This window comes from Microcebus murinus, chromosome 1 (assembly GCF_040939455.1).
Source record: "Microcebus murinus isolate Inina chromosome 1, M.murinus_Inina_mat1.0, whole genome shotgun sequence".
NCBI classification, from domain to species: domain Eukaryota; kingdom Metazoa; phylum Chordata; class Mammalia; order Primates; family Cheirogaleidae; genus Microcebus; species Microcebus murinus.
In genome coordinates this window covers 56,307,865-56,452,043 of record NC_134104.1, presented here as the reverse complement: position 1 = coordinate 56,452,043, position 144,179 = coordinate 56,307,865, and the positions used below count along the sequence as shown (strand labels likewise).

Sequence of the window (144,179 nt, the reverse complement as noted above, 5' to 3'; positions counted from 1 at the left end):
TTCCTGTTTGAGTCTCAGGGAGAAAACATGGTAAAATAATAGAACAAACCCAGGAAAAAAGCAACAACATAAGTAAAAAGTAAACCGATAGCAAAAAATTTCAACCAACTCCATTTTTTTTCAGTTCAGTTATTCAATATACTTTTCCCACTTTATTCAATCATGCACGTTTGGGGGCGATTTTAGAATACCTCCTATATTATCCTCTCCTTCTTTTATTTTGCTTTAACTTCTGGTGGTGTTGGAACATGAAATTAACAGAATAAAAACAAAAAACAGGAAGTCTGAGAGTAAAGTTGCCAAATATAACTAATGAAGCCTCAAATGAGAAGTCATAGTGTTCAGGGTTCAGGACAGACTGGAAAGAGAGGTTCAGGGGAGGAAAAGGAAGAAGAAAACCCACGCTGAGTATACTTTGAAAGATAAGTCTCTTTCAATTCTGTGAATGAGCAGCCATCAGAAAACTTGATGCCTGGCTATAACCTGTTACGGTTAGGAAACAAACATGTACTCAGAACACTGTTTATGTCATTAATAGTCTCTTTTTGGATAAGGGAGATAATAATACCTCAAAGAGTATTGTGATAGTTAGATAATTAATACATATAAAGCATTTAGAACAGTGCTTGGCACATAGTAAGTACTACAGAAGATGGACTTTTATGATTCATATATAATAAACACACACAAAAGGTTAAGAAAGCAAACAGAAACCCAGTCACTCTTAACATTTGGTTGGTATATTATTTTTAAGTAACCACATATTTTCTCTTTCCAAAATAAATGATATCTAGGATGGGAATGAGACAGGTTAAATGAATGTTAGTCTGGGTTTAATAACGAATCTATGTTTTTGTTCAAATGAAGAAATAAACCTTAATAATTACATCAAAATGACCTTTGATTGCCTGATATTAAGATGTTCAAAACGGCAAATGTTCAGTCTATTTAAAATTACTGCCTTTTTTTTCTGATTGAAGGATGGCTTAAGGGGATAAACCAATCTCATTAGAAATAAGAGGGACTTGACCCATTAGACGAACCCTCTTCCAACCATAAGTCAACGTTCCAAACCTGCCTGAAGAGCAAATTGACCAGTTCCTTGAATTTCCCTGGAAATGTGGCTCCCAGTCCCTGCGCCACACCAAGGCTTCCTTCTTGGTCTGGTGGGGGATGCCCTTGCCATGGACTGACCCCTGCCAGTCTAACCACACAATGGCAGATGCAGGGAGAGAGAAGGCGTCCCTCCTGCTGCTCCTCCAAGGCTGTGCATTCGGTGGAGGAAAAGAAGAGCTGGCTGGAGAGGAACATCCCAGCAACTGCCTTATTTGCTTCCATGAAACTGCAAAGTAGACACAAACAATATCTCAGCTGCCTGAATAATGGCTCTTCTCACTCCTTCCAGCTTTCAGCATCCATGAGTCCAACAGATTGTGTTTCTGAGGACAGCCCTGTGGACTTCAGTTCCTCATGGTTACCTTGGAACGAGGGGGAGCCTTCACATCACATTTCAATCCCCACTCTTCTTTTAAAAGGACACATTTTGGGTCTCCAAAATTATTTTTCTCAAAGTCCAGGAAGTTTGTTTATCTGATTTCCTAGACATATTTCCCATGGATTCAGAGGCAAATCTTTCATAAAACAATGCTGGATAACACAGCAGCAACTTGGAGAGCAAAGAATCCTAAAGAGTCCATACCACTGCATGGGAGAAATTCATCTCTGCAAAAGGTGATGAAAGATTTGAGTTGAAGAGCAATTTTAGGGAAAAGTAGGCTTCTAAGAAAAATGAGCAAAAAATGTATCCTTAATATTAAAAAGCCAAAATTAATTTGGAAAGTTTTTGTGGGCATGAGAAGTTGAATATTTATGCAAATATTATTTTTGAAATGAAGAATAAATGTAGAAAGGCAGGGCCAATGATGAAAGAAATGAAAATCAGGGCCCTAAGTTTATAGGTACCTTTTAAACAAGTCTGATTTTGAAAAACAAGTTGGAATTCTTAAAAATTATTGCAAAATTTACAACTTCATGTGATAAGCATAGCAGAGGTAACTTGTGTTTATTCTGAGTATCTTTACTATTTAAAGACTACATTCTCTATAGGTATGAATTTTTAAAATGTAAAAATTCTTTGGAAGATAATTGACTATGAGTGTGTGGTGAGTCATTCTTCAAGGTGTGATAACAGCATATCTTTTTCCAATTTTGTTTTTTCACATAAACAGTTTTAGTGTGTAAATATCATCATTAATAGAAGGAAAAACACGTCCCCTTTTATAAAAAAAACATGAGATTGCTCAATACATAAAATCCGCTATAACATTAAAATTGGATTTCAACTCTGAGGATGAAGTTGTAAGAAGTTGGCCACTTTGATTCTGAAGGGGGCTTTTGTAGTAGTTTTCTGAACCCCTGGAATAAAGAAGGTTGATTTGCGATGGAATCTCCAGAGCCTGCAGTCATATATTACAATATGTTGTAAATCCAGAGGGTACAATATAGATTTCACAGGGGGCCCTGGGGTTAATTGAAATTCCATCTGTTTCTTCTGTGTGGCAGACATAGTATCCTGGGATATTAGCTCAGGATAAGATATAAGATTTATAATTTTTTCCTTTCAGGCTAGAGTAGTAGTTTGCCTAAATCTGCTCCTCCCTACTTCTACCTCCTACCTTCAATTAAAGAAAAAGAAAGTTTAAAAGACAGCCTTTATTTTCTCCACAGCTGCCCCCAGGCAGCCCCCCCCTTCCTTCCAGTGCATGCCGGGTAATGCTGTGTATTCTTAGACTCCCAATGGCTCCCATTACTGTCAATTAGTTACGGAATGCTACAGGGATTCATGCCTGACAGCTCGGGCAAAGGCAGGAGAAATGGGCTCAGTAGGGAGCGAGGGGCCTGATTCTTTTTTGTCCACAAGAAATACCTTTCTCAGCAAGGCTTTTAATGGCCTTCCCTTCTTTCTTTCCCTCTGCCCAGCCGCCCCCCACGATCCCAACCCACACTATATATGCACACACTCATATATTCATACACTGACGTGTTTGTGTGAATAACACACAGGACTGTGAGAACTCCCTGAGCAGGGAGCTCTGAAATGTCCTTATAACCTCTGAACATAACAGAGCTTTAAAATTCCAACTCTATCTTTGCTAGAATCTGATTCCTAACTCCCTCTCTTCAGGAGGTTTCTTGTTACTAAGTGCCTCCTTTGCCTCTGGCTTATTGGTATATTTTCCTTCTGCTGCTCTCCTCCCTCCAAAGAAGAAACACCCTCCCTTTGATCACAGACCCTGGGTGGGGAGCTCACTGCACTGGTGCTGGCCAGGGCCTTGGGCAGTGAATTGTGGTTGGCCATCCCCTACCATTCCCATGTCTTTCTGACGTCTTTCTCTGCCTCCTGCTTTTTCTCTTCTCTACTTTCCAACATTCCCCCCTTCCTCCCCCTATTCATGCCTAGATCATTCTATTTACTCCAGAGACTTGAGGCCAAGGGTTTTGTTTTATTCATCTTTTTTCTATCTCTCTCCCCTTCCTTATCCACCCCAAATATTTATCATAACAGGACCTGCCTCTTGACCTTCACACTTGCTGTCCCTGTTGCCTGGAGCACTTGTCCTAGATATTTGAATAGCTGCCTCCTTGTCATCATCTATACCTGAGCTCAAGGGCCCCAAGAGTTCTTCCCTCACTTCTCAAGTGAAAGGGGTCACAACTCATACCCAGTTGTTCTTTCCTGATAATCTATTTTATTCTCTTTAGAGCCCAACTCATTATCAGAAATAGAATTATTTATCTCTATGTCTACATGCTTTTTGACTATTTCTCCCATTAGAATGAGTCTTGATTTGAGTCTTGAAGACTTTGTTTTGTTCACCGAAGTATCTGTACTCCATAGAATAGCACCTGGCATGAGAAGGAGCTCAATAATATTTGTTGAAAATAAATAAAAATATTAATGCCATTGGTTGTTCTCAGGGTTACAAGGAACCTAGTATCACACCAAAATGGTTTGCCTGTTTCTGGTCTGCTGTCTTTGCTCTTTTATATGATTGCTAGGCTTTTCTTACAATCCCAAACAAAGATATAGTTAGAAAAAGCCTGATAGGAAAATAACAGATTCTAATAGAAAATAAAAACTGCAATGCTTAAAGTAATTATAATTCTCCAGTTTAGGTTTGAGAAAGATGACAGAGTAAAGACAATAGAAAATGACATAGTAGGAAAAAAAAACAACCAAAATACCATCTGGGGCAATTCATGCCTGTGTTATACATAGTTACAGTTTCTTCCTTCCCTGGAGCCTGGCCTAGTGCAGGATGTGGAAAGGAGTCACCCCAGGACAGTAGCAGAGGGACACTCCCAACCTGTCTCATCCAGGTACTTGTAGGTAGGCAAGGGAGAGGTCTAGGAAGAGGGCAACGTTCTGAAAACACTGAGGGCTAGAGGGTGGAATATGAATCTTGGAGGAATATCCTGCGCACAAAGGTAAATCTGCAGGCATATATTTCAGGGCCCTTGCTGTCTGGGGCATTATTGGGAGAACACTGCCTGCAAACTGCAGCTACTTCATATTGTCAATCCACAGCAGCCACCAGCTTTAAGATTCCTACAGAATCATCAGGCTTCATATTAATGCCATCTGGGATGAATTTCCAATGCTGCCTTGTTACCAAATCTGCCTTACTTCAGTGCTTTTCAAACTTTAATGAGCATGTGAATTACCTGGCAAAATTGTTAAAATGCTGACTCTGAGGAGGGTCCTGATGCTGCATTTCTAACAAGCTCCCAGGTGATGCTGTTGTTGCTGATCTACCTGCACAGAGTAGCAAGACATCACTTCACTATCTTGGCCAGAAATGCACAGAACTTTGTAAAGATGGATTGACTCTAACCTGAATTAAAGAAGCACAAATTCCATTAATAAATATTTTGGTTCCACATATAAGGAAAAAAGATGTATTTATATCTATCTTGAATCTTTCCTTTTTGGCAAATGAGTGTAGGAGGTGCTTGAAATATAAATTAATTCATGACCTAGATACACTAAAGCTGTTAATCTAGTGTAAATTTCTATTTTTTCCCATTCCACGTACTTCTTAAATCAGATCTTATCATAAAGTTCCTCTCTTTCTTTCTTTCTTCCTTTCTTTTTCTTTCCTCTTCCTCCTCCTTCTTCTTCCTCCTTCTCTTCCTCCCCCTCTCCCTCCCCTTCCCCTTCCCCTTCCCCTTCCCCTTCCCCTTCCCCTTCTCCTTCTCCTTCTCCTTCTCCTTCTCCTTCTCCTTCTCCTTCTCCTTCTCCTTCTCCTTCTCCTTCTCCTTCTCCTTCTCCTTCTCCTTCTCCTTCTTCTTCTGGAGTCACTTCAGCATGAAGAAAGAAACTAGCCATTGTGCGATATATGAGGTTTGGAAGAGAATACAACTTCTTGTCTACCTTGCTTTCCCTTTTCTGATTTGCCAAAGAAAAGGCAAAATGTAATGAGGTGAGGTACACACAATTTCATAGAGCTACGGTTTGAATGTTTATTCTTTCCAAAACTCAGGTTAAAATTAAATTGCCATTGTAACAATATTAAGAGGCGGGATCTTTAAGAGGTGATTAGGCCACAAGAGCTCTGCCCTCATGGGTGGGATTAATGCTGTTATAAGGGGTTAGTTGGTCCTCTTCTCTTTTTGCCTTCTACCATGTGATATCTTCTGCTATGTTATGATGCAACAGGAAGGCCTTCTCAAAATGCCCACACCTTGATATTTCCCACCCTGCAGAACTGTGAGCCAAATAAATATATGTTCAGTACAAATTACCCATTCCGTGGTATTCTGTTACAGCAGCACAAATGGACTAAAACATATAGGTTGCCAATAAACAAGATTTTGTTTGGAAAAAAGAACAACAAAATATCCATACCTGCATGTAGTTAATCCTGCCCAAGGTGTTTACTCTCAGAAACACATGGGCTTGGGAAGCAATTTACAGAGGCAACTTGTATTTATAAATTTATAGAAACTCAGAAGAGAAGAGAGAACATATACTAAGTCTGAGCTAGATGCCAGTGGTGGTCCAGATCCGAAAGGAGCAAACATCTAGTTAGAAAGATAACAGAAGAAAAATTAAGCAATAATTTAACAAACAAAATGTAATTTACATAATTTCATAAACTCCAGGGAGTTTTTGGGAAGACAAGATTAACTTAGATTGAGATGGTGAAGGAGTTTTTCTGAAAGGTAGGGTTTGAGCTGGATTTGAAGGAAGGTTAGCCCAAAAGATAAGGGAATATGAGGGGAAAATGTACCAGGTGGGTAGAAGGACGAGAACATAAAGTGTTTGGGAACTTAAGGCAAATAAATAGAGGAAGAAACGGTGGGAACAACAAAGTTTGGATTAGATTAAGGAAGGTCTTGAATATTCGGCTAAGAAGTTTGAAGTTGATTCTGTAAATAATGGAGAACTACTGGATGTTTTGAGTCGGAGAGTACATTTTAACAAAAGTATTTTAACAGATTAATTTAAATAGTCCATGTGTGGGAGATAAAGGCCAGAATTAGGGTAGTGGCAGTGGGAAATGAATAGATGGGATAGAGAGCAGCTATAAAGGAATCAGATTTTCTTGACTGGAGGAATGTTGTAATTAATGGTTGGGTAGAGACCTTGAGCGTTGAAGCTAGTGGAAGAAAATGAGAAGTTTTTTGGAGCAAATAAATTCAATTTGAGATATATGAAGTTTTAAAGAATAGTAGGTCAGACAAGCAGAAAAATCCTATAGATAACTGGAAGCTTACAGGTGGTCATACCTGAAGCTATGGGAGGAGTGAAAGTTGTCTGTAAGGATGCATATCCAGAGACTGAATTTTGGGAAGTCCTGGAGGGAGAAATAGTAGCACCAGAAGAAACAGAGGCACACAGAGTATTAAAGAGCTAAAGCAAGAGGGGTGACAGGACCAGGCAATGGCGCACAGTAGCAAAGGCTGCAGAGAAATCACTGCCTCTCAAAGGATATGGGAGCCTTTTCCAGTGTGGACAACACAAAGTAGAGGGTGGAAACCAGATGACAAATGTTTAAGGAGCAAGCAAGTCATAACAAAGTTAGAACTTATGGATTTCTCTTTAGGAAAGAGATAAAATAGGATGAAAACTGGAGGTAAAGCGGAAGCATGGAAACTGTTCAGACCAACCATAGTGTTAGGAAATTGGCAAAAGGTGAATAAAAAGCATGGCTAAACAGCAGTTGAGATGAGCATGAATTTGTCAAGCCAGCACAAACACAGACCCAAAGACAGCAGACAGTGGGCATGACTAAGGGGTGTGGAACCAACACAACAGAGTGGGGAAAACAAAGTGGGCATGTTGATGAAGGCAGAGCTGAAGTGGCTGTTTAGTGAGTCCACATGAGGTTAACACGTGTCAACTAGAGAATCCAGACACTAACAAACAGAGGATGATTAAGAATGGTGACCAAGAACAGCTGAGAGACTATTTCCAACCCTGAGCATTCCAATTTAAAAGGCGCTTACTGTTAATCAACCAAAGGATGATAACTTACAGAGCATCCTGTCAGCACTGGGTGTGAGCAAGTCACAATAAAGAAGTACAAAGCAGGGTTCCTGCCCTTTGGGGAGCGTTAGTGTAGTCAAGGAGGGGAGATAAGCCCATCTGAACCATGTGAGAGCACCTACTTCATGCATTAGAAATACCACTTTAACACTGGCAAGAGCTAGTTGGAGCAAAGCTGGTTAAGAGCTGCCAGGGTGACAGAACAGGAGTTGTCCCTTCTCCTGCCTTCTTTATATCCTCCCCAATCCTCACAGCCAAACCACTCAGCTGCATCTTCAAGAGACTGGAAATGGAGCCAAGGAAACACTAACTGTGATTTCTTTGTTATATGAGGGAGACCTGAAATTTACACCCATCTCCCTGCTCAGAAAAATATGAAAGCAATACTCATCTTCCTTCTGTGCCTGGTGTGGGGTGCTTCGCTCAGCACAGCAGACTGCATGAGGAGAAAGCGACAAGATTTGTGAGAGGTGAAAAGAAGTTTGGAGTCCTTGATGCAGTGGCAATAAGCCATGAGCCACCCCATAGCTCATTGATATTGGGTACATAACCAACCCTCAGGAGCCTTCCTATGGCTATGGGGCAGTCTGCTTCTAGATTCCCCCTCACTCCTATCCCCATTCCTGGGGGCTCCCCCAGGTCAGCACATGCTGTTCAGATCATTCAGGCTGGGGAGGAATTCTGGCTCTTCCCCTTACCAGGTGTGTGACCTTGAGCAAGTTGCTTGAGATAACTGAGTCTCATTTCCCCCTACAGTGCAGTAATAATCCTTGCAGGAAAAGTGCCTGGCACTAAGCCACTGCTTGGTGTTATTATCATTTTCAGTTACTCTTACCTTCCCCTTATCTTTACTTCTTGGTAATGAAAATGATTATTTCTTCTTTTCCTTTTTTTCCATCCAGTCACAATGTTTGGTAGCACAGATAAATTTGGCTCAAGTAATCAACCATTTATTTGCTCAGCATAGCACAAGTGACTGTTTATTTGATTAATTTCCCTCTGATCCAACTAAAGGAAAACACTTTCCTTAGTCTTGAGACTTTCAAATGGAGGTGTACATCAAGATCAATCTCTCTTCTCTCTCTCTCTCTCTCTCTCTCTCTCTCTCTCTCTCTCTCTCTCTCTCTCTCTCACTCACACACACACACACACACACACACACACACACACACACACACTCTGAGCCTCATTCACAGCTACTGAATCAGAATCTTGGGGTGGTGAGGCCTGGAATCTGTCTTTAAAAGCTTCCAACCCTGGTTAAGAATGCTGCACCTATTCAAACTACAGGCACCCTATGAGAATACATAACAATATTGTTTGAAAAACAGACTAATTATTTTCTATCAAGCTGAGTAAGTTCAGAGCCTCTGGCTGCTTCAATCACAGACTTAGGAGCAAATTGAAAAGGATTTGTCCAATTGTGGACTTACCATTTCAGAGAAGTCCACCACCCCCCAAAATTTTTGTTTGTACTTTTTAATACACTTAAACAGTCTGAAGTTCAAACTCGGGCTTATTCTAATCTTTTATTTTTGCTTTTTATTGAGGGGGGAGGGAGGGTTGCAAATCGCCATCACTCCATCATGGGTCTCCGCTTTACCTGTCATCATATGACTCATGTCTTCCTAAAAAGAGTCAAGAATCTCCTCCCCCTTCTACCTCCCTGAGTTTCCGAGGCATCCGCGAAGGAGGGAGGAGGGGTGCACACCGGAGGAGAAGGGATGAGGGCCGCGTGTGCGGACGGGGGAGAGAGGCAGAGGGTGGTGGCTGGTGGCGGGAGCGAATGTCCCACGAGTACCGGGCTGGCGTGCCGGCGGAAAATCCAGCAAACGTGCGCCGAGGAAGTAACTTCTCAGACGTTTCGTACGTCTGGCTCTCTGTCCCGCACTTGTAGGGTGTATGTGTGTGTGTGTCGGGGGTGGGGTGGCTGTATACTTAGAGTTGAAAATAAAAAAGCTCCCTCTATTGACTGCTGAAAGGCTGAGATAAAGAGAACCACATGGGACTCATTGTGAGCAAGGAGAGCGCAGGAGCCCGCCCCGCTTTCCCATTGTCCCGCTATTCTCCTCCGCGCCCTGCCCCTCCCACCTCAAATGTCCCCAGCCCCCACCCACAACCCAAAGACCCTCTTTTCAAGCTCTCGCTACCGAGGCCCCCTCAACGGAGCTCAAGACCTCCATTCAGAGTCACTGGTTTGGCTAAAATCCCTTATTCACCCCCACCCACCCCCCGTCCCCATCAGCTGAGCCTCGGTTCAGACCTCACAAAACCAAACCAAACCGGCCGGTATAATTGATGGTGACTGCGGAGGACGTCCCCCGCCCCCCGGGGCTCCTGTCCCCCCCCCCCCCCCACCACCGGGACGGCGCGGTTGGCCGGCGCGCGCCCTTATGACTGCGCCCCTGTCACATTTGTCCCCTTTCATGGCCGAGCTGCACTGGTGTCGGAGGCAACCCACGCATCTTTGGACGTCTTGGCCTTCCTGTCTGCTGGGGGCCGATGACGGTGGTGGCAGCAGCAGTGGTGGCTCCTGCATCCCAGATGGAGCCCCCAGCGCAGGAACGAGGGGGAAGAAGAGAACAAAACCCCGAACAAGAGGACTAGAGAGGAAAGAGAACAACATTGTAACTTGTTTGTGACCCAATGGGAAGGCGGCAAGGGGAGGAGGGTGCTAATGAGTTTGATGACAGTTGTGTTTAAGAGAATTTTATTTCCCAGTGAGGGTGCAAGGAGAGTAGCTTTGTTATGACACCTTGGCTAAACTTCATTTTCAAATGTTCGCAAAATCTTAGGAAAATGAGAGAGGGGGAGAGTGAGAAAGAGTAAACCCAGAGAGATTCAGAGAGAAATAGCAACAAAGAGAGAAAAGGGGGGAAAAAACCCACCTTACTTTTTGGTGTTCTTAACGAAACAAATAATTGAAACGAGCCAATAGATTTGGCAAAGGTCTCTTGTGCCTTTTTTAAATATAAAGCTTAAGAAATGTCACCAGAAACCCCAGACTTTAATGATTAGTAAATTTCTCAGCTCCTTTCATATTCATTTCCATTAAGAATCTTGTGGTCATGGGATAGAAGTAGCGTCTAAAAGTGTCGGTCCAACTAATGACTGCAGAGAGTGCTGAAATATCAATGGAGATGAACTTAAAGAAAACACAGGTAATTAATTTTTCCTTTACCTCCCAGAGAGTGACATTTTTATCACAATTGTACAGATGAGGAAAGGAAGTTGAACAGCACTGTGATTTGCACAAGGCCAAGGTAGAGCAAAGGATCAAGAACATCTGCCGGCTGGGCCCAGAGCCAGCCCCTAGAGAAACCACAGCCTTCATCTTTCACTATTATATTTCTAGGAAAGAATGTATTTACACTGATGAGAAAATCTGAAAGATAAAATTCCAACATACTCCTTTAGGAGACAAGCGTGTGTCCCGAGAACATTAAGGGGAGAGATTAGTCTGTAGGATTAGTCATCTCCTTACTTGGTTTTCTTCCCTTATAAGACAAAAAGAGGAATCTCGTTAAAAGGCTATGTAGAGGGAGACGATCCAAGTCTTCTCTGATCATGTTCTTTGACTTTTCTAAATAATATGTTGTATTCATAAAAACCTTGTCCTTCCAAATTGCTCAAAGCATGTACAAACATTAATTAAGCTACAGGAGGGCAGTAGGTGGCATTTATTATTATCCTCATCTTTCAGATGGAGAAGCAGGTTTAGAGAAATTAAATCTGCAAGGTTACTCAGCACGATAGAATCCATTATTCCTAAGCTGAAATCCACCAGTCTTTCAATGTCATCCAACATGTCCTTCAAAAAATTTCCAACAACTTGTTTATACCCTTATGCCCAACCTTTCCCCTTGTCTCCTTCTTGTGCACACTTAAAAAGGTATATATTAAACCTTTTATAATTTGTTCTGCAATATGAAATCTAAGATTCCCACAGGTTTTACTTTGGAATAAGCCCTCTGACCTTTACTTCCTTCTCCCATCATACAATTTCTATTCATACTAGGCCTGATTCATTTATATTCAGGGGCAGAAGCAAGATTCTTGCCCCAATTTCCGTTTCTTAGGATTACAGGTAACCCAACTGGTATTAGCAAAAAAAAAAAAAAATATATATATATATATATATATATGTGTGTGTGTGTGTGTGTGTATAGTCCCATGGTATTTGTATAGCACTTTATAATTTATAAAAAGGGTTCACATAGCCTTTCAGTTGAACTTCACTACAGATCTAAGAGGTAAACACAAGGAAACCAAGTCAGGCTTAAAGAGGTTATATGGGGTTGGGGAAGGGAGACCCATGTCTTCTAGGCCTTAAGTACAGAATGTGTTGTGCTAGTGCTGGAGAGAATTGCTAGAGATTGAATTTTCTCTGTTTATGCCATTGAAGTTAATACTGGCAATATGGTGCCTGAAAATAATCTGCCTCAAAGAAAATCTGTTGGTTTGACAGAGTAGAATATTTCTCAAGCCTTGCTAAGAAATCTAGAATCACTACTCAAAATACAGAAAGATTGCAGTAAATAAATGTAAGGTGAACCGTAATGTAATTTTGATGCAGGGACCTGAGATTTGGGTGACATTGAAATGCTCTGCTACTATGTGGGCACAAATTATTTAGGTAAGCTATACATGTTTTGAAACCAGAAGTATCACCCATATTAAGAAAAGCATGTGTATTCTGTACATATTAGGTGAAGTGTTCTGACATATTAATTAGGCCTAGGTGGTTAATAGTGCTGTTCAAATCATCTATACCTTTTATTAATTTTTTTGTCTAGTTCTAGCAAATGCTGAGAAAAAGTGTTAAAATCTCCAACTGTGACCATGCACTTACCTATCTCTCCCTTTAATTCTTTCCATTTTTGCTTTGTGCGCTTTGAAACTCTGTTCTTAGATGCATACTCACTTATTATTTATATCTTGATTATGATAAATTGACTCTTTTATTGTTATGAAATGTTCCACTTTATCTCTGGAAATACTCTTTGTCTCGAAGTACACTTTATCTGATATTAATATAGCCTGTCTTGAGTATATTTTATTTGATATTAATATAGCCAGTCTGCCTCTCTTATGCTTACTACTTGCATGGTTTATCATTTTTACCAACTTACTTTTAACCTTTGTCATTTACTGTGAATCAGTACATCTAAATTCCTGTTTATATAACAGCTTTTTGTGAGCTTTTATTAGTTTGAGTAAGATTCTAAGAGTATGGCCATCTCTGGATGAATCAATAAGAGGAAATCTCTGAGCCTAAAAAGTCAAAATCAGGTGAAGATGGCTCAGATGACAAAAGTGGCTGGCTCTTTTGGCCCATGTTAAAACCTCATCATCTGACTCTCCATTTTTCTCCTCTCTTCTTTAGACTTTCTGCAAGTCTTCTCGCACTTCCAGTTGTCATCTTTTTCTCTTCTCCAGAAACTAAACACTGGTTCATGATCTTATTACCTTTGTCCATGATCATTAAGGTTTTCTTCACTCGGACATCCCTGCCTCTCACATTTCCAACCAAAAGGCCCAAGCAGAAAATCTCACTGGGTTTTTTTTTTCTTTTCCTGGGACTTTCTCCTCAATGCTCCTTTTGTTTCCTTTTTAACCCCTGGTTTGGTAACCTTTCTGGTATGCCTCTTAAAATGGCTCAGATTTTTCATATTCCTTTCTTCTCCTTTAAATCCCTCCATAAAACTTACTTCTTTCTCTCCGTCTCCCAGTTTTTTCCTCCTTTCCAGCACATCAGCTCAACTAGATGTCTCACTGTTTATTCAGTACTTTGTTTATGTCTAAATCAGACAGTCAACGCCTTGAGCCTGGGGTTTCGTTTCCAGAGTTCCATGCTTTGCAAAATGCCATCTGCACTTACCACACTTCATAAATAATAAATAATCCGACCAGGGAATCAGTAAACTGATGCCAGATCACTGATTAGCATGAGTACCCAACACTTCGAAAGAGTTGCTGCTGCTGCTGCTGCTGACACAAAACCTTTTTCTCCAAGAAAAACAGAGCAATGAAAAAGAACCTTGGAAAAGATACTTGGTCACGATTCAATTTGGATAAGGTAGAGGACAAACTGACTGTAGAGAGGAAGGCTCCCAGGACTCCTTTCCATCCTCTGTCTCTTAAAAGAGCTTCCCCGAAGACTGGGAACTGTCTCTAGATCTTATTGTTTCTCTGTACTCAGCCCCTGACACAGAGCCTGACAGGAAGTAGGCGTATCATGGATGTATTTCTTAAATTGTTCCTCTGAACACAAAGGATTAGGGGAACATTTAGCTCATCCCAGCACCTAGCTTTGGAACTATTCTTTGAGATATAGCCTCATTCTTAACTAATTTGTAGACATATCAAATTGCCACAGTGTCTGGCTTAGTATATCAAACCACATTTGATATTCATAATTTGATGTTCAAAACAGTGAATTATGTAGGCTTTGGTTAAGAAGACAGATGGATATATATATTGCATATGCATTTTAATTATATATCAGAATTTTCATTTGCTATTAATATAGCAAGTGAAAAAATATGAAATATATATGAGAATGAAAAAATATATATAACTTTGAAAAGCTCAAATGAAAGCGTTTGATCATGAAAGAGATATGTCCTCAGCTACATAGACTACTCACTTTATAGAAGTCTTTTATTGAGAGTCCCAGTGAATGGGCCTGAAACACCACATTACTGTCATTATATATCCTAGCTGTGTACCTAGGCATATATACCTTTCTGGCTTGTTCTAGAAACACATAGACTATATCTCTTTGTATGAGGTATGGAGTTGGGGTTCTCCAGCTACTAAGACATAGTGTTCAAGTGCTCAGGGCACTGATCTCAACAGTCACATCCAACAAGGTTGAGAATGAATATTCATCCATTCATTCAGCACGTATTTCCTGAGCTCTTTCTATGAACCAGCTCCCTCATCAGTAAGATGTTGGTGCCAGCCCTTTAAGAAGAGGGCCCTCACATCCTGCATAACTTGGAAGATTCTTATGAGGTAGGTTTACTTTGAGATGGGGGGTAAATTTGTGGATAATAAAAACAGGACACTGATAGTCTAGTATCTATGTCTGTATCTTCTCCATTCCAAATGTAGAAGACTCTCCTCTCGTCCAGGACAACCACTAGCTGGATTTACAGACAAAAACCTTGAGGGCAGAAACAGGGTAGAAGAAGGAAGACTGATACAGTAGGGAGACATGGGAGAGAGGAGGCAGAGACAAAGTGGGATACACACATGGGGCAGGGTCAGTCTAGTAGGAATCTTGTTGATGCCAGGTCCATGCCATGGGTCCAGTTTCACTGAGGATTTCACTGCTCACCTTCTTGGCCTGGGTAGAGTCTTGCTGCAGCAGGCAATGATTAAATAGACAGGTAAGATTTAGATGGAAAAACAATGGTCAATTAGGGCAGTTTCAAGCCCCTGGAGAGCTGGGTTGTAAGCCTCCTGTTAGAAGGAATGGCTAGGAAGATGTTTTACAGTACAGTCAACCCTCTATGTCCATGGGTCCTGCATCCATGGATTCAACCAACCATGAGTTAAAAATATTTTTAAAAATAAAACATTATAAAAGGTAACAATACAACAATAAAAATACAAATAAAAAATATAGAATAACAACAATGTACATAGCATTTACATTGTATTAAGTATTATAAATAATCTAGAGATGATTTAAAGTATATGAAAGGATATGCATAGGATATATGAAAATATTATACCATTTTATATAGGAGATGTGAACATCTGTAGATTTTGGCATCTGTAGGGCTCCAGGAACCAATCCCCTGGAGATACCTAGGGACGACTGTATACATTTTAGGCTGCCTAAAGAGGACTTTCTCAAGAGGACTCAGCTATCTCATCACTTAGGATCTGTGAACTGGCTCAAGTCTAGGAACTGGTTGAGGGGCCAAAAGCCTCTATTTTAGTGATTCAAGTCAGACTTCTGTTGAGCAAATCTAGAGCTTTTCTGCTTTTACAAATCAAGTAAAACGTTAGTGGGCTGTCCATCTCTTCAGTGCCAGGGACACCAAGATTCATTACTCAACACCAGTGACTCTGAGGTTCAAACCATTTTGTTTATTGGTTTGGCTATGTTGCCTGTTACAGTCACCACAACCACCTTGATTTTGGTGATTAAACCTTCTGCCTGGTTGGTCCTTGCCACCCCTGGATCCAATCATTACCATTGAATTCAAGGGGACCAGTTAGATAGCAACACAGAAAAAATCAGTGAATCTGGAACTTCTGTCATGAAACTATTTCTCACAGACGTGGTAAAAGGAGTGTCCTCTGGACTCTCTTGGGGGACACAGACCAAGACCCATCATACTTCATTCTATAGCAGAAGTGCTTTGTATCTACTTTCCATTTCACATCACAGAATATTAAAAAGATATATGTACCTTCAAGCATTGAAATTTAATGCAATTAATATTTTTACTGCTTCATCAAGGCTATTCTTAAGTGAAACTTGCAATTTTTAGGATTATTATTGAAATAGTTTCCACCTGATGGACCCTGTGAAAGGGTGTTGGGACCCTAGGGCTCAGTGGACTACACTTTGAGAACTGCTGCTCTATGGTATATCAAGGAAGTGCTGGCATTTTATTTAAAGTAGGCCCCCTTTGCATCCAGGTTTCAATGAACCAGTCACTGTTAGAACCATTCCCAGCCACTCTCAGAGGCTTGAGCTGGTACTCTTACTCCAGAATCGCTGGCTAGTGCCCTCACGCCAAGGCATTAGGCCATGTCCAATATTATATTTCTTCCGTCCTGACTCATTGCCCTTCAGGACATATTTCCATACCTTCCTCCAGGTTTCTGTCAATAAAAATGGGCAAAACTATGCAACTCTTACTGCACATATTGCACCTTTTTATGGGTCTTCAACCCTCTGGGCCTGCTGGGACTTGAATCTGATCGTAGGTCTAGAAAAGAAGCAAAGAGAATGTGTAAGTGTAGGTCTTGAAAAAGATCTACGAGTTGCCCTGAGAAGCAGCTACCTCAGAGCTGGCCATTATAGACTCTTCAGGTGAAAGGAGACCCATCTCCCCAGAGAGCAGAGGAATGGATTCCCCTTCAGCAGCATTCAAGTGTTGAAGGTCCTCAACTTTGTTAGGATCTGTCCATAGGTCCCCACTAAAATGTGAGCTGTAAATTTAAAGACCTGGACTCACCATTTTCTTTCTCTCAAGTTCTCCAGCCTACTAAGAAGCAATCAACTAACTCCATTTTATGGAGACAGCTTCTGTGTCAAGAGGAAGCCTTGGCTCCTCCTGGAAATTGATTACATGGGTTTGTAGAAAGTAAACGATAACATAAGTAAGTTTTGCCTCATCATTCCATGGGCTACCAGTATCCCCTTTATCACCAGAAATGGGGTAATTAATGCCTTTAAATCTAATAAGATCAGAGTAACAATTCCAGAAACCCAAAAGTAATTCAGAGAACCCATCCTTAAGGCTCTGCTTCCTTGAAACCACTTATAATACCAATTTCTGTATTAGTTAGGGTGTGGTCAGAGAAGCAAAGTGATGAATGGTACAGAGTTAAGGATTTTTAATAGGAATTAGACCTTGAATAGTCATGGAAGCTGATTAGGCAGTCTATTTAAGGCTATTTCTTCCATGTATGATGTTGGGCCCAAAGTCACCAGGGCCAATAGTCAGGAAAAAAGGATAGACATAAGCTGGGTGAGAGCAAACATTTATTACTTGCTCACTATTAATGTTCTTCTGGACCCGACAGTGATGTTCTTTGTCCGTCTGGTCACCACTGGCCTTGCTGGGGCTCATGGCTAAAGTCAGCGGCTGGCATAATGCTTACTTAGGCTCCACTGGGGACAGTAACCATCCTGGCACTCTTGCCTTAACCGTGGACCCCTCTGGAATTAAGCTAAGACCTTATCATATATTTGGCCTTGATCCAGGTGGTCCCCTCTGCTGAGTGTCACCTAAGCCTGGCAGGCATTTTTTGGCAAGTCTCCAGATAGATTTGCAGCTAAATTTGAGTTCTATATGCCATGGGCAACTGAAAGTGGCTTAGGAAAGCTAAATTAATGTACCTTTCTATGCTTAACTACACTGTACCACTAGGTTTGCATTAAAGTAACACACCCCATGTTGATGTAAGAGCAGCCTAGAAGGGTGTATCCTTCCAGAGCCTCAAATGAGAAACCAGAATAGAGATTCCTGTCCTCAGAATTCATCTGTGTGGTTTGGGTACTTCTAAAGCACTCCTGTCATTTTAGCTCATGGTCTGTGTATGTATGTGCATGATAGCGAGAGTGAGAGGCAGACAGACAGGGGGATGGGAGAATGAGTGCTCTGGAGACAGTATAGTAATACACTGGTCACTTGCATCTGTGAGTAAAAAAAAAAGGCCCTGGTTGTAGCATTTACTGATTTCTGCGGTGTAAATATTTCCACCATAGCTTATTTAAAGCCACTAATGATTAAAAACTTGCTCAGAAAATTTCTGAATATTTTAAAAGAAACCTTGCTAACCAGTATAAGCTGACTCCAGCATTCCACTGCCTGGATCCTTTCTTTATCTACTTTTGTTTTCCCCTCATTTATTCATTTGTCTGTTCTCATAACTCCTTACCCAGAAAGAGTGGACTTCCTTTTCTAGCCAATATACCACATCCTTCTATTACGGAGCGGGAAGCCTCTTGGCTTGGGGGACCATATAATTTATCATCCAACTCAAGACTTGCTTAAGAGTGGAAGGGAATGCTCTCAATTAGTCATCAGGACAGCAGGAGTAAACCAGGACTGGAAAACTGGAATGCATGCTTTTCCTACTCAGGATCTGGTCTTCACAGTCAGAAATTGTATCTTCTTTAAAATAGCAAAAATGCTCTATGATCTGAGTTCTCCATGCTTACTTCCCAAAGAAATTTAAGAAATCTTCCTCATCCAAAGCCTGGTTTTCTCAGCCTGTTTTCTTGTTAAATTGGCCTCCAATGTGGAGGGCTACAAGGAAACATCCACCTGTTTAATATGCTCACACCTTTCTCTGTCAATGATTAGAAATTTCCTTACAGGGCATTGAAAGGCAAATTATGCTCTGGGAAACAGACTGGGAAACAAATTCAGGTCTGCTATCAAAAAGTATGTGTTCTTGAGCAAGTTTCTTAATTTCTTGGAGTCTTAATTTCCTAGTCAGTGATTAGAGAGACAGGGGAACCTGAATTTTAATGGTGTTACAAACTCTTCCCGGGTCACCCAGGACTATCCTGCTTTTAAAACTAAAATTCTACATCCTAGGAACCCTCTGAGTCTTGGGCAAACTGGAACGATTGGTCACCCTCCAACCCAGCAGAGCTGTCAGGAAGCTCACATACCATGTACTAGTCCACTGCATCTAGATGGAGCCGCTGCCCTCAGGGTAGGGTCAGTGAGTGGTCTGAGCTTAACTTTGTCGTGTTTTCAGTGTTGCTTTGCTCTGGGTCTCTACAGTTCTACTTTATTCCCAACTATGTCACCATTTTCTTGGTGGACATACTTAGGGATGATGAACTAGTCATTTAAGTCTTCTCGGTAATACAATTAATTATTAGGCACAAAGTAAGTATTTTGAAAAAATTTTTTAATTTCAATAGATTTAGGGAGTACAAGTGTTTTTTTGTTCCATGGATGAATTGTATAATGCTGAAGTCAGAGCTTTTAGTGTACTCACCACCAGAATAGTGTACATTGTACCTGATAGGTAGATTTTTATCCTTCCCCCCTTTTTAGTTTGCAATGTCCATTATACCAATTTATGACCATATGTATATATCCCTTCTTTAGTTCCCACTTATAAATGAAAATGTGTGGTATTTATTTTTCCATTCTTGAGATACTTTACTTAGGATACTGGTCTCCAGTTCCATCCAAGTTGCTGCAAATGACATTATTTCATTCCTTTTTATGGCTGAGTAGTAATTCATGGTATATGTATACACCACGTTTTCTTTATCATAAGTTCATGAGCATGTGTGCTGCTTCCATGCCTTTGCAATTGTGAATTATGCTGCGATAAACATTCGGGTGCAGGTGTCTTTTGTATAAAATCATTTCTTTTCCTTTGGGTAGATACGCAGTAGTGAGTGGGGTTGCCGGATTGAATGGTGGTCCATTTACTTTTAGTTCTGTGAGTAATCTCCATGCTGTTTTCTATAGAGGTTGATACCTTACCCCTGTCAGAATGGCCATTATTAAAAAGCCAAAAAACAATATATGTTGGCACAGATGCAGTGAAAATGGAACGTTTATACACTGTTAGTGGGAATGTAAACTGGTATTAACCTCTATGGAAAACAGAATTTTGAAAATTGATCTGAGATCATTCTTTTCCCCCAAGGTGAGTCCCCCAAATGACTCTTTAAAGGAAACCTCTGTATTCCTAAAGTCCATGTTGCCAAAGGTGAACTTGATTCTCCTCTGTTGCTGCTGTTGGAATGATCACTGCAATCAGAGAGGCAGAGAAGAGCCAAGTTATACATTCCATCCAGCTCTCTGGGGACCAGCATGGAGCTGTTCTCTCACAAACGCTTTATTTAGTCTGCCTTAAAAAGAACCGCTCCTCTGAAACTATATTGTGAGTTTAATGCTGATAACAGGGGGTGGAGTGCAAGTGCAGAACTAACTCGTCTATCCCTTGAGGAGGTGCAGCTGGTACAGCCACAGCACAAGTTTCTCTTCCCAATTTGAGAGGTGCAGCCCTGACAGGTAGGTAGGAAGTAGCTCCAGAGGGGCCAGGGTAGGCTCAGGGGCTCATTCCAACTCGAACATCTCTGCCTCAGTGGCCCCATTATGCCAGGCAAAGAATTGACTTACACAGAGGCCAGGCTTGGGATGAGATCAACATTTTTCCATCTGGAAGGAATTGGAATCACCAGCTTATATTTGGTAGTCCCCTTGGGAATAAAGGTTATGATTTAAGAAATTATGACTTGGAATTCAAATTAGTATAAATGACACTGCTTTGTAATTATGTTGGATAATACACACACAGCGTCTTCATTATAAGCTCTTCACAACACATTCCTTTTCTAAGTGGGCAGGCCCTTTGTAGTTAGAATTAGAGAATACGATTCTTTTTGAAACAATACATATTTAATGTGCTGGCTGGGAGGGGGGATTTATCAGTTTCAATTCTTTCTTTAATTCTTCTTGTAAATCATAATGGGGGTAAGAGTAGCAAGAGCCAGGATTAGGAACCAACACAGTACCTTGAACCCCACAGGGAAAACAGGTGAGGCCAGGTTTCTGGCCCTGGCTGTGCCACTTAACTAGCTATAGAACTTTAGTGTCATTTTACCTCTTTGCCTCTATTCCACAACTATAAGTAAGGGACTTGGGTGGCGCAATGTTCAAGGCCCTTCCACCTCTAAGAGCCAATGAATTCTATGCTTCAGCATCATTTCTACTTTCCCCTTCTATCCTGTCTGTGCTCCTCTCTGCCTCACCTTAAAAACTGAATAGGCTGACAGGATGGTAGCCTGGGGATGAGGTGGGGTTGGTGATTAACGTGGGGGGGGGACACAGGTGTTTCTTTCCTCCCCTTTCCTCAAGTCCTGCTTTCAACAGAGGCATCCCCATGACACCACGTGGCTTTGCCCTCTCCTGGGGACTGGCTTAAAAACAGTGACTTTGTCCTTCCTTGTGTCATTCCTCATGGTCCTTCTTCCTCTAAGTCTATCATCTCCAGTTTTGTGGGAGTGTCTTTGTGTGCTTATGGCAGTGGCGTGCTGGTAAGCTGGCTCTCTGAAAACAAAGTCCCGATGGGTAGCATTTGTGCATTTTCATGGTTTAAATAGGCCTTTTGTGGCCAATTTCAAGCTAACAATGGTTTAATAACCTGCTTAAGAATTTCCTGAATATTTAGCAATATGTTCTGATGAGCCAGTCTGAGCCAATTCCAGCACAGGACAGGCACAGATTGTAAGAACCAGACCTTTTCCTTCTTTTGTCAGTCCATGGTGTCAACACAATGCAGTGCACACAGTAGGAATACAGGTGAAGCCCTTGATTGACTGAGCTTTTTCATGCCTTGATTAGTATAACCTCCCTGACCTTCATAATCTTTATTATGGAAAGTAATTGTAATAATTTTCCTTTTTTTTTTCTGCATAGAGTCTTGTTCTGTCACCTGGGCTAGAGTACTATAGCGTCATCACAGCTCACAAGAACCTTAGACTCCTGAGCTCAAGTGATCCACCTGCCTCAGCCTCCCAAGTCACTGGGACTACAGGTGTATGCCACTACGCCCAGATAATTTTTCTATTTTTAGTAGAGATAGGGTCTTTCTCTTCCTCAGGCTGGTCTCGAACTCCTGACCTCAAGCGATCCTCTCGCCTCAGCCTCCCAGAGTGCTAAGATTACAGGCATGAGCCACCCCGCCCAGCCAAGTAATTGTAATAATTTTCCAGCCTGGTCTTGGTCCCAAGACCTAATTTGTTCTATTTATTGTGATATTATTTTCAGGTTACAAATTAGTCTGGTTTGTTTTCATTTCTGTTCCTTTTTTCTCCTGATACTTTGATTTTTAATGCACAGACACACACCCATGAAAACAAAGTAACCTCTATGCTTCCCTGTTCTAACTTAGAAAAGACAAGGTGCTCTCAGAGATAAATTTCAAGCAGTGCAAACTCCACCTCGCACTGGAGTTTTTTTGTGGTGTCAGCCTGTGATTTACTCAAGGACTCCTTCTCGAAAGTCCATACATGGTGATCTCTAGGAACTGACAATCAGGTCGGGGGAAGATTTTAGAGACCAACCTGCTGTTAGTAGCAAATCAGAGATTTACTATATGTCTTGTGGACCTTTTCAAAGCTTTCTTAAATTAAACAGCCTCCATCTGTTGGGCTCTTTCTCCTTTTAGTTCTCCTGTTTAACTTTTGCCCTGACTGTGTTGTGTAAGTTTGCTTTGCAGGCCTGTGCCAGTTGTGGCTCTGGGACAGAGTGTTCCCTTTCCAGGCAGAGATGTTTCATCTGGAGCCAGCCTTGACTTTTCTCTCTGCTATAATGTAAGCATGAAAATATGAAAATGAACAGCACTATTTGTTTTTATGGCTTTCTCCAGCAACATAGGGAGCCAGGAAAGGCAATAACAATTCGATCATTTACCCTCCTTTCCTATTAACTTGATTTTAATTTCTCTTCCAGAATAAATACTTCACAAATTTCTTCATTAGCGTGGAGCTGGAGGAAATGCAATAACTTTGGCTCAGGTGGGTTAATGCGGCTCCGCTTTGGCAGTTCTGGCTCGTGGAGTGTAGTGTTGGGTTTATGATTCCTACCAGGCCATATGGCAAAGACTAAACAAAGAAGGCAATGAGGTTGCTGAGTGGGGGTCTGAGGTTGGGACAGCCAAAAGCAGACACCACAGGTCAGGGCTGAGGCACTCACAGAGATTAGCTTAAGACAAAACTGAGAATCCACCAGTGATACTCATTCCCAGGAGCTTATTCCATTCTCCAAAGCGGAAAAATAGAAATAGATACGGAGTGAAGTCTTCAAAAAATAAAGCAGTCCTTTCTTCATAGACTTCAGGAGTCCAAAGAGATTGACTGCAAGTTAGATTGGGGAGCAGTGATTCCTATGCATATTCCAAAGGGGGCACGTGAGATCATTCTGAGTGGGCACAGTTGGGGCCAGTTTGAAGCAAAATTATGTATTAATAATTTATCTTGGCTTCCTCTACTTCTGCTCTTCTACCATCTGTTATAGACTGAATGTCTGTGTTCTTCCTTACATTTCATGTTAAAATGCTAACCCCCAGTGTGATGGCATTAGGAAGTGGGGCCTTTAGGAGGTAACTAGGTCATGAGAATAGAGCCCTTATAAGTAAGCTTAGTGCCCTGATAAGAAGAAACCTGAGAGCTTGCTCCTTCTCTCTGCTCTTCATTATGTGAGGATGCAACACAGAAGATGCCCAACTGTAAACCAGGAAGTAGGCCCTCACTGGACACCAGACCTCCTGGCACCTTGATCTTGGACTTCTGAGCCTGCAGAACTGTGAGAAACAAATGTGTGTTGCTTGAAGTCACCCAGTCAATGGTAATTTGTTATAGCAGCCTGAACTAAGACACCATCTCACCTTGTTTCTGAAGTCTTAATGACTCCCCATGCTTTTCAGGGGCCTACCAACTCTACCTTTAGTTGTGAGACATGGAATCCTTGCTGAAGAAGGGATTCTTGCAGGTGAATGTCATTGTCATAAGATGTATTTGATAATGTGGGACTCAGGTTAGACGTAAATATTGTCTTCCCATTGCTCCTCTAGTCTAGTGATGTTCAAACCTGCCTGCATACTTAGAATTACTTGGGAAGCCCTTAAAAAACACTAATCTCTTCCCTTTCCTTCTCAGCTTAATCCAAAGAATCCCGACAGTGAGGAAGGGGATGCTGTGATGATGACATGGTGGGAGGGAGCCTGACATGGAGGAAGAAAGGGGGTAAAATGCAAAGGTGGCAGCTGGGAGACTGGGGATTGGTCACACTCAGCAAGTGAGTTAGTCCATTGAGGAAACAGGTAAGTATATTGAGGATGGTACGATCCACGTTTCTCATCATCTGAGACAAGTTACAAACATGGAAATAGGAAAAACTGGAATGATCCAGAGGTGTTGGATTGAAATTGAAAGTACTGGTATGAATGCATGAAATTTTAAGTACTTATACATAGATGCAAAAATAATTATAGATACACAGAGCATATACACACACCAAGTCTACTCCCCAGATTTTGGCTTTTAAATATTTCCTCCACTGAAAGGAGCCAGGCTCCTTGGAAGAGCAGCTGATGGTAGGTCTCGGGCAAGGAAAGGACAAGATGAGCTGAAATTACCCTGTGATGGAAAATACAGAAGTGCTCAGAGAATGACAAGGGCATGTCAAAAGGAGAGAAGATCAGCCTGAAGGAGCTCCCAATGGCCAAATCTAGGACAACCAAAGAATCAAAATAAATAATGAAAATACGGGATTGAAATTCAATGAATAAAATAAGAATCCATGGGTCCACACTGCTATAAATAAATGAATGTATAAATAAACAAATGAGGGAGGAGAAAAGTTCTTTCTTACAATAGAATACCACCTGTTAAATGATGGCAACAGACAATCTCCATTTGGAAGTTACTGTAGTTGTGAATGATAAAGGCAGGAGTCATTAAGGGATACTAAGCTACTGGGTGGAGGTTTGATGAGGAATAGTATATTGGTGTAATACTGGACCACCTCTCCACAAAATACTAATCAAATACAAAGGAAAAATTGTGACTTCACAGCGGAGAACTTGGCAGACACAAATCTAGCTGGGTGATCAAGGTCAACATGACCAACAGTGGGGCATATTGATAGAGTATAGCTCCCAGATGTGACTCTCTGAGAAGAGCATAGCATCGTTTCTTCAGTTTTTCTGCCAAAAAGGCAAGGCTTGAGTCTGAGCAAACATCCGACTTATCCAAGTTGAGGGTCATCCTTGTGAATGAAAGGTCTGCACTCTTTGAGATTGTCAAGGACACAAAGCAAGAGCCAGAGAAAGAAGGAGGAACTGTTCCACTGTTCCGGACTGAAGAACAATCAGCCAGTGGATGATTGCAGAGAGGAACAAGGAAAAAGAGATGGTGTTGGGATGGTTGGAAAAACTTGAATGGGGTGAGTGGATTGGAAGACAGTGTTGTGGTGATGTTGCTTTTCAGATTGGGAAGGTGGTATATGGCACCACAGAAGAGCATTTCTGTTGGGGGAAAACATATACTGGAATCTTTAGTAGTGATACGTCATGATGCCAGGAAAAAGACTAGATATATAAATTTGATTCATTTCTTTCTTGCTTTGTCTATATAAATACACACACAGATAAGAACAAATAAAAAGTGCATATATCTACTTCTTTATAAATATACTTTATAAGTATACATATATACATACGTGTGTACATATACACCCATCTCTTTCTCCTTAAAAGGTTAATAATTGACAATTGGGAATCTGGATAAAGGGAATGCTTTCCTTATAATTTTTCTGTTGGTTTAAAATGATTTCAAAAACTAAAATTAGAACAATTTCTGAGTCCAGAACAACTGAAATGAAAGTTTGGTCTGGGTATCTGTATTTCTAAAAGCTTCAAGGTGGTTCAAAGGTATGGCCAGGGTTGAGAGCCACAGCTCCAAACCATCTGTGTACTTCTCAACCAGAACCCTAACTGCCGACTGAGGGCCAAGCACAAGGGAGGAAGATTTCTGAGACATGATCAGTGCCTTCAAGGCCCAGACCTGGAGCAGAGCCCACAGGTCTTGCAGACCTCGGACTGTTCTGATCATGGCAATTCCTCTGGAGTGGGAGGTGAGATTAAGGCAGATAGAAGCTTGGGGCACTGATGGCCTCAACTGGTTTGCCTGTGTTCTCCTAATAGCAAACATGTATGGCATTGGGCTCACCTGGAGTAGAATCAGGGGTGGAGTGGGCAGAGATCCTGGGCACTCCACTGTATTCCTCACTAGGATGCCAACTAGTGGTCAGTAACTGAATCGGATGAATCAGGTAGGGTTCTATTGCTCCAAGCAGTGGAAGCCAACCCTGGCTAACTTAAATAATGAAGGAATGTATTGGCACCAGGTACTAGGGAGCTCATAGAAAGGACTAATAGCTGCAGAAATCAGCTCCGAGGCAGGGCAGGGAAGCTCAGGACATCCAGGCAGCAAAAGCTGCCCTGTCTGGTGGTCACTGGAAGAATGAACACACTCCACTAATTTTGCCTTTGCATCCTTGCTTTGGTCTATTTAAGACCAAAAGATCTGAGAAAGGGGTATAATTGGCTGCACTTAAATCATAGGCCCACCTCTTGGCTTCTGGACTTAGCATCTTGATTTACAGTTCCATGAAGACTACAGAATAGGGAAAGAGAGTATCCATTCCTGAAGGAAAAGGAAGGGAGGTGAAGGCTGGGCACCCCCTGCCCCATCCTCTGATAGATTTACTAGAATTAGCTTAAATCCACAGAGCCATAGGGGAATAGTCCAAGAAATGAAATGGTAACTTCTAATATTTTCCCCACCTTTGCTTGTCGTCATTGGTTTCAAACACACGCAAGACATCATGGACCCATTCCACCTCCTTGGAGCCCCTGAAATACCCCTCTTTGGTTATAATGTTAGAATGAGAAATCTATAACCCTAGAGTTTTCATTCATTTATTCTGATCCCTTAAGGATCCTTCAAAGTCACAAGTAGCTTTCATTCACACAGCATGTATTAATATTTACTGAGTACCTGCTATGTGCTATGTCCTGTTCAGCTACTTGAACATATCAGTGAATAAAAGAGGTAAAATTCCTTGCCTTTGTGGTTCTCCTACGTTAGCTGGTAACTACATGTGTCTGTCCCAGCTTGCTAAAATGGAAACAGTTCATACTGTTCCTACATGCAAAACCTTCCCACAAACCTAGAGAAGCTCTTTTAAACCATAACCGAACAAAAAAGGAAAAAAATATTTAAAATTTTACAAAAAAAAAGAAAGAATAAAAGAATTCTTCAGATGCATGCTGAAAAAATATAAGCAAACAAAAAATGAAAAAAAAATATTTAAAATTTTACAAAAAGAAAGAAAGAAAGAAAGAAAGAAAGAAAAAAGAAAGAAAGAAAGAGAGAGAGAGAGAGAGAGAGAAAGAAAGAAAGAAAAAGAAAGAAAGAAAGAAAGAAAGAAAGAAAGAAAGAAAGAAAGAAAGAAAGAAAGAAAGAAAGAAAGAAAGAAAGAACCATAGCCAAATTTCCTTGGTAATCTGAATGTGCCATACCCCTCTCCTTTGGGCTGTGGTGAACACATGTGGTTTCAAAACAATCAAACACGTCCCGGCCTGGCTCTCCACCGAGCACAGCCACCTACTCAGGTGTGTCTGAGGCTGGAAATCTCTGTTTTCTGGGATGGAAATCAGAGCAGTACGTCCTCATTATTGTAACTTCCAAACATGTGGGTGTGGAAGAGTGAGCACAAACTCTTACAAATGCTTGGTTACCTGTCTTAACAACCTGAGAGTGGCTCTAAGAGGCCCTCCTGAAGGTGTTTAATGTGGGATTAATTTAGTAGATGTGGGTTATCTATGCCTTGCGCCCAATGCTCCCTCCATCTCGGTCAGCTGTGCCTGGCTTTGGCCTTGAGGCTGACCTTGTCCTGGCTGACCTGGCAATGACCACCCCCGACCCCGGCTGAGCTGGCCTCCCCCAGCATAAGACATGCGAGTTGGGGAGGTTTGGGCAGGAGAGAGAGGTGTTTGGTGAGACACTCAGCTAAAGGGCTCTTTTACCACAGAGTAGACATTGTGGTTTTGCCGGAATCACATTCAGGTTTATGTGCATTTGGTTTTATGAAAAATTCAGGGCCATTTGCCCAGGAGTGAAATGAGTTGACCCAGCAGAGCCACAAACAATATTTTGGCTAGAGATAAGTTCTTGCAGCGATGGGAAAAAACTCCCTTCTCTAACCGTAAAGGCTCTGGAGAGGGCAGGGTGGGAAGGGAGGGGGCACCCTGGGGCCCTGGGCTCTATTACTGCTCTGACAGTAATGAGCTATCCGACCAAAGGTGGCCACTTCCCCTCTCTGTGCCTCAGTTTCCGCATCTCCAAGATGGGTGGGGGTGGAACGGATGACCTCTCAAAGCCTTTCCAGCTCCGATGTTCCTTGATTCCATGCAGGGCAGTCTGCAGACTTTGTGGGGCACAGTGCACAATGGAAATACGGGACCCTTGTTAAAAAATTATTAGAAATTTCCAGACAGCAATGGCAGAACACGAAACCAAGCAGCAGGCCCTTTTAAACGTGGGGCCCTGTACACCTTCATCAAGGCCCATAGCGATGGCCTCGATTCAGTGCATCCCTGTTACTGCTCCTTGCGAGTGTGCTTGGGGCAGCATCTGCACGGCAGAGTGGAAGGCTGCGGGCTGTGCAGTTGGAAATACTTGTCCCCGTGTACCAGTGTGTAATCTTGGGTTACTCATTTATTTGCTTCTTGCCTCAGTTTCCCCATGTGTAAAACAGGTATAACCACACCCACCTGGCAGGGAGGTTGTGAGAAATAAAGATACAGACACAGAACACATAGTAGGGGGTCAGTAAACAGCATCACCATCGTTGCAAGGTAGCGCATATTCACATGAAACTGAATTCCATCTGCAACCGGATTTCATGGAGACATGGCTTTTTAAGACAAGGTTATGCTAGAGAGATAGCCAGATTCAAAACAGACTTTTCTTTTTTCCAAAAAAAGTCACAAGGGGCTTTTTACAGTAACTCCATCTGTGGCTCTCTGCTGTCTGGACCACACACCCTACGATTTACGAAGTCATTCCATTCCCAACTGAAAATCATCTCTTGGGCCTGGTACTTCTTCCCCATCCTCCCACTCTTTTCTCCTGCTATTCATGACTGCTGAGGGGTTCTGAGAAGACCGTTTGGCATTTCACATTCATTTCATGGCCAGTGTTCTCATTTACTTTTCTCTCACATGTACTCACATGTGCAGTTTTTCTTTGATCTTGTGTGGCCACAGTAGAGGACCAGCCTCTCCTTGGGACTCTCTCTGCTCTAGCTAATGACACTATAAGCAGAAGTCAGCTTCCTACAGTGGGAGAGATATTATTATTTATTCATATGTTCATTCCTTCACTCACTCATTACTGTTTAAGCACTTAATATGTGCTATGGTATTGCCAGAATTCATTCAATCGGAGATGAATTATGACCTTTGAGAAGCTCAAGAACTAGTGGGAGAGATAAATGAGTGAACAGAAAATGTCAAATATAACAAGGTAAATATTTTTATAAAGATTGTGGAGATGGAGGAGAGAGAATGATTCCCACAAGTTCAGCTTTCACTTGGGCGAGTCAGAGAAGGGAATATTTGAGCTGGGTGTTAAAGGGTGTGTAGGAGTTTTCCAGAAAAAGGTATGTCCATCTGAAAGGAATCCTGGGACTGCTCTGCTGCTTTGCTATCTTTTAAATCTTCTCTTGTCAATTCCCTGAAACATTGATCTCAGGATGATTTGCATGGAATTCTAGCTTCACAAACCCTGTATGCCTTGGCATGCAATCTATCCTCTTGCTCAAGCAGAGTGAGATTGTCTAGAGCTGAGGTCTCTTCACTCTCCTCTTTACCTCAGTTAAGTGATTCTTCACTCCTAACCCTTTCTTTCCTTCTCATTCAGAGGAAGAAGGCTTTACTCCTTCCAAAGGCAGCCCTTCCTCAGGAAGCCCAATCCTATTCCAGTCTCAGCAAGACTTCACTTATTAAGTTTTCTCTCTCTTAGCTTCAAAATCTTCTACTTTCCAGTTTCTTTCTCTTCATCAACAAACAATTCCAGTCTGCCCAACCTCAAAACAAACAAAACCTTTTAATGCCCTGCTATCCCCTCCAGCTATTGTGTTACCAGATCTTGCCTTCCTTTTACTAACACACTTGTTGAGGTCTCTTCCCTCTCTCTCTGTGGTTGCATTCTCACCACTCCTTCCCTCCTCACCTTCAAACACTTTGGCTTCCAGCCCCTCCTCCTCACTGAGCCTCATCTCCCAAAAGTCAGCAGACCTGCAGATCAACCAACCAGCTGGCCCATCTCCAGTCCTCCTTCTCACCAACGTCTGCGTCACTTAAATCCTCAAAATGTTTATATTCCTGAAATGTTGCTCCCTTCTGGCTCCCACAGCCTGTGCTCCCAGCTCCCCCTTCCTCCCGCCTGCTCCCTCTCAGCCGCTCTTTTCTCTCATCACTGACCCACCCCTCAGTCATCCCGTTTTGTCCCTTGGCCTCAGCTATGTGACTGACCCCCAAACCCTGTCTCCAGGTCGCCCAGCTTCTCTGAGCCTTACTCTCACCTTTCCAGTGGTTTCTCTGACATTTTTATTGAGGTAGCTCACTGGCATCTCAAATGTCAAACTTATTTTCTTCTCCCCCAAGCTTTTATGTTTTGGTGAGTGATATTGTCATCATCTCAGCACCCAGACTCGGGATCTAAATGATATTATTTATTCATTAAATAAAACATTTTAGGAATATTAATATTCATCCTCCCTCTCCCTTGCTGCATTTCATGTTAAGTATCAAATCCTGTATTGTGTCACTCTGAAACAGTTCCTGTCATCTTTGTTGTTATAAAGCAGTGGTTTCGCCTCACCCCTGGACAACTGTGGGTGCTGATGGTGCATCTTCATTCTTTTCCTACTCAGATGAATTCATCTTCCTAAAGCTTCACTCTGATTGTGTCAAAACCCCTTTCTTTTCTGTATTTACCCACCTTTGTCTCTGGATATTCACTGAGTGTTTTGAACACAATCTCTGATTTTTCTATTCAATCCAACAAATTCTTACTCAGTACCTAGTATGTGCAAGTCACACTATGAGGAGCTCCAGAAGTAAAAAGAGAAGATGGTCTTTGCCTTCAAGGAATAGAATCCAACATTAAGAGAAGACTGCTGGAGACAGGACTGAGAATATGGAGAGTTGGAAAAGGAGAGATAAAAGCCAGGATGCTTTCAGAAGGACGAGATCACAGCACGTGTGTAGTGTATGTGTAGTGTGTGTTCTCTCTGTGTGTGTGTGTGTGTGTGTGTGTGTATGTAGGTTGTGAAAGGTAGAGGTGGTGTTAGAGGAGGATTTTGTATAGGGAGAAATATGAGTAGAACTTTCCAGGTGAAGAAAACAATTTCTACAATGGTGTAGAGATGGAAAAATACCCTGTATGTTTGAAAAAATATTGAATAATCCAGATTTGCCAGAGCATAGAGGTCTAGTAATATCTAGTCTAACAATCTATGTGATGAGTACTAAAATTCATGTATTCCTTTAGGAAATATAATAAATGATAGAGCTTAGGACTTTGGCTTATGTGCCAATAAAAACATTTACTTGAGAGCTGTATATATTTGTCAGTTCTTGCTCTTTCACACACACACACACACACACACACGTGCATGCAGAAGACTGTGCTAGGTAGTGTAATTACAAAGATCTTGCTCTTGAGAAACAGCCTCTTGGGAGAAAGAGGGAAGGGTGAATAAATAATTGCAATTTCATCTGGTCAACATTATTAAACTAAGTAAAGCTCTGTGCAGTGTCTATGGCAGTCAGAGGAGGGAAAAGAAATTAAGTTGGCGTGGATTATAAGGAAACCTATATAGACTAGCATTTGATTTAGGCCTTAAAGTGTAAGTACAACTTTGTCAGTGAAAAGGGGAAAAGAAGGGTGTTTCAGGTGAAGGGAACAGGAAGGTGTGTGTGTTTGGGTGGGGGACGGGGTGGTTAGGGGTTGGGGAAACGTGTTCATAGAAGGAGAAGTTGTCGCATGGGCCAGAGCAGTGGATCCCAATAGGGATGATTTCGCTCCCTGTGGTTCTTGATGGGGGCGATTTTGTCTTCCAGTGGACATTTGACAATGTCATTTTTTTATTGTCATGCCCTTAGAGGGGCCAGGGGTAAAGGACAGAGATGCTGCTAAACATTTCGCAGTGCACAAGACAACTCCCTACAACAAAGATTTACCCCATTCAAAATTTCAGTAGTGCCAAGGTTCAGAAACCACGAGGCTAGAGTACGGTAGTCCTAGAAAGAAGGGGCAGGAGATGAGGTTGGGAAGATAGATTGGTGTTAATTTGTAAAAGTCCTTTAATGCCATATAATATAATGAAAGTTTCTAGAAAGCTAAAAATGTTGTTTTCATTAATTTAATTGGTCTCATTTGATTCAACAGTACTCTTTTATGGCATAATTCAATAAAAGTGATCATGTTCACAAGTGACAAAAGAACGTTTTCTTTACAAAATTCTATAATTTAAGCTTTGAGGTCATTTGAATAGAGATTTTCTGATGGAAAAATGTCTGCTCATATCCCCACACTGGTTACTAGCAAGATTCCTCTGGGCCCGGCCACTCCTCCCGCCCCACCCCTTCCCCGCCCAAGGCACCAGGGTTCTTCCCTGAGCTTTCTGGCTAAGCTGATCCATAGAGCACAGGCTGAGCTGGGGTGAAGGTGGACCTTGTCTCTTTGAGACTGTGACCAGGAACCGATCACTTGTTCAGAGTCACAACTAGGTATGGGTTCTCAGGAAAGACTGGCTATGGTTGAGGACTAATACTGGATGTTCACAAACAGAAGTCTGGTGATCACTTTTTTAAGCCATGTTTGTGTTGGAAAAGCTGAGTTCATATCATCATCACTTAATTTGGTCCTTTTTTTTCCCACACTCTTCTATTACGAACCCCTGCCCCACCCCCAGAATTGGGTGTTAGATCTACTCTGTGATTAAGAGGTTGATAATTGGCCAGAAGTTGCTTAGGAAACACAGCTCTAAGCCTATTTTCAACCTTCTAAGCAAAGGTGTCTGCCCAGAAATTATTTCTCCATGTACACGGGAGGCAGAAGGTTACAGGGCACACCCTTCATCCAGATCAAAGAAGACTGATTACTAAAGGCTGTATACTAGTGGTTCTCAAAACTTTGAGCCCAGGGAACATTTTCAAATACTGGAATTTTTATGGCACACTTAAAGGGATTAGATGGGATTCACTGTTATCATTATACTACACTGGCATTCATTCATTAAAGTAAAAAGGATACAACCTGTGTGCCCAGAGAGAGAGACTACAATTTAAAAAGTCAGACAGTCCTCCCACCCTTCGACTGAGAAAGTGCATGCCCTGTAGTAGCGTTGCCAGATAAAATACAGGATGTCCAGTTCATTTTGAGTTTCACATACATAATGAATATTTTTATTATAAATTTATCCCATGCTAAATTAATTTATCTGAAATTCAAATTTAACTGAATGCCCTGTATTTTTATTTGCTAAATGCAGCAACCCTATTTCAGAGAGAGTATGAGATTGGACTTTTCCATCTGTTCAGTCAGTATTTGTGCCCACGTGCTTTTTGGGGTGAGTGTCTTGTCCCCTAGATGCGGTTGCGGTTAAAGATGCATACAACAGTGGCCCTGACCAAGCCCACTGCTTCAGCTAATGTTGGGATGAAGAAATTATAATCTGTTTTAATGCTGGAGGGAGAAAAAGATTGTCTAAAATGGACTTACTCGGAAATAGTATGCCGGTCTCTGATGTGGTACATTTCTTAAGTATTTTCTTCATTTGACAAACATTAATTGAGCATCTTAAATGTTAGCCTCGTAGGCTAGAACAAGAAACTAAACATTCTTGTTCTCATGGGGCTCGTGGGAAGGGGGCTCAATGCTAATTTTAATAGCCTTAATTTTTATCCCAAAGTTGACCCGAGTTTGATGTGACTCCATGTATTGGCTTTATCACACGTTAGTACCTCGTCACTATTTGAATACGTCTTCCTTCTGCCTTGATCGCTTTTTCTGATATACTCCTGAGGCGAAATTCTTGCAAGGCCAGCATCGCCCGCAGCGGGTTTTATGAGGACAGAGGGTAATAAACACTGGTGCAGCGGAGAAAGCGTTCAGGCTCCCGACTCTCCTGCCTGGGAACGGTTTGTTTCCTGGCGCGCGTCTGCGGAACCCAGACAATGCGCAGACAGACGATGGGTCTCCTGGCAATGTCGGCTGTACAGCCCATTTTTCTTGACCCTTTTCGTCCTTGAAGCAAGCACTTGAAAGAACTTCTTGGGCAGAAAGGCCGGCCCTGCGCGCAGCGTGGTTGGGCAGCGGGCGGCGCGGCCTGGCGGGTCCCGGGCCAGGTCTGGGCTGTGGCGCGCTCGGCGGGCCGCCCCGGGGAGGCCGCGCCTGGTCGGAAACGCGCCCACCGGCACGGACTCGCCGGCGGCCGCAGCGGAGGTCTTACTGATCCCTGCCCAGCTCTCTGGAGGTATCTGGCAAGAGAGAAGAAAGCAAAACAAGCAACCAAATCCCCATACACCTTCTACATTTTACTTGGAAATTTTGCCTCAAGGCTGTCAAAGAGTGGAAATAATGATTTCATTTTCCCCAAGTCCAATTCTTGCGTACTTAGTCTTTAATGGAAAGAAAATACATCCAATTACCTGATTATTAACTCCTTTTTTTTTTTTTTTGAAGTCTAGCTAATCCCAGGGTCAGATGACTTATGTTTCTTGAAATTATACTGAGGTTTTGCCACTCCTGTGCAAACCAGGCCTTCAGGGGCGCAGCCCTGAAATCACGTGCATCTACTTTGCCTGTGTGCTTTGGTTGTCTGAAAATCCTCTGTCGGGGATAAGGCGATTTGCCTCTCTTGTGTCTGAGGCTGTGGAGCTGGGCTTCCGGCCGAGGGCTGGACGGTGGACAGGCTCCTCTGCGTGGCTTCCAAGGGAAGCCGGCGCGACCGATTTGGAGAGGCCTCTTGCTGCCCTCTGGAGGAAAGGACGGGTATCGCACAAGCTGTAACAGGAGTTTCATTTCCTAAGCAAATGCTGTGAAGGTGTCCGCAGAGACATCCACGGGAAATAATTACACTTAAAGCTATTGTTACACTAAAATGTGAGCCTGAATGAATGGAGTTTGAATGGCTGCTCTATGCGATTCTGATTTCTCAGCAACAGGAGCTTTAATTCCACCTCCTTTTTATCTGTCTGCTGGTAACTCGTTTCTCATTTCTCCCAAACTCTTCCTTTTCTTCAATAATTATTTAATATATCTTGAGGTAATGACAAGATTCTTGGAAAGCTATCTATAAACATCTCTGAAAATTGAAAATCAGCATTTGACTGGGAAAACTGTAATTCTTAATACACTCCAGATCTTAAACTAGGATATATACCTATATTCAAATCAAATTCCAAATCAAAATTCACTTCAACAATTTGAATGAAACATGTTAGTCTTATATATTTTGAGAGTCCGTCAATGAAAATGTGAGGCTGACTTCTTAAGACTTTTGCATGCAAATTACATTTCAAAAGAGAATATGCTTATTTTTTTAAAAAAGACCTAAATATGAAAATTCTCAAAAAGTACATCCAGGTAGGAGCATGTATTTTTAGTGAAAATTTACTATGGAATACTTTGTAGAATCAAGGAAAATTTGGGGAGACTAGTGTATGGGATACTAACACATGTATCAGTGTATGACTGACATTTCAAATATGTTCCAGTGACTACTATAGCTATCATGCTTTTGGAATTAAGAAATCCTTAATGCTAGGCTAGGATTGGTTCATATTGGAAGGCTTTTTTATTTATGAGTTAATTCATTCATTCAATATTTATTCAGCAGCAATATTTACACCAGCATTACAGAAAATATTCATCATCTGCATGGAGGTGCTTACAGAGCTGAGCATAAATGTCTCAAGAATGAGGCAGACCACATGAGAGTCTCATGAGAGAGGCAGAGGCAAAGATGGGAGTTTGGTCGTGACAGACATTAGTTCCAGCTTTGGATGTAGGTGAAACAAGGGGCATCTGAACTGGGAATTAAAGGATGATTAGAATTTGAACATAAAACTATTCTACATGGCAGAAATTTGAAAATTTCTTCCTAAGGAATAATTTTTTTCAGGAAAATAAATTAAAGATAGCTATTAAGTGCCAGTAAATGTCCTTCTCTTATTCATTCCAAGATCATAGTGCCAGCAGATTCAGTGTCTGGGGAGGGCTCATTTCCTGGTTTATAGATGGCACCTTGTCCCTGTGGCTTCTCAAGGTCGAAGGAGCATAGGTGCTCCCTTGGGTCTATTTTATAACAGCACTAACCCCATTCAGGAGAGCTCCTGCCCTCACGATCTAATCATTACCCCAAATACCCCACCTCCTAATATCGCCTTGGCGGCTAGAATTTCAACATATGAATTTTGGGGAGCATAACATTCAGACCATAGCATTTGATAAATATTTATTGTACACCTATTTTATATATGCTAGATACTCTGCTAAGTACTGGAAGGTGACAATTAGTAAGCACACATGGTCATTTTTCTTAAAAAGCTATAGACAGAAAATTAAACAATAGAATAATTAAAATAATTAAAATAAAACAATAGAAATATTAATGTATAATAAGAAAAGCAGTTTCCCACAAAGGTCAATAACCTGGCCTCTGGTGTAAGGCAGTCTGGGTTTCAAATCTGGGTTCCATTGACTACTTGCCACGTGACTTTGGGCTAGTTAGTTAACCTCTTTGCATTTAGTTTTTGATAGACATATGTTCCTAGCTCACCTGCTGATCCAAGCAGGTATTCTGTGATCCAAAACCCAAAAGAAGTGGTAGTCAGTTGGTGCAAGGTCTGGTGAATGCAGTGAATGACACAGAGTTTCCAAGTCCAGCTGCTATAATTTGAGCAGTGTGGTTTTTTGCGGCATGTGGTGGAGCGTTGTCTTGTGTCTTGCGAGAAGATTGGCCTGTCACTATTGACTAATTTCAGCTGCTTAATTGAATCATCCTTATCATTTCATCCAACTGGTTACAGTAGACATCTGCTGTAATCGACTGACGAGGTTTCATGAAGCTGTACTGTTTAGCACCAGTGCTGGACCACCAAACAGACACCATTAGCTTATTTTGATGAATATTCAGTTTTGGACTGTGTTTCGGCACTTCATCTTTATCCAACCATTGTGCTGAATGCTTGTAATTGTCAAAAAGAATCCATTTTTCATCACACATAACAATATGGTATAGAATGGTTTACTTTTACATCGTGACAGCAAAGAAAGGCAAGCTCGAGATGATTTCTCCTCTGACGCTTGTTCATGCGGTATCCACTCATGTGGTACCCATCTACCCAGCTTCTTTGCCTTGCCAATTTGTTTCAAATGGTCTAATATTGGAATAGTAATGTTAAACCTTGCTGCTAATTCACGCGGAGGTTGAGATGGATTCACTTCTACTTCAGCTTTCAGCTCATCATCATCCACCTTGGTCTTAGGTCACCATGTGGCTCATTTTCAAGATTAAAATCACCAGAACAGAACTTCTCAAATCATCCACATACTGTGCGTTCATTAGCTACATCCTTCCCAAAAACTTAGTTGATATTTTGAGCTGTCTGCACAGCATTGGTTCCATGACAGAACTCATATTTGAAAATCACATATATATATATTTTTTACCTATCCATGGTTTCACAAAAATTGCTCTAAAATTTTTTTGAAAGATAATCACAAGCCAAACCTTGTGTTTTAGGGAATGAGGAAGTACCTTCTCAATAAAAATAAAACAAGAAGTGTCAAAGTGAAATGTCAGAGATATTAACTGTAAAACTTAGTCCTTAAGGAAAGCAGACATTCCATACTTAATAACCTAAATATCTTATTCTCATCCATTGCAAGGTTCATGGCTGATACCCCTTGAACAAAAGACAGATTAACAAGAGAAAAGCATAACAAATCTACTTGACCAAAGTTTTATGTGACATAGCAAGCTTGAGAAAGAAAGCCCCAAAAGACCCAGGGAAAACTGTATTTTCATGCTAATTTTGATGAAAGAAGTAGAAAGCTGTGAAGAAACATGATTGGACAAAAGGAGGTATGAACTAATGGTAATGGACTGGTGGTGATGGGGGACTTAGCAAGGCCTGTTTGTCCAGATTCTTCTTGGCATCTCTGTGTCTTCATTCCCTTCTTCTGGGTATAGGGCAGGACACTTGCCACATATGGGTCTTATGACCTACTTTCAAGGGACATGGATCAGAAAATTCTTTTATGGCTAGTTCTCACATAGAAAGGTGGCAGAAAGTCAGAGAATGACATTCTTGCTTCTGTGGTTTTCTAGATTCCCAAAGTGCCATATTTGGAGGTAGCATGCTCTGAACCCCAACAATGTTTATTGTATGTTTCCAAAGTTTTCATTACTGTAAATGACACTGATGAGCATCCTCGTCCTGGATTTCCCATCTATCAAGGAACTCTACGTTGTTAACTTGTTTAAGTCTGGAAATTGAGTAAATCATATCTCTTCATTTTGGTGCCAAATCAGGTTTTGGGTCCCTGTTATGTACAGATGAAGAAACATTTTATTAAGCTGTGATCTATTTAATTTTTACAGACATTGTGATCAATTAGCCACACTGAAGATACTTGCTAGTCAGAACAACTTGGTTTTACTCTTTTGTTCCTATTGTCCATTAGAGTAAATGCACCAACCTTGTCTCTTATAGTTAATCATTGCCAAATGGCCTATGTCATTCTGGGATCCCATTATTCCCACTGAAAGCATGGAGTCCATTTCAATGGTGGTATTTTCTTCCATCACTCTAAGCTATAAAAACCATCCATCACAGAACTTTGTGAAGATACTGGTAGCTCCTCAATTAATGTATTTCTCAGTGCCTTAGTAGAGGGAGTGACCTCTGAGCTCTCTCAGAGGACACAGTTGGAGTAGAGTGGGTGTGTAGACCACAGATTATATATCCACTTTAACACTCCAATTTCCCTAAGACTTTGGATTTCTCCTTTTAAATTAATCTAGACAAATTCTGTCATCTTTTAACCTCATTGGATGTAGGCTACAACTGGGTTCAAGCTTCAATCATCAAAGAAAACTTTTAGACACACTTCTGGCTGCAAGACTCTCTAGTAACTGATAGGATGACCCATATAAAAACATTCAGTTTAGTTCAGTGTTTTGTATTTCATCCTTTGTGGCCTAATAATCTTAGAATCCAATATTTCTTGAATTCGTGTCACTAAAAATTAGCAACATTTTGTGATTATTTTGGAGCATAAATTATTTCCTTCTTTCTATTCTGACTTTGTACTTGTCCCCCTGTAGCAAACCAAGATCAGCTCTAGAGGTGCTCAGAATTGGTGCTCAGAAGGGGAAACTTCCCCTTCACCCTGGAAATTTTTCAGAAAGATCAATTTACAATAAGACAGATTAATAAGACAAAGAAATCACAAATTTATTTATGGTGCATGTGGGGAGAATCATAAAGTGTTTACCCAATACCCCAGCGGGGTCCAGAAATTTATATACCCTCATTTTAGAGAGGAGGGGAAGATGAGGCATATCAGTAATTCTGTTGGGGGGCAATAAATGATTAATGGGGAGGATGAATAGATACTTAGGATAATGAATGGATGAGGGTAGCAGATTGACTTGCAAATGATTCTCTTTGGAAATTAACCTGAGAGACAGGTATTATTTTAAAAATGAGTTGGGCCGGGTCTGGTTGCATTCTTGATTTTCTTTCCTGCAATAGGTATTGAGATAACAGGGAGGGGACAGAAAGACAATTGTTATTCTTGATGGGTCTGTCTGGTCTTTATGTAGATAGAGGGAAAGCCCCTTCCAATGCCTATATTGATCTCTAGAGCTTTTAATTCAAAATACTGTTTATACCAAGAAGTCATATTTTGGGTTAAAATTCCATGATCTCCTTCAATATTATTATAAGGTCTTCACTCAAGTCTCCTTGGACACAGGAAGGCAAGCTGCTCCAAGGTTTGCAGCTTTTCCTGAGTCCAACTAGATGGTCCCTATTCTAAAGCTCCGAGTACTTCTTCTTACCAGTCAGTGCTCTAACTTTTACATGAGACCTGTGAGTCTATGAATTTAATTTAGTTTGTCCTTCTGCAACCCACAGAATTGAATTTTGGGTCAAGGTCAGCCCAGAAACTATAAGAAATAAGTGATCCTTCTAGAGCCACCATAGATACTCTCTGACTCTCTGTGACTTGAGCTGAGAGTTAAATACCTGAGCTTGTCATTTTCTGTAGACTCTTCAGTGCACACAGAAGCACCATTGCTACTGTCACAGTTGTGTTGTCTCCAATGGGCTTCAGAAGGTGCTTCCTCACAGTCAGCCTCAGGTGACTAAGCATGGTGCCCAGCCTACCATTTCCCCTTTGATAAACAGATCAGATCACTGCTGTGCTCAAAGCCAATGGCATGGCCAAACCAACTACAGAATCCCATTTTGAGGGGATGTTTCCTGGGACCACTTCTAATTCCAAATAGCATATCAGTCAGAGTCTATTAGTAAAACAGAACAATATAGTCCTACCTATTTCACCAGAGAGAATTTAAGGAACATAAGCAGCTGGGTAAATAGATGTTTAAGAACTGGAATGCAAAAATACAGCACTGAAGTAGCACATGTAATTGCTGAAAGCAGTTATAACCCTTGGAGCTGAGAAAACAAGGCTAAGAATTTGGGGTTATCAGAATTTAGACTTTCAGAGGAAGGGATCTGCAGAATTGGGACCCAGATCCCTCAGTAGAGAACACCAGCCAGGTGCCGCTGGTACCTCTGAGGGTAGTTCTGGGAGTGTGTCAGAAAGAGTCAGGAACTAGAACCAACAGCCATTACTTGGGATGAAAAGCTGACACTCACCAACTGTCAGGGGTAAGCCGGCTGAGAGCACCTTCTTTCCTCCTCCGGCCCTCAACCTCCCTCTAGCGGCCCTTATTAGTATAACTACCAGTTGGCAACGATGTAGTTGGCAGAGTCCCAGTTCCTGAGCAAAGGTAGAAGCTTGGAATTGGGGCTGAAAGGCCATAGGTGAATGGGCCAAAAGGTATACGTCTCTAAATATGTTGCACACGTACATGCATTTACACACACACGTCAAGACTTCTGCACACATTTGGCATTAAAAGTAAATTTTTTTCATCACAATAGCAACACTTCTTTTTTTTTTTCTTAAACAGAAAAAACAATTAAACTCATAGAAGAAAAATAATCCATACTACCAGTGGAAAAATGACCACTGTTAAAAGCTTCATTTAGATCCTTTCAGACTGTCTCCCCAATGAGTGGATGTGTATTTTTTTTCAGGGAATCACATTGTACTTGCAGTTTTCTAACTGCTTTAAGAAATTACCTTAATGTGTCATCAAAAATTGCTCACACCAATACATATTTATTTACAGCAGTGGGTTTCAAACTGTTTCTAGGAAATTTCTTGGGCAGGAGGCCTTAATGGGAGAGCCCTGAATTCCACCATGCACCTTTAACCACTGCAATACCACTTTAATATATTTGTTTAACATATTTGGTTTCTGGGTAAGATTTTATGTGGGAAAAAGAATTCCACTGCCAAAATATTGGAAAACAATGGATTCCTTGTGAAGATACAATATGATTTTCCATTTTCATGATTACAACAACAAAGGATAACTTTATATCTAAATTCTTGTGCAAAGCCTTAGTAACACCAGACATCATGATTTTTTACTCCTTGTCTATTTAATAGCACCTAAAAATTATTTTAATTTGTATTTCTTGGATTACTAATGATGTGGACAAAGTTTTATATATTTAATGGTCATTCGTGTCTTTGACAGTCTAGAAATTTCTTTGCAGTCTAGAAATTTTTACAGCATGGCCCTAAAACTTTACTTCGTAAGTACATAGTCTGTACTTTTTCCATATCCTTCAATTCAAGGAAGCTCTGATTTCAGTAATCTCTGCTTATCCAGAGCACCATCTCCTTCCTCTCCGCTTTTAGTAATGATCTCGAATCCTCCTCCACTGAAAACACAGAAGCTCTCTTTCTTAGGCTCCCTCATCTTTTCATCACTCCATCCAAACATATCTGATTCTATAACTATCTTTATTTTTCTTCCTGGCTTATAGAAGAAAGGCTTTTTGGTCTTTAATTGAATCCCTTTGCTTAAGTACCTGGTTCCATCCCTCCTTGTCTCCTCTGGTACCTGGTTTGGTGCCTGGCAAGCAGCTGATGCTCAGAAACTTTGTTGAATGAGTAATGGGTCTTGCTCCATCCATGCTCTCCCTTTTACCTTTTTAGAGCTTCTCTCACTCTTTTGGCTCTGTCAACAAAAAAAATCATAAAATCCATAAGTTCAGAGATGAGAACTTTATTTCTTATAAAGGGTAGCAGCCTGGCAGCCGGCTGCCATCCTGACAGACTGGGAAGGATAGCCTCTGGCAGAGACCTAAAGCTAGCCACTTGGAAGGAAAAGGGATGAGAGAAATTTATGCTGAATCGGTTGGCCAAGTATATATATTCAACAGGTTATAGGAGGATCTATGAATATTCACAAAGGGAGGATATGTGCATGCACAGTAAGCAAAGACATGCATATTGCATGTGTCCCATGTTCACTCTGAGGTGGAGACTTAACATTTAGACATACTACAATTAGGCCCTATACATTAGAAGGTGAAGCAGGAACACAAAGGCATTTAGTGCACAGCCTCTGTAAACTGGCCAGAACCAGTCCATAGTTGGTGATCTCTTAACAGGAGAGTTACTGAAATCAGTCTCTAGTCCAATCAAAGCTGTAGTTATGGCTGTGGAATAGGGGTAGAGTTAGCATTTAGCAGTGGGTGAACTGCATTTGTTTTAATATTGCTTATCTTGAGGCTGGTGCTTATTTAGCAGCTAGAAAAAAAGAAAAAACTTTGTAGCAGTTAGGAAATAGTTTATTCTTTAAGTATAGGGGGTGCATGACTTGCCTGGGATAGCCTTAAATCTTGTTTATTTTTGGTTTCTTATTGGCACAAAGAGTCTGTTCGGTTCCATCAGGCTTATGATCTTTATTTCAACAGCTCCTTCCCCTTAGCCTATATGTGATCAAGTCATTTCCCATCTGTGAAGGTTGGTTTTTGTGTCAAGTTGGTTTGGCTATAGTGTCCAGTTATTCAACCAAACATTAACTTAGGTGTTGCTGTGAAGGTATTCTGTAGAAGTGATTAACATCCACAATCAGTTGACATTATGTAAAGGTAATGCGGATTGCCTTTGATTCAGTTAGCCGAAAGGCCTTAAGAAAAGAACTTAGGTTTCCCTGAAGACATAAAGGAAAAAGAAGAAACTCTACCTGTGGATTGTGGCTTCAGCTCCTTCCTGAGAGTTTCCAGGCTGCCTTATGGATTTTGAACGTTTTTATCCAGCTCCCAAAATTGTATAAACTAATGTCAATAATTCCCTTTATATATCCTACTGGTTCTGTTTAACTGGTGGAATCCTTACTGGTACATTATCTTTAAAATCAGCACAAAACGACACTCTTCTTGATCCTGCTTCTCTCTGTCACCATATAAACTATTTTCCCTTCTCACCTAAGCTTATAAAAGCATTATCCTACATTCACTGTTATTACTTCATCACTTTGCAATCACCTTTGAGCTACAGTATCATTTATTCAACTGGTGAATTGGACATTTTCTTGCAGACAGCCCATGGGCAATCTCAAACTCAGTATATCAAAGCTGTCTCATTATCCCTGCTGCCTGTTTATATCAGTTCTTCTGAATGCCATATTTCAAATTAAGAGTGAAAATCTGGAAGTCATTCTAGACATATAGATATCTAAATACAAGTTGAGCATCCCTAATCTGAAAATCTAGAATATGAAATGCTCCAAATCTGAAACTCGAGTTCCTATCCTCCATGATGCCACAAGTTACCCTGAACACATTATTTTTCACTGTATTAATGGCATATCATAGTTTTTACTGTTAAGTACTTATGTGTGAATAAATAAAAGAAAATTATTTCTTATCAGTAGCATAATTTTAGAGTCAGGAATAATGATGATGCCAAACAACCACAGACTATCCACACAGATGGCTGAGATAATGACACCTTTGATTTCTGATGGTTCAATGTACACAAACTTTGTTTCATGCACAAAATTATGAAAAATATTATGTAGAATTACCTTCAGGCTATGTGCTTAAGATATATATGAAATATAAATGAATTTTGTATTTAGACTTGGGTACTGTTCCCAAGATATCTTAAGTATATACGCAAATATCCCAGAGTCAAAAAATCAGAAATGCAAAACACTTCTGTTCTCAAGTATTTTGGATAAGGGGTACTCAATCAGTACTAGACATCAGATAAGTCATACTCTTTATCTCTAGTGCTTGAAGGTTTAGGCTTTCATCATTTCTGGCCTCAGCTTTTGTAATAGACTCCTATCTTGTCTCCTTGCGTCCAACCTCTTCCCACCAAAATCTATTCTCCAGAGTGCTGTTCCTTTGATGCAAGGTGACCAAAATTGCCCCACCTAAGGCTCAATGAGTGGCTCCTTTATCAACTATAGTAAGGGCACCTCAAGTCAGACTAGCATCATAAGGACCTTTTAAAAACCACAGATTACAGCCCTACTCAGAACTAATGAATAAGAATTTCGAAAGTGGGAACTGAAAATCTCTACTTTTAAAAGCTATCCAAGTAACTCTGATAATCAACCAGGTGTGGGAACCACCAGTCTTCAGGTAAAAAAATCCAAATTCTTCCCATGATTTGACACCAGTATTCACAGCTTCACCTCTCAGCACACATTACTGACCTAGGGCTGGTGATTTCTTCAAATTCATGCTGTTTAACACTTCTGTCAGGAATATCCTTCTTCTCTTAACTGCCTGGGAAGTTCCTATTCACCTTTTGAAAATTTTGTTAAAGCATCATCCAACCTCTTATTCAGCCAGTAAATATCTATTGAGGTCCTACTAGATGCCAGGCTCTGAACTAAGCATTGAGATAGAAACACAAGTCAGCTGTATCAGTAGTACTGCTTCTAGTAGGTTCACATACCATCAGAGGAAGAGACATAGAAATACACAAATAAATATAATACAGTGAGATAAATTCTATGAGAGAGGCTGTGGTAGGTTGAATAATGCCCCCCAAAGATGTTCACATCCTAATTTCCAGAATCTGTGAATATTTTACCTTACATTGTGAGGGATTTTGTAGATATGATTAAGTTAGCCATTCTGAGATGGAGCAATTATCCTGATTACCTTCATGGGCACAATGTAATCACAAGGGTGTTTTGAAGAGGGAGGGAGGCAGGAGGGTGAGAGAGAAAGGTGTGGGGAGATCGAAATGTGCTATGCTACTGAAGGAAAGGAAATGAATTATTCCCCTAGAGCCTCCAGAAGAAACCAGACTGCCAACTTTAGTCCAATGAGATTGATTTTGGACTTCTGACCTCCAGAAATGTAAGATAACTTTACCTGGTTTCATTCATGCTATCAAGTTTGCTGTAATTCATTGCAGCAGCAGTAGGAAACTAACACATAGACCAACATGGAGCATGGGCAATACATTAAAGGGGTCTCTACAACAAGTTATGGAGTGAGGATGGGGTGTTTAAGAAGAATTACCAAATTTGATGACCCCAGAGCTGAAGAATGGAGATTGTGTTTCAGAGGATGATCCAGATAGAGGAAGCAGTATGTACAAAGGCACACAAAAAAGAGCATGGAAAGTATTTCAAGAAGGCAAGACTGCTTGCATTTAATAGTAGTAATAATATCAACAATAATAATTATAGTAAATTTTTATTGTTCTTATGACATTATTCTTACCTCGTGAGGTAGATACTATTATTGTCATCTTCATTTTACATATAGCAATACTAAGGTCTGGAGGAGGCAAGTAGCTTTCCTGAGATCATTGAGCTAACATTAATAATCGTAAACGGGTAGAGTTAGAATCAGAACCTTGGCAGTCTGTTTCCAAAACCCACTAACTGCTTCTCTAAGCCATTATGGTGGTGGCCTTTAAGTAACGGGGCATCATTGTGGCTGACGATAAATGAACTGTTAGATATTAATGAAATAAGGATCAACAGAACTTGGAATATCATCTTGGGTACTGACGGAGGATGGGAGTGATGGACAGTCAGAGGATTTCCATGTTTCTTTGACATGATCTTGGTTTTGCTGTTGTTCAAGATATGAAGAAGCCTTCTTCGACTACTCAAAGTAAATCACATTTTCTTCGTTACAAATTCCACACCTTGTATAAGCCTCTTTATTTCATTTCTTCCGTTTCCTCTTTGTCTGACGTGGAGTTAGGGATGTAGGCACCAACTCAACTCTGGGCCTCAAGTTTCCTTATCTGTAAAATGCCCCGAGGTAGTTCCAAATTTGGTTGTTCCTCTGCATCCCCTATGGGGAAGCTTAACCAACATGCAGATCCTCATCCCATTCCCAGAGATTCCGACTAATACCGGGATTGGGTTTTCCCCCAGCACTCTCCCGGCTGATTCTGATACGTCGTCTATAAGTTTTGATAACCAGGGGACGGACGATTATCCGGGTCCCTCCCAGGCCACTGCACTGTATTTGGTCGCAGGACTCCGCGCTCTCCTATGGCCCCGCCCTGCCCCGCCCCTCCGAGATGCTCTCCTCCCGCCCGGCTGCCGGCCCCGCCCCGGTCCCGCCCCGTGCCCTTCCTCGCGCATCTCATCGCCCCGCCTTCGGCCGCTAGATTCTCGCCCAGCTCCGCCTTTCCTAGGCCCTCCTCCGCTTCGCAAGATGGCGGAGGTGCCGCCGGGCCTGGAGCCGTGGAACCGCGTGAGGATCCCTAAGGCCGGGAGCCGCAGCGCAGTGACAGTGAAGAACGGCGGAGCGGCCCTGGGTGAGTGAGGCGCCAGGCCAGTGGGGCAGACGTTTCCGGAGGAGGCCCGCAGCTGGGCCGGCGCACGTGGGGAGAGGGCGGGACTTCCTGAGCCCGGGGGATGCTGGGAAGGGGCGCGATGGGGCCGAGAGGGGCCCGGGGCTGGCTAGTTTGCCGGAGAACCTGGTAGCGCTACTTGCCTCTCAGTCCTTCACTGCACTCGCTGTGCCAACGCAGGGCTTGGCTTGAGCAATGAAAGACCGAGGCTGAGCCCCGCGCCAAAGGGGCGGAGAGAGGCAGATGCGACTAGCGCCGGGGAAAACTGCTGCCTGGAAACCCTGTGCTTCCTCGGGCCACAGTGATTCTTGTTAACTTTACGTGTTTTCCGACTCCTGCACCTTAGGCGCTGGGGGCGTCACCTAAGCACTCTGAAGTTAAATTGCAATCGTTCTGGACGTCCAGCTCCTTATGTGTAAAATGGGGCTAATCCTCCCTATCGGGCATAACTGTGGTGTGGGGAGGATCTAACGATGTAATTTAGGAGAAAGTGCTCTGTAGATTAAACTGTTTATCCACATACAGTGGATGATATTGCTACTATTAGGCAGCAGGGTGTACGTAGTAGGTGGGAGCTTGGCTCAGGAGCCAGGTTATCTGGGTTTTAATCCTAGTTTTTCCCTTTGCTAGATCTCCGGGGAGTTATTGAACATTTCTGTGCTTCAGTGATCTCACTTTCAAATAGGGATTAAAAATAATACCTGATAAAATTGTTTTGGGAGAATAAAAGAGTTGGAATTATAGAGAAGGCATCTGGAATACTTTCTGGTGTGGTAAATAAACATTCAACGATAGCTGTTAATATTAAATACTTAGATCATCTCATCTCCTTCCCCATCTACCCATCCTATGCAATTTACAGTTTAGCCCTTACCCCTTCCTCTATTCATAAGTTAACAATTCCTTTTAGGCAAGGGAAATTCACCCACTCACTCCCCATCCCCAAGGCAGTCCATTTATGTCTTAAGATAGTTGGGACAGTAAGAACATTCTCCATGTTATGTAGAAACCTGCCTTTGTGTTGCTTAGACCTAGAGTACCAGTGCTACCCTTAGAGCCATAGATAACACATTAGCTACATCTAAGCAGCTTTTAATATGTGGAAACATCTGCTGAGCACCCAGTGTTCAGTCAGGCATTCATCAAATAATATAATTTCCAGTTGCCATAGTGGTTTCTCTTTTCTGCATATGTTCTTATCTACCTTAAAGTGGTATCCAAATGCAGAACCTTTGACTTTGAAGACTGCATTTTTCCATTCTGTCTTGCTTATGTACATACCAAAATGCATCGTGCATATCAAAATGGGGGATTTGGAGAAGTAGATAACATGTACCCCACCTTCAAGGTTGTTAAAGTCTGCAGTGTACACCAAATGACTGATTGCAAAGCATTCATATGAAGATTTGTTAAACTATAATAAAATGCAACATGAAGTTGTACATTCTTATTTAACAGATGTTCTTTTAATGATTTCCTGGAGTGTATATCACCTATTACCATCTTCCAACTTCTCATGTACTTAGAATTCTTAATTATGTACTTATAGTTGAAGCTAATTACATTATTTATTTATTTTTTTTGAGGCAGTCTCACTCTGTTGCCCAGGCTAGAGTGCCGTGGTGTCAGCCTAGCTCACAGCAACCTCAAACTCCTGGGTTCAAGCAATCCTTCTGCCTCAGCCTCCGAGTAGCTGGGACTACAGGAATGTGCCACCATGCCTGGCTAATTTTTTTTTTAATGTATTTTTAGTTGACCAATTCATTTCTTTCTATTTTTAGTAGAGATGGGGTCTCACTCTTGCTCAGGCTGATTTTGAACTCCTGACCTCGAGCGATCCTCCTGCCTCGGCCTCCCAGAGTGCTAGGATTACAGGTGTGAGCCACCCTGCTCGGCCATTAATTTGTTTTTGATTCCTTTAAAACAAGGAAAGTTGCTTCTTGAGGTGTGTTTTGTCTATCATATACTTAATGTAGAAATACATACTAAGTCTTATTAAATGTCTGTACTCTAGACCTTTGCATTGCAGCTGTAATTAAAGAATGCCACCTGCTCACACTGTTGCTGAAGAGCCAAACCTTAGATGCAGAAGCAGATGTGTTATGTGCAGTCCTCTACAGCAATCACAACAGAATGGGCCACCACAAACCCCATTTGGCCCTCAAACAGGTGAGGAGGAATCCCTGTGTTTAAGACCCAGCAGTTTACTTGAAGATGTAGATCACACTGCCACTTAGTGTTTTGTTATTTATGGAAATCTCAGTAAGTTACTTATGATTTATAGGTCTGTACCCCACAGTTACATGTGGGCTTTTTTTTTTTATTTCCTGAAAGCATTTCAAAAAAGTAGTTTTTGTTAGAAAAGAAGTATGTTTAGATTGATTTTTTTGTCTCCCAGTCTTCTTGTGGATAAATAAAAGTTTCTTTTCATTATATGCAATCAATAATGACAGTGCCTTTGTCCAGTTCAAAGATAGAGTGATTTGATCAAGGCAGAGTGTTGTACATTAATAATCAGCTTCCTAAGCATGATAATAATGCTAAAATTATAAAAAGAACAAAAGTTGTGGCTTATTTATTGTGGGGTACATAATCTATTCAGTAGTATTTTGGAGTAAATAAGTATATATTAATAACAAGTTGTGGTATAAAGTGGTTTTATATGAATTTTAGAACTTTAAGTCAAAATTGGGCACTCCAGCTCAGAGACTAGGGTAAAGCCTCTTAAGCTGGCTTCTTTGTATGCTCATTCATTCATCCACTTTATTAATTCCTCAAAAAAATTTTTTGTTTTTTGAGACAGGGTCTTCCTCTGTCATTCCAGCTAGAGTACAGTGATGTCATCATAGCTCACTGCAACCTCAAACTCCTGGTGTTTGAGGACTCCAGCTGTCCTTCAGCCTCCCAAGTAGCTGGGACTACAGGCGTGTGCCACCATGTCTTGCTAATTTGTCTAATTTTGTAGAGGTGGACATCTTGCTCTTGCCCCTGCCTCAGCCTCCCACAGTGCTGGGATTACAGGTGTGAGCCACTTTGCCTGGCATCTGCAAGTATTTTTTAGAATTCTGGTGGGCTATCCATTGTGTAACAGAGCCAGCTTGCAGTATTTTTTAACTTTCTCTGTGCTAGCCTGTGTGCTTAGTTCTGCCAGGGGTGAAAAAAAGTCTCTAATCTTATGGACAGGTACTTTCTAGTTAATTTCTACCCCTGTTACTTAAGGCAAAAAGGATGAAGATTTCTTAATCAAAGAAAGATCTGGGATTATGGTCTTGTCTCCTAGCTTTTATCTCCTTCTTAGTCTTTTAATCCAAAAGCGAATTTGATAACTCTGAGACTAAATATATTTCTCCTCCTGCTTGCAGGTTGTGAATAATCACCAGTCAAAAAAATATGGTATTCTCTTGTCTCTGTTTCTTCCTTTTATGTAGCTCTTCCGTCTAGTCAATCTATAAGTTAGAACTTCCTCTGCATCTGGTCTCTTCAGTTGTGGGTGTCATTTTCTTTTTTTAGACCTTGTCAACTTTTAGTTGTCTTACTGTCCTAACTTATGTTTCCTCCTCCAGTCCCTACACTCTGGCATAGTATATATACCAAAAGCAAGTTAATCATCCTAAAACACAATTTTGATTTTTAGTGGTTCTCCATTGTGTTCTGAATAAAGACTAAACTCCTTAGTTTAACTTACAAGGTCAACTATGATCTGGCTTCTTCATTTTTGTTAGCTCTGGCTTTTCTCTTGCCTTCAGATATCTTATATTCCAGTCAACCTGAACTCTTAACGAATTTACATACTGTGTTTGTTCCTTCTTTTGAGTCTTTGCTCATCCGGTCCTGTATGTGTAGAATACCCAGCCTTTTCATGTCTGCCTGTTAAAGGCCTTCTCCATACTCTAAGTATCATTTGAAGCCTTCCCAGCAGTGATAATCTTTTTCTTTCCAAAGTATAACATGAGTGTATGTTATGGTAATCTCATTTTAAGTTGCATTTTTCTGATTATTAGTGAAGTTGAATTGCTTTTTTTAATTTTTGGGCTACTTGGGCCCGTCTTGTACTTCTTATAGCATTGAATATGTCAGTTGTGGTACAGTTATTTGTTGTGGATGTGTTTTATGTTCCCTGTGACCAGTTAGGTAGGGAACATGTCTCATGCTGCTCTAGCTGCTGCAGCTGCTATTACCTTTACTACTACTGTCTTATATCTGCTTAACATTTCACAGTTTACAGAGAACTTTCATGTACTTCAAGATTTATTTTTTCTGCATTCCAAAGCCAGTTACTAGAATTAGCCTGTCTCTAATTTTTTCTAAACTGAAGCTCAGAAAATCATCTTGATTCTTCTTGTGTGTGACGATTCTCTGAGTATATGAAAACTGTTCTTATGTTTCTTCATGTCTTCTCTCTTTGCTAATGTTCTCAAGGTTTTTCTCCTCTTTTGTGAACTATGTTTTCCTAATGTTTTACCATCTTGGTTTGTTAATACCTCTCTGAAAGGATGGTTTCTGGACTTAAAAATTGAAAAAGATAGGAGCTGACCCCAGAGAATTTAAGGATTGTTCTGAGAACTATTAATGTAGAATCTATAACCTTGATTCAATTTTAGTAGTATATATGTAGCTCTGGCAAGATAACCTTGTTGCCAGTATCAGTGACCATCCAGATCTTTATATCCTTCAAAATCTGGGTGCAGTCCCATACACGCCCTTTGTCTGGTATTTTTCAAGAATGGTAGAATTCATACAGCATTTTGTACGATGCATGGCTCTTACTTTTTTTGAAAAAAATTAAATAACACTATTGAGTGCCTACTCAGCACTGTTATAAGAACTGGGTTACAGTGGTAAACAAAATGGATAAAATATTACATATTGTCCTTGTGGAACTTACATTATAGTTAGCAGAGCAAGACAAGCAGTCAGTCAGTGGCAGGTCAGGTAGTGGTAAGTGCTGTGAAGAAAAATAAGGCAGAGAAGGGGGGAGTGCTGAGGGGATTGAAATTTAAATAGAGTCTATCTATTTTTATTTTAGTGTTTAATATTTTGTATAACTTCTTATTTTTATTACTAGATTTTTAGTAATCAGAGATTGGACAGTATCTTATCTATCATTTTATGTTACCTCCCAGCATGCCTTTTATGTAGTAGGTATTCAGTACATATTTGTTCAATGACTTAGGTCATTCACTTTCCTCATCTCTGTGGTACTTACAAACTGTTGAAATTTGGTAGTTAAAAATGTACTGTCTTATTGGTTTCACTATTATATCACCTCACATTGTAGCATATAGTGATTTCTCAGTCGTTACCTGATTTGAGAAGTTTAGTTGGATAAATTCCACATTTGTAACCAGAAAGAATTGCATGGGCTTCAGATTTCCTTACCCTTAAAAAGATAAGTAATTATTCTCTGGTATTTGGCATATTTGCATACTTTAAAAATTTGGATCTCTGCTTTCCTGGTCATAATCGGTGACCTTGTCTGCATTGTACAGATGAGTTTGAACCGCTCTTTCTCCTTCAGGTTGAACAATGTTTAAAACGCTTGAAAAACATGAATTTGGAGGATTCAATTCAAGACCTGTCTGAGTTATTTTCTTCTAAGTAAGTGGGCCAGTGGCTTTGTGATGTGCTGGGTTGGGAACTTAATGTCTTCTTGTGATCTCCCTTTGGACTTTCCTGTGCTTGGCATTGGAATATGACCAATTACACTTCAGCTGTACAAATTTTGTTGTAATAAGGGGTACCTGATATTTGTGGTAATAATTCTCTCTCCGTTGGTCTATGGGAGGGACTGATGTGACACTGAAATCTGGGTCATGGTAGGTTATATTGAAACGTCAGTAGGTTGTTATTAAACATAACCACTTCAGATTGAGCTTAAAGCAAACCTTTACTTGAAAACTGCTATAGATAAGCTTTGTATTTAAAAATGAAAGTAATCTACTTTTTTTATGTTTTGTCAAGTGAAAATCAGCCTGTAACTACCAAAGCATGTGTCATCCCCAGCCAGCCAGTGGTGGAGTTTGTATTGATGAAGGTTTTGGGAGCCTGCAAGTTGTTACTCCGCTTGTTGGACTGCTGCTGCAAGGCTTTTCTGTATCCTTAAGTCTACCGAAATACCTTCTTTTCAGTTGGAATCGTTTGGCTATATTTAAAAGTATTTTTGTTTGAAATCTAGGGCTCTATAGCTGTTATGACCTGTGGGAATTCTTAAAATTTTGCTCTGTGGACTCCTTTTGTCAGGAATTGCCTGGTGGAGCCATTATGCCAGAGATTTCCTTTCTCTATCTAGCATGTATCAATATTACCCTAAGAGCACTGACAGCTAGAAATTCTTAATCTTAGAAACTGAATTTAGCTGGGCGTCGTGGCTCACACTTGTAATTCTAGCACTCTGGGAGGCCGAGGCGGGTGGAACGATTGAGGTCAGGAGTTCAAAACCAGCCTGAGCAAGAGGGAGACCCCGTCTGTACTAAAAATAGAAAGAAATTAATTGGCCAACTAAAAATATATAGAAAAAATTAGCCAGGCATGGTGGCACATGCCTTTAGTCTCAGCTACTTGGGAGGCTGAGGTAGAGGATTGCTTGAGCCCAGGAGTTTGAAGTTGCTAGGTTGAGCTAGGCTGATGCCACGGCACTCTGGCCCAGGCAACAGAGTGAGACTGCCTCAAATAAATAAATAAATAAATAAATAAATAAACAAACAAACAAACAAACTAAATTTAGTAACGGGAGCTCTAGCAGAGTGCATATTAGTGTATTTGTAAGTTTCTATTTCTTAAATAGAATATATTTTAAGGCTTTAACACCTTCAAGAGATTCACTTTACTTCCAATTTATTTATTCTTTTGTAATTTTAACTTCCAAAACACATGCTACTATGGTTTTGTTTTCCCACCTTAAATTGATTCTCCAGCTTGACTGTGAAACATCTAGGTTTGCAGGAGTTCATTATTTTGAACCTTGTGATGATTGGGCTGGTGAGCAGGTTATGGTATGTATATACCTTTAAAATTCTTCATTTCTTTTTCAATTGTCTACCTCAGCCTAGGTTTCTTATGAGTAGTTTTCATATTTGTTTTCTCATGGGTTGCTGAAGGTGTAGGAGTTCCTTTCTTTATTTGATCAGAGTTTATTTGCAGTAGATTTGGAAGCTAAAATGTTAATGGCTATGTCAAAGGATTAGGCTTCATATCTGAATCCATGAGATCAACCCAACATTGAACAACTAAACAAATTAATTCCTAGGATAAGGAATGGATAATAAAAAATTGGTGGCAGTGATCATATTGCAATGGGCTATTTAAAATAATAGCATTCCTGAGCCAGCTATAGCACTTGATTCTTTTTGCCACTTGGTTTCCAATTTTTAGTGGCAATGAGAAATATAATTTTTGACTTTGTTTATGTGCTTTTGACTCTTTTCTTCCACCTGAAATACCACTGCTTTTGGGGGCATATTTACTTGATATAAAGAACACTGGTAATGCTTACAAACTAAACATATTTTTTTGCATGTCTCAGTATATATTGTGAAATTGGTATGATGGATGATTAGATTCAGAGTCTGTATTTGTAAGAAGATCTGTTTTGGGCCATTTCAGACAATTAGGGTCATTAGTTCTAATTTGAATGTAAGGAAACATAAAACAAAAAAGAGCAAAAATGTAGAAAAATTTTTCTGCCTTTGGAGATTAGAAACCTTGATGTCTTAACCTGGATATTTTGAGTACTATTTCTGATCATCTAGCTTTTTATTCTGCCTATTCTTAATCAGAGGTAACAATTTTGAATTACTAATCATATTACTTTAAAATGTTAAATGTTATTTTCTGTAATGAAAATAGCTTTAAATTTTGCTGATGACAAAAATAACATGCTTATTTTAAGAAATTTAAAAAAATATATAGAAAAATGTGAAAGAACCTGAAATTTGCCTAAAATCTCACCATCTAGATAAAAACCACACTTAAGATTTTGATGTGCATACTTTGACACATCTCTCCATGTACTACTTTGTTTTTGAGTAAATTTTGTGTTTGTATTTTTCTGTTTGGGCTGGACTATTCTGACTGTTTACAAGTATGTGCTATAGTGTTTATCTGTAGTGGCAAAGGTTGATAGCCATTTATTTTTGAATCTTGTGGTTTATTATTTAATCTGTAAATTGTAATTACTGGATAATTCATGAGCTCTTGTTTCTTTCTCTAGGGTTCTCTATAAAGCTGTTTTAAAAAGGTTGATTTCTTTATATGAGCCATTGTTTGGATTGCTTCAAGAGGTCTCTAGGATTCAACCAATGCCATACTTCAAAGATTTTACCTTCCCTTCTGATATTGCTGAATTTCTAGGACAGCCCTATTTTGAACTCTTTAAGGAAAAAATACCTACAGCTTTTGCAGCTAAAGGAGTGACTAAATTGTTAAATAAATTATTTTTAACAAATGAGCAATCACCAAGGTTCAGTGAAGAAACCTTACTTGGAATTTCCAAAAAAGCTAAACAAATGAAGATCAATGTACAGAATAATACAGATCTTGGACAGCCCATAAAGCGTAAGAAAGTCTTCAAAGGTAGTTTGCTTTGATACTCTAATTTAAAAAAAGAACATAAACTGTTGAAAGTATAATATAATCATGTGCCATGTAGAAAGATATTCAACATCTCCCTTAATTTTAACCCATGTTGATTATTTTTGGAGAGGTGTAGTAATACCTCTGTTTTCTAAGCTTGGGCATTTAAAGTTGTTTGTTTCTGTAGTTGTTTCATTAGTCTTTGCTTGCTTATTCCCATTATTTCTTTTGTAGTAAATTAGCAAGAAATGTCACATACTTAAGAATTTGTTGTAGATTTGAAAATAGTAGGCCTACATTTTTTATCTGTGAATTTTCTACTTCTACAGAGAGATCATCAGAATTTGATGTGAAGACCTTCTGCAAACAGCTGAAACACAAAGTTACTCAGGTTCGTTTTGATGTATTTAATATAGCTTATGATTTCTGCTCATTTGTGGAGGATGCTACTTACCAAGGGCAGGGTCTGAATTTTAGTTCTCTTTTTATCCCTAATTCTAAGCTTAGTGTCTTCTTAGTTCTCAGTCTGTGCTTCTGAATGAAGAGGCAGGGGAATTTTTAATATATTCACTTAATTCAGTTAATAGAATGCCTTCATTCTTTTTTTTTCTTTTTGTGTATCTGCCACTTCTCACCACTTCCCAGAAATGTTTTAGTAGGAATTTCTCTAGAATCTTACAGTGACTGCAAGGTTCATCTTGTAGGTCTGGATTGTACCGAAACTTAATTAAGAGGGTGGGCTTTGCTGTCAGATGATTTGAATCCCGACTTTGGTTTGTACTAGCTGTGTGACCTTCTGTGAGTTTCCTGACCTCTCTATATCTCTATTTTGTAATAATAGTATGTACCTCATAGGATTGTGCTGGTTTTAATGCATGTAAAGTGTTCAGCAGAGTTTGGAATACAGTAAGCATTTGTTGTTAATTGTTACTAGTTACTGTCATCATTTTTGTATCATCTCGACATTTGTCATGAGTATGTTCTGTTCCTTTATTCTTGTTGAGGTTCAAGCTTTGACATGATTTAAAGCTTTGTAAATTCTGTTTGTTCTGGACCTAACACGAGGTAAGAATGCCAGTGTCACCTGTTTTACTCAATAACTTCTTGACTTTTATTATCCTATGTCTTTACAAAATACCTTTCTTCTGGATTCCCTCATGGATTATTTCTTCCCTTCTATTTAAAAATTCTTAAATCATTTCTGTGTGAAGTAACTCATGTAATTCTCACGAAAGCTCTGTGAGAGCCAGGTATGATGGCTCATGCTTGTAATCCTAGCACTTAAGGAGGCTGAGGCGGGAAGATCACTTGAGCTCAGGAGTTCCAGCCGAGCCTGAGCAAGAGAGAGACCACATCTCTACTAAAAATAGAAAAAATTAGCTGGGTATGGTGGTGCATGCCTGTAGTCCCAGCTACTTGGGAGGCTGAGGCAGGAGGATCACTTGAGCCCAGGACTTTGAGGTTGCTGTGAGCTAGGCTGAGTGACACTCTAGCCTGGGTGACAAAGTGAGACTCTGTCCCCTTCCCCCACCCAAAAAAGAAAAAAGCTCTACGAGGAAGGTGCTCTTATTACTGTTTTCATATTTCACATGAGGAAATTGAGGCATAGAAAAGCCAAGAAACTTGCCCAAGACACACAGTGAGTAAGCGGCAGAGCTGGGATTTGAATGCAGGCAGTTTGGTTTTTGACTAATCCCTGAGATAGTTTTTTCAGGGAGAACTGTGGCGCTTTGTGAACCTTGACACTTCTGTAGCCTTTCCACCTGTTCGCAGGTGAGCTGGTTTTGAAGTTGATTGGTCAGCATCTTTCTTATTCAAGGTTAATCACTACCATGTTTTTAGCAATTAGTACTAATACGCTCAGCTTGCTTTTAGGGCAGCTAACTTTAGCAATCACCAGACTATTGATGGGCCTCTACTATTATGTTTTCTACTTCTTTTTAAAGTTCCTTTTGAATGTGAGAAATTTGGGAAAAGGTAAGCTTTGAAGGAGGATAGAAGCAGACCTTGTAGATAGCATATTTTCATAAAGAAATAGTAAAAGCTAGTAAAATCCAAACTTGTTATAGAAAGAAGGCCTTGAAGAAATAAAGGTGCCTTGTCAGAAGATAGTTATAGAATTGGAAATGTTGCTCAGGTAAGCATTTTTAACATGTGTTCAGCAATCATTAACTGATTAATGGGTCTACTGCTGGGTGCTTTACAAGGCCCTATATCCTTCCTGTGATATTTATGACTCATTTTTGATGAGGTTTGCTCAGGGTATAGAAATAAATGAAAAACAAGTTGTGGTGGTCTAGTGGTGTAGAGGAGAAAGATCTGTCAGTGATTCCCTCCCCCCTCATTAGGCTTTGACTAATATTTAATCAGGTGGAGTTTTATTCTTGTTAGATATGTCTGTTAGAATATTTATGTTGTTTCCTGTGTCAGTCTAATTCAACTGCAGATGGGACCTGACTTAGTACAGAGGGGGGAAACCAACTTTTGTTAGGAACAGTGGATTAAAAATTATTTATTAAGACAAAAGCAAAGCTCTGAGCAAAAAACTTTTCCTTCTTTTAAAAAGACTAATAATTTTAAAATTTTGATTGTGAGCCGGTTTTCTCTGTTGTCATACATTTAGAAGTCAGTGACATATTCAATATTTTTTCTCACTTTTTCACATTTCAGGAGACCAGTTTTGAGTTTAAATGTTCTCAGTCCAAACTAAAGACAACCAGACATTCTTCTCAGAAAGTGGTAGGAACTCCTCGTGTCAAAAGTTTTGTGCAAAGATTCCGAGAGGCTGAGTCTTTCTTACAACTTTCTGAAGAAATCCAAATGGCAGTTGTTTGGTGCAAGAGCAAAAAACTGAAGGCTCAGGCCACCTTTCTTGGGAACAAACTTCTTAAAAGTAACCGGCTTAAATATGTGGAAGCTCAAGGTAATAGGTAGGTGTATCACAAAAATTATATTCCTTTACTTTTTCTGTTGTCATTTAGGGCAAAAGTATATATATTCAGGTCACCTTTCTTTAAAACGGGATATCCAGCAGCCCTAGGGGGGCTAAAATTGAGATTTACTCAAGCTGTAATTTTATTTGCTGCTTTTATTATAAGGGCAAAGCTCTATCATTGGGAGGAAGAAAATAAACGGAGGTGAATTGGACTCATTCATATATATATACCCTTCACCGTTCTGTTCATCAGCTGTCCATTCAGAAAGCATTAAGAATGTCTGTGGTGCCAGGTGTGGTGGTGCAGGCCTGTAGTCCCAGCCTACCTTGCTACTAAGAAGGCTGAGGCAGGAGGAACTGGAGCCTAGGAGTTCAAATCCGGCCTGGGCAAGGTAGTGAGGCCCCATCCCTTTAAAAAAAAAAAAATATGTCTGTGGTGTGCTGAGCCTAGGATGCAACTGCGAAAGACTGACTTAGTCATCAGAGAGCCCATGCACCAGTGAGAGAGGCCTCAGTACAGCAGGATGAGGGTGTGAGAATAGGAGGAGAAGGTGCCTTCCTCCTGCAAGGCCCACAGCAGACTGCCAGGGTCAAGGGTCAGGTTTACTGTTCGTAGGAACTGGACTCCCCTTGTTTTGAGCTTGTATTCATTTGATTCTTACACTCATAGAACTGTTTAAGGATGGTTATTTTTGCTTGTAAGTCTGTATTGCATGAAGCATTACATGAAATTAGACATTAGACACTTCAGGGCTTTATATTTTTATTGAAAAAAATAACAGATGCTGATGACATAAACGGTTCCTTATTTTCTACCTTCATAGAGGCAGTTACTCTAACTTGTTTTTTATGTATCCTTGTGCATGCACCATAATTTCTTATCTATAGTTATAGATCTGTTCAGGGCTTCATAATGGTTACTGTGGATGAACCATTTTAACTGTCAACAATTTGTTAAACATTCTTTTAAAATTTATGGAAAAAATATTCCCGTTTTAGAAAAAATTTGATGTACAGTGAGGGTTTTGTAACAAGTTTTAATTGATGAAAAGCCAAAGGGAAAGTTGTTGAATATTTCTAAGGGATGACTTGCTTGAGGGCTTTTTACACTGGGGTCCCCTAAAGGCCTGTAGCCAGGTAAAAGCACCCTATTCTGGGGCTGGGAACTTAGCCTGAGATGGAGAGAGGTGTTCTGTTTAAAAATGGGTTTAAAGTCAGGAGTAGATGAGGCAGAGATGATAATGATAGGTTGATTAAAGGGTAACAAACCGGTGTTTATTGGTTAAGCCATTATTCTGTACATTCCAAAATACAGTGTTCTTTCATAGTGCCCTGTTTTGCTGTTTCATTAATACATTGTATTTGTAGTACACTTTACAACTTAATGTTCCCAAAAACTCTGAGGTAGGCAGTATTATTCCCATTTTATAGATAAGGAAATGCAGGATTTTGCTCAAGATGTTAGAACTGGAGATCTACAACTCAATTCAGGTCTTCTGAGTCCTGTTTTTATTCATTCTGTTTCCATTTCAACTCAGAGGCATACCCACCTTCTCCCCACTTACAAGCTGCTGCATAGTAAGACAAGAAAATGGCTTGGAAACAGATCATGAATTACTTCATTATGATGATCTTCCTCCTCAGGGTTCTTTTATTTATTTAAAAAGGAAGAGGAGGGGGTGGGTGGGGTAAGGAGTACAGAGCTGTGCCAGTCTTTTAAAATCTCATTACCAAAAATTAGTGAGGCAATTCAGCAAGGCACTGATGAACCTGTGGCAAGTGTACCCTAATCAGAAGCAAAATACCTAAAACAATCAATTGTTTGAATTTTGGATTTCCAGACTTGATGCCATGATAGGAATCATAATTAGGATAGCTAGCTTAAGGCTGTCAGTTGTCAGTGTATCCATGCCAGAAGCCCTGTCTTCTCATTCTTTTATAAACCCTCTTCCCTTTTCTTTGTTCATTTCCTGTGAACTTAATCAACATTAAGTTGATTGTCCAGTTATGGATTAATACATTCTGGCAGATATTTCCATTCCTGCTATATTATGAACATAGCACGTATGAGGGAAAAGCTCTGGTACTAAAGTATGGAGGTATCGCACCATTCAGCTAGCTAGGCAGTTGTAGGAATTACTTCACTTTGAGAGGAAAAGGGGACACATTTGCCTACAAACTTAATCAGAGAGAAGTGCTCTGAAAATACAGATTTGGGTTGAAACTCCTATTTATTTTTCAATGATTGTGCAATTGTACACAGGTGTAGCACTTGTAAATTGTGTACTTTTCTATTAGAAGTTGGCAAAAATGCTTGAGAATGTTTTTCTGCATCTTAATGAGCTCAGATTTTTCCTTTCTCTGTCCTTTAAAGTTTGCCAAAGAAACTAGAGTGTATAAAGACATCTATTTGCAACTGCCTTCTTCGTGGCTCAGCTATCAAAACTTCAAAGCATCATCTGAGACAAAGAAGATCACAGAATAAATTTTTACTGAGACAGAGGAAACCACAGAGAAGGTTGCAGTCGACTCTTTTAAAGGAAATTCAGCAGTTCCCTCAAGGGACTCAGAAGAGTGCTACAGATACCAGTGCTAAGTGGACGCTCTCACACAGTACAGTTCATAGAACTGATCTCTACCCTAATAGTAAGCAACTCTTGAGTAGCAGAATTTCAGGATCTATCACAGAAACTAAGGAGAAACAGATTCATGAAAATCTTACAGGACGCAATAAAGATGAAGCTGATTCATGGACGCTGATGCAAGTGAACAAACACAACAACACATCAGGAACCATTAAGGAGACAGATGACATTGATGATATTTTTGCTTTAGTGGGAGTTTAGATGTTCATATGTGAGACTTAGGTGATTAATCTAGTTCAGTGTTCTGCTGTTTTAAGTGGAACCGTTGAGATTTAGTGCCCATTGCACAGAAGTTCATTCCAGTTCAGTAAATATTTATATTAGCTTTGTGTCATTTAATCAAGTATTTTTGGACTTCAACTAATGCCTGACATTAAGATGGCAAATCTGCCACAACCTGCCCTTAAGAAGCAGATGTAATTCCTTGACTGATGTTAGACAGTACTGAAAAATTGAATACTTTTGTGATTTACCAGGGAATTAAGACCTGAATAATTAAGTTTATAAAAACCGCTGTGCTTTATAAGATAAATGGCTGGTAGTGGGGAATAGCAAGAAAACACCTGAAAGGGCACTTTGGCCTCATTGGCTCCACTGTAGATGTCCACCTCTGAATACCATTGTTTGTAGCTTCTGATGGTGGTGCTGTCTTACGTATTAGAACTGATCATCAAAGGGACTCAAAAGTTTTGCCACTAATTGTATTACCAAGGACTGGTCATGGCCATTGTTTCTCTTCATTTGTTCACCTTATCTCATAGGAGGACATATTAAAATGCTTTTGGAGTTTTTTTATTAAAATGCTTTTGGAGGTTTTTATTTAGTTTGTTGGGGTGCCAGTGATTGATTCCAAATAAACCTTTTTCCAAAAAGGATATAAGGTGATCTATGGTTACATATGAAATACAATAGGATAACACAGGTAGGTGAGAAAGTAAAATGAAAAAAATAAGGTTAGGAGACACAAAATAGACCCAGGAATAGGGCAAATACATAGATTTATAATTTGGTGCTGATGGCACAGTCTAATAATTGGACGTTGCTCATGATTACTCTGAGGGGGTAAATCTTATGTATTTTCAAGTAATGATGTAAAGTTTGAGGTCTCAAATTTCAGATGTTCAAACTTTACTAGAATTAAGTCAATACGCTTCTGTCAAAGCCTTAAGTTTTATGTTGTTACGTACAGATTGACAGAAAAAGAAAACAGTACTCTACTACATATTGCATCCTTCTTTTCCTTGGTCATCCTGTTGTTTTCTTTTCTGTATTTCCTCTCCATTCTTTATCTGGCTTTATCCTTTCTCTGTCTGCTTTCTGTATTTTCCCAGTTATCTATACCAGTGGTTCTCAAACTTTAGACTTTTTGAGAATCATTTGGTGGGTTGTTTAAAAATACAGATTCCCAGTCCCTTACCAGGGACTGATAAACACAGGCCAGAAGTCTGCATTTTTAACAAGGAGCCCGGTGATTTTGATGCCAGTGGCCCAAAATCCAGTTAGTTATATAAACAAGCACTGGTTTAGCTCCTCTCCTGAAACTTTATTAAACATCCTGGTTTAATTCAAAGTTCTTAATCTCTAGTCACTTTTCATATTCCTTCTGCTTTCCCACCAAGTGGGAGGAGCCACTTAGTGCCTTAAAACATGCATAATACCAAGGAGATTTCAGTCTTAACAAGTCTAGAAATAGCCATCAACTTCTAAGTGGCCTTTTGTTCAATGTATTCCCTTTACATACTGGGACATGGAGGTAAATTAATAAGAGAACTGGTGTGGTATATTTTTGACTATAAGGCTTGGTTTATTTCCTGGGAGTTGTCCATTTTCATGGACCCACTCCCAAGTAGCCTCTATCCTGTAAGACTTCATGTCCCAGTTTCTGATTCAGGAAAAAAAAAGAAAGGTCTCTGGGAGTTAGGATATTTAAGGTCCAGTCTCAGTCTTGCTTCTGCTTCTATTTGCACGACTTCACTGAGCTAGTCAGTTTCCCTGGACTTAGGTTTCTGCATCTGAAGAGGCATTGTCATTCATTAATCATAAATTTTTATAGTTGAAAGAAGCTTTGGAGAGTATACCTCATTGGAAGTGAGTTAAGTAGGTAGAACTATAAAGCCTGTATTAAACTATCAACCTTGCATTTTTTTCTACTTTATCAATGCTCCTTTGGTAAGTATATTCATCTCCTTTTCCTGTCTCCTGCTCCTCACAATTCTGGGAAAACAGTAAAAAGTTTCACATGTCCACTAAATGATATTTAAATATTAATAAGGAATGTAATATCAGTTACTTTTTCAAATAACTTCGATTCAGATGTTTTAAATTTTAAAAAATAAAATCTAAAATATACCAAACCATAACAGTAAATGGAATTAGAAACTTATTGTCAGGGCCATCATAGTGAATACCAATTTTATCACTTCTGGTGGCATCAGGGTACTCAGGTCATTTATAAGAGCAGTGTCTCAGATCTCCTGTGTGTCACTTCAAATCCTCTTGCTCTTGTTAGTCACTGCTGTGGTAACCAGTTTTGAGCAGGGCTGGGCCTCGCCTCCTGCTCTGCTTCTAGGCTTCTACCCAGCAGCAGGAACTGCTTGGCACTGGGTGTGTGCACCTCTTCCAGGTGTGGAGCTGCCCCCTCCCCTCCTCAAAGAAATTTAAAGGCAGATTCCATAAGGTTTCTCAGAAGTTCCCTCAAGACCAAGCCCTAGTGCCTATGTTTTGTTCAATGAATACATCGTTCATAGATAGCCTTTCCTCCCTTCTCTTTCACTTCACCACTCCTATTCCTTGGGATCACTGCCCAAACAAACTAACATATGTAAACGCTTTTGTCTCAGGCTCTGCTTTTAGGAGAATCAAGGCTAAGACAAGGCAGGCATGGTGGCTCATGCCTGTAATCCTAGCACTTTGTGAGGCTGAGGTGGGAGGAATGCTCAAGGTCAGAAGTTTGAGATCAGCCTGAGCAAGAGTAAGACCCTGTCTCTACTAAAAATAGAAAAATATTAGCTGGGTGTTGTGGTGTGCGCCTGTAGTCCCAGCTACTTGGGAGGCTCAGGCAAGTTTGAGGTTGCTACGAACGGCCTAGGGAGATGTCACAGCACTCTAGTCCAGGTGACAGAGTGAGAGACTAAAAAAAAGCCACAAAGGTGGCTTATAATTTTAATTAATTTTATATCTGGCACTATAGCTATAACCTTTTAATATTCAGCCTCATTCAGTGGCATCTTCATGAAAATCTTTTCTATTAACTTTAGTTCAAAGGACTTATTTTTCCATTCTGAATCTTAAATGTATGAAGTCTAAAGTGTCCCACCAACTTTTTTCTCTTGCTCTTTGCAAATCAGTTTTCTCACTTAAAGCTAGTTTTTGTTTTTTACTTTTCACTGGAGAAAATGTTATTTCCCCCATGACAGGATGTTTCCTTTGATAGGTCTACCCGTGAATCTTGCTGTATTCTTTGGTTGGTTTGGCTTTACAACTATGCAGCTGTCCTTCTCACATAGATTACCGCATGTAATACCACTTTAAATAAGTTTAGAGAATTCAAGTATGTGTCCAACGTTCAGTACATAATAAATATCAGAACTGGAACCCGAATCTGGTCTTTTGGGTGTTTCCAACGTGGACTGACAAATTTTATCAAGAAGATAATCCAATAAGGTCTCAAGAAAAAAAGATTAATTATAGGAATACATAGGAGCATTTATCCTTTACCTTATCAATGCTTAACAGAGAAGCAGCCCTCTTCACTTAGTCCATTTTCATATGTTAAAAAAATTCAGAATAGATAAATTTTCTTTAAAAGACAAAAGCCCAATAATTAACACAACAAACCTTCTCTACATAGTAGTAACAGGTTTTCATTTTATGGACTTCTATATGCTCTTGCTTGTCAATTTGTTAAAACAGGAAAATCAACTAGTGTCTGTCCCAATGAACAGCTAAGTCAATTATTTATAAACTTTCTTGTCCCCAGGCACAAATTTCATTCTTGCTTTGGGAAGGTGCAAATTTTAAATCTGAAGTGAGCATCCTGGAAGTTACAGATATATAACATTTAAAACAATGTTGAAATTCTTCTAGGTATTTAACTCCAGTTGGCATAAATAATTTTTCTGTGTCTTTGGCTAAACTGGGAGCCCCATTAGTCAAGATTTCCTGTTATATTTGCTATAAAGCATCTCAATAGATGGATTCCAGAATAGGTCACAGCACTGTGAAAAGGAAAGAAAAATAAATTTCTTAAATTATTTACAAATTCTTATGCTTCCATGTATGAAGTAGAATGTCTTTTAACCTGTTCTACCTTTCCTATCTTCCTCTAGCCTTTTCTTGCAGGATTCTAAAATCTGATGGTTTATATTACCTGATCTATTTCCTTCATGATTCTATAAATACAAATTTTATCTTTTATTTTGCTTTGTTTTCCGTAAGTCTTGATCTATTTAGTTTGTTCTTTTTATGACAAAAATTTAATTACCTTGATAATTTAGACCTTTTTTCAGGTTTTTAAAAAACCTATCACCATTATTGTATTTACTATTTATCTATCTTTCTTCCAATATGCAACCATCCATCCAACCAACCATCCATCTGTCCGTAAGGAGACGGCCACTGGTTTTTCAGGCATGGATATACTACAGATTTATTTATAGGTAAAATACTATTTGCTATATTGCTAATTATCTTCTTGATGAAGTATATAGCATTTTTGACTTTGATCAAGCTGCCTGCCTGAGAATTGTACATCATGATTCTTGGGTTATAACTGAAGTTAAACACATATAATTTAAAGATACAAGTTGGACAGTTCACACACTACATATAGCATCTTGAACTCATTTGCAACATTTTTGTCAACTTTTATAATTTTCTCTGTCCTAAGAGTGAGTTCTTAACTGCTTGGAATTTCCCTACGTAGAACACCACAGAACCAATTATATTGTGCCTACTCATATATTTCTTCCATACTATTTATAAAAATAGACTGATCCTAGCACAATTTATACTTCTCTGCTCTTCTGGGGCAGAGTTCAGACATGAAAATTAGCACTCAACTTTGGCCCATAGGCTTACAGGCCAAACCTCACACGACTACAGGTCTACTCTACACTTCACCTTTCTCCTACCAAGAGCATAAGATAAGAGAAGGAGATAAAGCCTGACTTATTTTATAATAACCATTTTGTGAATAGGCCAAATTCCCTTCTGGAGGGATGGCCTGGGGCTTGGTTATACAGCAAGAAGTATATATGACTGTGCTTGCTGCATTGGGTTTTGAGAGCTGAGAGTACAGCCTGCCAACTTCCTATATATAGTCACTGGTATAGTGAATGTTGAAGGTCTTGCGGGCCAGTTTGCTCCCATTGTCTCAATTCTTAGAATTTGAGTGCTATGTAGCCTTCTGCAGTGCCTTGGTCACTGCCAGCAGTGATTCCAGGGTCGTGTAACAGGGAGGGCTGGCATATCTAAGAAAGGAAATGCCTCTAAAAATTACCAGGAATCTGATAAACTGGGTCATGGGCCTGACTCTACCATTTACTGAGTCTCTGACCTTTGGCAAGTAAAGAAACTAACATTATTATGGGTCTAATGGGTATACCAGTCACAATACATTTTATTTAATCCTTTTAATGACCACATTTTTACCAGTGAGGAAACAGGCTCAAAGAAAATGAAATAAATTGTTTTAAATTCAGTAGCCAGGAAGTAGAAGAACCATGTAAAACCAAAACCTCTCTGCAACTCACTTAACTTCTCTGACTTGTAACCTTATCTGAGAAATAGGAACGTTACTGTGAAGATTACTGTGTTTCCCTGAAAATAAGACCTACCCATCAAATAAGCCCTAGCAGGATTTCTAAACATTTGCGCAATATAAGCTGTACCCAGAAAATAAGACCTAGTGATGGGCGTGGCTACGCAGCGTATCTGCACAACCCATGTGTTTCCTCGCAGAGCGGTAAAGAATACAGCAGCCCTTCTCATCTGCCCCATCGTGACAGCTACTATCCCAGAGGTGACAGGAAAGATGCAGGCAGCCCCACCAAGGTTGGCTCCCCGTCAGGTCCCGGCCATCCTGTGCGTGCTGCAAGCTGAGGCTTTGAGGGGAAAATAACACATCCCCTGAAAATAAGCCCTAGAGTGTCTTCTTGAGGAAAAATAAATATACGACCCTGTCTTATTTTCAGGGAAACACGGTAATTGTTTTGAATGATCTAGTGACAGAACCTCTCCCAAATCCATCAAATAGCTCTAGTTGTTCTTACTGTCAAACCACAATCCGATTGGAATGATCATTCCCTTGTTTGAACACCATAATTCCATGAACGTAGCCCAAGAAAACACTGTCAGTTTTTCCCCAGCCACATTATACTGTTAATTCAAACTTAGCTTATAGCCAATTAAAGCTTAAATTTTTTTTCAACAAATGCTGCTGTTAAGCCATGACTTGCCCATCTATGTTTCTGTTGTTGAAGTCTCACTTCCTTCTTATTAAACAGTTAAAAGAAATAGCTATTTTTATATGACAATGCTCAGGACTCAAAGAATTAGGATTTCACTCCCATCCCTAGGAGTTCTCATTGCATATATGAGACAAAGACAAATGAACAGGATAAATACTTGAATGTAAATCAAGGGAGAAGAGCATTTTGTAGGAATGAAGGAGGGATTCTGACAGGCATGTTCATAATTACAATTTAAATCTGATCGAGATTGGTAGGACTTAAAATGACAGCTTAGGGAACAGTTTCATAATTAACAAAGTGTCACTTGGTTTCATTATTTTCTCATAGCAACTAGCATAGTACCTTCCACAATGAAGTCAGAGTAAGAAATTCAGAGAGTGGCACTGTATCTCTGCCATAGTACACATTACTCACTTACCCAAGATATACAATGAAATTACAAACCCATGCTTTGTCACTAAACCACATCATAATGTCTCAAAAAATCACCAGCTCAGAAAATAATCATTCTGTCTGCCAGCAATATTTAATCCAACTTATGTGAAACGTGGTTTTTTCCTCTATGGCCCTTTTAAAGGAAAATTATGGTCCTTTTAAAAGAAAATTCTTATCCCTCAAAGCCTGAATGAGCTTTCTACTATAAAGATAAGTTATTTTTCTTTGAACTTAAGAAAGGATGGTAGCATTTTTACTGTGGCTGTTTAGCTGATTTTAAAAAATACCAAGTTTTCACTTCTGCTGTGGTCTAGGGTTGAGCTAGGATGAAGCAGACAGAAAATGAAGTGCCTTCAAGAAACAGTAGAAGGAAGAAAGAATAAAGGGGAAAAAATAAAAGTGCTAACAGGTTATACCAACAATTCATGGCTAAATGTAGTCTTCCAAGAAGCCTCTAATTTTAAGTGACACTTCAATTTAAGAAACACTGATTTAATTACGTAGTTTTTAGTACTTAAATTACAAGTACATTAATACTTATAATACATTATATTAGTACACTAGTATATTAATTACAAGTTTTTAGTACATAAAATTATAAAAATTCAACTCTTACCTTACAGGAAACAATTGAGGAAAACATCCTTGTGTTTGTGTGTTAACAAATTTCTGTATCTGAAGCACTTGTTTTAAAAGTTGTCCCTTGGAAGATTTGTCAATTTTTGTTAATACCATCTATAAGAAAACAAATTTTTAACTATGGGAAATAAAGTAGTTCTTAATACACAGTTTTACATATTTTAGCTACAATTTTTAAAAATTATTTTTATTTTTTATTTTAGCATATTATGGAGTACAAATGTTTAGGTTACTTATATAGCTTTTGCCCCATCTGAGTCAGAGCTTCAAGAGTGTCCATCCCCCAGACGGTGTGCACCGCACCCATTAGGTGTGAATATACCCATCCCCTCCCTCCGCTTAACCTGCCCAACGTCTGATGAATGTTACTACTAAATGGGCACATAAGTGTTGATCAGTTAATACCAATTTGATGGTGAGTACATGTGGTGCTTGTTTTTCCATTTTTGTGATATTTCATTAAGTAGAATGGGCTTCAGCCCTATGGCTACGATTTTTCATTAAAACTAGGTGACCTGTACAAATTTCTTAATCTCTCTGTTCCTATTTTCTCAGCTATAAAATAAAAACAATACCCCATATAGGAGTGGCTGTGAAGACTAAATGAATTAATATGTGCAACATACAAAGTATACACTATATGTTTGCTATTTAATAGTGCTTTAACTACATAGAGCCACAATATATTGATTTAAGATCAATAAGAAGGACCGTGTAGTCATATTTGCAATTGTGGTAAGCTAAATGTTTCATATGATCATAATATACCCGGTGTTTTAAGACAGGAGTCTCCAGCCTATGGTGAGTAGTATAATTATTTCATTATATATTACAATGTCATAATAATAGAAATAAAGTACAATAAATGTAATGTGCTTGAATCATCCCAAAACCATTCCACCATCCTTCCTGTCCCCCATACATGGAAAAATTGTCTTCTATGAAAATGGTCCCTGGTGCCAAAAAAGGTTGGTGACCACTGGTTTAAGATATATAAATGAGTATGATTATTAGGTTGATCTATATAAAATTGACAATTTATAATCATTTTTTGACCTACAAAATAGTTCAGCTTTATATGTAATACTCTAAAGGAAAAATTAGAAATCGGGCTATTTGTAGGTTGTATCTATTATAGTTGTATTCCAAGTAAGTCTACAATTTTACTTGTCCAAAGACAACTACATAGTAGAGGAAGGTCAAGGCATGGATGATTACAAATCGATTAAAATAATACCTTAATCCATCAGGTTTTCTGGGGGAATTTCTGTAAAATTAAACTTCCTGACAAATCATTTCTGCTTTTTAGTCATAAAAGATGCTAATCGCGGAAAGAGTAAGAAGCAGAGAATATGTGGTTGCTAATGGCCAATGTTTTCTCATAAAGGCAAACGTGCTGATATTTAAAAGGAAATACAGAAATAATTCATCTATTCCAATTCCTTTTCCTTTTATTTATTTATTTTTAAAAATTTATGCACTTAATTTTAATTTAATTTCTTTTATTATTTTTTGAGCAATATTGAATCCTATCCAATTCCTTTTCCAAAGAAGAAAGTAATATTTCCTTTCAGTTAAAACTGAGGAAAATATATGATTTTAGAAACCAGAATCTGTGATACCAAATCAGGAATAGTATCATTTAGTTTGGCAACATTTAGGCATTTTTACTATGTATACTAGCAATGCTCTTGACTTCTCATAACTGTAAGTTATCTCTAATGCTTCACAGGCCTTGTAAACCCCCAAAATTCTGTAAGCCTGATAAAATAAAAGTGGCTGACTAATAACATGGCTTGATTTGCATTAAATTCCACTGTTATATATTAGTAGTTTTCTGACATTTTTTTGAAACCAAATTATAGTCATTGGATTCTTCACTTTTCTTTGGAAAGGAACATTACAAGTGCTATTTTATCTGCTAGTATCACAATGCAAAATTAATGTGGATACCAACCTACCAATCTGTATTCTATTCTAGGTCAAAAGATGGAAAGAATACTGGTAAGATATTTCTAAAAGAAATTTTGTTTTCTTTAAGAATATAAAAATCCTACTTGAGTGTATTAGAGGCTGCTACATTCTCTAGAATGATTTTTAAATTCCAAATTAGTTAAGCAAATTTTTTAGTTGCAGTTTTATTCACATTCTGATAAGTGGTATCTGCCAACCTGCTATTAAAGTGCTACTAACTTGTTTTGGACAAATGTTTATATGCCATAAAAAGAAAAAAAATATGAAAAAGAAAATCATATAGGAACATTAAATAAACAACTTCAAAAAACTTTGACTATAATTTTAAAACCTTAAAGCTAAGAGAAGGAAAAGAGAATAAAACTGCCAGAGAACTTATTTTAATATTAATGGCTGACTAGCCAATTGAAAAGATTATTCAAAAGCACTCTCCTCTATCTTTTGAGGAGACAAGACAAGCTCAATCATTAGACAAAAGGAGTGTGGACATGAGATTCACACAGAACTGGTATTTCTAATTGCAACCATGATTCAAAGCAAACACTTACCACATAAGGTAATGCAAATTCTTCACACATTTCTATGGCAATATTGTCTGTGTTTTGAATTCCAACAACACTGTCCACTAATAAAAATGTTCTCTTCAAACTATAAGGTAGAAATGAAGATTAATGGCAATATAAGATATACTCATTCATTATCTCTCTCCCCCCACTATACTAAGAAATTTTCCTTTGAATGTTTCTCAATCTAAGATTTACACACATTTCTTTAGACAAAAGGAATTTTCAATTCATCAGGAAGTTCACTCTACAGTCTAATAGGTCTCAATGCTGTTTACTTTCAATAATGAAATTCACAAAATATTAATTTATTTTAATAAGCATGTATTGAATATAAGACACTTTGCCTGGGACTTGATACAAAATGAGTGAACCCCTTCCTCTAAAAGCTTAAAATCTGGTGGGAGAGATACAAATCCAATTACCTACAAGTTATCACAGAAATGTTTAATGTTTTAATATTACTTTAAGACTAACAGATAATGGAAACCAGACACATTATATTTTCCATTTTCTTATGTAAAGATTTCATTTTAGTTTCTAGGTTAAGCTACAGCAAACAACCTTTTTCCTATACTTCAAAAGATTTACATTATTTTTCTATATATTGTGCAATTCTTGAAACATAGAACTGTCACTTGACCACATATGGGGACAAAACAAAAACTAACATTTTCAGAGGATGTGATATCTGAGGTATTTTAAGAATGATAAGAATTTACTTTATTTAAATCTAGTAAATACCACATTAACCAACAATTTTCATTTTCAAAATTAGCCAGTTAAGAGTTTGGTTTTTAAAAAATTAATGAACTAACTCTTAAGTACTCTTTCAATTCAATTTCAATTTAGGAAAACACTTGAATTTAAGATTGAGCTAACGTACAGGCAGAAAACAAATGAGCAATACATACCTTGGTTCTAAATATTGTATTGTAGAATATTATGAGAATAAAATGGGCCTTTTAAAGTAAGTCATTTGATAAAACCAAAGTGTTTATCATGTGTAGAATATTCTACTGATGAAAACATGCTTTAAGGTTAAATGTATAATTATTACAAGAAAATTTTTTCCTTACTTTGTTCGTTCTTTCAGATAGACCTCTACCATGTCAACAAAATCTTTAGGCGATCTATAGCCATAACCTGGCATGTCCACCAATGTAAAATGTTTTCCAACTCTGAAAAAATTCATTTTCTTTGTGTGTCCCTGATAAAGTAAATTGAAAAATAAAAGCTATCTTAAAATATATCTTTCATATATTTAATGATTCAAATGTTTCCTATTTAATCAATAAATATTTATTAAAAGCCTAAGTATTATATATAATCTTAACTATGCTGATGATGACACAGGAAAAGAAGACAGAAGTGAGGTAGCTAGAGATAAGCTTAGATCATAGTACTTCCCCCCCCCCCAATTCGTTTAATTATACTTCTAATCAATGAAACAATTCTTTTTTTAAAACAGAATTTGTATGACTTAAGAAGAACTTTAGATCCCGTATTAGAAATAGGTAGGAAAAATATTTTGGAGCCTTTCCTATTTCATTAACTCTTGGTGAAAAATACCCTGTTCTAAATTGTTTGACTACCTTAGTCAATATTTTCTGATGAATAATATATTTCCACTTTAAAGAGAAATGACTTACAGTGCTGATAGGTTAAAATGCTTACAATCAGTCATATAGGTTTTCATAAAACCTAGATTCAAAGCCTGATAATTTCTTATGCCTAGACTACTGCCTCCCTAAAATCTAGATGTTTTACATGTTTTATTAGGTGGGTTATAGTGCTTTCACTAAACAATTTTTAAAGCATGTACAACACTATAATTATAAAATATTTGTGCAACTAAAATTGAGATAAAGATGACAAAAAGTGGTTTATTCATAGTATTGTGTCCACAAGACATTTAATAATCAGAAAAGGAAAAATTAAGATAGGCAATTTAAGAAGTTAGACAATTGTTTGGATCTTGGAACAAATATTATCAGAGAGAAGATTTTTATAAATGGTGATTAAGTTTCCAGTCAGCTTATTTGTCTATCTATAGGAAAATGATTTTAGAATTACAGATTGGGAATGTCAAGAATACATTTTTTTCATTGCCTTTTTAAAACAGGAAGGGATGCCTCTACCTAGAAGTGTTTATTTGCTGAGGCAGGGCAAGGAGTAAGGATGAGAGAGTTAAGAGATGGAAAGAGTCATTAGTGATGGAGCCTGAGAATCAACTATATGAAGAAGTGGGGAACCAAGAAAAGACTAGTGAAGTCTCACAGAAGGGTTCCAAGTCCACGAAAGACACAGGTGGGGTGGTGTGGGTAGTGGGCATTAGGGTTGGTGGAAAGGTTTTACCATGAAGAGATAAGGTGAAGGGAAGTGAGGGTGAGTTTTGAGGAAATGCTATCTTACATACTGGTACAGTATGCATTATTGTGAAGGAAGGAGAGGGAATTAGAAAATGACAGAAAGCAATTATAGCAGACTAGCTGGGATAACACATAATTTGGCCTTAAGTAAACATAATAGGCCTGACTGGTATACGTGTTTGTGTGTATATGTATACGTGTGTGTATATATATATATAAACTAACTTATATACATGTGTATCTTATAAGATAATAAAAGATTATAGGAAGAAAAAAAACCAAAACACTTAAAAGTTGTTTCTCCTAAAGTCAATGTAGAACTAGATGATCACTCTTATAGAAGGAAATATAGAATGACAATAAAACACTTTATTTAGCAACTCTTTGGAACATTTGGACACAGGAAGATTTCCTCAAGATATTGGCAAGGCTACTAAAATCCAGCCACAGTTCCTTTTCTTCAGAGAAACACACAGGCATTAATGAAATGTTGTACATTATTACTTGTTTGAATGAAATCATTTCTCTAGGAACTTTGCAATTATGATTTCTTGTACCTTCCAACATTCACTATTCACTAAGATGAACAGTCCAGACATATTTAAAAATTTCAACATACCGGTTTTTTGGAGACTCTGACTTCAACCTCAGGGGCCAGTGAAAACAAAGCCTTTATTAGGGAGGATTTTCCAACATTGCTTCTGCCTATAAAACATACCTTATACAAGAAAAAAGATAATTAAGTCCTACTTGAGATATATGTATATGTATATATATATTAAAGGCTGTATTAGCTGAAAAACTCTCAAACTATTCAGTCTTGCCAAGCCATGTAAAAAGTGGCTTAAGTTTAGTGAAACCTCAAATTCTAACATACAGCTAATTTCAACGTGCCATGTACTGTTTTAGGCATTCAGCATATATTTTCTTATTTATTTTATAACATCCCTATGAAGTAGGTGATAGTATCCCCATTTTACAGATACAAAAACACATAACTGAACCAAAATTATATAGGTAGAAAGTAAAGGAGTTGGGATTTGAATTCAGGACATTTATATCTATTTAATAGAATCTGTGCTTTTAGTTATATTATGGTACTCAAGAATATCTGCAATCTTATTAAGTATTCCACATTCACAAAACTTTTTAAAGTAAAAACTATGTATTTCAACAAAATTTGCTCAGAAGTACAACTACATGGTTGAAAGCACATTTTCTCAAGAACTCCCACACTTTACTATAACACCATTGCAATTTAAGAGCTTATTTTTTTCTTGACTTCTCTTGTTCGAATTAGGAACATGGAGACTTTTCTCCTCTGTAGTGTAGAAAGCAAGAAAATATTCTTTTTTGTTTTTAAGAAAGCATGCTTACATTTGCTTTTTAAAAATTTATTTGTATAAATTTAAGGGGTATAAGTACAATTTTGTTACAGACATATACTGCATTGTGGTGAAGTCTGGCCTTGTAGTATATCCACCACCCAAACAATGTATTAGACATGGTAGCAATTAAGTAATTTCTCATCATCCCCACTCCCACCAAAATATTCCTGATAATAATCATTAATATACATGGCTCTGCTTTTGAACATGGTATTGAAGGGGGGACAATACCAACCAGCTGTTCTAAAATGAGGGCAGTACTGTCCTTTGGAGGATGTTTTGGAAATCTGTAAGGACATTTTTGGTTATCAACACAATTGGGGGTCATTTCGTGGGCATGGGCCAGGGATGTCAAATATTCTGCAAAAACCTGAGTCAGTCCTTTCAAAATGAATTGATCTGAGTGCTGCAAAAATTTTAGATGCTCTTCCAGATGAAATCCAATGCTAATATGTAGGTAAAACTGAATTTTAACAAATGAATTACAAAAAGTCCAGTGATTTAGAAGCTTAAATTGAAAAGCAATGCAGTCTCAAAATTATTTACTTTATGTACTTCCTAAGTCCTGAGGACAGTTCTACGCATATTTAGATGAAAAGTTTTAGGGCAATGGTACAGTTACTGTAAATATATATGGGAATTTTAGCTGCCTTTTAAAAGACTTAGAATAAATATTATTAAACTATAGGACATTCAGGCCAGGCGTGGTGACTCACGCCTGTAATCCTGTGTGTATGTATGTCCTAGGAGGCCCAGGTGGGAGGATCGCTCAAGGTCAGGAGTTTGAAACCAGCCTAAGCAAGACTGAGACCCGTGTCTAGTCTATACTAAAAATAGAAAGAAATTGATTGGCTAACTAAAAATATATAGAAACAATTAGCCTGGCATGGTGGCACATGCCTGTAGTCCCAGCTACTCGGAGGCTGAGGCAGAAGGATTGCTTGAGCCCAGGAGTTTGAGGTTGCTGTAAGCTAGGCTGACGGCACTCAAGCCTGGGTAACAGAGTGAGACTCTGTCTCAAAAAACAAACAACCTCCCCCCCAAAAAACCCCTGTAGGATATTCATAAAATGCTCATTCATGGAATTTCACTATTAATAATAAAAGTTGTTTTAAAAAAATCTTCCATATTGCCTTCTATAGATAATTACTATTTTGCACATGATACGAAATTGAGATTGCAGAGATCACATATTGATAAGGATCATCTCATTTGTGAACTATTATACGTTTCTTATTCACTGTCTAATGTGTAAATTTGTCTCAGCATGTTTTCCCTCTTCAATTAAATAGGAAAAAAATTATAAAAGGGCAGAGTTATTTAATAATTTTCAGAACGTTTAGTTTGGCTCTTAAAACTTTTAAAGGCCGGGTGTGGTGGCTCACGCCTGTTATCCTAGCACTCTGGGAGGCTGAGGGGGGAGGATCACTCGAGCTCAGGAGTTTGAGGTTATTGTGAGCAAGACTGACGCTACGGCACTCTCGCCCAGGCAAGAGAGTGAGACTCTGCCTCAAAAAATAAATAAATCGCTGAAAAGAAAAAAAAAAATCTTTTAAAGTCTTCTCTATTAATCACCCAAATAATTTAAGCTATATAAGGCTCCGCCTTACGAAGGGCAGATCTAATGTTACCCCACCTTACGACGGGCCCACGGGCGGGGCGTGTGCATGCAGACTGAATTTTTGACTTAACTATATTCTCAGTTTGCTGCGCTCGGTTAGGCGACCCCATGGTAAGTCGAGGAGCATCTGCATATGGTTATTTCGTCAAAATAACATATGCATGCACACACAGCTAGACAATATCTCTCGCTGGGTGATAGGAAATGAGTGGCAGCAAACCCTCGCGCGAGCCTTCGCGACGGAGCGGGGCCGACCGGGCTGCGGCTAGCGCTCCCACACTCGCCACGCGCGGGAGAGCGTGAACAGCCGCAGCTCTCACCTCAGGCCAGGGAAGGTCCGGGGCGTGGTCGAGCCGGACTGCGGAGCTGACGTAATCGATGCGGTTCCGGGCGGTGGCGGTAAAGATGGTGTCCGCCCTCGCGATATTCTCCAGGCTCGGGTCGTAGATCCTCAGGTGAAGGTCGGGCCTCGTGTCCGGGACCAGGTACTGCTCGAGGTCCTGCAGCGGATACACCAGCTTCGTCATCTGCTTCTTCGGCAGCTGTAGCACCTCAGCAAAAGCGTGAGACGTGCTATAAACTCGGCTCAGGCGCCCCCGCACCGCCGACACTTCTAAGAGCCTTCGTGTCGCACGCCCCACCCAGGGCGCAGCCATTCTCCTGTCCTGGAAGCCCGCCACGGGCCCTGGTTCCCAGGATCCGGCTGCGCGTGCGTGAGCCCCGCTGCCGCGACGCCTCCTGGGAGTTGTAGTCTCCGCTGTCGCCGCTCTGTCCTGTGTGGGTGCTGGAGTCCCGTGCGCTGAAGGCTGGCGGAGGCGGGTGTTTTGTTTTTTTTTTTAAACACCCTGTGCTTAACACCTGTGCCTTTGACTAGTACATCGCTGTGGGAGGATGTTAAACGGTTTCCACAGGTGACAGTCCCACCTGGTTATGTGGCCTTGAGTCTCAAGTGAATGCGAAAAAGTGTGAAGCTCTGGTGAATTCCCGGCCCGTTTTATCTTCACAATTTCTGCTTGTCTTATAGCTCGTTGACGTTTGTCATACGTCCACGTCACTAGGAAAAGCACCTTCGCAAAAAAGATAAGGGCCGGTGAGAAAAGTGGTTGGCATAGCACCTCGTTTTCAGGGGAGGAACTGTTAGTATTTCAGCCTTCTCTGTCACTGCGGGAAATGTACTTAAACTTTAGCAACTTCTTACAAAAACGGTGTTGCACACGGCTTACAGAATTGTTACACGGAAGTTCTATAACGACATCTTATTTCAGGTTTCTTCTCAATGCCATTTAAGCTAATCGGTGCTGGAATGGGAGATACAGGTATTATATGATGAAGTAAATGACTGAAAAATATTCTTATATAAAAAATGGTAGGTCTTTTCAAACAGCAGCAGCAATCAACAGAGCAATGGTAACTCATGGCCTCTTGATCTATTCCCCAGGTTGTTCAGTAATTAAACAGGGCAATTCTTAAATAAATATGATTCAAAACTATAACGAGCAGAACCTGCAACTTTGAGGGTAGCCAGTACAGCAGCCTGACCTACTTCTGGCAGGCTAATTTGTGATTAATCTTTGCATGAGGCTTTAAGGCTCCCTCCAATCCCTAATTTCACTTCCCTGTAATAAAACACTTTACCGTATACAGCAGAAATCTGGGATGCATATATTACTGTGTATATGATATGCTTTGAAAGTGCTTTCATGTGTGCCATTTCGTTTCCAAACATTGGGGCCCCAGGTTTGGAGATAAACCAGCGCATAAAGGACTTTTTGCAATTCTTAGACAGGTTTTGGAGGTGTTCAGGGATTAGTAGACTCATAGTACTCATTTTGTAATCCTTAGTGGCTCTGAATTCTACATCATTTTGGATTTCATTTGACAGGACAAATCATTTTAGAATTACTGGACAGTAAAGTTTTTGCAACATAAGTTGTCATGTAAAGGTGGGGTGGGAGTCAGACAAATGATCTAAAGGAAATAAATATGACTAGGAAAACCACTTGACTGTTTAATCTTTAGTTTTTCTCTTTCATTCCATTTTTTTAAAGCATTGATATAAAAAAGTCATATAAAACTTCAGAGAGATGGTTTGGAGTCAATAATATACTGTTTTTCTTGGACACATGTGATCAAACTCTTCCCTAATTTCCAATGCAGACAGAAGGTCAAAGATGAGACATGCATAGCAGTGAGACCCACTAGTGAGAGCAGGAGAGAGCTAGAATTGTGAGGAATTAGCTTATGACAACTAACCCCATTGTAGAGCTGCAATGAAAATCATAGGGTCTACAGAGAATTCTCAAAGTTCAAGAAAATTAGGCCAACTCAATGTTAAAAAGAATCAAGCCCAGTGGATGAGATGTTGCAATAGAACTTTCTGGGTTCTGGCAATAGCATACTAAATCTGGTGTTGGCTGCATCTTGGTTCCAGGTGGTCTGTCTGTATGAAGTAGGACTCTAGCCAGTAGCTGTAGACTGGGAGTCAGGACCTAGTCTCCTAGATCAGGACTAAGTCAAGGCTGAGATTCAGATAGGGTTTTAGTCCTAGTGGGTGTGAAAAAAAGAGGAGTATAGATTAGAAAACCATGCTTTCTAATATGCATCTCTTACTGTGTCCAAAACATAATTTACATTCTCTCCTAATATGTTTTTTTTTTTTGCATTCATTACTATCTCAGTAAATGGCAACTCTATTCTTCTTGTTGATCCAGCTGAAACTTTTGGGGACAATTCTTGACTCTTTCTCTTATACTGAACATTCATTCTAATAGCAGTCCTCTTGGCTTTACCATCAAAACATATCCTGAATTTGACACTTTTTAGCACATCTGCTGCTACCACCCTGATCTAAGCCCCATTATCTCCTACCTAGATTATTGCAATAACTTCCAAACTGGTCACCCAACTTTAACCCTTTACCCTCTTCAGTTCATTCTCAAAACAGCCGCAACCATCATCCTGTTAAAATATAAGCTAAAAGCTCCAACAGCTTCCTGTCTCACTCAAAGAAAAGTTGAAGCTCTTGCACTAACTTAAAAGGACCTACCTGATTTTCCTTTTACTTCCCCTACTCTTACTTGCCTGACTTCATCTACTACCATTCTCCTCCTCATTGACTCCATTCCAACCACACTGGTATCTTTGCTGTTTTTCAAATGAGCCATACACGCACTTGTGTCTGAGTCTTTGCACTTCTGCCTGGAATGCTCACCTCAGATAATCACATGGCCTGTTGCCAATACCATTTACGATGTGTTTATGACCATCCTTCTGAGAAAAAATGCCTTTTATTTTGATAGTTGAGGAGGTAGCACAGGTCTTACACCACAAAGTTAGCAAGATTTTTGGGTGTCACATACTTTACACATGGTCCTTAGAATCAGCTTTTATTGCTAAAATTCCTCTGACCTAACTGCCATGGTTATACTCTGTCATGTTTAGCTAAGGAGAAAAGAAAGAAGATAGGTAGGAGTGGGATCTTACTATTAGGACTGGATCACCTCATTTGTTCTATCTGTGATGTCTGCTTCTATAATGAATGGCCACTGGGTCCAGAGTGATGCCAATGTATGTCCAAATGTTATAGATATCAGGTTGAGGGAGGGAATGCATCTAAGACACGAAGAAGGCAAGTTTTGCAGGCCTGGATAGGAAGGCAGCATCCAGGACATCAGAGAGTCAGCAACCACAGTACACACCTAGATTAGCTCCTATCCTTCAGCAGACATGGTTTGAATGCCCTGACAGAAGCCAGGGACACGAGGAAAATTTACTTCTATGTGTACAGAGAGGTAATGGTTTAGGTCTCAGTGTCCAGTTTATATAAGACCTTTTCCTACGGTCACTTTCTCCATGTTTTAACAATAGTAATGAACATTAATTGAGTGCTTGGTATGCCAGAAATTGATCTGAATAGCAGGGATTAACTATGAAAAAGATCTGGTCACATTGAAATTTAGACCTCAAACTTTGTGTTAGGAAGAAAATACTGGGGGAAAGGAAGATGCATTGTATGAAGGAGAGTGAAACCAGAGAAACTTCCACATGTAACTTAAATTGCTTAAATTGTAAAACTACTGTCCAAATGAATGATTTAAATTTAAAACATATTTACTTATATTTCTCTCAAATTTTTTGTGCAACATTTCCTTTTAAAAATTTGCATTAAATATCACTTAACACAGTACCACAAATTTGTGGAACAGGCAACATGATGCATGACTTCTTCATCTAATTTCTTAATTAAGGTATAGGTTATTATTCTTGAGATTTGTTATTTTGCTATCATTCAAGAACTAACAGAGACATATTTTCCATGATCATCTTCTTTGGAAGACCATCAAACCATTGAGTTTAATTTATATTTCATTAATGTACCTTTAGAGAATATCGGTAACTTCAGGGAGGTTGTTTTTTTTTTTTTCCCAGATAAGTTTTTTGAACTTTCTTTTAAAGTTGTGTCTGTAATACTGACAGATTCTTTAAAGAGCTAGAATTGTGAGGAATTAGCTTATGACAACTAACCCCATTGTAGAGCTGCAATGAAAATCATAGGGTCTACAGAGAATTATCAAAGTTCAAGAAAATTAGGCCAACTCAATGTTAAAAAGAATCAAGCCCAGTGGATGAGATGTTGCAATAGAACTTTCTGGGTTCTGGCAATAGCATACTAAATCTGGTGTTGGCTGCATCTTGGTTCCAGGTGGTCTGTCTGTATGAAGTAGGACTCTAGCCAGTAGCTGTAGACTGGGAGTCAGGACCTAGTCTCCTAGATCAGGACTAAGTCAAGGCTGAGATTCAGATAGGGTTTTAGTCCTAGTGGGTGTGAAAAAAAGAGGAGTATAGATTAGAAAACCATGCTTTCTAATATGCATCTCTTACTGTGTCCAAAACATAATTTACATTCTCTCCTAATATGTTTTTTTTTTTTGCATTCATTACTATCTCAGTAAATGGCAACTCTATTCTTCTTGTTGATCCAGCTGAAACTTTTGGGGACAATTCTTGACTCTTTCTCTTATACTGAACATTCATTCTAATAGCAGTCCTCTTGGCTTTACCATCAAAACATATCCTGAATTTGACACTTTTTAGCACATCTGCTGCTACCACCCTGATCTAAGCCCCATTATCTCCTACCTAGATTATTGCAATAACTTCCAAACTGGTCACCCAACTTTAACCCTTTACCCTCTTCAGTTCATTCTCAAAACAGCCGCAACCATCATCCTGTTAAAATATAAGCTAAAAGCTCCAACAGCTTCCTGTCTCACTCAAAGAAAAGTTGAAGCTCTTGCACTAACTTAAAAGGACCTACCTGATTTTCCTTTTACTTCCCCTACTCTTACTTGCCTGACTTCATCTACTACCATTCTCCTCCTCATTGACTCCATTCCAACCACACTGGTATCTTTGCTGTTTTTCAAATGAGCCATACACGCACTTGTGTCTGAGTCTTTGCACTTCTGCCTGGAATGCTCACCTCAGATAATCACATGGCCTGTTGCCAATACCATTTACGATGTGTTTATGACCATCCTTCTGAGAAAAAATGCCTTTTATTTTGATAGTTGAGGAGGTAGCACAGGTCTTACACCACAAAGTTAGCAAGATTTTTGGGTGTCACATACTTTACACATGGTCCTTAGAATCAGCTTTTATTGCTAAAATTCCTCTGACCTAACTGCCATGGTTATACTCTGTCATGTTTAGCTAAGGAGAAAAGAAAGAAGATAGGTAGGAGTGGGATCTTACTATTAGGACTGGATCACCTCATTTGTTCTATCTGTGATGTCTGCTTCTATAATGAATGGCCACTGGGTCCAGAGTGATGCCAATGTATGTCCAAATGTTATAGATATCAGGTTGAGGGAGGGAATGCATCTAAGACACGAAGAAGGCAAGTTTTGCAGGCCTGGATAGGAAGGCAGCATCCAGGACATCAGAGAGTCAGCAACCACAGTACACACCTAGATTAGCTCCTATCCTTCAGCAGACATGGTTTGAATGCCCTGACAGAAGCCAGGGACACGAGGAAAATTTACTTCTATGTGTACAGAGAGGTAATGGTTTAGGTCTCAGTGTCCAGTTTATATAAGACCTTTTCCTACGGTCACTTTCTCCATGTTTTAACAATAGTAATGAACATTAATTGAGTGCTTGGTATGCCAGAAATTGATCTGAATAGCAGGGATTAACTATGAAAAAGATCTGGTCACATTGAAATTTAGACCTCAAACTTTGTGTTAGGAAGAAAATACTGGGGGAAAGGAAGATGCATTGTATGAAGGAGAGTGAAACCAGAGAAACTTCCACATGTAACTTAAATTGCTTAAATTGTAAAACTACTGTCCAAATGAATGATTTAAATTTAAAACATATTTACTTATATTTCTCTCAAATTTTTTGTGCAACATTTCCTTTTAAAAATTTGCATTAAATATCACTTAACACAGTACCACAAATTTGTGGAACAGGCAACATGATGCATGACTTCTTCATCTAATTTCTTAATTAAGGTATAGGTTATTATTCTTGAGATTTGTTATTTTGCTATCATTCAAGAACTAACAGAGACATATTTTCCATGATCATCTTCTTTGGAAGACCATCAAACCATTGAGTTTAATTTATATTTCATTAATGTACCTTTAGAGAATATCGGTAACTTCAGGGAGGTTGTTTTTTTTTTTTTCCCAGATAAGTTTTTTGAACTTTCTTTTAAAGTTGTGTCTGTAATACTGACAGATTTCTTTAAAGAGATTAAATATCAGACAATACTCATGTGTAGGAGGTGAGTTCTTAGAATGATTTGGGTTCTGGAGGAGGAGTAAAGATTCACTTCCCTCAGGGTAGATTTTATTAATAGAGTGGAAAACAATTGCTCTAAGTAGTCTTTTTTCACTTTATTTTAAGCAGTAGTTTTTTTTCACTTGTAGTTGTGCATTTGACTGTCTGCCATACTATTGCTATTGAAATATTTTAGAATACTCTTTACCATATTCAACTTGTGTTTTTATATTAGTAACAAGCTCAGAGTTTTCTTGTTTGGGGGGAAAAAAGCATGGATTTTGCTGTGCTGACTGATTAATTCATTAACATTTTAATTCTTATTGCCTATTAGGCAAGGTTATTTTGGTGGGCACATTTACTTTGTGTTATACCTCTAATTTATGTCTCATTGCCTTATTGAAAGTGAGTGGTATGTTCTCTGGCGCCCTGAAGAGCTGAGGCAACATCCCACAGGCAGATATGCCGGTATATTCAAATGTTTAACTTATTGGTAGAGTGTGTTAGGTGTCCCTAAGACTAACTTTCAAACTTGGTGATCTAGTAGGAAGATTCACAGGACTCAGCATATAATTGTATTCATGGCTATAGAAAAAGGATACGAGGCAAAATTGGCAAAGGGAAAAGGCACTCAAGGTGAAGTCTGGAGGAAACCAGGCATAGCATCTGCGTCCTATTCCAGAGGGGTTGCACAGGATGCCCTTAATTCTGGCAGCAATGAGTTCTAACAACACACGTGAAATGTTGTGTACCAGGAAATCTCATCTGAGCCTACAAGTCCAGGGTTTTTATCTAGGGCTGATCATATAGATGCCTAGTGCCTTCGTGACTGACTACAGTCACTGAAATTCTAGATTATCAGCAGGAAAGCAGGTGTTCAGTATAAACCACATTGTTTGTACAAACAGTTTAGATACAGTGAGCCAATCATCATTTAGCGAAAGTTTTCTGTCACTGTGGGGAACTGTTTATCAGTCAAGTTCTCAGATGCTGGCCCAGGGCCAAACTTGTAAACAAGCCTTTCTAAGGATAGTAGTCACAGGCCTGCTATGATCACTTTTCTGTACATAGACTAAAAGGTAAAAATATATATATATTTAAAAATGAGAATTTTCTCATCTGCGTTTGTGAGATTGTATACTTGTATGCTCTAAACATCAATGACTTCTCTGGACATTTTTAGGAAAAGTGAGACAGACCTGCTCTAGTCATTTTGGTAGAACATGGCAAAACTAGAATTCTTTATGTTGAAGAAGGTTTTAGTTACAGCTTCTGCCTCAACTGCCTGCAATGAAACGTGGGGCCTCTAGAGAGCAGTGCAATGAACATTAGTGATGGAACTGGCATAAACTATAGATCTTAGGGTGACTAGATGAGCCCTTGGGGTATTTAGCTGGAGCTAAGTGCAGCAAGGTCCTTGAACATTCTCTCCAACCTCCTTACCCATCCTTCTCAATGGGCTGGACAATCTGTTATAAAAGATGTTTTGTGGTTGCTTTCTAGAAAGGAATAATGATGGGTATAGAGGTATTGCATGGTTACCTGATAGGATCTCCTAGGTGGCGGGCACATGAGTGGTTGAGCCCAGAATGCAATGCTAGATGGTCTTCATGCTGCGATGTACCCCTTTCCTGCCTAAACTAATATAAGAAACAGCCTAGACTTTCACTCTCCTCTCCAGGTATCTGTTATTTGCCAAGATGGCTGATTTTACCATGATAGCATGATCTCACAAACTCACATTATGAACCCACAAGCACTATAAGGAAAATAAAAAGAAAATAATTCTAGAAGTAATCGGAGTGAATGGACCTGGTGGACAAAGAGTTTAAAATAAAAATAGTAAATATCCTCAGAGAGATAAGGGACTATATAGCAAATGTGAAATAGGAAGCTTATAAGAAGTACAAATGGAACATATTGGATATGAAATATATTATTGTTCAAGTAAAGATCTCAATGGATGGGTCTAATAGTTGGATAGTAGAATGAATTCAGCCAAAGAACAAAACAGTGAGCTGGATGATTAGGTTGGAGAATATTCCAAGAAAAAATTAGGCAGTGATAAAAAAGTTAAGAGCTGTGGGAGTGAAAAGAAAGAAATTTTAATATCAGTGTTATAGGAAGGAATCACTTGAAATGGAAGGAGGGAAATATTTGAAAAAATAATTACTGAGAAATTTCCAGAATTGAAGAAACTTTGGTTTGGAAAGGCTCATACAACAGACTAGATAATAAAAACCCACCACCTAAACATAGTACACTAACATTTAGGAGGACCAAAGTCAAAAAAACATACTAAAATTTTCCAGAGGACAAAGGCAGATCACCTACAAAGCATCAAGAGTCAAATTTTCTGAATAGTAGCACTGGATGCAAGAAAATAATAAAGTAGGATTATTAAAATATTGAAGAAAATGCCAACTTAGAATTTTAGATATTAATTAAAGGAATATATTAATAAAACAAAGAGTCACAAGCATATAAGACTGTACTAAATTTGACACATAAAGATCCTTTTTTAAGTGCATTTGTGGAGGAAGTACTCCAGTAATAGGAGAGATAAATCCAGAAATAAACAATGAGATATGAGAAGTGGGGTAAATAAAAAATTTGGTAAAGTTCACTGTTGACTTAAATAGGCAATGACACAAAAAAAGCACATTCCTATTCTTACAATCCAGATCTAAAACTTCAGTTTACTCTAGACCAATGCTACTCCAAGTGCCAGTCCATGAATAGTTGCCCATTTGGATATGCTAAGGAGCTTGTGTGGAAATGTAAACCAACATGTGCGTCTTTTGCTGAGAAAGTCTTGCCACAAAAAAAGTCAGCTGGATTAAACTGTTAAACTGTATGCATTGTGACACATTTTACTTACACTGTGGCACAAAACTCTTTCTTTCTTTTTTTTTTTTTTTAATTTTTTTTTTAAGACTAGTCAAGTGCAGTAGTGAGGAGGGGGTCAAAACTCTTTCTTTTTGTTCACAAACTATACCAGTTTGTGGACCAGTGCCAGTTCAGGGACCACATTTTGAGTAGCACTGCTGTAGATGCTATCTTGGGTGGATGTAGGGTGGAGAAGCATAAGGCCATAGGGGCATAAGCATGTGATAAGGCATATGTCTTAGTTTTATGATGGAGAGAAGATTTAGATATTGATAAACTTTAAAGCTTTATAAGAAAAAGTAAGTAGAGAGATGAATCTTATTAAGTTCAGCTATCCACTATAAGGATAAAGATAAGATGTAGATCTTTTAAAATAGAATAAGAAAATTGAATTCATCTAATGAGAGTAATAGAAAAGGATAAGTGAATAAATAAAAAGTATGGCAAATTGGACAACTGGAAATGAGATGGCTGAAATAACACCTACTATAACAGCAACATAGCAAGTGTAAAGAGTTTAATCAATAAAATAACATCTCTCATAACAGTAAAAAAACAAAACAAAAACAAGACAATAAAAATCCAAGATTCAAATCTATTAGATAATTTTATATGCTGTGTTTTATTTAAAATAAAAATATGTAGTCTTTTAACTTCCTCTTCTAAAATTTTATTGGAAGCAGAAAAATGGGGTGAGTCCTGGCCAGGAGGCAGCTGAGGGAATTAATATTGAGGGTTATGTTTGAGACATGAGAACCCCAGGAGTGGGACAGGACTTTGCCAAAGAGCAACATGTAGACATGTCAGTTCACTGAGCAAAAGCTGCTAAACCTTTAGGGGGACATTACCAATCAGGGATGTCTGCAAACAGATCCCCGCTTTAAAGCCTGAGGCTACAGCCTGGATGTCTGCAAACTGACTGGGCTTGTAATCTGAAGGCAGAGAGAATGATCAAAGGATGTCAGCCCAGCAGATAAGAGCAGATTTCTATTCTAAGCCTGAGGCAATGTTACTATCTCTCTCCTGAGTTCATGTCTCAGTAAATGAGGAACTAGATAAAATAGAAAGAAGTACATGGTCTCTTTGTTCCCATTTAGATTATATGTTTTACTGATGACTCATGATTTTATCTTTAACTTGTGTATACTTTGCTAGTTTATTGTTACTTTGGGAGATCTTGAAACTTAAACTCACGATATGTACATGTAAATCAGTGACTGATAACAATTGCTTGCTGAAAGAGTAAATGCGGGACTCTACTTGTGGCCTCCTGGCTCATGGGAATGCTGGAGGACCCCTGATTTCCCCATAACTTTAATCTATATGTTGTCTCTGTCTCTTTTATTTCCAGTCTCTTGTGACGTTCTTGTCTGGGACTGAATTTGTTGGGGGAGTTGTGAGCTCCTGGCAGATTAATCTTTAGAATATAAAGAACTTTAGTATGTCACAAAAAAGTATAGTTAGCCTGTATTATTGGGGTTCTTCAGAGAAACAGAAGCGATGGATTTATATAGATATATAGAAAGATTTATTATGAGGGATTGGCTCATGTGATTATGGAGGCTGTGAAGTTCCATTACCTGCCACTGGTAACCTGGTGCTGTGGAGAGTTGGTGTAGTTCTGGTCCAAATTCAAAGGGCTGAGAACCAGGAATACTGATGTCCAAAAGCAGGAGAAGATGGATGTCTCAGCTCAAGCAGAGAGAAGAATTCTCCTCAGCCTTTTTGTTCTATGTGGGCCTTCAGTGGATTGGATGATGTCTACCCATGTTGGTGAGGGTGATATTTTCTACTTAGTCTATCAATTAAATGCTAACCTCTTCCAGAAACATGCTCATAGACACACCCAGAAATAATGTTTTCCCAGCTATCTAGTCAATCCTTAGCCCAGTAAGGTTCACACATAAAATTAACCATCACCTAACTTGAAAGAGAAAAGTTTAGGCAAAATGTATGAATAATCAATTCACTGAGGGGAAAATTCAATTATGTAGAACCAAAAGGATTTATGGCATAATTATATAATGGCTTATGAATTATGTATGTTTTATGACTCTTCCAACATAGATGACCCATCAAGAGGATATCCAGACATATGCAGTAATAACCAAATTTGGTCATCTTTGATATCTAGACTTGTGATATGTGAGCCTCCATCTACACTCTTACCTGGGCTCCACAAATATTAGGGGTGAGATGATAAACAAGGAAGAATAATAAAATAAAATCACAGCAGTCTTTCTACATATCATGGAAGGCTAGACAAATGCAGGAGTTGCTAAGTGGTGTATTTATTTTCTATTGTGGCTGTGCCACAGACTTAGAGGGTTATAACTGCACAGGTTTATTGTCTTAGAGTTCTGGAGGTCAGAAGTCCAAAATGGCTTTTACTAGGCTAAACACAAGGTGTCAACAGTCCCTGTTCCTTCTGAAAGACCCAGGGGATAATCTGCTTCACCTTTTTGAGCTTTTAGAGGTTGCCTGCATTCCTTGGTCCATGGTGCCTTCCTTACTCAATTTTCAAAGCCACCTGTGTAGCATCTCCCATATCTCCTTGCCTCCCCTCTGGCTGCCCACTTTCTCTAATAAGGACCCTTGTGACTATATTGGATCCATCTGGATAATCCAGGATAATCTGCCCATTTTAAGCTCCTTAATTTAATCACACCTGCAAAATCCTTTTTGTCAGTAAGGCAACAGTAAGGCAACATATTCACAGGTCCTAGGGATTAGGATGTGGACATCTTTGGGGGGCACGTTATTCTGTCTACCACATGTGGGGAGCGGAGTAGGAATGGGAAGGCAGGCAGAGATTGCAGTCCTTGAAGGAATGTTCTCACTTTTAGCTTTATATCATTTTGCACTGTTTACGTTGTTTTTGTCAAGCAGATATATTGAGTTATTTAATATTTGTACTTGAATAGTGGGAATTCCTTTTGGAAGAAGAATAACAGTGAAATAAAATTCTATAAATGTTTTTCTTGCTGATTTTACTGAGTTCTATATAGACTCTAGTAATCAGCCCCTTATCAGAGGTATATGCAAATATTTTCTCTGATTCTGTAGGTTGCCTATTTGTTCTAGTGATAATTTCTTTGGTTGTGCAGAAGCTTTTTAATTTGCTCATTTATTTACTTTTGTGGATGCTGTGATTGCTTTGGGGTCTTCTTCATAAATTATTTGCCTGGGCTGATGTCTATAAGAGTTTTCCAATGTTTTCTTCTAGTATTCTTATGGTTTCATGCCTTAGGTTTAAGTCTATTATCCATCGTGAATTGATTTTTGTGAGAGGAGCTGTTTCAGTCTTCTACATGCAGTTATCCAATTTTGCCAGCACCATTTATTGAATAAGGATTCTTTTCCCCAACAATGTTGATTCTGCTGCTCCATGAGCATGGTATGGTTTTTCATCTGTTTATGTCCATTGAAAAGTGGGAAAAGGACATGAACAGAAACTTTTCAAAAGAAGATAAATGGCCAAAAAATTATGAAAAAATGCTCAACATCTCTAATCTTCAGAGAAATGCAAATCAAAACCACAGTGAAATATCACTTAATTCCAGTGAGAATGGCTTTTATCAAAAAGTCCCAAAACACCAAATGTTGGTGTGGATGTGGAGAGATAGGAACACTCACATATTGCTAGTGGGACTGTAAACTAGTAAACCTCTATGGAAAGTAATATGGAGATACCTTAAAGAACTAAAAGTAGAGCTACCATTTGATCCAGTAATCCCATTACTGAGCATCTACCCTAAGGAAAAAAAGACATGCTATAAAAAAGACATCTGCACTCAGATGTTTGTAGCAGCACAATTCACAATTGCAAAGATGTGGAAACAACCCAAGTGCCCATCAATACATGAGCAGATTAATAAAATGTGGTATACATTTATCATGGAGTACTACTCAGCCACAGAATACAATGGTGAACTAATACCTCTTGTATTATCCTGGGTGGAGCTGGAGCCTATTCTCCTAAGTGAAGTGTCACAAGAATGGAAAAACAAGCACCACATATACGTACCATCAAATTGGTACTAACTGATCAACACGTATGTACACATATGGAAGTAACATTCATAGAGTGTCAGGCAGGTGGGGGTGGGTGGGTGTATTCACACTTAATGGGTGAGGTGCACACTGTCTGGGGGATGGGCACGTGTAGCTTTGACTCAGGCAGTGCAAAGGCAATATATGTAACCTAAACATTCGTACCCCCGTAATATTATGAAATAAAAAAAGAAAGCCTATAAATAAGGCAAAAAATGCTCAGGAAGTTATTTCAGCATGTCACTTCCCCAAAACTAGTTCTAATCTGTGTATTCAGTATTATTCATTAAGACTATCAACCTGGTGTCAAGGATTCAAGTTGTTACTGGCTTTCAAATGGGCCCAAGATAAGTATTAAGTTAAATACCTGGTGGTATATTCCTAGGAAAGCTTAACTTTTATAGTAGTCCTACTAGTTTATGTCCCTCTTTTCCTGACCTTCTCACATGGACAAACCACATTTAAGCAGTCATAAGGCACTAATGACTGCTTAAATATCTTAATATATTAAATATCTTATTAAATATTAAATATCTTAAATATCTTATTTATTGAATACATGTACAATGGACAAAGACAAAAGTAGCTTACCCTTCACATTGCTGCCTGCATCCTTCTCCCAAAAGTACCTTCCAAGACATTCTCATGGTCAGAGTGCCTTTGCTTTGGATGGATGTGCCTGGTGATAGATATTATGATAGTGATTTGCTTTTGAAGACTGAGGCATGGCTGCTTGTAGTCCCTCTGCCATTAGTTCTGGGGTTCTCATTTTGAAGAATTGGGGTTTGTAGATCAACTTGTGGTGTTAGCTATCCCTGATTCATTTTCCCCAAGATTGCTACCTCTACAGCAGGAGCTCAGACATAATTGGTTTATTTACTCTTGGGACAAATTTGTTAGAAGCGGACTACCACTTCTTATAAGTTTAATTGTTTTATCGTGTTTAGCTAAGTAAAATATAGAAACACTAAATCAAAAAAAAGATCTTATCTGCTTCTTTTTCTTGATACAAAACATTCAACATCTAAACATTTTCAGTCTCATAACTCTCACTTCTCCTTTTCCCTAGGTGAGATAATCATAACAGCATTCTTCAGAAAATTCCCCTAGACACATTTTGAAATCATATTAAACTTCTCCACAATTATTGGTAGTATATTAAATAAGTTAAAAAAAATTAAAACATACAAGAAAGAAAGATTACTAGAAGGAAAATAGTCACAAAAATGTAACTTATATGTTATTGCAGCATAAATTGTTTTAAGAAAAAATATCTTAATTTAGGACTTTAAGACTTTTAAAATTATTAAATTTCATGTATGGAATATCTGAGGCTATATGTGTTTCAGTAACAATAAATGCTACAAGTGACCAAAATAAACAAAGATTTTCTTAAAACAGATTGAAGAAAGTTGTGATAAAATGGAGCAGCCTCCATACACAAGGGTTCTTCAGCTTCTGGTATCTGTCCCACAAGTTACATGACACAGTGATTTATTTTTAAAAACTATGGTTTTGAATTTGTAAATTTATCCTTTTTTTAAAAAATTCTAATCAAGTACAGTGGAGACTATATGAAATGATCAAGTTCAGGAAACATTTTAAGATAGAAACTAAAAAGATTTGCTGATGGGCAATTCATGAGTGGATTAACAAAATGTGGTATATATATACCATGGAATACTACTCAGCTTTAAGAAACAATGGTGATATAGCACCTCATATATTCCTGGATAGAGCTGGAACCCATTCTACTAAGTGAAGTCAAGAATGGAAAAACAAGCACCACATGTACTCACCAGCAAATTGGTATTAACAGATCAACCACTAAGTGGACATATAGGAGTAACATTTATCAGGTGTCGGGAGGGTAGGAGGGGGGAGAAGGGGATGGGTATATACAACCACAATGAGTAAGATGTGCAACGTTTGGGGGATGGACACGCTTGAAACTCTTACTTGAGGGGGAGGGAGGCATGGGGAATATATGTAACCTTAACACTTGTACCCCTATAATACACTAAAATAAAAAAAAAAAGATTTGCTGATGGGTAGTGAGAGATGAAGAAAAGTAAAGAATGAAGGGATGGGACTTCTATATTAGGTGATGGCAGACTAAGAAATTTTGACCAGCCCTCCCACTGAAGACAAGTAGAAAATATAGACATAATAATAATCTACTGGAGGGCAACAGAGACCTGACAAGGTAATGAAGAATTACCTGGCCAACATTCAGAAAAAGAAAGAAATACAGATCGATGAACCTGGCACTTGGAACTATTAATACTTTTCTGCTGGGGATGTTTGCTGATTTTTCTAGAAGAGGTGGTTGAAGGGTGAGCAATGCTTTTGATAGCCTCTTAGGATGGGGAAGAGTGGGTGGGGTGGGTTGGAGTGGACAATAAAATCACTCTTCACATAGCGTCTTATCTGTTTGTGTTGCTATAACAGAATTCCACAGACTGGGCAATTTATAAAGAAGAAAAATTTATTTCTTATAGTTCCAGAAGCTAGGAAGTCCAAGATCAAGGGACTAGCATCTGATGAGGGCTTTCTTGCTGTGTCATAGCATGGTGGAAGTCATCACTCATAGCCAGTGAGTAAGAGTGTGCAGGTCAGCTCAGGTCTCTCTTCCTCTTCTTATAAAGTCACCAGTCCCATCGTGGGGGGCCCACCCTGATGACCTTATCTAATGTCAATTACCTCCCAAATGCCCCACTTCCAATCAAAGTATGAATTTTGGGGTTAAGTTTCCAACATATGAAATATGGGAGACATATTCAAACCATAGCACATAGACTGCAACCTACCTTTGGGTCCCCTGATTGCACAGAAAATCATAGTCCTTAATTGGATTAAGGTGGTGGTGGTGGGGTTGCTGTGGCTCACGCCTGTAATCCTAGCACTTTGGGAAGCTGAGGCGGAAGATCCCTCAAAGTCAGGAGTTCGAGACCAGCCTGAGCAAAAGCGAGACTCCATTTCTACTAAAAATAGAAATAAGTTAGCTGGACAACTAAAAACCTATATATAGAAAAAATTAGCTGAGCATGGTGGCACATGTCTGTAGTCCCAGCTACTCAGGAGGCTGAAGCAGAAGGATTGCTTGAGCCCAGGAGTTTAAGGTTGCTGTGAGCTAGGCTGACTCCACGGCATTCTAGCCAGGGCAACAGAGCAAGACTCTGTATCAAAACAAAAAAAACTGGATTAAGGTGATGCCAGATTGGCAATGTTCACAAACTCTTGCAGAAGTAAATGAAAATACTCTCTGAAGAAAGACAAATCATTCAGGGCCCCAAATTATTTCTAAATTTTCTACAATTTGAAAAACAAAACATAATATCTGGCACGCGAGAGACCAAACTTGACAGAAAGAACCAATAGAGATCTACCCACAGCTATGCCAAATATTAGAATCCTCAGACAGCAACTTTAACATGTTCTTTTTGTGTTCCAGGAGACAAAAGACAAAAAGTTTTGGTGGAGAACTGGAAATTATAAAAATGCCAGAAGATTTGAGAAAAGAATCAAATAGACATTCTAGAACAGAAAAAAATACAGTAACCAAAAATTAAGAGGGAGAACTGAAATTTGATCCTAGGAAGTTCAACTTTAGGAGCCATATAACATACTTTCAAAACTAGAAAAAAAAATTGCGACATTCTTAACCTCCAAATTTAACTAATTAGAGTAGTCAACTTAGACTGTTTTTCAGTTATTCACTGAAAGCATTACATCATATTATAAAAGAAAGATAGCATGGTCAAATATGTAATTTGGGGACAAAATTTTTAAGCCACAGATATAATAAACCCATAGTGATTCAAAAGAACATTTGTCATTCCCCTGAGAAAGGCCCAGTTACATTTAAGTGAAATTGAAGGCAAATTTCAGCTTCTATGATTGACGTGATTTTTATGTTTCATAATACTAGAAAGTTATAAAGAACTTTGTAATTTATTTATTTATTTATTTATTTTTTTTTTTGGGACAGAGTCTCACTTTGTTGTCCAGGCTAGAGTGAGTGCCGTGGCGTCAGCCTAGCTCACAGCAACCTCAAACTCCTGGGCTCAAGCGATCCTCCTGCCTCAGCCTCCCGAGTAGCTGGGACTACAGGCATGTGCCACCATGCCCGGCTAATTTTTTATATATATATCAGTTGGCCAATTAATTTCTTTCTATTTATAGTAGAGACGGGGTCTCGCTCTTGCTCAGGCTGGTTTTGAACTCCTGACCTTGAGCAATCCGCCCGCCTCGGCCTCCCAAGAGCTAGGATTACAGGCGTGAGCCACAGCGCCTGGCCTATAATTTATTAATGCAACAAATTAATGTTTGAAACATTTAAGGTAATTCCATTTGGCTCAGTCTGGAATATTTATTTTTAAAATTTTCTGTCCTTCTTGACTTCAGTAATTAGGATATTTTAGAGATCAGATGTTACTTGTCTCTCTTGAGAATGATTTGTCTTGATGTTTGTTTTTAGCTAAGATAGGTGACTGGGCTTTTCAATTTTTTCAATTTATTTCTCTATTTTTCTGGACTTCAAAGTTGCCACTCTTAGGTGAAAATAGCATAACTTCCTCAAGTGGCAAACTTCTTAATGCAGAGCTCCTTCAAAGTTATATTTTTGACAAAACTTCCCATTAATTTGGGTTCTTAGGAATAAAAGACAATTGGCTGAGTGGAATATCACTGCATTTAAGATCAGAATTAAAGTGGATTATTTCCCAACATGTATCTGCATGGCAGACACTGTGAGGCACCATTGAATCCCCTTTAATGAATGACTTTGTTGTTCCAGTGTGGACAGTGTCAGAGGTCAGCCCCTTCATGGATCCCCTCACCCAAGGTCCCTGTCATATCTGTGGCTATATCCAATGACTGACAGATGCAGAAGTATAAAGACCTGGCCATTTCAGGCCAACAGAGGACAAATCTATAGGACACATTAAGCTCCAGAGCTCCCCATTGGGGTTAGCTGAGTCTGGTGTGGGCCAACCTCACGTTTGACTTCTCTCCCTACCCATGCCAGTTTTTGTCTCTTCATTTCCCCCAAGTGATGATCTGAGGTTGCTCCTTAACAATCATACTTCACATTAACTCCATCCTCGAGTTTGCTTCACAGGATACCCAATCTTTTTCAAATTTTCCTGGAATGAATCAGAGACTCTATCTTCCTTTCATCTACCCATCTATCCATCCATCTATCCATTTCTTTATAGTACTGCTCTTATTAAACCATCCTGGCAACTTAAAAGCTTCATTACTATTTTCTTCAATAACATTTCTTCAGGTTATAACATCTATACTATCCATCACGAAGTCATTTGTTATGTTTGATTACTTTCCAAAAGATGTAAACTAAATGTGAATGTTTAGGCATGTTAGCATACTTTATGATTAAAATCTTGAAGTGCAGCTGTTATTGAATTTGCTAAGTCATTTTCTGAAAACATTAGCATTGGTTTCACCAAATGATCTCCAGGGGGCAGCAGAGAGTAATCTTAATGCAAATAGATGATCTGAGACAAAGCACAGGGTTTGTTTATTTAAACAAAAATAGACTGACTATGAAGTTGTAAGAATAGCCAACTGGAAGAAAGAGTGGATGAACAGGTTGAATAGATTCAGGAATTACTGATCAATACATTTAATGATTGTGCATGGAGGAAGATAGAGGATATCAGGTGAGTCTTGAGAACTTGGGTCAATGAAGATCACGGAGAGGTGAACTGGAAAATAGAAAATGGGATATGGCCAGGAGAGCATTGGTTTTATACAATCGTACATTGAATTATAGTGCCTTTGTGGTAATTCACTGGATTCAAATCTCTAATCATTGTGCCATGGGCACAGGCAGGATGTAAAATAGAGTGGAATATTGAGGAATTTGAGTTTCTTAAAATTCTTCACACAAGTAGGCATTGTTTCGCCTCTGTGAAATTGGTACACTGGGTACACTTGGGTAGCAGTAGGACAGAGTAGATTGAGGCAGTTGGGACTAAGTGTTTAGCTAGTATATTTGTGTGAGTGAGTGAGAATGTGTGTGTGCATGCATGTGTATGGAAGGGTAAGTCAGGCCAGATGTCTAAGCCAGAGAGCTCACCAAAAATAAAAATGACAAGGCAAGTAGATATTGGCTCATTTTTGCAAGAATACACATCCAGAAAATTCAGGTGTGATAGGAGGGGCAGGCAGGTCCTGGAGTTCTAGGGAGTCAAGACTCAAATCTAGAAGGCAAATGAGCAGCCAATGGTATGGGGGAACCAGGGGTCCAGGGGACAAGGGGTAGGAATAAAAGACCATGGAGTCTGTGCAGTAAGTATTCAAGAGCCATGCAAAGCTTCTACGTGTTGGGGAGGAATCCCCAGGGCAAGACTGCAACACCTCCATCTTAAATGGTTTCAGATGTGGCTAAGTCTGAATCTGACTTTGGAGACAAATAAATATACCTGATTGAAAGACGTTTACTCCAATAGCATATATAGGCAGATGAATAAAGTTTTGATTTATCAAAATCAGTAAATCAAGTAAACGAACCATGCAAGTGTGGGGGCATTATGGCTTCAAGTTGCTCTAACTTACTAAAGCTTAGACATCTTTTTGTTTTGGATACCACAACATTAGTCATCATGACATCGTTCTGTTTGTTTCTTGTATGCCCTGATTCTTAACTGGTATTGTTGGAGGAGAATTGAAAGACTGGTGGAGTAAAAGGTTTGAGTTTCTACTTTGAGTGACACCTTTCCTGCTCTTTGCCTTCCGAGTCGCTGTGCCCAAGAATACACAGTCACGGAGAATCTGGGGCCTTTAGTTTCTTTAGAGAGGGGCATTTACAAGACATGGATACCTTTATCTTATGTTACTGACTTTCCTGGGATTGCTTTGGTGGATGATTATACCAACAAACTCTTGGTCCTTTTATTGTTTTAAATACTCCTCTCCCTAAGAAGTAAAGAAGGGTGGGAGTTGAGAGGTTGGAGGAGGGCAATTTGGTGGTGGAGGGGAAAAGGGAGTGGGGAGAGAAACTCTCATCCTGCCAAATCTATTTTGTGAATTCTATGGGTTTTGATACCACTCACTTGGCCCTTAAAACTGCTGATTGCAGATTGTGGTCTGACCTCAGGTGAGCTATTGGGAGTATGTATATGAAAAGTTGTTGCCTGAAATTTCAAACCGGAGAAGTTGAGTGGAATGAACACAGGGCTAGCAGACATGAAATGTTTTGCCCAGCTGTGCCACCACAGTCACCTTGAAAACGTAAGCAGGCCAGTTAGCCCTTGTGTGCTTTAGTTTGGGTGTGACACTGAGCAGGTATTAAAATAAATGATCACTAAGAATTTTTGATGACATGAGAAAAAGCTCATGCCAGTATAATATTAAGCAGAATAACAGGCTATAGACTTCATTAAGAAACTTGCCCAGAATCATTGGACTAGGAATTGCACAGCAGAGACTTAACCCTATGTCTATCTGTTACTAAAACTGACCACTATGTACTTGAACCTCTATGTGATAGCAAACCAGAATGTCATATTGTATTTTAAGTGACATTTCCTCACTGATTTTTCTGACAGCTTATTAAATATTAGATAGAAGAGATGTTTTTGCTACAGTTCACCCATTATCTTGCTCATACCCCCAAGTATCCCATGCTTTCCAAGACCTGATTACACTGTCTTAAGTGTAATGGAGTCACTGGAAGGAAAGCTTGAGAAGGGGAAGGGAGAAATATGCTTAATATTGGCAAAAGGGAAGATGGAACTGCTAACTTAGAAAAAAAATGTGTGTTGTTTAATCTTTTTCCTGTTCAGAATGTTTTCTTCCCTTTCTTGGAGAGTTTTGCCTTGAGGTAGAAAATTCTTAGCACATGGAGCAATTTCCACCCCCTTCAAACATAATCTAAATGTGTATTAAGTAGCAAACTTAAGGCAGAGTTTTTTGAGAAAGTCTAAATTCCTGATTTGTGGCATTTTAAAGATGGGTGTTTATTTGTTTTTTGGTTAAAATGATCTCCTTAATTCTTCCAAGGTGCAAGTGAATGGCAATTGTGATGAAGATAATTAAGCCCCCACCCTTTCCAAGGTAGATGTCCATGTTCTAATTCCTGGAACCTATGAATGTATGACCTCATCTGGCAAAAGGGACTTTGAAGATGTGATTAAGGATCTTGAGATGGGGAGATTATCCTGGATTATTTGGGTGGACCCAATATAATCACAAGGGTCTTTATAAAAGGGGGGTAGGGTCACAATAAGAGAAGGAGATGTGCCAATGGAGCAGACGTCAGAATAACAGAATAATGGGGCCACAAGCCAAGAAATGCAGGCTTCCTCTAGCAGCTGGAAGGAGCAAGGAGCAAATTCTCCCCAGGAATCTCCAGAAGGAATGCAGACTGGCCAAGACCTTGATTTTAGCCCCGTAAGATCCATTTTAGACTTCTGATTTCCAGAACTGTAAGATACTAAATTTATGTTGTTTTAATCCACTAAGTTTGTGGTAATTTGTTGCAGTAGCAATGGGAAATGAATGCACTTACAACAAACACTTACAGAGTTTATGTTGACTCCCATTATAGACAGTGATTTCACACAAGAATTTTCAATGGAAAATATTTTCTTCCAGACTTGAACACTAAAGCTACATACCTCTTCAACCGGGCAAAAGCTACTAAAAGTTATAGTGATTAGGAAATTTATGGGAATGGGCCAAACCCAGGTAAATACTCTGTTTTCCTTTTTAATATAAGTTTAGACCAATTCGTTTATCTTGGACACATTCGATGCCTTACTGTAAAGTTTATCTGTGCACAGCAGAAGTGAGAAGAGGACCAATGAGCTGAGAGATAACCCGATCAATCTGCTTCCTCCGTCTTTGCTTCAGTGCTTTGTACAGGAAATCCATTGCTGTGTCAAGTTCCAGAGAAGAGTTTCTTCTCTTCCAACTTACTAATCAGGCTAAACCACATAGAGTTGAAGGAAGGGGGTAGGAGGAAGGGAGTGCCCCACTGCTGATGGCCTGAAAGGATCCCGGACAGAGAAGTTGACCAGAGAGGGTCTCACCATGCTCGTGGTACCTTCAGTGTCTGTGTGGAGCATAAGTACCAAGTGAAAGGCAGAAAAAAGAAAACAGAAATGCTCTGCCCTTGGAGAACTGCTGACTTAGGACTACTACTGATTTTGACCATCTTCTTAGTGGCTGGTAAGTTTGAATTCTCTTTGAGAGAACAGCGAGAAACCTGGTCTCAGCTCTTCCTGAGCTTTCTTTGCCTCTTTGCTGGGACCTTGCAAGTCAATTGCAATCATAGATTTAGTCCCAGATTTATTTTACTTTATCGTGCTTGTTTTCCTCTTAGTCTCGTTTATTTTACTTTGTATCCTACTGTAACATATGCATTTCTATAAGTTGCCTCACTGCCCACTTCCTTAATGTCCCCCCCCCTTTTCTGAACAAGGCAGGATAAAGTAAATACATACTAGTAGTGATCAAAACTGCCTGGGTTCTCTTTGTCTTTGTCTCCCTTAAAAAATTTAAATAATAATCCTAAATCATTTACGTCCACATTGCTAATGGTATAAATTAGGAAAGTTTCTTTCTTTCTATCACTTTCTATGACTGGGTGCTTTTGAAATATAATAGGCTTAGAGTTAATAGTGGTGCCTCTGTGATGTATGTCTGTATTTATCTTTAAGATGTGTGGGCTGTAAGAGACATTATGGTTTAGAGAACACACTCCTCAATGACTAGGTTCCTGCAGAAGTTATAGAGAACTTGGTCTGCCGTGGGGGTGTCCTGGTTTCACCAGAGAGGGTTGGCAGGAGTTGATGTGGGAGGGAGTTTTCAGGTTTCATTTTTAGTAGATGGAGCAGTTGCAAAGGAGCAGTGTAGCTGCTTTTACATTTTATAATTGAAAGAGGAAAAAGCATTTTTTCCTCATTTCTGAATGATTTAAAAATGTTACTTTTCTTCCAGGAAAAATTTTGTTTTCCATATGTTAATCTTACTCGTGAGCACATGCAAAATAACTGTGATCTGTTACTGTACCTTGCTATTGAAAATTTGCACGTATTATTTTCCCTTTGATCTGTACAATAACCCAGTGAGGTACACACGGAAGACACTTCTCCATTTTATAAAGGTAGAAACTGAGGTTTAGAGAGTTGAAATGATTTGTTCAAGGTTAGATACTGGCAGAATCAAACTCACTAACAATGTATGTCAATAAGTGTCACTAAACATTTAAGTTAGCAGTTTTCCTCAATAATTAATCATTATGAATTTCACTAAAGAGAATCACTATTTATAACACCACTGGAAAAAAATTAAGCCAATACTTAGTTATAAACTTAATAGACTATTACTTAAAAAAATCAAGTGATCTGAGTCTTTCAGTAGTTGAGATCTTGCAGATAGGAAAAGAACTACTTATGTCAAATTGAACTATTACTTTTGGGAAAAGGAAAAAAAAGATTAACACATAATTAGTAACTTTGAATTTTTCAGGTTGAAAGGTTAAAATTTTAAAACTATTTGTGAACACAACTAGGAGTTACTACATATATCAAATCTCTGAAGTCTAGGCTTGTATCATTATCAAGTTATCAAAATGTTTAGGAACAAGTGATAAAAAAGCAAATTACTTTGTGTGTAGTGATATGGCATCACAACTTGATCATGAAACGGTTTAGAATAATGAGAAGCATACCACTTGGGGCAATGGCCTTCTGTCTTTATTACTAATACTGCTTTGTTAAATATTGCCAAACAGAAATAACTAATTTGTACAAGATAAATTCACAAAGGATCATGAGAGCTAATGATTTCAATGTAAAACATAGCATTAATTTGGTTTTCCTATTTACTTTTTTGTTTATTTATTTGTTTATAATTTCAAATGATGTGGTAGTTAGTAGTCAAAATTTATTAAGAAAATACCGGGGAAGAAAAATAAAAACAACCGAAATCGTCCACCTCAGAGCAAAGTTCCTAACCTTGTACCTGGTCCCCTTCCCTGGCACTCTCTGTACCCCATGCCTCTTCTTCCTCCTTTTAGCCCTATTGTCTTCTAGATTTTTTTCCTTCTGCACAGATTATATTTTTCTGTTCCAATTAAAATTATTCCACCTTTTACAAAAGTTACTGATTTTGCAATTACGAGTTACTAAAAAGAAACTTTTTTCCTTTGGGTTGATTTTATTTATTTATCATTATCTTCCACTAGAGGGCAGGCAGTAACAAGAAGAGAAGATAAAAATCAAGACAGGGCTACTTGGTAGCTTCAGCAGATTTGCAAAAGATAGAAAAAGAGATAAAAAGCAATTATAAAAGAGAAGGGATTTGTTCTCATTAATTTTAATGCTATTTTCCTTTTACAGTTTGTGATAGCTGCAAAATTACATATTATAATAATTTAGAGATGAGTTTTTCTCTAAACATTCATACTTAAGCAATTAATAAATTAGTCAAAAGTCCTCATTAAGACCACTGAGTGTGGGTGTAGGGTGTGCGTGTATGCGTGTGTAGGATAGTGCCTAGAAGTTTTTAGATATCTAAGTTAGGAAGACAAAGCTAAGATAAAACAATTGTTGAACATTAAAATCAGTAAATCTTGAAATTGTCCATGAACCTAGTAAAAATATAAAGGGAGAAATTATGAGGGGTTGGAGTTGTTGAACGCTTTCTGGGTTTTGAGCTGGGCCTCAAATGACAGGTTTGGATAGACGGGGAAACGCAGAGGAAGGAATTGGAAGGAAGGGATGTGTAGCATGAGCAAACACAAGGTGGATTCAGGGAGAGAAAGAGCTCTAGCTTGAAGGAACACACATTGTATGTTATATGATAGTAGGAAATAAGCCTGTATTTCAGGGATCCTTCATAGCTAACTAGAGAAACCTGGGTGTCGGGCAGTAGACAGTGAGGAGCCATCTGTTCTTTTGTGAACAGGAAAATAATATAACAAGGCAGTATTTTTGGAGAATAATGTGGTAGTGTTGTACCATTGGGTGGTAGTATCAATAAGGAACAGATGTGTTTTGGAACAGGAGCTTCTGTCCTGGATTCCCTTTTGAGAAAGTTCCATGGTGCCACTGAGAGATATTGGTGGCCGAGAAAGGAGTTTCTTTGGAAGAATGTTAAATTCAGTATAGGAAGGGAGGACACCTAGGGGGGAAATTCCTATAGATACTTGAAAACATCGCCCTCCGTATTGCATCTCCAGATTCAACCAACTGGAAAATACTCAGGAATAAAAATGGATGAGTATGTCTGTACTGAAGGTGTACAGACTTTCTTCTTGTTATTGTTTCCTAAGCAGTACAGTATAAAAACTACTTACATAGCATTTACATTGTATTAATATCAGGTATTGTAAGTAATCTGGGGATGATTTAAAGTAAACAAGAGAATGGGCATAGGTTATTTTATAGTCCATTTTATAAAGGGACTTGAGCAGCCTTGAACCTAGTGGCAGTCCCTGGCAGTCCTAGAGCCAGTCCTTCAAGGATACTGAGGAATGGATGTATAGCAAAATCTACAATTGGTGAGTCATCCGTGGAGTGGACAATCCCACAAAGAAAATAAACATATAAATAAAACTGATAAAATAAACACTAGAGATTTCGGATTTGAGACATAGTAGCTACAATTATTTCTTTCCTCTCTATCATAGACAGCAAGATCTGAGAAGAGATGGGAACGGAGACAATATAGGGTACAAATTGAGTGCTTTAAATAGGAGGAGAATATGCTTCTGAAATTGAAGAGTAAAATGAGAAGTTAAATATGGGGATACTAGTGGCTTGAGGATGGCAATAAGGTGATGGAACAAATGAGAGTGCTCACAGTAGATAAATTGCCTCCCAATAAGGTCATGAGTATTTCAGTTAATGGTGTTAGTTAATAAAATAACTCACTCATCATTTGGTATTATGTTATATCTGAAAAATTAATCTGTACATTGATTAAAACATAGTAACCATCAATATATTTTTGCCTCTTCTCCTTGGTTGTCACTGACACTCATTTGATAACTCCTGACCAGGATAAGGAAGCAGATCTGTGGTCATGAAATATTTTTTGGACTGTGTGATGCTAATAGCCCCTAAGCATCAAATCAATGACCATTACTTTTAAAATAATAATAACAATAATAATATCACAAATTCATATAATAGTCACAGCCACAATCAGGTCATATTTTTTTCCTGGAAGAAATGACATTGTCCATGCATTAACATTAAACAAACAATTTCAAAGTTTTCCTAGCTAGAATTTATATACCTTCTATGTCTGAAAATCTAGACCCCATTCTAAGAATAAAATCCTATTTGTGTTTGAGGAAAGCAGTATAGAAAAGTTCCAAGATTGAAGCAGGACTGGAAGTTTTTCCATTTCTAAAGAAATGATTTTCTTTAACAATCTCTGCTACTTTGAGTTATTTCTAATGTTTCAGTTTCTTTTAGGATCAGACTCTGAGATAGAGTTTTGTGTACAGAATTTTTGTGAGCAGAGGGAGAAGTCTACCTGCAACTTCAGCTAGCTGACATTCTCTTCTGATCCCACAGGGAGCTCTGGAGTTAGAATGGCCTTAGAGAGGCCCTGCATTGAATAAAATTGGCTGGCCCTTTATACTTCCATCTCAATCAGTCATTGGATGTGGGCTGCCCTGGAAGGGTCTGATTTTGGGCAAAGTAAGTGAAGTGATCCTGGGAGATGCGGAAAACTGAAAGCTGTCTGCCAACAGTGTTCCCAGTAGCAGGGACAAAGAGTCATTTCTTGCAGGCAATTCTGGGGAGCACGTGTTCATTTCAGTTACCATTTCCAATGCTCTTCATTCCTTCTTGAATTTCTGAATTTCTATCTGGTATTATTTCCTTTCAGCCTGAATAATTTCTTTTATCACTTCTAGTAGTATAGACTTCTGGTGAGAAATTCTCTTAGTTCTTAGTTCTAAAATTTTTGCCCAATTTGTTTTGTCTCTCTGTTCTTTAGACTGAATAATTTCTATTTGTATATATTGAAGGTCACTGACAATTTCCTCTTTTTTCTCCATTCTTTTGTTAAGCCCATCCTAATGAACATATTATTTCAGATACTGTAGTTTTCAATTTTAGGATTTCCATTTCTTTTACAGATAATTTTTCCCAAACCTATAAAGAACACATATTCCCTACTTTTTAGTTGTTTTTAATTTATTTATTTATGTATTTACTTTTTTGTAGAGATGGAGCCTCACTGTATTGCTCAGACTGATCTCAAACTCCTGCCTGGCTCAAGTGATCCTTCCACCTTGGCCTCCCAAAGTGGTAGGATTACAGGTAAGAGCCACCACACCCAGCCTCCATTTATTTTTTTAAAAGTTTCTTTTTCCCTGCTTGATTTTTCTGTGCTTTCATTCATTCATTGTGAGTACATATATTTGTTATATCACTAAGCATAGTTTAATATCTGCTTTAAAATTGATAATTCCAATATCTGGGCCAACTTATGTTTGGGCTCCCTTAATGTCTCCTTTTATGTTTTTCTCCTAAGAATGGGCCACATTACCTTTGTTCTTTGTAGGTTGAGTAATTTTATCTGGATTTTGAATGTTGCATGGATTCTGTTATACTGCTGTATTGATATATATGGAGGTATATACATATGTATAATATATATGTAGTATTTAACTTGGTTGAACTCAAACTGCAAACTCTGTCTCCTGGACAGCATCTTAAATCTAAGTTCTTTTATCTTTAGCTAGTCTGCTCTGAGTGTGACCTGCCATATGTGGTTTAGGGTCAACAGCCATATATAGGTAGAGTTTATATGCAGAATTTGGAACTTTTTTTCTCTGTCTTTATCACTTTTCAGAGACTAAGGTTGCCCTCAAATCTGTCCTCAGGGGATATTTTCTGTTCTTCAGAAAACTGTGGGTTTTTGATCAGAGTTTTAACTGCCTAATATGCCAACTACAGCCCTCCCTGAGATTAATATCAGTAAAAATGGGGACAAATGGAATCCTCCACCCCTCAACCCTGAGCTTTTCCTTCTTCTGAGGGTTGACACACTTCAGGAATCTTTCTGGTTCTTCACTCCCCAGTGGCCTCATGCAGTTGCTTTTAAATTTTGTCTACAATTTATATTTCTTATCTGTGGAAATTTATGGGGCTATAAAGAAGTGGAACTTTCTTTAAATCCATGTATTTTTAATATCATTGTGTTTTTACCAACTAATATTGACTTGGTGGTTATATTGTCTTGGATGCTGAGATTGAATGTATTATATTATTAAATGCCTTTTTGCTTTCTAAATTTCAGCCAACCATTAATTTTAGCATTTTTCTCAATAAAATCTCATTCTCCTTTCCCCTCAACTTCTAGATTCTAATACATCTCTGTGTTGGATCTAAAGATCTTTCATAAAATCCTAACCACCAGCTATGCCATCTTTAAGAAATTGCTTAACCTCATTTGACAATAATTTCCTCATTTGTGAAAGGAAGATGTATAGAGCTTTCAGAGACGAAGGAAACATTTATTTGGAAACTTTCAAACAAATACTTTAATTTTATACATGAGTTCATAAAGCCCAGATATGTTCAAGGAATTTCTAATAATATCACACAGCTCAGCTGAGCTGAGTTTGGGGCATCTCCCCAGTACCAAAAATAGAGGGGAAAGAGCTGTGGCAAGTGTGTGTGGGGAAATCTATGACTTTTAGATGTGATGCACTTGAAATGACAGCAGGCATTGAAGTGGAAAAACAACACAACTAAAGCTTTGAGGTTCTTGTTTAGGAAAACTAAGTCAAAGCTAAAATGAGGTTTGGTTATTTTGTCAGCCAATGTATAAGGGAGTGTTTGTCACGTGTCAGTCACTGTGCTTTCCCCTGTGGCTACTTGATCAAGACAGACATAGCTCCTACTCTCATGGGGCTTGGAACCTGGAAGATAGATATTAAATAGATTACTGCAAGTAACTAAAACATATAAAGTGTGTAAGGAGAAATATAGGGTGATGCAGAGATGTGTAGTTTGTAAATTTAATGTGTTTTAAGGGTCAAGTAAGGCTTCCCCAGGGGAGTGGTGTGCAAGATGGAGATGAACAGAAAGAGCTGGTTAAGAAGAGTTGAGAGAGGAATATTCCAGTTGGGTCACACAGGCTGAAACGAGGGACAAAGGGAGCTAAACTATGACTGGAGTGGTGAAAACAAGGATAAATCACCTGTGTAGGGGTCTAGTTGAAGTTCTGGGAGTGGGAGAGAAAGATGAGAGAAGGTGTAAAGAGAAAGAAGAGAAGATGGAACTTTGGGGGATACTGACTTTAAGGGGCCTGAGGAGGAAGGTAGCTTGCAGAGAAGATGGGGAGGAGGCAGCGAAGACAGAGAAGGAGACAGAGAGGGAAATGCATAGGTTTTGTGGGTAGGCAGGCTAAGGAGGCGGTTTTAGAAGGAGAGGGAAAATGGTTAATTTATCACAATCTGCCAGGGAACCCAGTAGTGCCAGCACCGAAGAGGAGCTAAAAGACTGACTATAAAAGAATTGATGACCTTCAAAATCGCAGTTTGAGTAGAAAAGCGTGGGAGCAGCAAGACTGCTAGTATTGAGGAGGGAGTGGGTGGGAAGGAAATTGAAGCTGTGGGCACAGGCCACTCATTGTAGAAGTTAGGCAGCAAAGACGGCAGTAGGGATCTTAGCTAGAAGGGGAAACTGCATCTAATAATTTCTTTTTTCTACCAGCATAGGGGAAACCTGGGTATGTTTGAAGGGTATTATCTGAGAAAATTCAGTGATTCGGTGTAAGTGGTTTTCCAATCTGTGTGTGTGTGTATGTAGTTTTAAGGTGTTTAGTAATTTCTTTTCTTTCTCCCTGCCATTTTGTTGCTTTACTGTGAAATGCTGCCTTTTCCCAAAGGTTTGTCCATTATATAATATGAGAATATCCTACGTAATCCATTTTGTGGTATTGATAATTTTTCAAAAAAGTCCAAATGGTAAGTATTGGTAGATTTTGAATAATGAAATCTAGTTATTTTTATTTTCCTCTCCAAAATCATTCTGTCTATCCTTAATTGCCTTTTTCCTAGATATTCCCCAGGGATTGTCCTAACCCAGTAAATTTAGGATATTTGCTAGATATAATCATCTCTAGAGCCTAAAATATTAAAGACATTATGGTGCCAGTTCAAGTCTACTTAATCAGAATTTTCCAGATGATAGGCCTCTGGACTTCCACAAATCTTTGCAGGGGATTTTGGTGAGAGCCAGGGTTCAGAGCCCTGTCATAGATCTTTCTTAGTTTCTTCATCACCCAAACTATCTCTGTTGTCCTTCACACTCAGCAGACGCTGCTCACATCCTGATTTACCCATCGTCCAATGTGGACGTCTTTAACATCCCCGGATGGGAAGGCTTCTGAGAGCAGGAACTTTGCCTCATTCCTGCCAACATTCCCAGAGCTCTGCACAGTTACTTGACACTGTGTAGGTACTAACAAGTGTTTGTTAGCCTGAACTTCTTCAAAATGTCTCTTGTGTCTGTGACCATTCTTATTTCCCTTTTTGTTCCTCTCTGAGAGAAGAAAGATCAACCTTTTGAAAAGCTAGCCTCCTCTTTGCTGTTTGTCTCATTCCTTCCATTACCTCTAGGATCCTGCTTTACCAGTTAGCCTCCTAGGATCCTGCTTTACCAGTTAGCCTCCTTCATTTTTTTTTTTTTTTTTTGAGACAGTCTCACTCTGTTGCCCAGGCTAGAGTGCCGGGGCATCAGCCTAGCTCACAGCAACCTCAAACTCCTGGGCTCAAGCAATCCTCCTGCCTCAGCCTCCGGAGTAGCTGGGACTATAGACATGTGTCACCATGCCCAGATAATTTTTTTTCTATTTATTTTTAGTTGTCCAGGTAATTTCTTTCTGTTTTTAGTAGAGACGGGGATCTTACTCTTGCTCATGCTGGTCTCGAACTCCTGAGCTCAAACGATCCTCCTGCCTCGGCCTCCCAGAGTGCTAGGATTACAGGTGTGAGCCACTGCGCCTGGCCTAACCTCCTTCATTCTTGTAACTTCTAGCTGTCTTTCCTTCTATCCACAAACATACTGTGTGCTCCCCTATTCCTAAACACCCTCTCAGTCCTCATAGTTCTAGATATTGCTCCGTCTCTCTCTTTCAAGTTTGACATGAAAGGATAAAGCCACTGTCACACTTCTTCCATTCTTTCAGGGTCAGAATTCTTGAAAGTCCAAGTCTACATTTGTTGATCCAGCTGTCTCTGTTCAGCCCCTTTCAGTCTGGTTTCTGCTTATACCTCTTTGCTAAAGCTACTCTCTTATAGATCTTAAAGTTAACCATTGATTTTGTTACCAAATCACAAAGCTTATTAATTACTTACTTTAAAACTTTTCTGCACATGCTTTGGTTTTAATTCTTCCTGCCTTGAAATTTCTTTCCCTGGTTTGATGGCACTGCATTTACTTTCTATTTTTCTTCATCATTTTTTGCTAACTGCACTGCCCTCAATAGATCCCTAATTATACATGTTTGCTAATGTCCACAACAGGAACTGCAATTTTGCAGCCCAAGGGCTAGATCTGGCTTGCAGACATTTTCAGTTGGCTCTTGTAATAATAAAAAAAAAATTGAATTAGCTGTCAATGAATAATACAATTGGGAGATTTTACTTAAAATCTCTGAACTAGTGTCTGGTGTTGCTGTGAGGATTAAATCAAGTGGTGCATATAAAGTATTTGGCACTTGCTACCAAAGCTAGTTATAAAAAAAATAAAAAGAAAAAAGTACTTAGCACTCTGTTTGCATTTATAAACATTCATAAAATGGCAATTTTAATATCCTTTTGCAGTTCTCAAAATTCTTTCATATATATTATTTTATAACATTTAATTAGCTCCCTGTTTGTTTGTTTTGGGTTTTTGGAATGATAATCCCCAAACTATTTTCAGTTTTTTTTTAAAACAATGCTGGAACTTAGTATCTTAGTACACATATTTTTGCTTATGTGAATATATATATTCAATATCTATTTTATATATCCAGTTGACATGTTGTCCCTTGGGATCACTGATACACATTTGCACAATATCTGCTTTAGGTCAGGAAACAAACTTGTCTTCATTAACTAGTTTTAGACTATGTGATGGTAGTGCCTCAAATAAAAAAAATAGACCAACAAGATGGCTTTTACTACCACTGTGCCCTGACCAACTGAGCCAGACTTTATGATTCTATTGCCTTAAAAAGTAGGATCAAATTTATTATTTATCATGATTATTTTTTGCTTTCTAAACTTTATCCATCCATTGAATTCATTAGTGAATTCTCGTGTTTTTTTAACTTGATACTTTTCTTAAACACTTGTCACATGTTCTTTTTCTAAACTCACTGGGTGTTTTATTTTTATCTCTAAGTTGTACCTGAAGTGCAGAATTACAGTTACTAGCTACATCACCTCCAACATATTACTTAATCTTTTGTCAGCCTGTTGGTATATTTTGCCCATTTTTTCTTTTCTTTTTTTTTTTTCATTTTAGAATTCACCTTTTGTTTCAGGAACAGACTACTATAGTTTCTGATTTCCATCTAGGCAAAAATGTTTCTTGGAAGGGAGGAAGTGAAAGTAAAGTGTCAGGCAAATGGGAGTGAGGAGGAGGGGATGGGTATATACACACCTAACAGGTGTGGTGCGCACTGTCTGGGGGATGGACACGCTCGAAGCTCCGACTCAGGTGGTGCAAAAGCAATATATGTAATCTAAACATTTTGCCCAATTTTTCAATTGGAGTTGTCTGTCTCTTTTTTTATTGGTTTTTATGCTTGGGTATATTTTTTGCAGTAAATTAGCCTTTGTTTATTATAAATGTTGCAAACATTCTACAGGTTTTTGCTTGTCAACATTATGAATTTTATTTTGTTTGGTTTGGTTTGGTCATACAGAAGTTTTAAATTCTTTCTAGTCAAATGCTTCAATATTTTTCTTTGTGGTTTCCATGTTTTGTATGAGGGTTAGAAAAGTTTCTTCATTTAAGGTGAGCACTGTCCCAGTTTGTCTGGAACTTTTGTCCTGGTTTTAGCATTGAATGTCCTGCATCGCAGGAAATGCTCAGTCCTGGCAAACCAAGATGTTGGTCAGCCTATTTCTTTTAAGATTAAAAAAGTTACATATGGTTTCTCCTAGTATTTTTATTTTTGTTTCTTATATATAAATCTTTAATTCATCTCATTTTATTTTGGTATGAGAAGTGAGATAGGAATCTGATTTTATTTTATTTTCCCACATGGCTAGCTAGTTCTCAAAAGACTATTGTGTCAACAATAAAAATAATCATCCTTCCCTTTAGAAATTTGAGTGACTACTGGTATCAGATACTAAATTCTCATATGTATAGATGAAGCCACTGAGGTTCAGAGAGTAACCCATGCAAGGTGAAGGGGTAATAAATGGAACAGTTTTATTGTTTTCTATATTTGCCTCTGCTAGAACTTTTGAGTTTTCAACCAAAATTTTGTTTGCTGAACATCATGAGGTGTTGTCTTCTACTAAATTGATGTTTTTAAAAATGAAAATCAGTTTCATAAAATGTAAGAACATGAAACATATTCTATGTTCAATTGTTCAAATTATGGTTAAAACTGTTAAAAATAAAAAAGAAAGTACTAAATTGTACTTCTTATATTTCTTTGTTCATATTTAAATTATATATATTAACGTATGTAATGCATATTGCAGAATGTAGGAAATATGTAAATTTTAAAGAACAATTATATAGTGGATACCTATGTAAGTTAAGAACATTCTATTATTAGTTCTTTCCCAGTTATATCCCCAACCTCTGCTCTAAATGTAACCATTATCTTTTGGGATAAGTATTTCCTTTGAGATATAGTCATTCCCTGCTTTTCTTCACATTTTATGATGTATATATGCAGCCCTGAACAATAAAATTTATTTTGCCTTTTTTGGTATTGTGCATAAGTGGAACCATACTGTGTATATTCTTTTATAACTTCTTTCATTTACTCAATATTATGTTTGAAATTTAGCCATGTTTAAGATTGTAGTTGTAGTTCACTAATATAAGTAATTTTTATCCTAAAATTTAGAATGTTTGCAAAATAGTTTTTTCCTGGAAAAAATTCTAGTTCATAAAAAACAAACATGATTTTAAAAAATAATTCTCATATTTAGTATTTCAATTTCATTCCTTTTTAGAAGCAAAGACAATTGTAATATTAAGCTATAAGACATGTGAAGGAGAAAATTTTAGTTTGAAAGCCATGTTGCATTTCAGATTAAAAATGGCAAATATTTATTTTTCCTTTCTGTTCTCTTTCCATAGGAAATATATTTGTCTCAGGGAAAAAAAAAGTCCTGAAATCATTATGTGAGACTAGTATAATCATGAAAGCTGAGACTTTTATTGTGGCACTTGTACTTCTTCAGATACTAATATTTCCTACAGTCCCTTTAGCCCCGTGTCCTTTGCACATAATGTTACTTTTCTTTGGAATGCTTTTCTCCTTGTTTGCATGTTATCTGTTTCTCATTCATTGGATCTTGTATTAGTTACCTGTTACTACATAACAAGTTTCCTTCAAACAAATATTTATTATCTTGCAGTGAATGAAGATGCATGTGTGAGAGAGTGCACATGAGGACAGGAACCTTACTCTTTATAACCTGATCTCAGCAGGGACATCCCATCACTTCTGCTGTATTCTGTTTGTTAGAGATTCCTTAGTAGGTTTAGCCCACACTTAAGAGTAGTGGATTTTGGCCGGGCGCGGTGGCTCACGCCTGTAATCCTAGCACTCTGGGAGGCTGAGGTGGGCGGATTGCTCAAGGTCAGGAGTTCGAAACCAACCTGAGCAAGAGGGAGACCCCCTCTCTACTATAAATAGAAAGAAATTAATTGGCCAACTAATATATATAGAACAAATTAGCCGGGAATGGTGGCACATGCCTGTAGTCCCAGCTACTCGGGAGGCTGAGGCAGCAGGATTGCTTGAGCCTAGGAGATTGAGGTTGCTGTGAGCTAGGCTGACGCCACGGCACTCACTCTAGCCTGGGGAACAAAGTGAGACTCTGTCTCAAAAAAAGAGAGGAGTGGGTTTTACAAAGGCATGAACATTGGGAGCCATCTGAGAGGCTGCCTACAACAGATCTCAATACTGAGATAAGTAGCTCAGGATACACTTTCCATATTTTTCCTTTATTGCTATTGCAATGTCACATGCTTGTCTAATCATTTGATTAGTTGTCTATTGGCCCCATTAGATTGAAAGCTCCTTAATGAATAAACATTTATTGTCTACCTATTGTAATTGAGTAAATGAATATTAATACAGCTTCCAGCCTCCCTCCATCTGTCCAAAAGCTTTAGTATACCTGATAGGTGATCACTCAGGTGCCATTTGAATGATAATTATCAGTAACTGATAATTATCTTAGAATGCAAAACATTTCTCAGAAAAGAAAGAATTTCCTTTACTTGTAAAATTTATCTTAAAATTAATGCATTAGTCTTGAGCCTCTGATTCATGTTTGCCATTTAGAAATAACAGCATTTGGGGAAAAATTGGTGATGCTTTTCATTATACCTGAAGGATGATACTACTTTTTAATTATATATCAGAAATAAAATTGTAACTTAGGCTCTGTCCTCCAAAAGTTATAAAGTTCATGAACTTTCTGCCAGGCTATTATGGATTTCCCCTAGTCCCCAGATGATACTGTGAAAACCGCTGTGTTGGTGGTAGAAATATAATTAAACCATTTAGATGACAATTCATTACATTTTCAGAACTTCTGAAAAAAGAGGCGATTTAATTCCGCAGCTTGTTACTTGGGTCCATTCATAACTCTAAAATCTATTGGGAAATAATACTTTTCTGTCGAACCTACATCTACAATATGAAGTTTATAAAACATAGTACAAACATTCACTAACTAAAATGTTAAGGTTAATATTTTAAGCTTTCTTGAGCCAGAGATTCATAGTAAAAGTTTCCATACTGTACTGACTTTACCAGACCACCGATCAGAAAAAAGTCACGCGCTTAGTGTAGCTAAATAAAGGTTACTCTGACAATGTATTATAATTTGAATTTCTAGATCTTTGCATGATTAAGATCTCAGTCACAATGTTGCATTCATTTTAAGTGAAACCTTGAATCTTTAGGAGAAATGTATTGCTTAATTATAACAGTTAGTACTGCTTAATACTCCAGTTTGTAATGCGCTTTGTATACCTTTCATGAGTTTTTCCTTATTTGTTGAGTAAGTAAGAACTATAGTCCGTGTTTTGCAGAGGGGAAAATGAGAGCATATAAATTCATTGTCTAAAACGATTCAGGAAAGAAAAAACAAGGGAAGAAGTAAAACTCATATCCCTCATATTTTCTAGTTGTTAGAAATGGCTTAATGCTTACTCCATGCATAATCCATAATGGTTCAGCTCTATATTTGTTGTAATAACTTTGGAGAGTTATTAAAATCTGGAAGAAAACGGAATTTTGAAGTTTGAAAGCTTGAAACACCAAATGAAGAATGAAATAGTTTTATTTGGTTTTCCTCATGTAAAATGTCAGTATATTTTCATAGATTTCAATGTATACTTATTGTGTGTTCTATTTTTTAGAAGTACTATAGTAAATTCATTCAATTTTAAATAACAGTAAAGATATTAAGTTGTAAAGATCATAATAAGCAATAAAGATAAAATCTAGTTAATTCAGCACTGGTGTAGGTGCCCCAAGTCCTGTAAAGAAATTTCAATAGAAATGTCAAAATAAAACTATTGTACACAATTCTTTTTTGTAGCTATATACTTATTAAATCATAGCCACACTTTTTCAGTGTACAGTTTTGCCCCAAGTTAAGGGTTTTAGTTTGAAGTTCGTTTATCAGATTCCTCACTGCTTTGTTTATATTCCTCCAAAAGATCTGCAAATGTATAAAAGGGTAGAAAATCTTAACTTTTTTGTTTTTCATCTCTATACATTATAAATGATAAACGAATATACAGAACAATGTTAAATATTTAAGTATGGCATAATCCGTGCTTTCTTTTGGTTAAGAAAAGTTACTGAATTAGTTTTTATTGGGGGGGATAAAATTTCAGAAATGTCTATCTCTACATTTTTTTTAGAAAGTAGAGCACTCAAAGCATAGCATTTTACAATAGACAAAAATTGGTTATCATCACAAGAAAATCATATGTTGTTTCTGAGAATCTTTTCTGTCCTGTCTGGAGGAAGCCTCTATGGAGCATGGGTTGCACAGTCATGCCTCTGCAATGTCTGCTGCGTGGGTGGATAGATGCTTGCTCAGGCGTGTGACTATTATGATTTGGGAAAGGAAACTTCTGGTGCTTGAAGTGAGTAAGAAGTTTCGCTAGTAGTAAAATCACAAAACATTCTTCTACTTATGATTTTGACTTAGATGGAAATGTTTTTTTTTTTTAAACATATTTTCAATGTCAAGAGTTTTTGTTTGTATTTTGTTTTGTATTTATTTGCATGGATGCATGTTCTAATGTTATGTGTATTAAAACTTAACATTTCTTCTATAATTTTAATTACTCCCTTTCAACTTTATTGAGGGATAATTTATGTACAATGAACTGTATCCATTTAAAATATGCAATTTGATGAGTTTTGACAGTTGTATACACCTGTGAATCATTATGATAAATGAGATACAAAATATTGTCACCATTTCCAAAATATTCTTCATGTATCTTTGTAGTCCATCCCTGCCTTCACCCCCACCTGCAGGCAACCACTGATCTGCTTTTTGTCATCAGAGATTACTTAGTGTTTAGAGATTACTTAGTGTTTTATATTAGTAGCAGTATTTTGCGTAGTATTTAGTATGCATTCTTTTGTGCTTGTCTTGTTTCTCTTAATGGAATGATTCTGAGATTCATCAATATTGTGTTTTTCTTTTTGTCTTTGAGTAGTATTCCATTGTATGGATAGTTTATTCACTTAATGGTTGGTTGACATTGGGGTCATTTCCTGTTTTTGGCAATTGTGTATAAATATTTGCAAATAAGGCCAGTATGAACATTCAGTCATGCACAAGTATTGTGTGGACATATGTTTTCCTTTCTCTTACACAAATACCATTGGAATGACCAGGTTATAAGGTGGGCACATATTTGAATTTTAGAAAAACTGCAAGCAATTTTCCAGTGTTGTTATAGTATTTTATATTCCCCCTAGTAATGTATGAGAATTCTTATTGTCCACATTCTTACCAGTACTTATTATCAGTCTTTTTAATTTTAGTCATACTTATAGTTGTATAATCATTAGCTCACTGTGTTTTAAATCTGCATTTAATTTATGGTTACTAATATGGAACATCTTTCCATGTATCTATTGGCCATTAGAATATCTTTTTTTTTTTTTCCTTAGTGAGGTTACCCTCTTACCCAAGCACTTCTCCAGGGGCCTGAATACCACCCCCACCACCCAGTCACAGCGACTGCATACACTTACCATTGGGGTGCTGTCATTGGTAGAGACTGTGGTAAAGTTGTTCTGAGGGCTGGAATGCCTGATGGGTCCTTCTTCGGGTTACAGTGGCAGCAGTGGTGGACTAAGCATGTCTATCCTTGTGTCCTGAGACAGTGTACACTGGCACCTGTATTGGTGGTCCTAGGTGGATCGATTCTTGGGTCCCTATATGGCTTTTTCAGATGCTGGTTATAGTATTGGTGTACTGGATGGGATGGATGAGTGAGTTCTTAACCTCCTGGGCAAATCTTAGCTTTTATTTGTCATCTTGGCCCATTCTTGGGGAGGGGGATGATGAGCGCCAGGCACCTATAGTAAGCTATGTTTCTGACAATGCCTTCAACTTTATATTTCCCTTTTTACTCTTAAAGGCAGGAAAAATGAGAAAGGAAGAGGGATGGATGAACTCTTCTCTGTTCTGCTTCTAAGATTCTTTAGAAAGGGCTCTGCTTTGTCTATCTGGGTGAGGTGCCCACCATTGGACCAAGCAATGTTAATTAGTGGGTGGCATCTGTAGAAAGGAGCATAACTGGACCAACTCATGTGAGATGCCCACACTGGACCACTCCCCTGGTTGGGGAAGGAGGAAGAGTTGGAGACAGGATTGCCTTGTAAAAAAAATAGTTGACAGATTGAGGTGTCTCATCAATGGGAAGTCATCAATTGATAACTTATAAATGCAATTTTCAAAATGTTAACATGATTTTTTCCTCTAATGATGGTATCACCTGGAACTTTTATTTTCCATGAGTTTTGCCTAATTTTTTAACTGATTGTATATTCTATTGACTAAGACTATGTATAGAGATAGTGGCTTCCATTCTGAGTACATAATATTGGTTTAATTTATCTTTCTCTATATATTTTCTAGCTTCAAGTAGTTCAAATGGGGATGGAAAGCAGATAGAACAGAACTCTTCAATGCCTCTCTCAGAAGGTAAAATACTTCCTAATATAGTGGCTGGCACTGAGGTGATAAACAGTTGAACTTTGTTAGAAACATTAGCTGATGTCCTGGCTGGGGGCCTGCCTTGTGACTACCTGAAGAATATGGTGATCTGAGTGCTGTGGGATAAACAACTCTCTAATTGTTTGCAAACAAGTCATGCTCTCACTTGTCTCTGAACCTTTGCCAAATTGGAGTGGTGGAAAGAGCATGGATTTAACTGCCTCTCAGATCTGTGTCTAAGTCCTACCTCTTTCTTCCTTTATTAGATTGTTGCAAAAGTAATTGCAGTTTTTGATTGTTGAAATTTGCATTTTACTATTGGAATACATTCTTAAATAAATGTTATGTTATACATCATTTTAATGTGCATTTCTTGTTTTATGTTTTTTTTTTTGCTAATGACGTATTATTTGCTTTTTATTTTATATGTATTTTAGACTATGGAAATGATGTTAGACAAAAAGCAAATTCAAATGATATTCTTATTTGAGTTTAAAATGGTGACATGAGGTCAGGCTTGTAAAACAGCGGAGACAACTCACATCATCAACAATGCATTTGGCCCAGGAACTGCTAAGGAATGTACAGTGCAGTGGTGGTTCAAGAAGTTTTGCAAAGCAGAGGAGAGCCTTGAAGATGAGGAGTGCAGTGGCCGGCCATTGGAAGCTGACAACGGCCAATTAAGAGCAATCATCAAAGCTGATCCTCTTACAACACCATGAGAAGTTGCCAAAGGACTCAAGGTCCACCATTCTATGGTCGTTTGGCATTTGGAGCAAATTGGAAAGGTAAAAAAGCAGCTCAATAAGTAGGTGCCTCATGAGCTGACTGCAAATAAAAAAAATCGTCATTTTAAAGTGTCATCTCTTCTTGTACACAGCAACGAACCATTTCTCAATGGAATTGTGACGTGCGACAAAAAGTGGATTTTATACGACAACCAGGTACAGCCAGCTCAGTGGTTGGATGGAGAAGAGGCTCCAAAGTGTTTCCCAAAGCCAAACTTGCACCAAAAAAAGTTCCTGGTCACTGTTTGGTGGTCTGCTGTTGGTCTGATCCACTATGCTTTCTGAATCCGGGTGAAACCATGACATCTGACAAGTATGCTCGGCAACATAGATGAGAAGCACCGAAAACCGCAATGCCTGCAGCTGGCATTGGTCAACAGAAAGGGCCCAATTCTTCTCCACAACAGTGTCCGACTGCATGTTACACAACCAACACTTCAAAAGTTGAACAAGTTGGGATGCGAAGTTTTGCCTCATCTGCCACACTCACCTGACCTCTTGCCAACTGACTACCACTTGTTCAAGCATTTTGACAACTTTTTCCAGGGAAAACGCTTCCGCAACCAGCAGGATGCAGAAAATGCTTTCCAAGAGTTTGACAAATCCTGAACCAGGGATTTTTATGCTACAGGAATAAACAAATTTATTTCTCGTTGGCAAAAACGTATTGTTGTGATGGTTACTATTTTGATTAATAAGATGTGTTTGAGCCCAGTTATAATGATTTAAAATTCATGGTATGAAACTGCAATTACTTTTGCACCAACCTAAATAGATATGTGATCATTATTTGACTATGAAATGCAGGGCTTGAGTATCACGGGAGTCAGGTGACAGAAAAACAGGAGAGAAGAGATACAAACTGAAGAGTTTAGCAAAAACATGCTTCATTCATGTAAAGTTTTTCCCGCCATAGCTGGTCTGCTCATGTCATAGGAATGCCTTCGCTGACACTCACCTCTGCTGCAGATGAGTTGCGATAGATACTTTGGTCTGCTAATCCCCTCTCAGTAGACCCCTATCAGTCATGGACACATTGTGTAGGCTTATGGGAAATGTGAGGTTCTATGTTAGAACATGCTTGTAGGATGCAGGGCTTAATTTTTACCTTGAAAGATGCCCAAAGAGGTCAGCTTCTATATTTACTTCTGATAATTGAACATACAAATGCAAATTCTGCAACCAAAGTTCCCAGCTAAACTATCTGAGATCTATGTGTGACTAAAGAAGAAGGAAGGGAAACTCATCCAAAGGCTATGTTTGATAATGTCATGAATTGGTAACAGAATCTTTTTATGGGAAATGTCCAAAGGAAAACAAGTCTTGTTTTGTTTTTCAATTATGTACTAAATTACTTTTTCACTAGAAATATATATTTCTAAGCATCGCATCATTGAACATCATCATTTTTCATTTTTGTGTGATGGCTTACCTGGTAAAATTATAGATTTTTTAAAGATCTGTGGAGATCACTGACTATGTGATTTTTTAAATAAAAAACAAACTCTAAAATGTCCAGGGAGCTCCACCTGAATGCCGTATTATTTACTTTTCATAAAAGAACCATATACTTTCCACATTTATGTTTGTCTGAAAAAGTAGCCATAAAGACATTTAGTTTTGATGTTACTGATATTTTTGTGCTTTTCACATTTAGAAGGAGACAACCACATCACTATTATTCCATGTTCTTTCCTGAAGTGCATGAATTGTATGATAAATATAATAGTCTCTTCCACCAAAAGATTACATTTAGAACATTGTCTTTGTTCTTTAAAAGTCTTTTCTTATTTTGTTGTTTCTAGATATTAAAACTTCTAAATTAATTTCAAAATACTTTATGATATATATTGTTTTGCTAATAATGCATGATACAGGAGAAAATTTGTTAATCTCTGAATTGGGTATAATATACTATTTATATTTTGTGAATGTTAATTTGTTATGTAAGTGTAAAATTTGTGGAATGTGATCACCAGCCAAGTTAGTATCTAGTACAACTTCATGTAATATGCTGTGGACAAACTTAACACATGGAGTTCTTTACCAAGGTTTTCTTTTATCGTTCTCCTTTTGTGTGTGTGTGTGTCCAGTTAACACTTCACTGTCTGCAGTGATAGACACCAGCGCTGTGCTCCACTGCCCTCGTACATTGACAGAAGTGGTGCTAGCAAGATGGGAAATAATCCTCAGGGACAAGCCTTTGTGCACAAAAGCCTACAGGAGCGACACAAATGAGACCAAGGATACCAACTGTACTGATGACAGAATAACCTGGGCCTCCAGCCCCAGTCAGAATCCTGACCTTCACATTGCTCCAGTGGCCATCACTCATGATGGGAATTACAGGTGTATGACGGTGTCACCTGATGGGAATTTCAATCATGAGTATCACCTCCAAGTGTTAGGTAAGGAACGTCATATCTTATGGTATTTCATGCCACCAGGTTTGTGACTGAAACGAATGTCTCTGTAAATTCCATATCCCTTATGTGAAGACTGAAGCATGTTTCCCTTGCATCTCTGCAGTTGCCCCGGAAGCGAGCCTGTTTCTCAGCAGGAATAGAGCTGCGGTGTGCAGGGCAGTAGCGGGGAAGCCAGCTGCACACATCTCCTGGACCCCAGAGGGGGGTGCTTGTGTCACGGAGCAAGAACGCTGGGGCAATGGCACGGTGACTGTCCAGAGTACATGCCACTGGGAGGGCCCCGATGTGACTACTGTGACCTGCTCTGTCTCCCATCTGACTGGCAACAGGAGTCTGTTCATAGAGCTGCTTCCTGGTTAGTAAATCTCCTAGTTTTTTCTTTGAGTTTTTTCATTCTTTCTTAGCAGTTAGAAGGAAAACAGAATGTGCAGAGAAATTTTGTTCAAGGATGCTTTCTCTAGCCTCCACTTTATCTGTCTTTTGCACAAATACAAAGATATGTTTAAAAGGAAAATACAGCAATTTGTTGTAAAAAGCCTTATTTTAGAATGTGGTTTATTTTTCCTTTTAATATTCACCTTTATACTGGCAGTTAATTGGCATGAAAACATACTTTTAAAAGAATACTTAGGGTTAATTGAAAGATAAAGTGTAATTTGAAACAAATACTTCAGGTTTTATCAGAAGGATAAAGTCACTCATACATTGCCTTCATGAATTTTTAGTCTGGTAGATTTTTCTCCTCCAGGCTCCTTCTTGTGGAATTTCTTAACTTATAATAACATCTATGATTCAGTTGATCACTTTTTGCATTCTTCATTCTCTACCCTTATCCTACTTTCATTTTATTGATATCTTTAAAAAAATTAAATACTAATTTATTTAACATATATGTAGTTTAAAGTCAAATTGTTTTATTGGGCTCAATGAAAATCATCAGCTCTCCCCTGCCTTTTCCACCCTACTACTCTCTATTCATTCTACTCCCTAGAGGCAGCTACTGTGCAACTTAATCAGCATTTTGTCTAGTAATTAATTCTTTTTTAAAACAACATGGTCATGTTAGTATTTCTTACTGTGTCATATTTAGACATTATGTACCCACTTCTTCTTATGGTAGATGTGGATTTACAAATGCCATGTTCCTTAAACTCATTGTTTTATATACAGTGACATAGCAATTATTTATTAAATTAAATAGCCAATGTTCACATTAATTTGAATATGTAAATATTATTGTTTCCTTAAAAATGTATGTGCCTTTTGTGAATTGTCACCAAGCTTACTCAGAAAGCTGGTGAAGCCCTTACTAATATTTTCCACATGGTCAGGTTTATTGTGTAATGAGTCACTTCCATTTTTTTCCTGAAGTCATCCCTTTTAGAGTTTTTGGTTGCTCTGGGTCTACTCTGTCCTGGTTGGTCTCTAGACATGCTGAGCAGCGATTGTCCTGGACGTTCTTTGTGCCTCGATCCTCTGCATGGTTCTGTGCCTGTTTAATCTGAGTTTCTTCTGCCTTCTGGACATTTGTGTGTACAACCTCTTTCTTTCATAAAAGAGACTGTTCTTAAGTCTCTGTTAATCCTTGGCTAATGGATTCTTGTCAAAGTGAGCACTGAGGAGCTGATTGGAAGCTTTACTGGCTAATGTCGTGGCTTGTGAACTAGTTAGCTTCAGTACAGTGAAAAACAGGTACATGATTGTTTTATTTAAATTGGGGATTTGTTATGTATCTGAAGGCCTTTTCTCTAGGGCTGTTCAGGGTCTGCAGAAAATAACTCACCAGTCCCTTGCCTTGGAGAGATAAGCCTGACTATCAATGTGCTGGGAGAGGGGAGTATGTGTGCATGTGAGCATCCCACTGTTGAGAACTCAGATTTTCCTTTAATACCTCTCTTCAGTCTGGCACTTCACCCGCACCAGCCGTGATGTCTGGGTGCTTGGCTCTGGAGTCTCTCCAGTTCATCTTCTCTAGGTCAAGCTCCCTTTCTTCTGCCAGTTGGGAAGAGTGTGCTGCACAGAGTGGGGCAGGCACTTGGCAACCTGCCTGTTCTCAAGACAGACTTTCTAAGAAGCTCCTGACCTTTAGCCCCTCACTTGCTCCCTACCTTACACACCCCTTTGTCTATATTTGATTCTTCCTACTCTAGAGTCTTCTGGAGTTTTCTTGCACTGAAACTTTGACTTATTTATTCCACCTTGTAAATCATTTGCCATTTTCATTCATTTTTCAGTTCAGAACAGGTTGAAATCCTTGATCTTTTCTTATCTTCATCCCTGTTATCTTTGTCTTTGCAGGTCTACCCTTAAGAAACTTCTTTACTAACACTTTAGTAAGTTCCAAGAAGGGAGAACAGGAAACCCATGTATTGAAACAACCATTTTCCAATATCCATTTTTTTTTTTTTTTTTTTTTAGACAGAGTCTCACTCTCTTGCCTGGGCCAGAGTGCCGTGGCGTCAGTCTGGCTCACAGCAACTTCAAACTCCTGGGCTCAAGCGAGTCTCTTACCTCAGCCTCCCGGGTAGCTGGAACTACAGGCACGCACCACCATGCCTGGCTAATTTTTCTGTTTTTAGTTGTTTGGCTAATTTCTTTCTATTATGGTAGAGACAGGGTCTGGCTCTTGCTTAGGCTGGTCTGGAACTTCTGACCTCTAGCAATCCCCCCAGAGTGCTAGGATTACAGGTGTGAGCCACTATACTCGGCCCAATATCCATTTTTAAAGTGATATTTATTTCTTTAAAAAGTTTAGCTATATTTACTGATAGTTACTAATAATTGTTCCTTCGTTATGTATGAAATCCCACCATCCAGTGTTACGATATGGTGTCATATTTAGAATCTATTACTTGAGGCGGTTTTCTTGTCCCAACTTCAATGTAGGGCAGGATCTGTCTTACTTGAATGATGGATCTACATACTCCGGTAGTACCCCTCCAGGAAGAGAGTGCATTAGTTTGAGTTTCCAAAAGTGTTGCTGTTTTTAACAGTAAAGCCAAACTTTATTTTTCCAATAAAATACTGAGCAAGCCAATATTTAAAAACATTCACCATGCATGGAAGATGGAAAGACCAGGTGCCAGCTTGCTCAGCCTGTACCTCACCTCCTTCTCCTGCCCTTGAGCCACATGCACAGAACACCAGGCGCAAGTTTTAAAGCCCTGCTCTCAGAGCTGGCAATGCCTTTGTTGACTCGTGTGTTTGTCAAATAGGGATTTATACTGCTGCCAGCAGCTAATAAACAAAGTTTCTGCCATCGATTCATTTTCTTTTCAATGCCCTGGCAGAAAGCTGACTTCAGGATTAGGGGTATTTTTCCAACTACCTTCCTTAAATTACACATTTATTTCTGAATGTTGGAGGTGAGACACACTCTGTTCTTGCTGTAACAAGGAGATCTAAATTTCACATCTCTCCCACAGGAATTCACCATTCCTGAATCCTTGAAACAACAAAATCCTGACATAAGGAGTGTTCCTATCTCTCTGCATCCACACCAACATTTATTTTCGGGGGACTTTTTTATAAAGACCATTCTCACTGGGGTTAAGTGATATCTCATTGTAGTTTCGCTTTGCATTTCCCTGATGATTAGAGATGTTGAGTATTTTTTCATATTTTTGTTGGCCATTATTCTGTCTTCTTTTGAGAAGTTTTGTTCATGTCCTTTGCCCATTTTTGATAGGGTTGTTTGATTTCTTCTCGCTGATTTTCCTGAGTTCTAAATAGATTCTAGTTATCAGCCCTTTATCAGATGTGTAGCTCGGGAAAATTTTTTCCTATTCTGTGGGTTGTCTGTTTGCTCTCTTGACAGTTTCTTTGGCTGTGCAGAAGCTTTATAATTTGATCGGGTTCCACTTATTTCTTTTTGTTGCTGCTGTGATTGCCTTTGGGGTCTTCATAAATTCTTTGCCTAGACCAATGTCTAGAAGAGTATTTCCAACATTTTCCTTTAGAATTCTAATAGTTTCACACCTAAGGTTCAAGTCAGTTACCCAGCGTGAGTTGATTTTTGTGAGAGGTGAAAGGTATGGGTCCTGTTTCAGTCTTCCACATGTGGCTCTCCAGTTTTCCCTGCACCATTTATTGAATAAGGATGCTTTTCCCCAGTGTATGTTTTTGTCTGCTTTGTCAAAGATTAGGATGGTTTTATATCTGGGTTCTCTGTTCTGTTCCACTGGTCAGTGTCCCTGTTCTTGTGCTAGTCCCAAGCTGTTTTAATTACTATAGCCTTGTAGTACAGTTTGAAATTTGGTAGATTGATACCTCGTATTTTGTTTTTATTGCCTAGGATTGATTTTGCTATACGGGGTCTTCTCTGGTTCCACACGAAGCATAAAGCTATTTTTTCTATATCTGTGAAAAATGAGGATGGTATTTTAATAGGGATTGCATTGACTCCGTAGGTCACTTTGGGTAGTATAGACATTTTAACAATGTTGATTCTACCGACCCATGAGCATGGTATATTCTTCCACCTGTTTACATCCTCTGCTAATCCCTTCTTTAGTGTTTCATAATTCTCCCTGTAGAGGTCTTTTAACTCTTTAGTTCAATATATTCCTAGGTGCTTTATTTTCTTTGTTGCTATTTTGAAGGGCATTGAGTCTTTGATTTGGTTCTCACTTGTACTGTTGTTGGCATATATGAATGCCTCTGATTTCTGTATATTGATTTTGTATTCTGAGACTTTACCAAATTCATTTATCAGTTCAAGGAGTCTCTTAGTTGAATCCTTGGGGTTTTCTAGGTATAATATCATGTCATCAGCAAAGAGTGAGAGTTTGATCTCTTCTGCTTCCATTTGGATGCCCTTAATTCCACTTTCTTGTCTGATTGCTGTAAGGAGGACTTCCAGCACTATGTTGAATAGAAGTGGAGATAGTGGGCATCCTTGTCTTGTTCCAGTTCTAAGTGGGAATGCTTTCAATTTTTACCCATTCAGTGTGTTATTGGCTGTGAGTTTTTCATATATGGCTTGTATCATTTTTAGGTAAGCCCCGTCTATGCCTATTTTGTTGAGCATTCTCATCATAAAAGGGTGTTGAATTTTGTGAAATGCTTTTTCCGCTTCTATTGAGAGGATCATACGGTCTTTGTTTTTGCTTCTGTTTATACGGTGAATTATGTTTATAGATTTGTGTATGTTGAACCATTCCTGCATTCCTGGGATGAAGCCCACTTGGTTGTGATGAATTATTTTCTTGACAAGCACCTGGATTCGATTGGCTAGGATTTTGTTGAGAATTTTTACATCTATATTCATAAGGGATATTGGTCTGTAGTTTTCTTTTTTTGTTACATCCTTTCCTGGTTTGGTATCAGGCTTATGTTCGCTTCATAAAATGTATTGGAAAAGATTCCATTCTTCTTGATGTTGTGGAATAATTTTTGCAGGATAGGCACCAGTTCTTCTTTGTAGGTGTGGTAAGATTCGAGTGTGAAACCATCTGGTCCAGGACTTTTCTTTTTAGGAAGGTTTTCTATTGCTGTTTCAATTTCAGTACTTGATATTGGTCTGTTCAGGAATTCTATTTCTTCCTGGTTGAGCCTAGGGAGGCTGTGTGTTTCTAAGAAATTGTCCATTTCCTCCACATTTTCCAGTTTGTGTGCATAGAGGTTTGTGTAGTATTCATGAATTATACCTTGTATCTCTGTGGCATCTGTTGTAATTTCTCCTTTATTGTTCCTGATGGAGCTTATTAGAGATTTTTTCTTTTCTGCTTTTTGTTAGTCTAGCCAATGGTGTGTCAATTTTGTTTATTTTTTCCAAGAACCAACTTTTTGTTTTATTTATATTCTGTATAGTTTCCCTGTTGCCAATTTCATTTAGTTCTGATTTGATCTTAATGATTTTACTTCTTCTGCTGGGTTTGGGGTCGGTCTGTTCTTCTTATTTCCAGCTCTTTGAGATGATTCATTAGGTTGTCTATTTGTGATCTTTTCGACTTTTGGATATAGCCATTTGTGGAAATAAACTTTCCTCTCAGGGCTCCTTTAGCTGTGTCCCACAGGTTTTGGTAACTTGTCTCTCCTTTGTCATGTAGTTAAAAGAATCTTTTGATTTCCATCTTGATTTCCTCATTTATGAAGTGATCATTCAGCAGAAGGTCATTTAGTTTCCATGACTTAGTGTAGAAATGAGAACTTGTGTTAGGATTGATTTCTACATTTATTCCATCTTGGTCTGAAAAGATACATGATATGATTTCTATTTTTTTTAAATTGTTTGAGACATGCTTTGTGTTCTAGGATATGGTCAATTTTAGAGAATGACCCATGAGCTGATGAAAAGAATGTATATTCAGTGGTTTTGGGGTAGAATGTCCTGTAAATGCCAGTCAGGCCCATTTGTTCTAGAGTTCTGTTTAAGTCCATTATTTCTTTATTGATTTTCTGTTTGGAGGCTCTGTCCCGTGCTGTCTGTGGGGTGTTAAAATCTCCGACTATGGTGTTGTTTATCTATTTGTTTAGATCAAGTAGAGTTTGCTTTATGAATCTGGGTGCAACTAGGTTGGGTACATATTTATTTAGAACTGTTATGTCTTCTTATTGAACTCTGCCCTTCACCATTATATAGTGATCTTATTTGTCTTTTATTACTTTTGTTGATTTAAAAACTAAGTTATCTGTAATCAGCACCACCACGCCAGCTTTCTTTTGGCTTCCATGTGCTTGAAATATTGCTCTCCACCCCTTTACCTTTAGTCTAACTGCATCCTTGCAGGTTAGATGTGTTTCCTGAAGGCAGCAGGTATTTGGCTTGCATTTTTTTATCCATTCTGCCAGCCTATGTCTCTTGAGTGGGGAGTTCAAGCCATTCACATTTATTGAGATAACTGATAGGTGGGGCAGATTTTTGTTCATTATGTTGGGTTGAACTTAGTTGCTTTGTTTTCTCTCTTGAGCCATTGTGGTGTCTGGGCTTTGATCTTTAGCTTTTGAGTAGATTCGTGAGTGTTTATTCGTGAGTGTTTATTGTGCTGATCCGTGGGTAACACTGTTTTAAGTACTTCTTGAAAGGTTGTCCTTGTCTTGGTGAATTCCTTCAGTCTTTGCTTATGTGAGAATGTCTTGATTTCTCCTTCATATACAAAACTTAGTTTTGCAGGGAATAAGATTCTAGGCTGGGTATTATTCTGTTTCAGAAGAGTTAGAATGGGGTCCCAGTCTCTCCTTGCTTGTAGAGTTTCAGTACAGAAGTCTGGCGTTATTTGGATTGGCTTTCCTTTGTATGTTACTTGCTTCTTTAGCCTTACAGCTCTTAGAAGGGCCTCTTTAGTTGATATTTTGGTCAGTCTGATCTGCATATTGTGATGTCTTCCTGTTTGCATTGAATATCCCAGGGGTCTTTTGAGCTTCTTGAACTTGTATCTGGAGATTTTTAGCACGGCTTGGGAAATTTTCCTCTATTATATCTTCAAATAGCGTGTCCAACCCTTGAGTGTTTTCTTCTTTCCCTTCTGGTAACCCTATGACCCTCACATTAGGTTTCTTTACATAATCCCACATCTCTTGTATTCTTTGCTCATTTTTTTTTGTTTCTATGGTCTATCTCTGTGACTGATTTATTTAATTGGAAGGTGTTATCTTCAATCTCTGAGATTCTTTCTTCTGTTTGATCTACCCTGTTCTTGAGGCTTTCTGTGGTGTTTTGTACTTCCCTGAATCGATTCTTCATTTCTAGGAGTTCAGTTAGATTTTTCTTCATTGTTTCAATATCTTTAGTGAAGTTTTGTTCCAGGTCCTGGAGTCTTTTTGCATTTTCTTTGTATTGGTTATCCAGTTGTTCTTGCAAGTCAGTGAATTTTTTTATGATCCACATTTGAAATTCTTCTGTCATTTTAGTGGTCTGATTTTGATTGGTGCCTATTTCTAAGGGGCTGGTGATCCTATTTGGGGATGTGCTTTCTGTTTGGTTCTTCATATTTCCAGAGTTCCTTCGCTGATTTCTTCCCATCTGGATCAGTTGTTGCTTCTTGCCTTTAGGTTTTCTTTTGGATACTGACATGCCCTGTTTAGTCTCTAAGCCAGTAGGTGGTGTTTGTGGCTGAGATTCGACCACACCCTGTATGATGAGTCAGTAGGTGCTGTGAAAAAGGTGTGCAGAATGTCCTCCCTGTCAGTAGGTGGTGCTTGCTTGGAGGAGCAGTCTACACTGTTGTTTTGGGGTCCTGTAACCAGCTCTTGTTCCTCTAGAGAGGCACACTAATTCCTTAGGTGGTTTGTGGGGCCCTGGGACTTCCAGGTATGTCCTTGTTCTCCACCTCAGTGAGGGGTGGTCTGGTAGTGAGTCTGGGTGGAGCTGGGTTGGGTAAGCCTGCCCTCAGGCACCACAAATGCTGTTAGCAGGGGTCAAAGTTCTGTTCTCTGCTTCTCAGAAAAGCTGGCAGGGAAGGGCTGGAATGGCCCCACCCAGTCAGAAAGTCTGCGTGTGGTGGTGGGGCCGTCTGAGACCCACAGTCTGGAACAGTCCTCACTCCTTTCCACCCTCCCCAACTCCTGGCTTCTCCTAGGCCTCTGCCAGCAGGCCAGACCTCACGCTACCAGGTCTCCCCTAGGTATGATGCAGGCCAGGTAGTTCCCTGTGCAGGATCGCCGCCTGGGCTGGGCACATGGCCCCCCCTTTGGGAGGAGGTTTGCTCTCATGGATGCTGATCTGCCTCTGAAGGCACACACACCTCAGTAGGCTGTTCACAGATATCCCTTCTGTGCCCCAGGCAATGGGAGACCTGAGTGTATGGGATCTGGTCTGCAGATCTGACCTCGGAGCCCCAGAGTTCAATCCCTGACCCCACCAGGGAGGGAAATGCCAGTCCTAATTCACCCACGGGGTGTCCAAGCTGGGTTGATGTCTCTCAACCTCAGGGTCTGCCCTATTCTCCTGGGATCACCAGGCCAGCAGCTCCTGGGAGGGCTGGTGCATAGGGAGCTCCTCATCTGAGTTCCCCTCAGTCAGCTGTAGGGCCCCAAAAGGGAAGGTTCCTTTCCCTGGAGATGCCTCTGGCTGGTGGCTATATTGTCTCTCTTGGCAGCCGAGGCTAGGGAAGGGGGAGGGGAGAATGGAGCAATGTGGCACCTGCTGCACGGCTCGTGTCTTTGCACACGGAGATGCCCCGAGGTAGTTGGGAACCTGGTGCCTCATCCGCTACAGGCTTACTGCTCGCTGGTGGTGGCTGTCTCTGGGCTGGTGTCCACAGGTCTCCCCTACCACTGGGGAGCCCACCAACAGTCCGAGATGCAAGGGAGAGGAAAGTTAACCGCACCACATACCCTTGCTGCTGGTCTCCAGGCTACTTGGGAGGTCTCTGCTCAGGAATATCTTATAGCTGGCATCATACAGTATGTTGCCTTTTCATGTTGGCATGTTTCAGTTCATAATATACATTTGAGATTTTCCATGTCTTTTCATGACTTCATAGTTCATTTCTTTTTTAGCACTGAATAATAGTACATTGTCTGAATGCACCACATTTGAACTGTATACTTTTGTGTCTATAGGTGCCATAACTTCAGAAAAATCATATATTCCATATATCATCTTTCCTATTATTTTGATCATCGTGGGATCCATTTGGTTTTTGAAATTTGGTGGCTGCAGGTATAGACTGATGACTATTTTTTCTTCTTCAGTTTTCTTGGGCTAGAAAAGAGTCAGAAATAAGGAACTGACTGGGCAATTAGGATGTTAACATCAAATCTCCCATAATCCAAATAAGTATCCTGAAGGTGCAAGACTTGAACTACTTTGTGTGATGAGACGGATTTGGCTGGACTGCTCAGGCATGCAAGTGTGGTGAATTAGGCCATTTAGGGCAGGATCTTAGGAGATACATTATTTTATTTGGGAAAATAATATTCCCTTCATGTGCCAAAGAGGAGGTGTCACATATTACATCAAGCTTGTATTAGATAAATTTACTTCCTTTCCCCAAATCCAGACTCTTCTTATTTAGGCATATTAACCACGAGCAGTATTCTTCCCTCATTTTTGATAGTCCCTTTCTGATTTATTTTCGCTTCTATGAAAATGAGCCACAATTATCAATAGTACAATTTTTTTTTCTATTTTCAGTCTCAACAATGATACTTTCTCCATTCACTCCAACTTATTTTATTTTTCTAGAAAATGTAAAGTGAATAAAACAGAAGCTACTCCAGTTGTTGAGGAGGTAAGACAAGATAAAAAGGAATATTTACAAACTTTTAAGCCACATACCTTCAAAATCTAGTGACACAATTTGTAATTTGTATCAATATTAATGTTTTGGTTGAAAAACTACAACAAGTCTGATTATACCATGCTAGTAGGTATAACTATTTTGTTTATTATCTACCAAGTACTGTTTATATATCACCCTGAGACTGTAATTTTGGGAAAAACTGAATTGGTGTTTCCTCCCACATGAAAGCATCTCTAATTCCTGACTTCTCCTTTTCAATACCATCATGATTTCCATGTTAACCAAGCCTAAAACATATCCTGCTCCTTAATCTCTTATCACCAGCAGCTTACTAAATCTTCAACTCTTTCATTTGAAATTCTTTCCATATCACTACATTCATCTCCGTTTCTACTTTTACCCAACCATCATATTACTCAGACTTAAGTAATCAACAAATAGTTTTTTGATAAAATATTAGAATAAAGCCTTGCTCTTGGGTTCGTATAAGCTGAGGGACACAAATATAAGCACTCTTGGGCACCTGTTAGAAAAATGAAAGTAGTTTCTTAAATAATTTTTTGAATTGAATTTGAGTTTGAGTTCTTTCTTAGGATGAAATGCAGCCCTATGCTAGCTACACGGAGAAGAATAATCCACTCTATGATACTACAAACAAGGTGAAGACATCTCAGGAATTACAAAATGAAGTTGATTGCACAGGCCTGCTTACTTTATAAGTGACTGGAAACCAGCACGAAGAAAAATGAGTCAAGATACATTATAATTAATGTTTTGATTGTCTTACAGTTCTAGAAACGAAGACTTATTTTGAATTTAGTTTTTGCAAAGGCTCTTAGAAGGCAAAGACATTTCAATGGATTTACATTCATATCCTTGAATAATTGGAATTTTAGGTTCTTAGCTGCTACCAGCAGTTCTCTGAAGAACTGATGTTATCGTGACAAAGAAAACACATGCTTGTGATAAAATATTCATGTTGTACAGTATAGTAAATAACGAAAACTGACTTTCCTGAAGAAATAACTGCAGAAAAAACAATCATCAACAATTTGTTATATATTCTTCAGAAAATTTTTATGTACATATGACTTGTCTGTATGCCTATGGTATATATGTACTTTTATATATCTATTTACATATACACACACATATCTTTGTCAAGAAACCAATGGGAGCATACTGTAACACTGTTGTATACTTATAAATACCTAATTATATCAGTCTTGGAGAGCTCTTTATATCAATACAAACAGAACTACCTCATTCTTTTTAATGGCTACATAAAATTCCATTGTATGGTTACATCGTAATTTAATTAACCAACACCCTAGTGATGGATATTTAGATTGTTTTAAGTTTTGTTTGTTTGAAATTTTGTTTATGGTATAAACAATACCACATAGAATATTTCTTTTGGCTTTATCTGTTTGTATTTTTAAAGTATATTTGTAAGATAACTGTTTTGAGTGAAATTGTCAGGTCAAAGGGTTTGTGCATTTTTAATATTCATAGATATGTCCAATTGTACCAATTTACATAGACTCCAACAGTGTTTGAATGTGTTTTTCCTTAATTCCCTATTTTAATATCTGCAAGATTCCTACTTCCCAGTTCCCACTTTCTCTTTTTAGTCAAACAGTTAGCTAATATGATATGATTATAAGAATGGTATTCTTTAATAAAAATGGAATTCTATTCTTTGTTATATTTGTAAGAGAGAGAATGATGTGTTAGGACATTGGTTTCTTCTGAACCCATGATGTTTCTATAGAGGTGTTGATATTTAATGCCTCACAATTTTGCAGATGTGATAAATTGGCACTGTGTATTTTTATGGCATACATTCTGTTGTGGTATATTTATCAAATAATCAATGTCTATAGACCATATAAGTAGCAAAATATGCACTGGGGAGGACTTGGAGGATGTGTAAAATATGATCTGTGTGCTAAGAGAATGGTATGGGATGACATGATTCTATTCTCCATTTCTTGTGGACTAAATATTGAGAATGTATATATTAATTATTTTTTAATATTATACAAATATTTTTAATTATGGCAAATTATGAAAAAATAAGTCTGTTTGTTTCATAGCAGGAACAAACATTAAAAGTTTTTCATCATGAGAAAAATTAAAACAAAATGCATTCATTCTTCAGTCACGCCATCTGAGATATTTAAGACAGCTAATTTGTCTTATTAATGTATTTTCCTCCCTCCATACATTTAAGTTACTCTAGGGTTTATCTTTATTGTCTTTCTTTCTTTTTTTTTTTTGTTTTTGAGACAAAATCTCACTCTGTTGCCCAGGCTAGAGTGCTATGGCATCAGCCTAACTCACAGCAACCTCAAATTCCTGGACTCAAGCGATCCTCCTGCCTTAGCCTCCTGAGTAGTTGGGACTACAGGGATGCGACACCATACCCAGCTAGTTTTTCTGTATATTTTTAGTTGGCTAATTAATTTCTTACTATTTTTAGTAGAGACGGGATCTCCCTCTTGCTCAGGCTAGTTTTGAACTCCTGACCTTGAGTGATCCACCTGCCTTGGCCTCCCAGAGTGCTAGGATTACAGGTGTGAGTCACTGTGCCTGGCTTAGGGTTTATCCTTAAAGGAATTTTTAGACTATTTTAGATGTAAAACTAATCTAAGACACTTAGCACATAATAACTTTGATAAACCAGTTTGACTTGGCCCAGGATCTCAATCCATTAAATTTCTTCATATAAATATTACCAGTATACACAATAGACATCATAACTTTGTCATTGAACTTTAGTAATTCTTTATTTATCTCTGGTGGGGTGTGGCTTATAGTTAGGTCCAAAAGTATCTGTCTAAATATCATTGAAAAGCAAAATAAGACAAAACTGTGCTTACATCTGAATTTGGTAATGTCAAAACAGGCCTGTCAAATAACACCATAGTAAAGATTTCAAGATAGTTTATAAAGGTTAAATTATATTGTGCAGAAAATAATTGTATTAAAATTTCAACTATGGGGGTGAAACATGGTTGAATACTGGAGTCATGTGGGAAAAAATTATACATATTCTTCAAATCCACTCTAGACCTGCCTAATCAGAAAATCTAGAGATTGGAGGCTAGGCGCGGTGGCTCATGCCTGTAATCCTAGCACTCCGAGAGGCCGAGGCAGGAGGATTGCTCGAGGTCAGGAATTCAAAATCACCCTGAACAAGAGTGAGACCCTGTCTCTACTATAAATAGAAAGAAATTAATTGGCCAACTAATATATATGTATAGAAAAAAATTAGCCGGGCATGGTGGTACATGCCTGTAGTCCCAGCTACTCGGGAAGCTGAGGCAGAAGGATTGCCTGACTTCAGGGGTCTAGGTTGTTGTGAGCTAGGCTGACGCCATGGCACTCACTCTAGCCTGGGCAACAAAGCGAGACTTTGTCTCAAAAAAAAAAAAAATAGAGAGATTGGACCAGGTATGTCAGTTACATCATCCAGGGGGTAGAACTAAGATGAAGTTAGGACTGATGGCTTGTATATTAGGCTATATTTTACAGTCTCATTTTATGTGTCTCATTCATTATGTTTTCTCTCTGCCCTCCCTTTTAATTTTTTCCTTTGCTTTGCTTTGTTAGATTAGTGTTCTCTCTCTCTCTTTCAACATCTCTAGTAATTTGAAAATTATGCATCATAACATACATCTATTAGCGGTTATGCTCTATTTATGAACATCTAAAAACAGCTTTCCTGAGATATAAGTGATATATTTAAAGTGTACAATTTGTTGAATTTTGCACATATTTAAAATGTACATTTGGTAAGTTTTGACATAGTTTTACACCTATGACATCGTCAGCATAATCAAGATAATAAACTTGTCCATCACCCCCAAAAGCTTTCTTATGCTTCTTTGTAACCCTGTCTCCGAACTCTTCTTCTCCCATACCCTCCTCTGTAGGCAATCGCTGATCTGTTTTCTGTACCTATATACTAGTTTGCATTTTCTAGATTTTCCATAAACAGGATAATACAATGTGGACTCTTTTTTTTTGGTCTGTCTTTTTTCACTCATTATAATTATTTTGAGAGACATCTGCACATCAACACTTCATTTCTTTTATTGCAAATAGTATTTAATTATATACACAAACCAGTTTGTCCATTCATTCATTTGATGATGGGCATTTGGGTTGTTTCCAGTTTTGGACTATTAGAAATAAAATTGCTATAAACATTCTTATGCAAGTTTTTTTTTTTGACATATGCTTTTATTTTTCCTTGGTAAATACTGATGAGTGAATTGGCTGGATCATATGGTGAGTGGACATTTAGTTCTTAAAGACATTGGGAAACTGCTTTTCTAAAGGGTTATACATTTTACATTCTCTCACCAGTGTGTAAGACTTCTAGTCCTTCCCTATTCTTGCTAACAAGACTTGTCAGTCTTTTTAATTTTAGACATTCTAATAGATGAATATTGCTATCTTATTTTGGCTTTAATGTATATTTCCGTAAACACTAATGATGTTGACCATATTGTTATATATTTACTTACTACCCATATATTTTCTTTGGTAAATGTCCAAATATTTTTAAATTAAAACTTTGGGTAGCTTTTTCTTAATTGACTTGAGAATTCCTTATGTTAATGTATTTCTTTTCAATTCTTTGGTTGGTTCAATTCCCTTAGAGACAACTAATATTTGTTTATCTATGTCTAACCTACTTTTAGATCTTTTCATTGACTTTTAACTTTAAGTAAATATTAAATTTGTTTCTATAAGTTTATTTAGTTTCTTTAAAATCTTTTATGTTTGAATATCACTTTGAACTTCTGTAAATAAGTTAAAAATAATTATTCTGTAAGCATGTTAAACATATATTCTACAAATTGATAATACACAAATTTGTAAGTTTATGAAAACTATAATACATAAATATTTTGATAGATTTGTTTCTTTTGATTTTCATGTCATCTCTCATTATGGATATTTGTCTTTTTTTAAAATTTTGGAGTGATAGCTTATATTTGATTATTTATATCTGTGAGAATCATGCGGAATCTGGGAAGAAGGAAGGTTCCTTTTTTTGTACTTCCCTGGGAGTGCTCCCAAACTGGGAAAACTAACTGAGTTTCTCATCTTAGAATTTCTTAGATATTATAGGTAATATAGACTCAACACTCAAACCTATATAAAGGCAGCGCTGTGGCAACAAATTTATAGTAGAGACCTGTTCTAGTGCTCTTTTTTCCTTTTTTCACCTAGATCTTAGGATATGAGAAATAACTTTATCTCTTTCTATTTGAATACTCAGATTTATTTAAAGTTTACCCTGATTTTATTGAGGGTGGTGGTATACGTGTCTCAGTTTCAAATCCCTACCTTATATGGACTCAAAGCTCTTTTCCTCTCCTCTAGAAGGCTATTAAAATTTAAGTCTCTGGATTCCTAATAACCTACTTGGGTAGTCCTGGGTTACCTCCATTTTTGTAGTTCACATTTTTGCTTCCTTTCAATTTGGGTTCAAGAAATTCTTCTTAATTTCTTATGAGGCTAGTTAAGCTTTAAACAAAAATTTTTAAAAATTTCATCCCACATTTTTGGTGTTTTTAGCTGAATATTTTGTTCACAGTGTCTAATTGGCAATATTTCCAGAAATAGAAGTCCTAAATATAATTAAATTTCTTTGTCTATATGAGTTCTATTTCCTCAGGGATCAGTCGCTCTACTTCTTATTGTAAGTGTTTTTATTTCATGGTGTGGGTTTTCTTTAAGCATCTGGTAAGAGGGAGGAGAGTGTGGTAGTTAAGGGTGCAGACGCTGGAGCCAGACTGTTTGGATTTGATTCTTGTCTCTGTCATTTACTAGCTGTTTGACATGGAAAAGATAAGAATGATATTCAACAGTAGTCACATGAAACATTTGAGCATTAGATGAGTTAAAATGTAAAATAGTAGTGCTTAGTCCATTTTGACAGTGTTCTCATGCTCAGGTGTCTATTTACTTTAAAGATGGAAGACTAATTAATTAGTATTGGTAAATGATGTGGGCTTTACTAGCATGACTATTACTTGAATGCTACACTGACCACAGGCTGTTCGGCATGTGTGGGTGAAGGCAGGCCAACAGTCAGTCTTCCCCAAAGGGGGGAAGGTAGGAACTCTGGATGAATTCCCATCATGGTGCTGTGGTTACGCTGATGCAGAGCAGTTTAGTGGATTTCTTATGTGATGTAGTGTATTAGTTGGTTTGGGCTGACCTAGTAAAAGTAATACAAACTGGATGTATTAAATAATAGACATGCACTATCTCAGATTTCTAGAAGTTAGAAGTTCAAAATCAAGGTGTTGACAAAATTGGTTTCTTCTCAGGGTTGGGAGGGAAGCATCTGTTCCATGCTTCTCTCTTTGGCTTGTGGATGGCCATCCTCATGTTCACATGGCATTGTCCTTGTGTGCATGTCTGTCTCCAAATTTCCCCTTTTTATAAAGATTTCAGTAATATTGCAGTAAAGCCTATCCTAATTATGTCATTTTAACTTGATCACCTCTATAATAGCCTTATATGAGATACTGGGGGTTGGGACTTCAACAGGTGAATTTGAGAAGGACACAATTCAATCCATAACAGATGGTATTGCCTTTTCATCTCTTCTCATCTATTGTAGCACTGGAGACTTTTATCCCAGCTACAAATGTACCGCCACATATCCCTTGTTTTATTTGAAGAGGTGATCTCTATGAATATTGGTTGGAAGCAAATATGGCTAAGAGTCACAACCCATGCATTAGAAAGTGGAGGAGGTAAGTTGATTTTATATGCTGAAACTTTCCTGAATTCATTTATTAGTTAAAACAATGTGTGTGTGTGTGTGTGTGATCTCTAGGGTTTTCTATATATACAAACACATGATCTGCAAACAAGAACAATTTTACTTCTTCCTTTCTGATTTGGATTTCTTTTATTTCTTTTTCCTGTCTAATTACTTGGGTTAAAACTTTCAGTACTAAGCAAACAAAAAAGGAAAAAAAAAAACCAAAAAACTTTTTATCGGGTGGTGGGCAGGCGGGAGGCGGGAGGAGGAAAGGGGTGTATGCTTACATGGCGTGTGTGGTGCACACCACCCGGGGATTGGACACATAGGGGGAGGGAGGGGGGCAGGGGCAATGTTTGTAACCCTAGCAATATTTGTACCTCCATAATATGATGAAATAAAAGGGAAAAAAAAAAACAAACGAAAAACTTCCAGTACTATGTTGAATAGAAGTGGTGAGAGTGGGCATTCTCATCTTGTCCTTGATCTTAGTAAAGAAGCTTTCAGTTAATCACTGTTAAGTATGAGGTTAGCTCTGGACTTTTCATATATGATCTCTATTATATTGAGGTAAATTCCTTCTATAACTAATTTATTGAGGGTTTTTTTCATGAAAGGGTGTAGAATTTTATCAAGTGATTTTTTTCAGCCTGTATTGAGATTACTATGTGATTTTTATCCTCCATACTGTCAATTGGGTATATTAAATTAATTTATTTTTTCATGTTGAATGATTGTTACATCCCAGGGATGAAGCACAAATAGCATGGTGTATGGTTCTTTTAATGTGTGGTTGAATTCAGTTTGCTAGAATTTTGTTGAGGATTTTTGCATCTGTCTTGATCAGGGATATTATCTGGTAGTTTTCATGTAATGGCTTTGTCTGGCTTTGATATTGGGGTAATGCTGGCTGTGTACAATGAATTTGGAAATATTTCTCCCTATTCAATATTTTGGAAATGTTTGAGAAGGACTGACATTAATTATTTTTTAAATGTTAGGTAGAATTTGCCAGTGAAGACATCAGGTCCTGGGCTTTTGTTTGTTGGGAGTTTATTGACTACTGATTCAATCTTATTATTAGTTATATCTCAGACTTTCTATATAAACAAATCTATATAAACAAATTTCTATATAAACAAATACCTTTATGTAACTATAACTGTTCAGACTTCATATTTCTTCCTGATTTAGTCTTGGTAGGTGGTATGTTTCTGGGAATTTATCCATTTCTTCTGGGTTATCCAGTTTATTGGCATAGAACTCTTTATTCCTATGATTTTCTTTTGCATAGGTTGTAATGTTTCCTCTTTCATTTATGATTTTATTTATTTGAGTTTTAACGTTTTTTCCTAGTTTAGTTAAAGGTCTGTCAATTTGTTTATCTTTAAAAAAATAAATCTTAGTTTAATTTTTTTCTGTTATTTTTCTACTCTCTATTTTGTTTATTTCTACTCTGTTGTTTATTATTTCCTTCCTTTGCTAACTTTGGACTTAATTTGTTATTATTTTTGTATTTCTTTGAAGTGTGTGTAGGGTTATGTTTTTTATTTGGATTTTTCTTCTTTTTTCATGTCAGTGTTTAATGTTATAAACTCCTTTATAGCATTGGTTTTTCTGCATCTCATGAATTTTGGTATGGTAAGTTTTTATTTTTGTTTGGGTCAAGATGTTTTTTGTTTATCTTTTTGATTCATCCTTCAACCTCCTACTTGTTAAAAAATGTATCATTTAATTTCCCCATGTTTGTGAGTTCTCACCAACATGCAAAAATCAGTTACATTTCTATACATTAATAACAAACCATCTGAAAAGGAAATTAGAAAAACAATCCAATTTATATAGCATCAAAAAGATTAAAATACTTATGAGTAAGCTTAACTAAGGAGGTGAAAGACTTGTTTACTGAAAAATAAAAAAAATATATTGGATGAAAGAAATTAATGTGAAGACACAAACAAATGGAAAGATGTCCTGTGCTTATGGATTGGGAGATGTAATATTATTACAGGTCTATATTACTTGCTATGGTTTGCATGTTTATATCCCCTTCAAAATTCATGTCAAAATTTAATCCCCAATGCAAAAGTTTTAAGAAGAGGGGGCCTATAGGAGGTGATTAGGCCATGAAAGCTTCTCCCTTGTGAATGAATTAGTATCTTATAAAAGGGTTTGAGGGGGCAAGTTCATCCATTTTGGCCTGTCTGGGCAATGTCCCTCCCCTCCAGAAGATGCAGCAATAAGGTGCCATCTTGGAAGCAGAGAGCAGCCCTCACCAGACACTGCATTTGCTGGTGCCTTGATCTTGGACTTCCTAGTCTTCAGAACTATGAGAAATTTCTATGGTTTATAAATTACACAGTCTGTGGTACTGTGCTATAGCAGCAAAACCAGACTAAGACACTGCCAAAAGAGACCTATAGGTTCAATGTAATCACTATCAAAATACCAGTGACATTTTCTACACAAATAGAAGAATATTCTAAAAGTCATATGAAAACACAAAAATCCTTGAACAGCCAGAACAATCTTGAAAAGAAGAATAAACTTAGAGACATCAAACTTCCTTATATAAAAATACATTGTAGGAGATCCCGGGGGTGGACTAAGATGGCAGACGAATAACACTGCCAGACAGAGTGTCTCTGCAGAAAAGACAGATTCTAACAGAAATTAGAGGAAAGAAGCAAGAAGACAAGCATACAGCGGACAAGGGCCGGAAGGAGGGGTACCTGATACCCCTGATACCGGGAGGAGGCTGCGGAGGAGAACTGGAGGCTGAGACCACCGGAGAAGCCCAGAGACCAGCGGCAAGGGTAGGGGGATTTGCTGTTTCCCCTCCCCTGCATTTGGGACTGCTGGTGGGCTCCCCAGCGGGTGGAGAGACCTGCGGACATCAGCCCAGAGACCGCTGCCGCCAGCCAGCGGTGAGCCTGTAGCAGACGTGGCACCAGGTTCCCAACTTCCTCCGGGCACCTCCATATGCACAGACCCGAGTCGCAAGGCAGGCGCCATATTGCCTCCTCCTCCCTTCTGCCTACCCTACCTGCGGCTGCACAGAGAGACAATACTGCCACCAGCCAGAGGCACCTCCAGGGAACGGGACCTTCCCTTTTGGGACCCTACAGCTGACTCAGGGGAACTCAGACTGTGAGCTCCTTACCCACCCGCCCTCCCAGGTGCTGCTGGCACGGTGTTCCCAGGAGAACGGTGCCAACTCAGAGGCTGAGAGACATAGACCCAGCTTGGGCTCCCTGTGGGTGAATTGGGACCAGAAATCCTCTCCCTGGTGGGGATACAGTTTGAACTCTGGGACCCAGAGGTCTGACCTGCAGACCAGATCCCCTGCACTGAGGGCTAGCATTGCCCGGGGCACAGAAGGGTTATACGTGAACAGCCTACTGAGGTGTGTATGCCTCCAGGGGCGGATTGGCGTCCTAGAAGGTAACCCTCCTCCCAGGAGGAGGCCGTGTGCCCAACCCAGGTGGCGTTCCTGTGCAGGGAACCTCCCCGCCAGCATCACAGTCCCACAGTCCGGGGAGGCCTGGTGGCTTGTGGTCTGGCCTGCTGGCAGAGGCCCAGGAGTAGCTGTGGAGTTGGGGAGGGTGGAAAGAAGTGAGGCCCGCTTCAGACTGCGGGTCTCAGACAGCCCCACCCACACACCCAGACTTTCTGGCTGAGCGGGACCATTCCAGCCCCACCCTGACAGCTTTCCCTGGAAGCAGAGAATGGAACTTTGACCCCTGCTAACTGCCTGAGGGCAGGCCTACCCAACCCAGCTCCGCCCAGAACAAGAGCTGATAACAGGACACAATATCAACTGCATAGCCTGTTACTCCAAGCAAACGCGCCCTACTGACAGGGACAGCATCTTGCACAGCCTTTCCATGGCACCCACTGACTCAATATACAGGGAGTGGTCCAATTTCACCCACAGACACCACCTAATGCCTCAGAAACTAAACAAGGTGTGTGAATACTCAAACAATAACTTAAGGAAAGAAACAACAACTGATCGACATGGGAAGAAATCAGTGAAAGAACTCAGGAAATATGAAGAACCAAACGGAAAACACACCCTCAAAGAGGAGCACCAGCCCCTTAGAAACGGACACCAGCCAAAATCAGGCAACCAATATGACAGAAGAGGAATTTCGTATGTGGATCATAAGAACACTCACCGAGCTGCAACAACAACTCAATAACCAACAGAAAGAAACCACAAAAAGCCTCCCGGAAATGGGAAAAGAAATAGACACAATGAAGAAAAGTGTAACCGAACTCCTGGAAATGAAGAATCAATTCAAGGAACTACAAAATACAGTGGAAAGTCTCAAGAACAGGGTAGATCAAACAGAAGAAAGAATCTCAGAGCTTGAAGATAACACCCTGCAATTAAATAAATCAGTCACAGAAATAGAGCAGAGAAGCAAGAGAAAACAGCAAAGCCTACAAGAGCTGTAGGATTATGTGAAGAAACCTAATGTGAGGGTCATAGGGTTACAAGAAGGGGAAGAAGACAACTCTCAAGGGTTGGACAAGCTGTTTGAAGATATAATAGAGGAAAATTTCCCAGGCCTTGCTCAAAATCTTGATATACAAGTTCAAGAAGCTCAGAGGACCCCTGGGAGATTCAATGCAAACAGGAAGACGTCACGACATGCAGTCATCAGACTGACCAAAGTATCAACTAAAGAGGCCCTTCTAAAAGCTGTAAGACAAAAAAAGCAAATAACATACAAGGGAAAGCCAATTCGAATAACATCAGACTTCTCTAATGAGTCTTTACAAGCAAGGAGACACTAGGGCCCCATTCTCACTCTTTTGAAACAAAACAATGCCCAGCCTAGAATATTATTCCCTGCAAAACTAAGCTTCGTATATGAAGGGGAAATAAAAACATTCTCAGACAAGGAAAGGCTCAGAGAATTTACCAAGACAAGACCAGCCCTACAAGAAGTACTTAAAACAGCGTTATGTACAGAACATCATAATAATAACCCACGAATATAAAAACAACCAAAACCCAAAGATATTAAAGGCCAGATATTACAATGGCTCAAGACAGAAATCATAGCAACAACATCCAACCAAACAGAATGAACAGTAATCTACCTTACCAATCAGTTCTCTCAATAAATGTGAATGGCTTAAACTCTCCACTCAAGAGACATAGGCTGGCTGAATGGATAAGAAAATACAGGCCAAATATATGCTGTCTTCAGGAAACACATCTAACCTGGAAGGATGCATATAGACTAAAAATAAAAGGGTGGAGATCAATATTCCAAGAAAATAGAAGCCAAAAGAAGGCTGGTGTGGCAGTTCTAATTTCAGACGATTTAGTTTTTAAACCAACAAATGTAGTGAAAGACAAAGAGGGTCATTATATAATGGTGAAGGGCACAGTTCAACAAGAAGAGATAACAATTTTAAATATATATGCACCCAACTTAGGTGTACCCAGATTCATAAAGCAAACCTTACTGGAGCTAAGCAAATGGATTAATAGCAACTCCATAATCGCCGGAGATTTCAACACCCCACTGAAGGCACGAGACAGATCCTCCAAACAGAAAGCTAATAAAGAAATAATGGACTTAAACAAAACTCTAGAACAATTGGGTCTGACTGACATTTACAGAACATTCTACCCAAAATCCACTGAATATACGTTCTTCTCATCAGCTCACGGGACATTCTCTAAGATTGACCATATCCTAGGACACAAAGTAAATCTCAAGAAATTTAAAAAAATAGAAATCATACCATGTACCTTCTCAGATCACAGAGGAATAAAAGTAGAAATCAACCCTAACAGAAACTCACATTTCTACACAAAACGTGGAAATTAAACAACCTCCTACTAAATGATTTCTTCATAAATGAAGAAATCAAGACGGAAATAAAAAAATTCTATGAAGAAAACGACAATGGAGAGACAAGTTATCAACTCCTCTGGGACACAGCTAAAGCAGTTCTGAGAGGAAAGTTTATCTCCATAAATGCCTATAACCAAAAGTCAAGAAGATCACAAATAAACAATCTAATGAAACGACTCAAAGAGCTGGAAAAAGAAGAGCAGACCAACCCCAAACCCAGCAGAAGAAGTGAAATCAACAAGATCAAATCAGAACTAAACAAAATTGAAAACAGGGAAGCTATTCAGGAGATTAATAAAACAAAAAGTCGGTTCTTTGAAAAAATAAACAAAATAGACACACCATTGGCTAAGCTAACGAAAAGCAGAAAAGAGAAATCTCTAATAAGTTTCATCAGGAACAAAAAAGGAGATATCACAACTAATCCCAAAGAGATACAAGACACAATTTATGAATACTCCAAAAATCTTTATGCACACAAACTGGAAAATGTGGAGGAAATGGACAAATTTCTAGAAACACACAGCCTCCCTAGGCTCAACCAGGAAGAAATAGATTCCTTGAACAGACCAATCTCAAGAGGTGAAATAGAAACAGCAATTAAAAATCTCCCTAAAAAGAAAAGTCCCAGTCCAGATGGTTTCACACCTGAATTTTACCACTTACAAAGAAGAACTAGTACCTATCTTGCAGAAACTATTCCACAACATGGAGAAGAACAGAAACCTCCCCGACACCTTTTATGAAGCGAATATTACTCTGATACCAAAACCAGGAAAGGCTGCAACAAAAAAAGAAAACTACAGACCAATATCCCTAATGAATATAGATGCAAAAATTTTCAACAAAATCTTAGCTAACCGAATCCAGACACTTACCAAAAAAATAATCCACCACGACCAAGTGGGCTTCATCCCAAGGATGCAGGGATGGTTCAAATACGTAAATCTATAAATGCAATTCACCACATAAACAGAAGCAAAAACAGAGACCACATGATTCTTTCAATAGATGCAGAAAAAGCTTTTGACAAAATTCAACACCCTTTCATGATACGAACACTTAAGAAAATAGGCATAGAAGGGACATACCTAAAAATGATACAAGCCATATATGACAGACCCATAGCCAACATCATACTGATTGGGGAAAAATTGAAATCATTCCCACTTAGAACTGGAACCAGACAAGGCTGCCCACTATCTCCACTTCTGTTCAACATAGTGCTGGAAGTCTTGGCTACAGCAATCAGACAGGAAAAAGGAATCAAAGGTATCCAAATAGGGGCAGAAGAGTTCAAACTTTCACTGTTTGCTGATGATATGATATTGTATCTAGAAAACCCCAAAGATTCAACCAAGAAGCTCCTGGAACTGATCAATGAATTTAGTAAAGTCTCAGGATACAAAATCAAT

At 38.7% G+C, this 144,179-nt stretch overlaps 3 protein-coding genes across 9 annotated transcripts; 2 read left to right on the top strand and 1 right to left on the bottom strand.

Annotated features, from left to right (window-relative positions):
- Positions 1–41,485: 41,485 nt before the first annotated feature.
- GTPBP8 (GTP binding protein 8) lies at positions 41,486–77,184 on the bottom strand. Of its 2 annotated transcripts, none has more exons than XM_012787499.2 (6): positions 76,814–77,184; positions 74,104–74,202; positions 72,192–72,322; positions 71,098–71,197; positions 68,553–68,671; positions 41,486–42,264 (listed from the first exon to the last, which is right to left on the bottom strand). In XM_012787499.2, the coding sequence occupies exons 1-6, from the start codon at positions 77,147–77,149 to the stop codon at positions 42,231–42,233; spliced, it is 819 nt and encodes a 272-aa protein (XP_012642953.1). In that variant the 5' UTR covers positions 77,150–77,184; the 3' UTR covers positions 41,486–42,230. The 2 variants fall into 2 exon arrangements, with proteins under 2 accessions (XP_012642953.1, XP_012642949.1); XM_012787495.3 differs by lacking the exon at positions 41,486–42,264 and adding an exon at positions 59,130–65,245.
- Positions 46,654–61,480, top strand: RMP64 (ribonuclease MRP subunit p64). 3 transcript variants are annotated; one of them, XM_012787492.3, is made up of 9 exons: positions 46,654–46,841; positions 48,892–49,046; positions 52,396–52,475; positions 52,839–52,970; positions 53,792–53,869; positions 55,087–55,430; positions 55,778–55,839; positions 58,119–58,378; positions 60,758–61,480. In XM_012787492.3, exons 1-9 carry the CDS (start codon positions 46,739–46,741, stop codon positions 61,227–61,229), a joined length of 1,686 nt encoding a protein of 561 aa, XP_012642946.2. In that variant the 5' UTR covers positions 46,654–46,738; the 3' UTR covers positions 61,230–61,480. The 3 variants fall into 3 exon arrangements, with proteins under 3 accessions (XP_012642946.2, XP_012642944.2, XP_020143082.2); XM_012787490.3 differs by having other exon boundaries at positions 55,087–55,448; XM_020287493.2 differs by lacking the exons at positions 52,396–52,475; positions 52,839–52,970; positions 53,792–53,869 and having other exon boundaries at positions 46,707–46,841; positions 55,087–55,448.
- A 21,086-nt stretch (positions 77,185–98,270) lies between the features above and the next one.
- On the top strand, positions 98,271–133,960 carry LOC105883913 (cell surface glycoprotein CD200 receptor 1). 4 transcript variants are annotated; one of them, XM_076001397.1, is made up of 8 exons: positions 98,276–99,422; positions 104,441–104,536; positions 116,605–116,670; positions 119,564–119,878; positions 120,000–120,251; positions 129,401–129,500; positions 130,026–130,071; positions 130,677–133,960. In XM_076001397.1, the coding sequence occupies exons 1-8, from the start codon at positions 99,356–99,358 to the stop codon at positions 130,800–130,802; spliced, it is 1,068 nt and encodes a 355-aa protein (XP_075857512.1). In that variant the 5' UTR covers positions 98,276–99,355; the 3' UTR covers positions 130,803–133,960. The 4 variants fall into 4 exon arrangements, with proteins under 4 accessions (XP_075857519.1, XP_075857521.1, XP_020143108.2 ...); XM_076001404.1 differs by lacking the exon at positions 129,401–129,500 and having other exon boundaries at positions 98,271–99,422; positions 130,677–130,798; XM_020287519.2 differs by lacking the exon at positions 104,441–104,536 and having other exon boundaries at positions 98,274–99,422.
- Positions 133,961–144,179: the final 10,219 nt, after the last annotated feature.

Bases quoted from the DNA above. Each gene is read 5' to 3' on its own strand.
- RMP64 (XM_012787490.3), top strand. From the start codon at position 46,739: ATGGCGGAGGTGCCGCCGGGCCTGGAGCCGTGGAACCGCGTGAGGATC. The intron at 49,047-52,395 runs GTGAGGAGGAAT...TTTCTCCTTCAG, and splicing joins CCCATTTGGCCCTCAAACAG to GTTGAACAATGTTTAAAACG. The intron at 55,840-58,118 runs GTTCGTTTTGAT...TTCACATTTCAG, and splicing joins TGAAACACAAAGTTACTCAG to GAGACCAGTTTTGAGTTTAA.
- LOC105883913 (XM_076001397.1), top strand. From the start codon at position 99,356: ATGCTCTGCCCTTGGAGAACTGCTGACTTAGGACTACTACTGATTTTG. The intron at 119,879-119,999 runs GTAAGGAACGTC...GCATCTCTGCAG, and splicing joins GTATCACCTCCAAGTGTTAG to TTGCCCCGGAAGCGAGCCTG. The intron at 120,252-129,400 runs GTTAGTAAATCT...TTGTGTCTATAG, and splicing joins GTTCATAGAGCTGCTTCCTG to GTGCCATAACTTCAGAAAAA.
- GTPBP8 (XM_012787495.3), bottom strand. From the start codon at position 77,149: ATGGCTGCGCCCTGGGTGGGGCGTGCGACACGAAGGCTCTTAGAAGTG. The intron at 72,323-74,103 runs GTATGTTGAAAT...TTACTTTATCAG, and splicing joins TCAGAGTCTCCAAAAAACCG to GGACACACAAAGAAAATGAA. The intron at 65,246-68,552 runs GTAAGAGTTGAA...TCCTTTTCACAG, and splicing joins CCTCAATTGTTTCCTGTAAG to TGCTGTGACCTATTCTGGAA.